This window comes from Populus trichocarpa, chromosome 13 (assembly GCF_000002775.5).
Source record: "Populus trichocarpa isolate Nisqually-1 chromosome 13, P.trichocarpa_v4.1, whole genome shotgun sequence".
NCBI classification, from domain to species: domain Eukaryota; kingdom Viridiplantae; phylum Streptophyta; class Magnoliopsida; order Malpighiales; family Salicaceae; genus Populus; species Populus trichocarpa.
This window is the reverse complement of record NC_037297.2, coordinates 14,968,728-15,110,511: the sequence shown is the minus strand read 5'-3', so window position 1 is coordinate 15,110,511 and position 141,784 is coordinate 14,968,728. Positions and strand designations below refer to the sequence as shown.

Below are 141,784 nucleotides of genomic sequence, written 5' to 3'. Positions count from 1 at the left end.
TCAATTCAATTGCATCCTTGCCAAATTCAAATGTCAGCCCTGAAGTTGGCCGTCTTTTTTTCTTTGATTCTTGGTTTTGAATTTGTGCATTTTGATCATCAATTGATCAACAAACTTCTAATTTCTTCAATTTAACTCCTGATTCGGTCCATTGCAGCCCCTATATTTACGCATCTTTTCCAGTTTGGTCCTTGGTTTTGGATTTCTTCAATTAAGTCCCTAATTGCCCATCAAACTTTAATATTTATGCAATTAAGCCCCTGATTTGACCAAATTAACTCTTGAAAATTGTAATTCGACCGCTAAACTTTAATTTCTTACAATGAAAGCCTAAATTGACTTAAAAATCAATTTTTCTTGCAACCAAACCCTTCGTAAACTCAATTAATCTTTCAACAAAATCTAGTTAAGTCCTTAAACATCTGATTTTACACTTTTTTTCCTCAAATTGAATTTTCTTTATCAATAGGACCTTCATTAGTCAAAAATATATTATCAAATCTCAATCTTTGTATTTTTGAACTTTCTCAACCAATATTTGGCTATTTTTAGGGCACCCATGTGTTCTTTTCTCACTGCTATATAAATTTTTTTGGTTTTCTTTCAACAATTTTTTTTTTATTTTTCTTCTTTATTTTTTTTTATATGAGGATCCAAAAATGGATAACAACAAACCTATAGTTACGCCTCCATAAACACCAATGAGCTTAATTTTTCCTTCGTCTTCTTATTTTTTTTTAGTGGAAGCTCAAGTAGTGGCACTCCACCAAGAAAGATGATGAGCCTTTATAACTTATATGAGGTAACTAATCTTATTGATGATGATGTAACCTTCAGTTGGAAACGGAGAAGGCTTATTAGTGTGGTGGCTCAGTGCATTCTTTCTTTTTCTTCTTTTTGAGCGACGTTGACGGCTAGGTTTTAAGATAATAGATCTAGGGTTTTTTTTGTGTTGTGTGGGTATGGGGAGAGCATGTAGAAATAACCTTTTTTTTTCCTTTTATGCCCCCCACATATTTAATATTTGGAATTGTGACTATTATAGAATGTATCTATATAGGAAATATTGTATATAGGAAATATTGTAGTCATACTCTTGTATGGTAATCTCCACCATTGCTATGGTATATTGCCCTACACATATATAAAAAAAAGTGTTGGCTAACCATTAGGTTAAGCCTCCTAATTATTCTTAACTGTGACCTACATGCGAGGTGTTTTTTTGATATTAAACGAATCGGTTCCCTCCCATCAAAAACAAAAAAAAAATCTTTCCTTTAAAAATACAATTTCTATTTTAATTTGCATATGACTAAGTCTCTCAAAAATATATTTTATCTACATATTTCCTCATATTATAAAATCACAAAATTTTTTTTTTTTATTTTGCATGCATTTTTTTTTATTTAACATCTAGTTTATTAAAACCATGAGAACTTGACCTACATTTCAAAAAATAACAAAAACATTATTTTTGTTCTTGTTAATATGTGAGATTACAAATGTCAAATGTCTACATAAGATGTAATCTCGTTATTAAATAAAAAGATAGTTTTTTTTTTTTTTGTATTGGCATTAGAATGGTTAGGTTTTTAACCTGATAAGATAAGGATCTCCTTACCGAGAATGATTTTTTTTCAACCTTAGACGAACCAATTATTAGAAAATATAACAATATCTTAGTTTATATCAGACAAATAAATAATGCAAGTTACCTCAGGTAAGACGTATTAGGGGTGCTAATATCGTACCTTTACATAATCAGTCCTCATACTAGAACTTTGAAACCATTAGGTTTCTAGTAACCAAAATACTAGATGGCGACTTATATTTTTTTACCGATAAATGACAAGAATTCCTTATTCTTTCCTCCCACACCATTCCCGACCATTCCAGACCCGAGAGGACGATCGTCGCGATGCTGTACACATATGACATTAATGATGATGTAATACTATATTGCCACCTTATTATATGTGATCCTATAGTGTTTGAAGAAAAAAAGGATGAAAAGTGGAGAATTACTATAGATGAGGAGACTACATCAATTGAGAAGAATGACACATGAAAATTAGTTTCCAGACAAAGTGGAAAGAAGCCAATAGATGTCAAGTGGATCTACAAAGAAAAAAAAATGTCAAAGAAAATGTGGAAAGGTACAAAGCAAGGTTAATGAGAAAAAGTTATAGTAAAAAACATGAGATTGACTATGATGAAGTATTTGCTCCAATTGCTAGATTGAAGACCATTCGATTAATCATTGTCATCGCTGCCCAACATAGATGAGAACTCTATCAAATGGTATCAAATCAACATTTCTTAATGGTTTTTTGAAATAGAAGGTTTACATTAAGCAACCTATGGGATATGAAGCGAAGGGACATGAATACAAGGTATTAAAGTTGAACAAAGTGTTGTAGGAATTAAAGCAAACTACAAAGGCATGGTATAGTTGCATTAATGGTTATTTCTTAAATAATAGATTTGTTAAATGCCCCCATGAATATGTTGTCTATGTTAAGATCAAATAGAATGGTGATACTCTTATTGTATATTTATATGTGGATGACTTAATCTTTACAGGAAATAATCCAAAGACTTTAAGTAAGCAATGATCAAGGAGTTTTAAATGACGAATATTGGTCTTATGTCCTACTATTTAGGGATTGAGATCAAACAATGAGAAGACAAAATCTTTATGAATCAAGAAGTTTGCAATAGAGGTTCTAAAAAAATTCAAAATGGAGGATTGTGAAAAACTAAATACTTCAGTTGAGTGTGGAGTGAAGATGTCAAAGAATGATAAAGAGGTGAAGATAAACTCTACAATATTCAAAAGCCTAGTTGGGAGTTTGAGATATTTGACATGCACTCGTCCGGATATAATTATTTTTAGAGTAGGACTTATGAATAGGTTTATGAAGACACCAACTATGATATAATTCAAAGCTTTAAAGCGAATTTTTCGGTATATTAAAGGTACTGTTGATTTTGGCTTATTTTATAGATATTCTAATAGTTTTGATCTTGTGGGTTATAGTGATAATGATTGGGTTGGAAATATGGATGATAGAGCACTACGAGTTTTGTTTTCTAAATGGAAAACATTCACATGGAGTTCAAATAAGCAATCTATAGTCACTTTGTCAACATGTGAAGTTGAATATGTAGCTACTACATCAAGTGTTTGTCATTCCATATAGTTAAAAAGATTATGGAAAGAATTGTAAATGTCACAACAGATGCTTACGGAGATTTATGTAGACAACTCATCAGCCATTGTCTTAGCTAAAAATCCAGTTTTTTCATGACAGAAGTAAGGACACTGACACAAGATTTCATTACCTAAAAGATTGTAATAAAATCTTATATTAGTTTAATTTCTTAATTGTTTAGGTTTTTGTGCCTATAAAAAAAGGCTTGTAATTCATCATTATGTAGCAATACAAAAGGAGAGAGAATAGCTAAGAGAGCTTAGAGAGAAACACTTAATAAAAGTATACCTTCCTCTCAATGTTCTTCTTGTTCTTGAATTTTGACTTTACATTACTGTTTTTAATCTTATACCACACCTATCTTTCTTCCAACAACTTTTTGGCTGAATTGTGCTTCATACAAGATCAATCTACTCAGTTTTGTAGATTTTATAGAATCATGTCTAGTCATATAACTTTGTTTTTATGCTGGATCAAGTGCATCCTAGCTTAGCTTCACATAGGATCTAGCCTACTCCTCTTGTCCCTCCTCTGCTTCATATGGAACAAGTCTACATTTACTGCAGTTTAAAAATGGGGATCAATTCCAGTCTGTAGATCCTTTCTACAGGACCAAGTCTTCCTTGTTTTCTTCTGTTTAGTATACACAAAAACTCTCTCTAAGATACAAGTAGAAATATCAAGACTTAGGTCTAATAAGAAAAGAATTAAGTGACCAACTAAATAAAAGAAACAATAATCAACCAAATAGTCGAAAGACCAAGTCACTGGCATGTAAATTTCAACATAAAAAGGAAATTTAACTTACGAAATGATATCTCCAAGTAATAACTTGTGACAACTCAAATGTAAACATCACGTAGTCAATCATACTGAACTTGATTATATGAGTATTAAAAGCTAAAATGTAGCTAGTATATATGTTATTCTAGACATAGAACTCTCTACGTGAAATAGATGAGTAGGAGCATGGCTTGGACTTGGTCTGGTATAGCCGAAACCCGAAACCTTTAATTTCCCTTTTACTTTCATCTCAAACTCATATAATGCATGCCTCTAATATTACCAAACAGAATCACAGATAAAAGCATCTTATGCTTGTAAGAAAATATTTGCAGTAAGTTTTATAAACCGTGGATAGGGCATAAAAACAATGTGATAACAGAATACAGATGATAGCCTTCATTGAGAGATACATGCTTTGCTGAATGAGGCAAAAGGCGTGCGTACGTATGGAGGATAAAATATTAATAGATCGTTGACCTGGTTTCTGAGTCCCTTTCAATAATGAAAGAGAAAGAGCAAGAGATGATAGCGCAAAGGTTCCAAGAAACAAGCATGAATACAAGCAATAACACTAGAAATCTATATAAAAAAAAAGTGGTCATACCTGAAGTGGTGGAATTTTTTTTGATTCCTTGAAGCTAGTTAGATATAATCTCCTTAACAGAATGGCAATCAGAAGAGCTACATGTCCAAAGGTTCTTCTTCAGCAAAGTCATCTTTGCAGGCAGATGGTGCCCAGAAGTCCAGAAGCAACAGCAACAATTCTCCCACGTTAGCTTTTCACTGCATTTATTTTCTGTTCTTCACTGTATCAGGGAACAAAGCATCTGTACTTGTCCTGTTTCTGCACCACTCAATTCTGTGTGCTTTCATATAGAAATGCATAAATTTAAGTATCCATGTTAAATGATCTTCCTCAAGATGTCTGGTTTCTCAGCAACCCACTCTCAGTCTTTGGCTTTTGGCACATACTAACATCACCAGTAGCATGACAAGGCACACAATGTTTTTCCTGTGACAAAGGCCACACTCCAACAGATGCAGGATCAATTGCTTATTAAGTTAATTCTGTCCTCTTTAAATATATATTCCTAGAACACCGAATCAAGCTATGTAGGAGTAGGACAGGATGCTTATCAGTCTTCTTGCCTCTCAGAACACATGAAGAAGCTGAAAGATAAACAATCAAATTAACCATTATTCAAAACATGAAATCTTAATCCAAACATCCTAACATTTACGAACCATTGTTAGGGACAACTAAAATTATCATGGATAACTCTATACAGTATTGATGTTGGAGGATATAAAAAGCTGAATATGGATTTATTGTAATTGACTGTGTGCAATGTCTAGCAAACGCTTTTGGATCGTGTTTAAATATTTATAGAATGTAACCAGTTGAGGTAAGAAAGATCCTCAAATTAGATTTTTATCTTTATTTTTCTAGTGATTTGGATTACTCAAAACATATCATTGAACCTAATTATTTTTTGTGGATCCTATTTCTGCAATACTTATTATTATTTCCATAAATTAGGATCCAACAAAAACTTATTTTGTTGACCGATGTGCTTTGATTTATACAAGCAAGAAAATGTCATGTCATGGAGTACATGATCAGTATTGTTCCACGCAGGGGTGAGCAAATTCGGTTCGGTTCGGTTTTTATCTAAAAAACTAACCAAAATCAAATTTTGAAAAACTAAAAAATTCAAACCAGAACCAGTTCAAACCGACCGCTGTCGGTTCAGTTCGGTTTGGTTTTTTAACAGAAAAACCGGAAAACCTATATTATTGTTTTTTTGGGCTTTTAAGGCTCTTTTAGGCTTTCTGATGGGCTTTCTAATGGGCTTGTAATTAATGTAAATATTATCTAATTTTGTTACAAAATTCTATAATATATTTAATATTTTTTGTCACTAAATATTCATTTATATTAAATTATTAGTGCTAATATTATTTTTAATATGTTGCAAGTCTTTCTAATATTTGTGTTTTGAACTCCTCCTGCATCAAAGTTTAAATAACACACACACTAAATTAAAATTTAAATTACAAAGCATTGCCTTCAAAAGAGCTTAAAAAGAAACAACAAATAACATTGCCATAAAAAATAAAATACTTCATGCAAAAAATATAAATCTTCATTGTGCATATCATCCCAATCAAAAAGCATATCAAGATGACAAGAACATTGCACTTTGATTCCGTAAACCATTGACATCAAAACCTGGAAATCAAGATCTAAAATTATAACATGATAAAATAAATTAGAATATGTAAAAATAAAAAGTAATATTTTACCATCAAAGTAACTTCTGAACTAATTATCATCCGATGTCACATGTAATTTTCCATCAAATTCTACAAAATAAAAAATTAGACATATTAAATGATTGCAAACAATTTAATTAATAAATCATAAAAACAAAATAAAAGGTGTAAGTTACCTGACTCAAGGTAACATTAACAACAAAAAGTTATAACACTGCACTTGGAAATTGCGGGAAGAAAAAATCTTACTCTCAGATCAAATAAAACACTTCACATTGGATGTGTTCAAAATTTCAAATGATTCCCACTTCTTTCCATCACAAGAACATCATTTTCTCCTTCCACTACATCAATTACTTTCCAATCCATTCTACCAAAAATAGGTTAAGTGCAAAGAAACAATTAACAAAACATTTGCAAGCAAACCAATGGACTACACAACCTCATGGTTTCGAGTTTGTAGGATTAATCTGTTTCGGTGCTCCATTGAAGGAAAATGAAAGAAAAGCGGCTGTTACACTTACAGCAGATGGAAAACAACTTATGTTTATGGCCTTTTGTTAATCAGAAAATAGAAACTACATGAATGCAGTTTTGATTTTTGGTTAGACAGAATTCGTAGCTAATTAATTCCTAGCTTCAAATAATGCAAGCTAGGATGTTGATAGTTCTCTTGAAAAAGAGCTCATCAGTTATCTCAAGAATGCTAGGTACTGCTGCCTAGAAACCAAAATATTATTGACAAAAGAATAAAATAAGCAGATGACCCTTGCCATGTCCAAGATTAATTTGGTTGCGGATTGACAAAATCAACTCTGGAAGAAGCCTAGTCTATACACTGTAATGTTTTTGAGCTATGGATGGTTATTTGTTGAGGTGAAGCAATAGCTTGATGAATAGCATGCTGCAATGTCTAGCACTCTTAGCTTAAGTTTGCCACAGTGATTTAATTATTTCTAAGATTTAGTTGAAGTCAAGAAATGTACCTCAACATCCCTCACCGCCCGCAACTGCTTCTCAGCAAATCTATGCGAAAGCTAGAAGAATCTTCATTTTTGCAAGCATTAATCTGTTTACAGGATCCACACAAACAAGCCCTCATGGTTCCAAGTTTGCAGATTAAACAGATATAAACGCAACACCTTTCATCTTCAAACATGTTCAACTCACATTAAATTATTGTTTCATAACAACCCAAATACACCAACACGCACATAACCCTTAAAAATCCCACCTTTTTCAACACACAAAGCACAATCATCCAAAAAAACACCACCCAAGATCCAAAAATCTAAACTTTATCAACGCCCAGTACACAACCATCTAAAACAAACAAAACCCAGCACTCAAAAAACTATATAAAAACATAAAAAAGAGTTACTTACTGGATAAGATCTTGTAACTGTTGAGCTCTAGTGTTCACAAATCTCAAATACACAGATCACACTACAGAGCAAATGTTTTTTTTTAAAAAATAGATATTGACAGGAAAAAAAAAATCATACCTGGTGTGACAAGATTCAAGGTTGGGTCGGGTGTGAGAGAGGGAGGTGACTGGTTTGCTAGATCTGGAGGTTAGGTCGGGTCGGGTCGGGTGTCATGCCCGTGTGGGAGACTAGGAGAGGGATATGGTTGGTTTGTCCAGATTTGTAGAGTCAAGGACTCAGGAGAATGGAGATGAAGATTGATTATTTTTTATCTGGTTTGTGAGGGTTGAGAGGGGGCGGCTGGACGACTGAGAGTGTGAGAGATTTTGAGATTGAGAGTTTGAGACATGAGAAAGATGAAAGATTTGTGAGCACTGAATCAATGAATTGTGATTCTGTGAATTTGTGAGGGTTAAGAGGTGGCGGCTAGACACAGAGGACGAGTATTGCTTACTAGGGTTAAGAAATTTTGTATTTATAGTACCCCTTAACTGAACCGGTTCGGTTCGGTTGGGGTTTGGTCGGTTTTAGGTTTCTTAAACCGAAACCGAACCTAACCAAACTTTTTTTAAAAAAATAATCGGTTTAATAGGTTTGTATTTTTGGTTCGGTTTTTTTGGTTATTTGTTTCTCGGTTTAATCGGTTTCTCGGTTTTTTTGTTCACCCCTAATCCCACGTCAAAGCATAATACACTCAATCTTGATGGGATTTCGATGTTAATGATTGAGTGTATTAATAGTTATTATTAAATAATTAATTTAATCTAAAAGTTTAAATTATTAAATAAAATTTTAAGTTATAATTTATATTATTTTTTAATCTTATAAAAATTTAAATTATCTTCTGTATAATTTTTATTAAATAAATAGAGATAATAAAATTTAAATTCATAATTGTTTGGTTATCATAGCCTGATATCATATTAAAGAATTAATTCAATCTAAAAACATAAATTTTTAGGTAAGATTTTAAGATATAATTTATGTTATTTTCTAACCGTTATTAGTATTTTTTACTTAAAAATATATTTAAGATAATATTTTTTTTATTTTTTTAAATTAATATATTAAAATAATTTAAAATTATAAAAAAAAATTAAAATAAAAAAATTAAATTCTTAAAGAGATGATGGTATCCTAAAAGGACTACAAGCTAGCTATCATTGTTCCAAGTTCCAACAGTTCAACCGTGGTGTTACAATACGTGACACATAACTTTTTTTATTGTTGGAATTAAGGTCTTGAAGATTATGTGGTGATAGAAGATGCATATTTTGATTGGATTTATTTGCTTTTAATTATTCATCATACCACAATTTTGTATCTCTATTTATTATTTAGAGTTTTCACTTTCTAGAGTTTATCTTAAGTTTTCTATTTTTTTTTCTTAAGTTTCAAAAATCACATTTAATAATTTTTTAGACTCGATAATTATTTTTATATAATCATTGAGTTTTAAATAGTTTTTATTTTTATTCTTTACATATAATGTTTTTTAAATAATTTATATATGGTATTTACTAGACCATTAGCTTGTGTTATACTGCAAGTCAGATTATTTTTTTATTTTTAACATTTATTAAAAAACAATATGCATGCATCGCTAATTAAGTTGTTTTCTATTAAAAAAAAATTTAGGCATATGGGGTATTTTATACTAAAAAAATCATTTTCAACTTTTTTTAATCCAAAAATACCTAAACAAATCCTAAAGACCTTTGTAAACTAAATAAAAAAAACCTAAAAAAACAACCCAAATCCAAAAAACTTCTTGAGATTATGAGAACATTTGGAAACACGGTTCTAAAAATTAAATTTTTTTATATTTTCGGATCGTTTTGATGTGCTGATTTCAAAAATAATTTTTTTAAAAATAAAAAAAAATCATTTTGATGCATTTCTAAGCGAAAAGCATTTTGAAAAGCAATCACAACCACACTCCCAAACACGCTATCTCATATAAGAAAAAACAAGAACACTCAAGTGAAACTTCTCTAATCGAATATAATCCATTAACATCAAGAATGAATTTTTTTGTGGCTGAAATTGGTATCAACCAATGATTTTCTCTTTTTATTACCAAAACCTGGTGATTTTCTCTCCTTTCTCTTAAACTAGTATCTTAAAAATAAAAAAAATAATTTTTTGGACTAAATTTTAATTTATGAAAACTAAAGGGATTGACAATGAACCATTTGGAAAGTAGAATGGTCAAAATAAACTTTCCATTCTTACTTTAAAATCACCATTTATTTTGTCCACCTCTTTCATCTTGATCCCATATCTTTGAATCTTATCCTCTCAAAACAAAATAGAAGCAATTAGCCATTAATTTGATCAATTAGGGATCAGAACACAAAGAAAAAAACTTTAGGGATGAAAAAATAAACAAAGGATTATCATAATCTACTATGCTTCGTGCCTTGTGCTACAATGAAAATTAATTAATCTTCAAGGATAAGTAAGTTTTTTATTTGTTTTTAATTTAAATTTAACGCATGTAATCATTGATTCAAGTAAATAGAGACACCATTCGATCAAATTAACATTCAATAAAAGAAATTTATCTAGTAATTTGTTTTCAAAATTTCAAATCATGGGAGTATCACCTGAGTCACTACAATCCACATTAACATAGAAGCTCAGGTCATCATTATGAGCTTTTCGAAGCAATATTCCTAGCTAAATCCCAATTCAAGAATTTTACTATATGAAGAACCTCTTCTTGTGTAATTAATTAATATTAACCCTTTCTGCTCTTATCAAGAAATATCAGACTCAACTTAACTCATGCCTATCTGAATTCTAATCTTATCACCTACAACTTTCAGACAAGACAGGATAAAAAACAAAAAAACAAATGTCTCCAGATTTCGAGCAACTTGTGGTGGGTGTCAAAAGATTCATGCTCTTGTGTGTTACATGCAATAAACACCACTCGATTTCAAATATTTTGGGGTCCAATTATATTTTAACTTGGAGTCGCTTTTATGGAAAAATCTGCCTTTTTTTTCTTCTTTTATGGGGAACTTTAACTTGATTTTTTCCACCATAAATTATCATATTCTTTTCTTGTGGTTAGCTTTCTTTTTTCTTAATTTTATATACCAAGATTGTGGGAGTTTGTTCTCTTTATGTCCTTTTGCTTCGTTAAATTTCTAAATTTAAAATATAAAAAAAGACGTCAACCTAACATTTGTTTCAACAACTAGTCAAATAATAAGATATTAGTACCCCAGAGCACATCCCAACTGCTTCCCATACATCCGATAATTCTCTTGACACTTGGGAATTATAAGACAATCACATGTCTCATCAAGAAAGAAGGTTTTATTAACCGTCTAGATGGTGGTCCAGTAATAAGAGCTTAAGATCAAGATGTTTACTCCCTCTGTGGTCTTAGATTCAAGCCCTGTGGTTACTCATATGATAGCCACTGGAGGCTTACATGGTCGTTAACTTCAGGGCCCGTGGGATTAGTCGAGGTGTGCGCAAGCTGACCTGGACACCAACGTTAAACTAAAACAAGAAAGAAGGGCTTATTTTCCGGTAATAAAAGTTTGAGATTAAAAAATTTGTTTTTTTATGATTTTATATTCGAATCCTGATATTACTAATATGATAGTCACTGGAAATTTACATAATCGTTAATTTTAAAACCTATAAAATTAGTCAAGATACGTGCATGCTGACTCGAACATTCATGTTAATTAAAAGAAAAAAAAGAGAAAGGGAAAGAATCCCATGACCCTCATGATGGTCTTGCCCACATAGATCCTCATCCATGCCGCTGTGACCCTGTAAATTATGCATTGAGTCCCTCTAATCTTAAGTCTTGATCTCTTAGGTTCCTTTTCTGTCTTTTTGTATTGGTATCATCCTCCTAACCTTCCTATTTTACACTAGCATAGGGTCAATCTTCATCAAACATTATTAGGGATAGTGTTAGACTATTCCATTATTTATTTATTTTTCAAAAAATAAGTATTGATAAATTTAAAGATGAAAAAAAAATTCATGAATAAACAGACACAATAACAATCATTATGATTTTATTTAACTTTTGAAATATTTATTGGATATGTCCACTTATGAATAATTCATTGCATATCATTTATGTCAACAAAACTATTAGTAGAAAAAAAATCTTTCAATATTTATCCCTTATTTTTTTTATTACATTCAATACAATATTATTTTCATGAACTATAATCGGAAATTCTCATGATGTGATAATATATATCCATATAGTGAGTGTATGTGATTATTGTATCTTTTTATAAATAGTCATTTTAATGTACTTGTATATTATAAAAATATTATTAAAAAATAAAAATAATTCTTTATATAAAATAAAATGAATCTAAACTAGTCTCAAATTTGATATGGCTATATGGGACTAAAGTAAGATAAAATTGAAAGAAAGGGACCAAATAATACCATTAATAAACTAGTACACGTACCTCATGGCATATTCAAGTATCTATCTGGTAAGAAGACATGCCACCGTTGCCATTGCCGTTGCCGTTGCCTTATAAAGTGGCTTTAAGATTTCTTACAAAATTTATATTGTTACCAACCGAACAAAGAAAAGAAAGACAGAGAGACAAGGCTTGTTATCCATTTGTAGTCGTCCTTCTCCGCTTTGGATTCTAACAACTCAAGGTAAGCTGAATGAGTCTCTGCTGAGTTTGCCATCTTTTTATCTAGATTTTGTGGGTTTTTTTTTGGTTAAATTCCGGTGCTGGTTTTTGTAGAGATTTGTAGCTGTGTTGGTTTAGATGGTGTGTGAAAGTTTTCATCTTTTTAATTAGAAGTTTTGTGGGCAAGTTTCAGTTTTTTGAAAGGCTTAATCTTTGAGATTGATCATGATTAAATCTGAAAATTATTCTTGTTGTTATACTGTTTAATGAGCATTTCAAAGCGTCTGGCTATGCAGTTTTTGATGACCCTACAAGTGTTTATTAGCCTGTGTTAGCTTTTTAGTTCCAAAAGAAGCAGACTGTGATTTGTTTGAGATTAATTTTCAGACCATGAGCTTTCCTTTCTTTATTCATGGTATGGAAAAAACAAGGGTTTTGGGCTGTGGGGCTCGAGTATATAACAAATGTGAAATTTGCCTTGCAAATTCCTCAGCTACAATTTGTTAAATTTCTTAGCATGTAGATTTAATCTTCTTATTTTTTTTGGCTTATTTTCTGTTTGCTCTTGTTTTTTTTTCTCAGGTTATAAATCCTGTCTGTTTGTGTTGGTTTACAAGTGTCCTGCTGAAGGTGTATCCTCTACACCGTGTCTCAGCATTCTTAAGGTGATTTTTGACCGAGAAACCCAGGGAATGCTGCATGATGTTCCTTAGTGTTTGGCAGTCCGTCTTTGAAGCCCATCAGGTTCCGTCTTTGTTGGATCCACCCTTCTTTGCTCTTGATGAGATTGGATTTGTAAATTATTCTTCCTCTTGCTTTTGTGCTCAAAAGCATCATGGACCTTCAAGTTGGTATGATCTATGTGAAGACGGTTGAGCCATTTATGCTTTTATATATAGATCTTACTTTCTAGTTTGATAAAACATATAGGAGGAGTGTTGTATATCATAGAGTATTAGCAGTTTTAGCTTGGGATGGAAAATAAACCAAGTGTTTTGACAAAGAACTATGAAGTGGGGAGATTGCTTGGCCAAGGCACCTTTGCCAAGGTTTATTTTGCGAGGAGCATCAGAACGAACCTGAGTGTAGCCATTAAAGTAATTGACAAAGAGAAGGTCTTGAAGGTTGGGCTTGTTAATCAGATCAAGAGAGAAATATCTGTAATGAGACTTGTTAGACACCCTAATATCGTGCAACTTTATGAGGTCTTGGCTACCAAAAGTAAGATTTACTTTGTAATGGAATATGCTAAAGGTGGTGAACTCTTTGACAAGGTTGCTAAAGGAAGGTTAAAGGAGGATGTTGCCCAGAAATATTTTCAACAGCTGATCAATGCAGTTGATTTCTGTCACAGCAGGGGTGTTTATCATCGTGATATAAAGCCAGAGAATCTGTTGTTGGATGAGAATGAGAATCTGAAGATATCTGATTTTGGATTGAGTGCCCTCACTGAATCCAAGCAACAAGATGGACTACTACACACGACTTGCGGGACACCTGCATATGTTGCTCCTGAAGTGATCAACAGGAAAGGTTATGATGGCACTAAAGCTGATATTTGGTCCTGTGGCGTGGTTTTATTTGTGTTATTGTCTGGTTATCTCCCATTTCATGATTCAAATTTGATGGAGATGTACAGGAAAATTGGCAGAGCAGAGTTCAAATGCCCTAATTGGTTTCCAACTGATGCTCGTAGGTTGTTGCGCAAGATCCTGGATCCAAACCCCAGTACAAGGATCTCCATGGCTGAGATTAAGGAAAGTTCTTGGTTTAGAAAAGGGTTGAACTCTAAACAAATTAAAACTGGAACAAAAAGCAAGGAGGTAGCTGCTTTGGATTGGAATGGTTCTGGTTCTTCTGAGAATAGCAGTGTGGCTTCTGAGGCAAAGCAAGAGTCAGCCAAACCTCCCAGCTTAAATGCTTTTGATATCATTTCCCTTTCTGCTGGATTTGATCTATCTGGATTATTCGAGGAAAATTATCAGAAGAGAGAAGCAAGATTTACTTCTATACAACCGGCTTCAGTCATCATCTCTAAACTGGAAGATATTGCTAAGCGTCAAAAGCTGAAGGTGATTAAGAAAGATGCAGGTTTGCTGAAATTGGAAGGAATGGAAGAAGGTAGAAAGGGGCCATTGTCTGTTGATGCTGAGATTTTTGAAGTGACTCCAAATATCCATTTTGTGGAAGTGAAGAAATCTAATGGAGATACGCTAGAATATCAGAAGATATTGGAAGAAGCTATAAGGCCTGCTCTCAACGATATTGTTTGTGTCTGGCAGGGTGAGCAAGAACTGCAACAGCAGCAGCAGCAACAATCAAATTGACCAAACTAGCAGCATCAGTTTGCTCGAGATATTCTCTCAACGCCAATTTTTCCGCGATATCTCATTTTTGTACAATTTCTTGAACTTCCTATTTTTGTACTTCCATGCTTGTACTTGTAAGTGTTAGAGATGCCTCCGGCCTCCCTCAATAAACTTTAAACTTGCTCGTATTTGCTATATCGTTAATGATTACTTTTAATGCTCGTAACTCTCAAGTTCTTGAATTGCATGTCCTGTCTTCCTATGATTTTCCAATAACATTTTCCAGGTATTCTCTATCCACGCATACAGTTTCTGTTTTGCTTGCACTGAAAGTTAATATTATGACCTAGATCCACATACACAGTTTCCAGGATCACCTTGTAGCAGCTGCTAATATGTATCGTTAAGAGCAAAGAATGCTTCTTCTTGTTCGAGATTTATCATTATTTAGATTGCAAGAAGAGGTGTATTAATGCTTTTGTATCCGATCAAATGACTGCGCAAGCACGCACAACATTAGTCGATTTTGAAATCCTTTAAAATGTCAAAAGATCTGTTCTTGATTGAAAAAAATAATTCTTTCCTAATGCGCTACGGTCTTGTCAAGTATGTATTTTTGGTGCTCTGTTCTTGTCAAGTGATACAGCCTACATGCAGCAAAGGTTTTGCACTTAAAGTCCATGAACTTTCTTCGGAAGCTGGCAGGAAACAGCTGATTTGTGCTTTTCAACCAGAAATATCCACATACGCAAGTGTGTAGTGAAGGTTTCTCATGACTTGCTATCTTGTACACATGGAGAGCATATTGCAGTGGAGCACCCCTGTCCAGAAACAATTCTGTATCCTATATTTGAAAAATGATCCTTTTTACATGCCCATATAGGACACTTGTGGTTAGCCCTAACCTAATTTAGCTCGCACATGTGTGTATAAGCTGTCCCAATATGATTCAGCTTCACATACTTTGTTTTATGTGGTCTGGTACAGGTGATAGTGCGTCTTGGGTTCACACGTACTCATGCCTACAGGCTTGGTAGAGATCCTATTTTGGCGAAGACAAGATGATGGTGTTTGATTACCAGGACCCTCATGACCTCAATTGATTCTTATTGTCTAGATTAAGCAAGAAAGTGGTGCGTTAATCATTTGATTGGTAACTTAGGCCCCCAGTTTCATGTGGTTAATAGTAATTCCACCAGTCTTATCTCTGGACCAAAGCACAAAATCCCTGATTGAAATTGTTCATTAGCTTTTCTCTTGCAAGGGGCCTACAGGGACAGATTGCTTGGCAAGTATTTGCTTGGAAAGTCTGTCTGAAAATGGCTTGACATGATATTGCTTTAGATATGTCTGTGTATTTACCAAATATATCACTTCTTGTCACCTGTGATGTCTAAAACGTACAAATCAAGTTTCTGTTCTTGTCCAGTTGATGTTTTCTGAAACTAACTAAACCCAACGGTATTAATTTCATTAAAAATGAAAACGATCGCCACAAACGCATGTTAATTATGAATGCTAAAGATTTATGGTATTTACTATTGAAGACATAAAACCATGATGCTCTGGGCTCTAGTCTTAAAGTAAAATAAGCCATCATTATCAGCAAAAAAGAATTCCCCGTGCTTATAATTCATAATAATTTGAGGTAAAATATTTTTTTATTAAAATAATATTTTTTATATATATTTTTAAAAAATTTTACGTTAGCAAATCAAAATTATAAAAAAAATTAAAAGAACATTAATTTAATGTTTTTTAAGTGAAAAACATTTTGAAAAATGAATTTGAAATGAAAAACAAACATAAAAATAACAAAATTCACCATCATGTCAAAGAATTCAACCTCAAATGAAGGTATAATGGAGCAGGTGCTATAGCAAATTCTACAGTTTTCCCCACTTTCTGAAATGGTGCAGGTTCCACAGTCATTTCCAGGTTTAGGATTAGGAAGATCAAGTTTAATTTTAGTGTCATTCTTATTAGAATGCTTGACAGAAGTAGCAGCTCTACTCAACCTTAGCAGACAGATCTTCTCATGTTTCACTATTTTTGAATAATGAATAAAACTCTATGCAAAAATTAAATAAACAAATAACATGATAAATATAATTTGACCATTTCCAATCTAAGAGCAGTTTGATCAGTTGAAAGGGCTGCCGCTTTAAACAGATTGCACGGCCTGAATAAATCCCATTATGCAAAAAGCAAGCATGAAAATATCTGATATGAAGTTTATATCATCAGTCCATGATCCAAGCAGGGTTGGTAAGAATAGTTAATGTTGGAATAAGAATACAATGTAGCCAAAGCAGATTCTTCGGATTGAAACTGTGTACTTATCCAATTACTTTTTGCTATTATGTCCAACCTAGGAAATTGGACAAGCTTGGGCTAAGTCAAGTCAATAATTACAGGATACACAGGAGAAACTCTTCTCTTCTTGTTGGCTGACCTAATTCTGCATTCTGGAGATGGGGACAGCAAATCTATAACCTCAATTTCCCGATGAATGAATGACCTTGGAATCAGGACTTGATCTTTATCATTGATTACTTTGCAAGAAAGCTTCTTCCATCTTGGCCAATCAAATTCAGAAGCATCCTCGCCGATTAATGTCAATACACCCCCATCTCTAGTCTCCCTCGCAGAAAAGTTTGTGACAATAGAAGATGATGCTTTACTTGATGGCTGATTCATGAAACCAAATGGTTCTGCATAATCTAGTTCTGGAGAGGGTGGCTCTCTTTGGTCTTGCATGACATATGGTTCAGACTGTCCAAATTGTTCACGAGAAGCCTTGTTAATATAATGTGCATCTACAGAAGAATGAGTATCCACGTTCACAGTTTCACAGGTGTTGCTAGCTTCATCATCTTTGTCAATAACTAATTTCTTAGCCCTCTGCCAATCCAATTCAGAAACATCCTCATCAATCAATGTCAATACGCCCCTATCTCCAGTCTCGCTCTTTGAAAAGCTAGTAACAATTGAAGAAGCTTTTCTTGCTAGTAAAGTCATGAAAGGAAATGGATTTGCATGATCCAGTTCTGGAGAGGGTGATTCCCTTTGGTCTTGCTGGTCATCTTCTTCAAACCATCTGAAATGCTCATTTGAAGTCTTGTCAATGCTACGTGCAAAATCTGCAGCAATACGAACTATAATATCTGCATGTGCTTCTTTAACAGTTCCTCGTGTGTTAACAGATTCATTATATTTTTCGTGTACGGGCTCACTTCTGTTACAAGCTTCCCTGGATGCCGTTTCACCATATCCACCTTCAAAAATATTATCCCCCCTTCCATTATAGCATGGAAGCTCATCCAGGGAGGAAACTTCAAGTTCCACCAAGTTTGCCTCAAAAGTTCCACTTCCATCACTAGCTCTCTCATATTCCTCTTCACCATCACAGGCATCTTCATTTTCTCTCTCTTCAAATAAAATATCACCCGAATCACAATAGCAGGGAAGCTCATCCATGGGGCAAATTTGGACCTTCATGTTCTTTGGCAAGCTTGGACAACCAACAGAGTGTACTTTGTAGTTCGTTGAGAAATAGTTTATGGTGATGTTCAAGCTAATCATGTACAGAGACACATTCAGTATTTGATATATCAAACTTTGAGATCAAGTAATGTCTATTTACTTCCACAAGAATAAGTCATACCTCTGCCAAGACGGGAGGTTAAGCATTGTGTAAGCAAGTTTAATCTTGTTGGCAACTCCTGAGAAGGATTTAAAAGCAGCAGCTGCCTGCCTCACTGCCACTGATTCTGTTGGGTGCTGCCACGCCCATTCAAACTGCAGGTTTGCATGCACATTTCATATGTTAGCAACTACGATATGAGTGAAATTCTTATGTATTGCAACTAATGACAGGATCTTAAAACTCTGGTTTTACAGGTAAAGACAAGGACTAGTTTTGGCAGAATAAAACTTTGCTCGAGGCCATACAACATTTCCGAAAAGTTTTTTTTTTTGGTCCCATTCCTAAAGACAGTTTTGAAGATGTATAATTAAAATAATTAATCTCTTTGATTAAAAAAAAAATCTTTGCTATCATTCCACAGGCCTACAAAGCACAACTTCATTGAAGAAAAAAACCACTTCTTTTTATTATTTTCGGGATAAGATGATCAATAGCGCATCATCCCATCAGGCGGCAACCAACTATTCTACTGCACAAAATGTTTAAGACATGCTGCTTAAATACTGGTTATAGTCCCTTGCTGTGAGAAAGAGGTGAAAATAAAAACAGGAAGGTAATATCATAAAGAAACTCCGAAACAAGAGCAAGCAAATGCGAACTTCCAAAAACCAAAGCATGATAGCAAGGAGCAGATCCAAGAATTATTTTTTTACCACCTCAATTTCACTTTAGATTTGTAAGTAAACTGCCAAGGCCATTGTCTTGAGGTTGGCTGAAGGTAAGCTATTCTGCCTAGACTAACATCGACAAAGGTAAAGGATAAAACTGCTTCAACTTACTATATGAAACCAAAGCAGAGAGTGAATAAACAGTTAAAAGAAGAAAAAGAAATAACCTGCAAAGCAGCAACGTTAGTTGGGAAACCATAAATGCAGAAAACCATTTCCCATGGCCTTCTTTTCTTAGTCCTGCATGCTCCACTTCTAAGCTCACCATTGTGTTGCCTAATTCTCCGCCGCGGATTTACTGTAAACCTGCAAAAATTCCAGCCCTTTCACACATCAAAACAAGAAAAAAGAGAGAAAACATCTTGTCCTGGCTTGCTAAAGATCAAATCTTTTTTGTTAACACAAATTAAATACTCATAAAGGAAAAAACTTGTCCATTAAAATTGGGTTTCAAGTAATGGGCCAATACAAAAATCTGAAACAGAGATTATATGGGCCCACAAAACAAATGATCACAACATCACTAATCAATCAAGCCCTTAATAGATTGATGATTTTTTTTCTTTTAATTGAAAACTCCAAAATATTTATAAATCAATCAAAGACTAATACTTTATAGATTGATCAACAAAAATTACATAAAACCAAAGAAGACACCAATCTTAAGATTGAGAAAGCAGAAAAAAGTGAAAAAAGGAATCAAACCCGATGTAGGTGTGGCCTTTGAATCTGGGGCAGAGAGAAGTCAAGAGATAGCAAGCGAAAAACCCATTCTTTCCCTTCTCTGCTTCTCCTAGTTCTTGAGGATTTTTTGGGGTTTTTCTCTTTCTTGTCATTTACGGGTATGGAAGATAAGGATACGTTGTTCTTCCTCTTTTCTTTATCTATGAGTAGGGAGTGGAGTTAGATGCAATTCGACCGTTGGTGTGTGGGTTTTATAAATATTTCAAATTTTGAGTACTTTTGTTCACGGGTTTAAAACATGACTTGGCTTGGCCGTTGAACCGTGATCTTGATAAATTAGGAGCGTGTTTGGTAGTGTGGTTGCATGTGTTTTTTAAATAATTTTTCATGTCAAAATGCATGTCAATGATGTTTTTTTATTTTTTAAAAATTATTTTTGACATCAGCACATCAAAACGATCCCAAACGTTTCCTGGAATTTAGAGTGGGTCAGGACTGAAAAGAATTGATATAGTATTACTCAGTCAAAAATTTAGATTGATCCATAGTTAACTCAAGAAAAACCGGATCAAAACAACTTGATTTTTAAGATAATTTAAATGATATTATTTTTACTTTAATCTAGATCAACACAGCTACCCTATGATGTGAGATTTATCATACTATAATATTAATTCATAGGGTAATTTTATGTTGATTTTTATTGTAAAAATTATGTCACACCGAGAATATTAGAATAAATGGCTTGGAATTAAAAATTAAACTTTTGTCAAGTTTATTTTTTTAATAAAAAAAAAAGAATTTTAAGATTTTAAGAAAGGCAGTTCTTTTAATTTTTTTAAAGAAAGAAAGAAAGAAAGAATTCAATTTGTAATACATCATATCATCTACATTCCAATTTTAGAAGAATTCATAAATCTTCCAAGGTCAGATGAGAAAGAAAAACATAGAACAGCAGAGTGAAAAGGAGAGACTTGCAGGAGTGGAAGCATTTTAGCAGTCACAAATCTCGCCTTTGTTGTAGGAGGAGGTTTCCAACACATACTCAGCTGCGTGCAGATATTTTGCCTTGAAAGAAGTGTCACTTTTACTAGTGTCTGGGAGAACGGTGATTCTAACAGCACGAAGATGTTCGTTCATACAAGGTTGTAACATATCCTCAGGACTTAATTCTCCATGCATGCCAAAGAGATCGAGTATCGACATAACACAAGTCCCTTCACTTTCAATCCAAAATAATGATAATGATATTTTTTTATGTATACATTAATTATTTATTACCTCATTTCTCAATTAATTGCTTCAAATGTTACCTTTAACGTAAAAAGTTTTTAAATAGATATAATGGGAAGTTATGCATCTTTTATTTTACAGTATTGTGTGAAAAAATCTATTAGTAAATTCTAATCCACCTAAAAACATCTTCAACCGCAACCACACCGTACCACAACAATATTAAGAGACTGTTTGGCATTGTGTTTGTAGCTGTGTTTTGCTAAATTTTGAAATTTTTTTTTTTACTAAAATTGAGTGCGGTTTGTACTTTTTGAATCGTTTTGATGTGCTGATGTCAAAAATAATTTTTAAAAAATGAAAAAACATCATTAACATGTATTTCGGCACGAAAAGCTATTTGAAAAGCACCCGCAACCACACTGCCAAACACACTCCTAACTGGATCGGTTCAATCTTTACCCGATTTGACCAATATCTTCATGGAACATAAATGTATGCTTTAATTGTATTCGTTTATACAAGGTTGTACAACAATGGCCCCAGGGTTCTTGACATTACACAAAGCAATGTGGGAGTTTCTATAGGCACAAAGAGACAGACAGGCATCACTATCACCACTTGACAGGCTACTTGAAACCAATCCATATTTCCAGAGAATTATAGTAACTTCCCATCTGAATTAATGCATCTCTTGTATTGTCAACAATTTTATAAATTTAGCATATGGCAGAAAACACACATAATTAACATGGGAGATGGCATATGGCACAAACGCACATGCTAGAACATCTATATTAAGAAGTACTAGAAAGCTTCATGCACTTCAATAAGCAAAGTTCAAGGATATTCAGTTCTATTTCTAAAGGAGCCTCATGATGTTGATATTCCACACTAGCTGTATAGATCTTAAAATGTGAACTCTTGGCTCATTGCATGTTGCAGATTATCATCCAATACACAAACCATTATCATCACAATCCACCACAAAATCATCTCAATTTCACCAATTCTTGTAACACCTGCCATACATACATTACCATCTTCCTAATTATAGCCAACATGATAAACTCTTAACTCCTAAACAAGGTTTCACACTTTTTAAGTTCTCGACAGATTGGATCAGAGACACACCTTAAACAGCAACACAAACTACAGAAGAGCAGCATTTCAACACCAACACATCACATAAGAAAAGACTAAAGTGCAACACAACATCTAAGAGCCACAAAGTTTTGATCCTTCATTCCTACTAAATGCTAGTACTAGTAATTACAACTTCATCACCTATATATAAAACAGCAGCAACATTACTACAAATTAAAGAACAGAATCTCACCACCAGTACAACATAAATGAAAAGACTAAAGAGCAACACAACATCCAAAAGCCACAGTTTTGATCTTTCATTCTTACTAAATGCTAACAAATTACAATTCCACCACCAATACAACAAAAGCAACATTACAACAACAATGATTTCCAGATGGGTTTTGTTTTTTCAATTGTATTACAGTAATTCACAATCAATATTACTAAAAGGAAAAACTTAAAACCCATTTGTAAATTCCAATACCTACGACACACAAGAACTCCAAAAGCAATCAGCTTTCACGTTTTGAAGAATAACCCAATTGCCTCCACAAGTATTTTCCACTTGCCATGTCCACCAATGTCCAAAACCCCATTTCTATCCCTGACTTTACCTGCACATTTTCAATGAAAAGATCAAAACTTTACCCAAAACAAGAAAAACAAAAAAAAAAGACACAGCATGTGTGACTACTTCAGACCTTTGAGAATCGAGATGAAGAAGAATAATCAGATGGTTGAGGAGCGTTGCAGTCGCTGTCGGTGGTGATGGAACAATCGTCATCGCCACTGTCGGTGGTGGTGGAGAAAGGCGGGGATTTGAGGTTTCTGATGACGAAAAAACCGGCAAGAGTGGCGGAGAGGAATATCAGAATCAGCCTCAATGGGCACATTGTTGGTATTATTTGTAAATTTTGAGAGAAATGTCAAGATATTAACAAGAAAAGCAATAACCTTTGGTTGTTTGTACTATAATTATTATTAAGAAGAAGAAGAAGAAAGGTGGGGTGTGGTTTAAGTTTTGTCAAAATTTTGGTTTAGAGAAAGGAAAAGAGAGGATGGATAGAAGAATAATTAAGGGAGAGGTGGGGTCCAATGTGTAATGAAGGGGCTGCTGCATGTGATTGTCGCATTTTACCTAATCCTTGATCTATGATAAATTATTGGATTAGTTTTGAATAGTCAATAGTGATCTCCTTACAAAGTTATAATTAATTAATCATTTTAGTTCAAGTGGATAAGTTGATTCATTTTTCATGTTTTTAATTGGAATTTATGAGGTTGTAATAATTAACATTCCTGTGAAGGTGCAAGTTTTCGATGCAGATGGAAACAGAGTCCATTTCAACGCAAAAATATGTTTTTTTTTTTAACAATTCGAGAGTTAACTCAGTAAACAATATCGTTTCAAATATTTTCTTAAAAAACAGTTCGAGCCAAGTTTCACCAAGATGACTTGCTAGCCAACAGAGGTTTTATAACCATCATTTTGGATGCCTAAAGGGTTAAACACATAGTTGATTGTGTGTGTTAAGTGCATAGAGCCATTGAAAATAAGTAATGAAAGGTTTAAATAAATATCAGATCAAGAAAGTAGGGAATTTTGTCAGAAATATTAGAAAAGACAAAAAAGTCGGTGGTGGGTTGTGAGGGGATAGTGTTTAATATAAGTTAATAGGTTACAAGATGAGATGAGGCAATCCCTTGAGTGGCTTAGGCACGTTGTTCTATTCAACACTTGGATTTCTTCAAACGAGTTTTAATGGAGCAAAAAACTAGGAAGTCAAACATGGTGCTCCTAGGGTTGGATCCCATTTTTTCCACCCCTCGCTGTTAATGCTAGAGATTGAGACATTTCCCACAAGAGATTTTGAAGTGGATATATCCCAACAAGACTCATACAGTACCAAGGGGTCAAGAAAACGAAGGGAATAAAGGTCAAGTTTGAATCTGTCTCTGCCACCAGATTTTGCATTGGATTGTTCATCCAAATTAAGAGAGTAAAATGTAATCATTTTGGTTTGGTGGCCATCTTTTGTCACCCTTTGACGAGTTCATCAAGAGAATCTTGCTCATGTTACATCCAGAACTCGCTACCCCTATGACATTTCACTCACCCATCCACTCCAGCATGTGCTTCTCATTCTAGAATCTGAGAAAAACTTTACCAGCTATCTCCACTAATTCACCCTGTAATCGTGCCCGACTTATAAACTATATAGGCAGCTAGTGGTCCACATAGGATTCTACCACAATCGCATAGTGGCACCATAACAATTTTAATGTTCACATCAGTATCATCAGATGCATAATTTAATTGCAGCACTAGCTGCCGCCTGATTGTAATTCTCAAAAACGAGCCAGTCCAATGAGTTGAATATGAGCACAGGCACCATTTTAGAGCAACACCATAGGTCCCTCAACTACCATACAGTTCAGTTTCTCTTTGTCGTATATCCTTGATTGTTTTGGGACTTCTTCCTCAACTAGCAAGCCAGGGAGTTTGAGAAGACCCTTTGGATCCACAAAACGTTTTCTTTTCATGGTGTATCAAACTACGGGAACTGTGAGTGATCAAGGTTCTTCATACGAGCTGTGATATAAAGAAGCAGTTTCTGCTGCGAATTTTCAATTCTAAAAGCCTCATCCTTCTGGCTGAAATGGACAGGTTGTTCACATCAGTATGCAGATATGCAAACTGCACGTCCTGCAAAGATAAAATAAGTTGTTCAACTACTCAACCATGAGTTAGAAATGGAAAAGGCAGAAGGTTGGGCTGCCATATAATCAACCAACCTATCTGCTCCATCAAACTAAAATGAAGAAAACAAATTGCCAAATTAGTTTACCATGCCCATATACGTGACATTATTGATTGGCCAGATCATGCCAAACTCAAGATTCTGAAAGTACGAAGCATGTTTGACCAATGAAAGCAGTGCATACCTGACTATGGATTGTAGTGTGGCGAAACGAGCAACCTTTGAAAGCACTGTCCTCAAGCCTCGAAGACCAGCTCCAGATTTTGAGCTCACCATCATCAATTGTAAAACCGAATTCAAATTAATTACATCACCGTGCATTTAAAGGCAAGTAAACCCTTTGGATTCCTTCAAAACAAAAAAATTATTCATACCACAGGCTGGACAAGAGACCTGTTTGCCTTGAGGCTCTGCAAAATCAAATGGATAGAAACCCATCAGTCTGAAGAGAGTTCGAGATTTTAAACAAATTGTCATCAGTGTTTGTGTGCAAAATTCACCTCTTCAATTTGCATTGCACGACGTGCCACATCAATTGGAAAGTGAATTAAGTAGTGATGACTGATGTCCTTGCAACACCCCATTGTCTGGTAAGTGAATTAAGTAGTGATGACTTCCCGACACTTGACCTTCCTAGCAATGGTAATAATGTTCACTAAATGTATCAAAAAGGATGAACAAGCACAAAAAGGATATCTAGTGCAATATATTATATTTCTTTGGCCAGAAAATCATGTTGAACATTTGAAATTATCATAAATAGCCAGCCTGCTGCAGATGGCACCAGAGATATCATCAATCAAACGGCCAAGTAGAATGGATAGTTGAAGTACGAGAAAAGACTCAGTTTCTACAGAGGTTGTAATTCTTCACAATTTAAACCTCTTTTTTAAAAAAGGAATGTCATTATTTATACTTCAAACGGTCAGAGATAGTTCTGATAATAGAAAACCAAAGGCATAATCAATACTACACAGCATGAGTTAAGATTTTAGCAATGCAAAGTAGCCATATTATAGGCATATAATGAATCCATTATGATCAAATGGAGTTAAAAATATTTTCAATTGATGGAATATTTGCGTTTACCAAGCAACACTTAAAAGTACATTGAAAATAATAAGGAAACGAAAATATAGGTAATAAACATTTAAAAGAGTGACAAAATGCAATCTCTACCTGCAAATGCAATCTCTGGAAGACCAGGGGGTGGGAATGAAGATGAAACCTTTGCAGCAGCAAAAAATGTCAATTTATTCCTAAAAATCTGTTAAAAGTAGTTAGTTATAGCCCTGATTTTAATCACAACAGTGGAAGAAAGAACAGTCATTGGTTCACATAAATGTGCCCACCATTTTCTATGACTAGATTGATATGAAAGGAATGATTAAGCAATAGATAACAAAAACATAGTCTCAAAGTGCAAAGAACAAACTTACATTTCCTTCAATTCGTTCTCTCTCTGAACTTGTAGAGAAGGGGATGTTATCTAATGGAGCAGATAGATCAGCGTTGTAGCCTGCTCTTTTCAACTCAATCAAGCGTCTACGTCCCAGAAACTGCCAACAAAATTCTTGAATTACTACACAGGATATGATGTAAACAAATCGTTTTTCCAAACATCCGAAGCCTTTTTTACGAAAATTACATTTTCTTCTACATAGGAAAGAATGGAAGGACTAGGTTGGATTGCTCGGAATTGTGCATTCTTTGACATTCCAGCATCTTCCTCCAATTCTGCTTTCCTCTCTATGGTACTTCCTGAAAATAAAGTAATAATGAGTCATAACTCATAACAAACAGGAGGAAAAATTTACTGCTAAGAAAGTTGGAAGAAAAGAAAAGAAAGTGATTGAAAATGAAAACTGCCCTAGAAAGAAAACATACACGACTTACTGCACCGGGTTCGAACTTCACTGTGCACGTCTGTCACCCCGCGGTACCTTACATGCTCACTGGATTTACAGGATGTTCAGTGGGCGTGGAATTAGTCGTGGTGTACGTAAACTAGCCCGGACACCCACGTAAATAAAAAAATAAAAAAAAGTTGTGGTGTATATAAACATTAGCCAACACATTTAATGAGCAGCAGTGCAGTTGCTAAGCATAGGGCATTCCCAAACAATTTCAGAGAAGGAAATGAAGAACTCAAGACAGACATGAGGGTGATGCAGGGGCTGATGTTCATACAAGACAAACTTCTCCACATGCCCCTTTTTCTACACAAAGTGGGAAAAGAAGACAGCTATAAATCAAACGCTCCATAATGCAAGAAAAATAGAACCTTTATCTACGCTGGAGAAAATGAACAACTAGAACCATGGATACAAATCTCAAGTATATTCAAAGGTGTAAGAGCCTCAAGAAGTAAAGCAATGTCCTCATTAAAGGAATTAAAAGAAACTCACATTCTTTGAACAGCAAGATCGATATGTTGCCCTGACCTTTTGCTTTACACTTCTCTGAACTACTGTCTAATGAAATGACAGGCTAACAGAGACTGGGAATGGAATAACACATGTAAATAGCTAACATGGTAATATCATTAATCCCTACTGACTCTTGAACAGTTTCACTTGAAATGGTAGAAGAAGCCTCTCGAGAAAAAGCTGAATCCACCAATTAGATGCCAGTTTTTTAATGACATCCACAAATTAATAGTTAACATTAGTTATCATAGACGAAGATGGCAACTTCTTTTACAAAGCACCAGCGCTTCCAACCCATGTTACATTTTCCCAAATCAGAGTTGAAATATTATTAGTAGAAGAATCCCAGTAATAGACAGGGGGAAAAGGCAATACATGTCATAAGCAAGAGTAACTGTTAGAAATAATGTTCAGGACTGCTGAGCTGGAATTTTATTCTTTCTTTAATTTTTGATTTAGTCAATTTTGTTCCTATTCTCTTGTTTTTGCTGCTACTTCGCAGCTCTGTTATTTCCATTATCAATTGATCATGACTTGAATTGTCACGACCCGATCCCCGGATCCATGACCGGCACATAGGCAAGGTTCCCCTCCAAGGTTCCATACCTATGCGAACCCAGACTTACACACAAACTTATCCTAACTTAATCAGAATTCAACGCAGCATTAATAACAAAATCAACTTCCTAATATAATTGAATTGTCTTAATACAAGAGTTAATATAATACATAGTTTTGGAGCACTAACTTGACAAAAAAAAGAAGGTACAAATTACAACCAAAAAGCAGGTTCGGAAGGTTCAACAAAAGTAACCTGCTATCAAGCTATAAGCCTGAAAAGAATAATAATGAGAGGGTGAGTTCAACAACTCAGTGAGTAGATAACGTTCAATATACACACACGAGGTAATACAGCAATGAGAAATATATATACAAGTATGGCTCCAGGTTCTTATAGAAAGGTTTCTCAAATAGGCCATAACAAGAATATCATATGGTAAAACTCGTCAGAAAATCAAAATGCAATGAGCATGAGGCTCCGTACTGTGGGATGATCAGTCCACACAGGTTGGTGACTCCCCCGACCAACTAGGGTTCAGATACGATGTGCACAAAGACTAACACTACCCTGTTAGCATGGGTATTCTGACTGACATACCATAGGTTCATAATCATAATCAAACAGACATATTCATATCTCAAGGCTCAACTCATGACATCAATCAAATGAGGAGCTATCAATTCAGAAGTCAATTCATAATATATATACTGGTTCATATCAATAATTCGGATTCAACAATTGATCATGCTTATCATAACAAGGATAATAATCAACATATATATTATCAAGAAGCATGATCCAATTCATATTAACAAATCAAATATTTATAATATTTCTCATGCATATGGAAAATTATCCACTCACCTGACTCAAAAGCAAACAGAAGCCAAAAGCAGACACCGAAGAAAATCCTACTGACGTCCTGTCGGTAGAATATCAGGATTATCTGAATACAAAGGAGACATATTCAAGAACGACTCAAAAGAACATTTAACCTATTTAATAAACTTAACTAATGATGTATTCCGTAACCCTATATGTTTTTGAACTAACTAGTCAATTTTCTCAAAAACTCAAAATTTAACGGTTTTCCCGAAATCTAATCCATAATAAAACAACTAATAAAATTGGCAATAATTCACTAAATAACCCTTAATTATTCATCAAACTAATCTGAAAAGCTAATATTACAGCTAGGGACCAATCTGTAATTTATCCTATTTTTAGGGCCAAATTGTAATTTTTGTCTAATTGGAGGACCAAACTGAAATTTATCATAAATCCATGAATATACTGAAATTCTGACCATAATTAGTCCTCATTTCTGTCCAGATCATCTCATTATACTCCAAGGACCATTCTGGAATTTTACCAAATTTTTTTAGGGTCAAATTGTAATTTTTATCAAATTGGAGGACCAAATTGAAAGTGTTAAATTCTCTTATCTATACAATAATTCTGTCCATAATTCATATGTTATTCTGTTCAGATTCTCGGAATAGGCTCCAGGGACCAATCTGCAAATTTTCCAAAGTTTGGGGACTAAACTGTAATTTTCCAAAATTGAGGGACCAAACCGAAATTTTGTCATCTTCAACCTCCAACCCAGAATTCCAACAGAAAACCCACTGTTCTTTCCTTATTTCTAACACAAATTCACCATTCAAACAAAATCATAACTCAAAATCATCATCTTTCAATTCAATCTCTCAAAATCAACCAAATAATCAAATACCCACAACAATTAACCCTACAACATCCAAATTAACTCATAAATCAAACTCAAAACACAAATTTCATAACCCTAACATTTATCAAAATCAAAATTAAAGCTTAATTAACACATATTTATACATAATCTTACCTTTTTACTTATTTCCTTCAATTCCTTTCTATTTCCCTTCTAATTTCCCTCTTTTCTCTTCTTCTTCTTCTTTTTCCCTTTCTCTCCTGCCGGTTCTCTCTCAAAATTCAGATCCCTCTTTCCTTTTTTTTTTTTTTTTTACTTCCTATTTATATATATCATCTCTTTATACAATTACTATTATACCCCTCATTTAATTTATTCCTACATCTAAGCATTCAAGGGCCTTGTTGCCATTTCCTATCTTTTAATACAAAACATTACATGAATGTAGGACCATGATCGTAGGAGTTTGTTATGTATCAGCTCTATAAATTGAGCTGCAGTTATGAATAAAGTAATTCAAGCTTTTCATTCATCAATCTCTTCTTAAACACAAGCATTATCCTTTGTTATTTTTGTTGTTCAGAATCACTGCAACAACGACAATTGGTATCAGAGCATCTTGATTTAAAGGGATCTGTGTTGTAACCCATGGAGACAGAAGTAAGCTTCTCATCAATTGCTCCACCAGTGTTCAATGGTGACAATTACCAGTTTTGGGCAGTATGGATGGAGACATACTTAGAGGCTCTGGATTTGTGGGAGGCAGTGGAAGAAGATTATGAAATCCCTGCACTTCCAAACAATCCCATCATGGCGCAGGTCAAATCACAGAAGGAGAAGAAGACAAAAAAAATCAAAGGCAAAGGCGTGCTTGTTTGCTGCAGTAGCATCCACCATTTTCACTCGAATCATGTCTCTGAAAACAGCAAAGGAGATATGGGAGTTTCTCAAGACTAAGTATGAAGGGGATGAAAGAATTCAAGGTATGCAAGTGTTGAACTTGATGCGTGATTTCGAGTTGCAGAAGATGAAGAAGACTGAATCCATCAAAGAGTACTCTGACAGGCTGCTTAATATTGCAAGCCGAATCAGTTTACTTGGCTCGTCCCTGCCTGAGTCAAGAATTGTTCAAAAAATTCTTGTAACAATTCCTGAAATCTTTGAGGCTACAATTACATCCTTGGAAAATACCAAGGATATGTCAAAAATTACTTTGACAGAAATGCTAAATGCATTACAAGCTTAGGAGCAAAGGAGGATCATGAGATAGGAAGATGAGATTGAAGGAGCTCTATTCGTCAAGCATAGAGAAAAAGGAAAGAATTACAAGAAGAATGGAAGCAGTCAAGCATCATCAGGTGATTCCAGGAATTTCAACAGGAGCAACACTGGAAACAAAAAAGGACCTTTTCCTCCATGCCAGCATTGTAAAAGGAGATCACATCCACATTTTAAGTGTTGGAGAAGACCAGAAGCTAAGTGCAACAAATGCAATCAAATGGGGCACGAGGCTGTCATCTGCAAAAACAAAATTCAACAGCATGGTGAAGAAGCTCAAATTGCTGATCAAGAAGAAGAAGATCAATTGTTTGTGGCCACTTGCATTTCCAGAAATGACTCAAGTGAAAGCTGGCTCATTGATAGTGGTTGCACCAACCACATGACACATGACAGAAACATATTCAAGGAGCTGAAACAAACAACTTCAAAGGTTCGAATTGGAAATAGAGAATACCTTGCTGTTGAAGGAAAGGGAACCGTGGCAATCTTGACTTGCTCAGGTACTAAGTTCATCTCTGATGTATTGTATGTCCCTGGTATAAATCAAAATTTATTCAGTGTTGGTCAGCTTATTGAGAAGGGTTATAAAGTAGTGTTTGAAAACAATTGCTGCTTGATCAAAGATGTGAATGGTCATGATATTTTCAAAATAATCATGAAAGGGAAGAGTTTTGCTCTAAATCCATTGGAGGAGGAGCATACTGCTTTCCCAATTAAAGAAAATATCACAGATATTTGGCACAAGAGGCTCGGGCACTATCATCATAGAGGGCTGATGCTTATGAAATCCAAGATGATGGCTAAGGATTTCCCAGCACTTGATGATCACATATCCAGCTGCAGAACTTGTCACACTGGCAAGCTAAACAGGAAGCCCTTTCCAGAAGCCACATGGAGAGCAACAAAGAAGCTGCAATTGATTCATACTGACATTGCAGGACCACAAAGGACACCCTCTCTAAATGGGAGTCTATATTATGTTGTCTTCATTGACGATTACAGCCGAATGTGCTGGATTTTCTTCTTGAAGCACAAGTCAGAGGTAGCACAGGTGTTCTGGAATTTCAAGGCCAAAGTTGAAAATGAAAGTGGCTGCAAAATTCAAGCCCTCAGATCAGACAATGACAAGGAATACACTTCCAATGCCTTCAACGTTTTTTGTGAGGAGGCAGGCATTCATCATCAGCTAACAACTTTGTATACTCCTCAGCAAAACGGAGTTAGTGAGAGGCGAAACAAGTTCATATTGGAAATGACAAGATGCTTGCTACATGAGAAGAATTTACAAATTCTGGGCAGAGGCTGCAAACACTGTTGTGTTCTTGCAAAACCGACTGCCTACAAGAGCCTTGAAGGATCAAACACCCTTTAAGGCATGGTATGGTTACAAACCATCTCTGAATTTTCTTAAGGTATTTGGATGTTTGTGCTTCACCCTTGTTCCACAGGTCAAGAGGGATAAACTTGACAAGAAAGCACTTCCAGGCATTTTTGTTGGCTACAGCTTAGTTTCAAAGGCTTATAAGATTTTCCAGCCACAAACTGGAAAAATCGTTATAAGCAGAGATGTCTAATTCCTGGAAGATGAAGAATGGGACTGGAACGATGCAATCAAAGAAGATTCAGCCTCTCCAAAAGGCAATTATCTTGTTTCAGACACAGATGATCAAAGCATGGAAGATTGGGACATCAACATGACAGATGACACTCCTGTTAGAGGCACATGGTCACTCCTTGATGTGTATTAAAGGTGCAACATTGCTGTGTGTGAACCAGCAGACTTTGAAGAAGCCAAGCTAGATCAAAATTGGCTTGCTGCGATGAAGGAGGAGCTTCTCATGATCAAGAGAAACAACACGTGGGAGTTGGTTGACAGACCTCAAAACAGAAATGTAACCGGTGTAAAATGGGTGTATCGAACAAAACTCAACGCTAATGGCTCAATCAATAAGCTCAAAGCCAGGCTAGTGGTGAAGGGTTATGCACAAATCTTTGGCGTGGACTACTCAGACACGTTTGCACCGGTAGCAAGACTTGACACTATCAGGCTGCTACTTGCCATTGCAGCACAACTGAATTGGAAGGTGTATCAAATGGACGTCAAGTCAGCGTTTTTAAATGGTGTTTTACAGGAGGAGATCTATACTAAGCAACCAGAAGGCTTTGCAAATGAAGGAGAGGAGGACAAAGTCTGTCTTCTTAAGAAGGCACTATATGGATTGAAGCAAGCTCCAAGAGCTTGGTACAGCCGAATCGATGAACATTTGCAGCACTTGGGATTCACTAAAAGCCTCTCTGAATCGACTCTTTACATCAAGCAAAATGGTGATAACATCCTTATCATCTCACTTTACGTTGATGATTTGCTTGTAACAGGAAATAACAACAATAATGTGGAGACGTTCAAGCAAGAGATGATGAGTGTATTTGAGATGACAGATTTGGGTTTGATGTCTTTTTTTCTTGGAATGGAAGTTAAGCAAGCTGAACATGAAGTGTTCATATGTCAGAAGAAGTATGCCAAAGAAATCCTCAAAAAGTTCAAACTTGAAGATTGCAAAGCAGTAAGCACTCATATGAATCAAAAGGAGAAGCTATGTAAAGAAGATGGAGCCGAGAAGGTTGATCAAGCACAATTCAGAAAAATTGTTGGATGTTTGATGTATCTCACTGCAACTAGGCCTGATATTTTGAATGCTGTGAGTATCTTGTCTAGATTCATGCATTGTGCTAGTGAATTGCATTTCAAGGCTGCTAAAAGAGTGATAAGATATGTCAAAGGAACCTGCAATTTTGGCATAAGATACACAAGAAGTAGAGAGTTCAAACTGGTCGGGTACTCTGACAGTGATTGGGGAGGCTCAATTGATGACTTGAAGAGCACATCAGGCTACTGTTTCTCTTTAGGTTCTGGTGTGTTTTCATGGAATTCAAAAAAGCAAGAAACTGTAGCCCAATCCACTGCTGAAGCTGAGTTTGTGGCTGCAACAGCTGCTGTCAATCAAGCTTTGTGGCTGAGGAAAATTTTATCTGATCTTAACCTGGAGCAAAAGGAAAGCACAGAAATTCTAGTTGACAATCAAGCTGCCATTTCCATCTCTAATAATCCTGTGTTTCACGGGAAAACCAAGCACTTCAACATCAAATTATTCTTTTTGAGAGAGGTGCAGAAAGATGGGAGTATCATTCTTATTTACTGCAAAACTGAAGAACAAGCAGCTGATATTTTCACCAAACCACTGCCAGTCAACAAATTCGAATTTCTGAGAACAAAGTTGGGAGTTTGCAGCTCCTAAACAAGGAGGAGTGTTAGAAATAATGTTCAGGACTGCTGAGCTGGAATTTTATTCTTTCTTTAATTTTTGATTTAGTCAATTCTGTTCCTATTCTCTTGTTCTTGCTGCTACTTCGCAGCTCTGTTATTTCCATTATCAATTGATCATGGCTTGAATGTAAGACCATGATCGTAGGAGTTTGTTATGTATCAGCTCTATAAATTAAGCTGCAGTTATGAATAAAGTAATTCAAGCTTTTCATTCATCAATCTCTTCTTAAACACAAGCATTATCCTTTGTTATTTTTGTTGTTCAGAATCACTGCAACAACGACAGTAACTCAATAATATTCATACCATCAGAAATTATCCCATCATCAAGTCGCTTATTCGAGGTGTCTTATGGATCTAATCTAATCCGCTTTCTCTTCTTTGGCTGGTCATCCAGAGTCTCTGAGTCATTGTCAGCGTTCTTTTTTTTGTCTAGAACACTTTTCTTGATAGGAAATGAAGGAGATAAATTAGAGTGTTTGCTTCGACTTTGATCCAACCACTTTCTTGAGTCATAATTGATTTTGTTTTGTTTCTTCAACAAATCGTTTCTCTCATTATCCAATTGATCTACTTCCTTCATTTTGGTGCTCCGTTTACTAGAGTCAAATTTGTTTTTAGTTTCATTGTTCAACAAACCATTTCTGTCATCATCAAATTTATTTGCCTCGTTTGCCTTGGTACTCCATTTACTGCTAGATACTTGTGCACTATTATGCTTGGCTTTACTAGAATAACGTTTTGTTTCTGAAGTAGCAGCCTCTAATCTATTAGAAATCCATATGTAGCGAAGAGGGAAGGTAAGGAGGAGGGAAACTTCATAACATACCGAGATTGATTCATTTCACCGGATTCCTAGGAAGTGACAATCTCAGCTGAACAAGTAGATCAAGGGAAGGTCAAAGTCAACCGCGGAATGACTCGCTGATACTTAGAGAGTTGCTCGCCCTCGTTCAAAGAGCAAAGAGAAGACAAGAAAGCTAATCCGCTCCGTCCGCTCTTTCTGAAAGTTCCCTCCGGGGGTCTGACCCTCCGCTACCTAATATTCCCGGCTAACCGAATTCATGTTTTAGTTTCACCACTTTTGCTTTTAACAGGAACATCTTTCACCTTACCATGCCCTTTCTTAGCTAAAGCTTTAGTATTTTGCACCTTTCTGTTGTTTGTTGCCTCCCAATCCCCATATTGGTCCGCATAAACTCTTTTCCTTTTCCCATCAGAATTAAAAAGTTCAAACCTTCCCTTCCCATAAACTTCATGACCACTCTCTTCTCGACCACCACGGCGGTCTTCTCTGCCGTGTACTCCTGACTTTAAATTCCTCAGTCCAAAATTCCCTCCCTTGTAAGATTTATTCCTTCCCTTGGAATTCTACGATTTTCCAGTATCAAGTTTGAGTTTTTTACTAAGCTTGTGCCTTAAACTTGCTTCTGCAGACATTCTCGAGTAAAGTAGAAAACCCAGAAGTGTAAAATGAGTTACAGTACCTTTTTTCGACAACTTCTTTAATGGGTTCTCTTCAAGTTTCGAATTTTTGTTTGTTTTTCATTTGTTGTTTACACTTTTGTTGGCGCTGTGTCTCAGTGTCCATCTCTGCTCTACTAGGGGACGCCTACTACTCTCCCTCCCAAGGTAGCATTGGAGATTGTGGACTTCATGGGCCCAATTAGCTAAGGTAACAATGCCATAAGGCTTTTTATTTTGCTAAGCCCACCATTGCAAAATTAATTTGGAAAATTATTTCCAAGAAAACCCTTGTTTTATTTTCTTCCTTTTATACCATGCATATATTGCATTTTGCAATCCTATTGATTAAAAAAAAAAAAACCTTTCCTGCCAATGGATAAAGATAGTTACACCAATTGGGTTCTTCCCATATGATTCACTTTCCTGTAAAGCAATCATCATTAATAATTATGCATCCTTTAACTGTGTCACAAATCACCAACTGTTTGCTGTGCTGTGGCTGGAAACACTCCGGTCCCTCCACTCCTCTGCCTCATTAACACTGTCCAATGAAGAAGAGTGATTGCTAATCAACCAGCTTAACCCTAAATCATTACCATCTTCATCTTCAAAAGGGTAGCCGATCTTCGTACAGCTCTGCGAGTTGTTAAATAACAGAACAAGTTATAGCTGGACGGAGAGCTCTGAAGGTCCTTGCTCACCAAGTAAATTCATATATTGGAACACTCTTCATATTTTTTATTTTCTCATAGATATTAAAGTGTAATCCTGATGATCTGTTCAAGATTTGATTGATGCACATGCCATATGTCAATCCAGAGGGAAAATGGCATAAAAAAATGGAAATACCATCTGCAACATTGCAGGTCCAATGATTGAATTCATTGATGACCTAACCCAGGAGGTAGTTTGGCTGCATTATATTAATAAAATCAGTACTTAACCTGTAACAATTATTTTTAGTCCTTTACAGCTAAATCAGGGATCAACCTCATTTAGACCCTTGCAAATTAACCCTAAAAAAATGGTAGGTCCCTCTGTACTTCTTCCTCTGCTTGAATTGAGGCTAAAAGTTCCCAGCTTTTACCTGCTGTGCCATGTTCATTGAAGGAGATTTCTGGCGATGTCTTGTTCACTGACATCAATCATTTGCTCCAGGTCAATCAACTGCTTTACAAAACAGGGCTACATGGTAGCGTCTTTTGGGAACGCGGTCTGAATGAATGATGTTTTTCAAAATTTAAATTTTCTTTTTTATATTTTTAAATCATTTTAAAAAACAATAAAGCTACCACCATAAAAAAATGAAATGCCTCCAGCAACAAGAACTATGAATAACTTGAATATTGAATACCATTAATTCAAACCAGCTTTCATTGACTGTACAGTTGTTTATGTCAAATTTTGAGCAGCAAAAATTCTTTGTCAAATCTACACGCACAAAGCTAAGAAAGCTAGCTAATTTACTCTTCACGAGTTCATTGTCAAGCTATATACACAGGGTACGAAACCAGCAACAAAACTAGAATTACATTAATTTCCACAGCAAAATGGATCGACCTTGGCAAAAAAAAAAAAAAAACAAGAAGAAGGCAAAAAAAAGAAACTTTTATTATTAAGAACACAAATTACAAGTACAAACACAATACATTTAACAACATTCATAGTTTTTTTTTTTTATCAGGAAAAAGAAAGGCAGCAAACATATGGCAAAAATTCATTTTTTTCTGGCAAACAAGAGATGACCAAATTCCAATTAGCAGAAACCTGGCTCTATTGTTGATTAATAAGTACTCCTAATTACTAAGTAGCCATAATCACAGGCTTAAGCTTATTCTTCCATGTCTCCTTAAAGCATCCAGCATCACCACCACTCCTCTTAGCCTCCACAACAAACAAAGTATCGGTTAACCGGTGAACCTCGACCGCTATCATCAGGTTACCATTTTGCCCTTCCATCTCCAACCCCCATTCTTTCCTTCTCTTCACCCTCAACCTCTCCTCCTTTGCAAACTCCTCAACCTTCTTCATCAAATTCTCTGGCGATTCGGTCGACACAAATCTTTCTCCGTCATCAACCACATTATATGAATCATCAAACAACCCTGATAGGTTCAAACCGGAGGAGAAAGATATGATATCGAAGGCATTCAAGCTTGTAGAAGCTAATTCCTCATCTTTTTTCTCATCAACAGCCTTGTTGAGCTCCTCGTCGTAGAAATTAATTTCCTTATGCTTCCCTTTCTTGAACCAAGGATCCTTCAGAATCTCATCAATGGTGATCCTTGTCTCCGGATTCGTATCCAGAAGCCGAGACAAGAATCGTTTCAAATCCGTGGACATCCATTTAGGGCATCGGAATTCACCTTTGTAAATTTTTTTATACATGGCCATCAAGTTTGGATCATTGAAAGGCAAAAAACCAGCTGTTAAGACAAAGAGAACAACCCCGCAAGACCAGAAATCAACCTTAGCACCATCATAACCTTTCTTTGCAAGAATCTCAGGGGCAACATAAGCAGGAGTTCCACAAAGCGTGTGCAAGAGTCCATCAGTTCGGATCTGATCTGTAACAGCACTTAGACCAAAATCTGAAACCTTCAGGCTCCCATTTTCATCAAGAAGCAAGTTTTCAGGTTTCAAATCACGATGAAAAATTCCTCGAGAATGGCAATAACCTACCGCAGAAATCAACTGGTGAAAATATTTCCTGCTAAGATCTTCGCTAAATCTCCCTTTAGCAACCTTGGCAAACAATTCTCCACCTTTAACATACTCTATAACGAAATAAATCTTCGTCTTGGTAGCCAAGACTTCGATCAGTTTCACAATATGAGGATGATTTAGCCTTCTCATGATGGAGATCTCCCGCTTGATGTTAGACATCAAGCTAGGGTTAGAGATCTTCTTCTTGTTGATAATCTTGATAGCGACACTTTTTCCTGTTTGAACATCTCGAGCATGGTACACCTTCGCGAAGGCTCCACATCCGAGAAGCTTTCCAACCTCATACTTGCCAAACAAGGCATTTTCCGATACACTTTCGATCTCCGGCATGCAATATCTTCCTAAAGATCGAACCAGCCTGCGTGCCGGTTCGATCAAACAAAACAAAACAAAACAATAACAGCAACAGCAACAACACGCTAAAAGGAATTAGCAATGATGGGCTTAAAGAGAGGCAAATTTAGCGGTGGGTATTTAAGGGTTGATCTAGGACTTTTTTCTTCTTTTTTTTCCCTGGTATATGGAGGTGGCTTTTGAGAAGAGATTGTACAGTGTCTTGTGATTACGCGTTGTTGAGAAATTTAAAGAGCTTAGAAATTTGGTCATCGTATACGTGCTGAGGTTCTATTGGGCGGGAGGTTGGGGTGACTAATAGGAACGTGACACGTGTAATGTGGGTGATTAATGAGAATTGACAAGAGAGAGTTTAATTTGGTGATTTGGTTTTGATTAATATTTATTGTGGAAAATTAATTTGGAATTTTTTTTTTTTTTTTGAAATATCTGAAGAATTGGAAAATTAAGTGTAAACTTTTTCCCTTTTTTATTCGAGGAGGATAGATTTGGTTGCCTTGGAGGGAAGTGCCAAAAGATGTTTTTTCTTGTATTTCCATGAGAGGACTTGGCATTTAAATTTGAATTTTGACGGTTTTTTTTTTTTTTGTTTTTTTCCGGAGAATATTTAAATTAATGTTTTAATTTATTCTTTAATTTCCAAGAGAATAATTTGAAGTATTTAATTTTATAATCCAACATATACTTTGATTGAACCTTAATTAATTGCTATATATATGAGAATTGAATCGAATAGATCTACTTGTAACGCATCAAACATTTTCTCTCGTGGTCGTAGTTCTTGTCTTCTTCTTCTTTTTTAACAATACTAAGGATTTTTAAAAATTATTTTTAAATTATTTTTTATATGAAAAAATAATATTTCTTAAGTGTTCTTGATAATTTTATTGTGTTACTATTAAAAAATTATTTTAATATATTTTTTATTAAAAAAATAGTTAGATAAATCTGTGCTGCAACACATTACCAAATACACGTTATATTTCCTTCGAAAGGCAGACAAGGCAGGCCATTTTGTGGATCTATGGCCATGAGTTCACCTCAAGATTTTAGAATTGACCAAGAAACTGTCTCTGAAAGGCAGGATGGCGGCAGGGACGGTGAGGAACAACAATGGCACTACTTGAAAATTGACAGCAAATTTGCTAGCTACGCCAGGCCAGAGCTAGATAGGTCCAAAATAAGAGGAACTGTAGAATACCCCTTGGCATTAATTTTTATAATTACACTATGAATCAATTACCTAGATACTGATCTGTATTTCAACATTAATTTTTAGGTATTAATTTAACAAATTATATAAAGAAATTTTGCAGTTTATTATTATTATTATTTAAATTGATTAGAAAGGTGGGCAAGAAAAGGACATGATAAAATAGATGTCACATTCACAAATTTGGTAGTTAGCCAACATGAAAGCTAAATTAATATTTTAAAACGTCAACACATAGAAAGGCCTCAAAATTCCACATATAAATAAATTTGAACACCAGCAATGTCGGCAAAATAATTCATAATTATACGTGTGTGTGGATGTGTGGCGTGCCAGCAACGTACGTACTGAAGTCAGCAATTCAAACTTTGATTAAAAACAAGAAGCATCATATATTATTGCAAAATATATGGATCGATCGGGTGATATATCAGGTCTTTGGAAGGAAAAAGTTTGCTTCTTGCAAAACTTTTAGGAAACATTTGGTTGCTATATATATATTTGCTTGATGAGATTACAAGCTCAAGCTTTCTATATATAATAACGAACCTTAATTTAATTATTAGGTATTTATTCAATGGTTTTAATTTTCTCTTATTTTTGGGCATAATCTAAGTGTTACTTCCGATTGCACAAGCCAAGAATTACAAACCTCAGAACAAAGGGGCCGAGACTTCCCGACTTCAATACTAACAGACCGACGTATTGAGCCTAGAACTAAAGGGCCCAACCACTACTGACCTGTGAACTAATAGGTAAAGAACCTCTAATCCTAGAACTACCGACTCGAGAGCTAACAGTTCGATAACTCTTTCCCAAGAACTATCCGGTCGTCAACTAAGAACTAACATATATGTCAAGAAGTATCAAGCTCATAATTCATGGGTTGAGAACTCCCAACCCAAGAGTTAACCGGCCGAGAAGTAAGGGGCCCGACAATACCAACCGAAGAACTAATGGGCCAAGAAATCCCAACCCTATAACCAATGGGCCAAGAGCAACATACCCAAAACCAACGAGCCAAGACATATCAGGCCCAAGAGAACCCTCAAACCTATAATTAACGAGCAAAGAACTAACGGACATAACACTTCCGACCTGAAAACTACTGGATTGAGAACTCCCACCCTAGAGTAAAATTAATATAAAAAAAAATCAATCAACCCAACTTTTTATTTAACTCGAGTTTCAAATTAAATCATGTGGAAGTTAAGGGGTTGTCTTTACATAATCTAGAAAACATAGATTGAGTGTTAAAAAAAATTCACCTTTTATATCAAATTTTTTTCAATTTACCTCAAGTGATTACATTAAAATTTAAATTGAGGAAGTTGAAAAAAAACCATGACTCCTTGAATATAAAACCATTACATTAAGGCTAAAAAGGATAGTTGTAAGATCTGAATTGGAGGATAATACATAGTATGGCCTAGGTCACTAGTTAGGAGGGTTGACCTTTAAAAAAATAATCAAAATTATGTCATTCTAATCAAATCTTTCTTTTTAAAAAAACAATCAACTAATTGAGGACTGAGTTTTGACCGGATCAATTCAGTTAATATGTCATGTCTGGGTTTTTGACCAGATTAACCATGTTTTTTCCTTCCTTTTTCTTTAATATGGGTCGGTCAAGTCCCAAGTTGATCTTACAAGTCTATCTAATTAAGTCTTACAACTAAGTTAAAAGCAATAGTGTAATGTAGCATTGCAATCTTTTTTTTTAATGTAACTCACACATCGCTAAGAGATTGTTTGACATTATACTAGTTTCTGTTTATTTTTTAAAGTGTTTTTTTTATTTTAAAAAACATTAAATCAATGTTTTTATATGTTTTTTGATGATATTAATATGCTGATATCAAAAAAATAATTCTAAAGAAATATTATGTTAATTAAAAAAATATTTTGTATCATATTACTAAATACACAATAAATTAAGTAAGTAGATGGGATTATGATGTGTGTGTATATATATATCTCTTTGGATATCTAGGTTAAAAATATTTATTGATTTGCAAACGTGTTGGACAGTGCTTCTAGCATGTGTTTATGGGCTCCGACGCCGATTTTGAAACACCCCCCCTCTTGTTTTTGGAGAAAGGATTTTTGGCTATTTGGTCGGCATTAATTAATCACAATTTTCGTTTTAACAAATAAAACTAGGTTTTCTTCGATCTGGAGACAGCAAGCATATATGAATTTTTCAAGTCTTCGACCAATACTTGAATTCTTTTAATAGAAGCAAGTTGACTATAATATTTAAGCATCAACATACATAATATATAGTTTAATTTTTGTAAAGTCTTAAATCTGACAATATTGGCATCAATGGACAATATCGATGTAGCTAGCTCATTGATAGTACTAGTCTTTTGATATCAATCAAAAGATCATAGATCAATTGAGAAGCACCCCTTGTATTTTAGGAAACCAATTAAAAAAATAGTTAATTTAAAGATCAAATTGAGAACTAGTTGATAGTTCTGTGTGTGTGTGTTTATATATATATATATATTTTGATCATCATGCATTTCAATTTTCAATTAGAGAAGAATTATGAATAATCCAAAACAAGAAAAATCTCCTTCAGAATCATGGACAACATAGAAATGAACAAACAAATAGATTCATGAAAACAATATCAATAGAAGAATATCATACGGATACTCCCTCTCTAAGCCTCACAAATATTGATTACATAGACAGCAAGGAACAATATATACTGGTACATGATACACTGATCTCTCTAGTGGTTTCTTGGAAGGTCACCATCTCCACGTCTCTTTCGTCTCTTTTCCACCTCTTTTGTGTCTTTTTGCTTGTGTTTGCCGTTTGGACACTTTCATGTGAGTGTTCATGGGATTCCCTGCGAGAAATTTCCCTTGCACTTGCTTTTCATGCTCACCAAAACATACACACGGTCGGTCCCCCTGTGGGGACTTAATTTAGATTTATCAAAGCATCACGTGAAGATATTAGCGTTGTAGTAACTGTGGGGCACTTTAATTCAAAGTGAAAATATTGCTTTCGAGTTGGATATTTGAATGCACAGGGACAGTATAGATGAGAAACATCGACGGAGTTATGGATTAAGCTCTAGATGTCTCTTTGTCATCATTCAAGACAACGACAATAACTTGCCGTTTGATATATGATCCATATTTTCGGACAACTACGTGCTCATGTACATGTGCACAGTATCTCGTGAAGTGAAAGATGTGAGATGCTGTGTTCAAATTCCACTTTGATTAATTCATGCTAATTTCATAAACAAAAAGAAAGGAGGAAAGAAAAGCTGTTTTTTTTTTTTTACCAAGACAAGGTCGGTCTGTAAAATGAGATAGCTCATGGAGACATGGGTGATTATCGAAGACAAACTTGCTTACGAACAAGGTTTCGTAATTTGATCACTCAAAGTTCAGAGCCATGTTGCAAGATTAGTCTTGGCTTGTCAATGGTTGAGTTGGGAGAAAAGATTGGAGTTGGAAATCAAGAATCAGTATAGAATTTTTCTGCTCCATAAAAACAAATAATAGAAAGGAACACAAGTCAATGAATGCACTAAATCAAAAGATTTAATTATAAAATTCGATTCTCAAGTTATTCATATATTTTATCAAACTGGTTCTTTTAAAAAAAAAATCTACAGATCAACCTGCTCACAATTCATAACTTGAGCTTTGTACTGATAGACCCCCAGATTTGATCACAGGTTCAAATAGCTAGAAAGATCCCATGATTGGTGTTGGTTCCAACTGGACTCGGGCCTTTTCCCTTAAGAAAGGTGTAGGTAGGGCTGTGACCCAAAACTTGTCAGTGTTGGCCCTCCTTGTGGACTTTTGGGTTGGGCACTGACCCTGTGCTGTTCATCAATTTATTGATAAAGAAGATCAGCCCCGATTCCATCACTTTTTAAGCTTTCAATGATTTCAAGGTTCTAATATGGCCCCGGAGAAATTTGTGAAAACAGCTCAACCAATTGTGAGCAAACTTCCACCATCTTCTAGCTAGCCAAACATGATTGAGATAATTTGAAGGGTCTGGGCCATTGTTACATCCAGCCATGCATGACCTACATGGTCTGTTTTGTCACACCCTATGCGCAATCTGTGTTCTATAGATTGGACGTTTGATAGGTTCATTTCATCTTTGCTAAAACAGAACACGTATTTCAAATCTCACTAGGCCAGCCCTTCAAAAGCAGCAAACTCCATACTTCCAGATTCTCTTGAGCCCGTCTCTTTTTTATTTTTTATTTTTTTTTCATACTGTAGTCCTGAATTCCACATCCTTGTTGTTTGTATTAATTATAGATTAGTTCGCAGGGTAGAACGAGGTTTAATAATCACTAGCTGAATATCCAAAATTAGGAATATCCACAAGGGGAAATCATTCTTCACAAATGTACTAGAAGGAGAGTGAATCATCAAGTTATTTGATCAAAAGTTGTATACTACGCAGTGGTCAGTGTCACAAAAATTGACCTTGTAAACACTTGTTTAAGTTCACAAAATGAAGGCATAAACACTTTGTGGCACTTAATATCAGGTAGTGCTAACATCATATATATATATATATATATATATATATGCTTTGCATAAAAAGTAAATAGTGATGCTTTTATATATATATATAGATCCTATTAATTCTCCTCATGAACAATTTTCACAGTAGAATTTATAATTAGCGAGCAATAATCTTGCGCCATGTAGTCAATACACAAGCAAGTAATTTCATCGACTGGAGTTCTTTTCTTCTTCTTCCTCTTCTTGTTTTTTTTTTTTTTTTCCAAAAATGAAGAAAAAACCCTTAAAAAGACCTAGCTAATAGCATGATTACATATCATCATGGCATGTACAACTTGTTCCCACATTTGCACCTCCATGCTTCGGGGTAATACTCAGCAGTCACCGGAGTCCCCGGCGGCACGGGCACATGCACCGGCTTGCATGGGGTGCACTTGCCACACTTTGATGTGCACCGTGGTGGGGATGACCCTGGGCCACTCAAAAACCTCCTTGCCATGCTCAAAGAAACCTCCATTGGGTCCCCGTAACCTCTTGTTTTCTCAAACTCCTATAAAAATACCAAAACCCATTAATTACCCGATAATTATTACAACTTTCTTGCAAGAAAATCAATCAGTCAAAAATTAATTAGTATAGTACCAATCAGGTGCATAGTACACATAAAATTTTGCACACAATAATTACCTAAAGGACTTAGGTTAGGTTAGCTCAATTTGCCACTTGGTGAATGATCCTTACATGTGCTAACGTGCGCAAAATGAACACCACAAGAGGACGAGCAGAGGAGCTCACGAGAAGACATTGATAGATGGGACATGGAATTTAGAGTACATGGACATAGTTCCGGTTAAACCGCTTAGCACTGGTGGCGCAAGTTACCGAGACTCATGGAAAACAAGACAAAAATGTTAAGCAGTAAAGAAAAAGAATTTTCGGACTGGCTAACGTGCGCCGGATGGAATGGTGAGCATACAAGGGGCCACTAGTACAGTCCTTCACTGTACTGTGCTGACTAATAAACCCTAATCATATGCCTGATGGTTCCATTGGATCAGCAGGTTACAAGATCATAACTTCTGTTTTTTTCATTTCGATCATAAATAGAAGATTAAAAATTTGTGAATGTAGCTAGGCAGTAGACACAGCTTGGTTATTTCTGTTCAGAAATAAGAAAGGGAGACAGCTTGATTATTATTCACCCTAATGGGAAAGAGGAAAATATAGGGGACTGGTAAAAAAAAAAGTAATTAATCATATTAGAATTAAATTCTTGAGATATTCCTTTTAATTTGTAATCATATGGGAAATTGTTTGAAGCATTGATAGCATTATTAATCAATACTCTAGCTAGCCAGGTGAGGCGCAAGGGACCAATTAATTTTAACCAAACTCACCTGAAAATAAAAATTACGAGCTTTTCCGGATAATGGGCACCTGATGATGCCTGCAAGAAAGTTAATTACAACATGTTAGAACATAAATGGAATTAGGGGGAGGAAGAACAATTAAGAACATGGAGAAAATAATTAAGAAAAAAAACCAACGAAGATGGGCATTTCTTATTCCTTAATTGCAACAAGTGGAAGTGAATTAGTGATGGTGATGGTGGTTACCATTAAAGCTTAAAGAAGAGTACTTGAGAGAGAATTAGTGAGAGCTAGATCTTACCTAGACATGTAGTCTTGGAAGAGATGGTGCTGAAGAGTGCAACAAATGACAAGAAGAAGAAGATGGTGAAAGAAACACATTGAAAGAGAGAGGGTTCCTTGTTGAAGAAGATGAGTGATCTTTTGCTCTTCAACTCCATTAAAAAGTAGAAAGAACTATAAAGCTAGCACTAAGAATTCCCTTCAAGGAGGCAAATACACCAAGCAGCTAGCCAGCTAATATATAGGGAGATTGACTGAATGGGGGAGTCTTGCTTAAACTTTCTTCCTGTCTTCTTTGACTCTTTAAGATTTGGGTGATCTACACTAATGGTCACAGAAACTGGAGTTGAATAGTAAGAGAAACAAAATACCTAACATCTTATCCTTCTTGTTAGAGTAACACAACATTCACTTTTGAATAACTCTTTCTGTCTTTCTCCATGTCTCTGTCTCTCGAGAATCTTGATATAGTGAGTAGTCGTAGCAGGTAACTAGGTATTTGTGTGTAAGTGGGGGTGGTTGCAATGGAAATATATGTGGAAAAAGAGAGGTTTTTGGAAAGAAAGAATTGATTTGTGTGTGTGAGAGAGGGAGATGGTGAATCTAAGTTATTTGGATAATGGGTTCCTAAGCTTTACCATGTTTGAGTCTTGGATTCTCTTTGCAGGCTTTCTTCACTGTCTTTCTATGTTTTCCAGACCAGGCAAAGAAAATTGCATATAAACAACAAACAAACACTATTCAGTATTCACCTCTCCCTTCCTTCCTGCCCTGTGCTCCCTATGGCTATGGCTATGGCTAGCTTGCTAGCTCCTGCCACACCACTCTATGGTCTCCTTTTTCCAATTGACCCCGACACCTCATGTTTGCTTTTTCCTATATATATTTTTTTTTTGCCCGTTCTTTCTTTCTTTGAAAAATACTTTTTAAAAAAAAAGAATTGAATATTTTTAAATTATTTTTTAAATATTTTTAAGATTGTTTTCATACAATAATGTTAAAAATAAAATTTTAAAATAAAAGATATTATTTCAATATATTTTCAAGTAAAAAAACACTTCAAAAAATAAATATTACCATATTATTAAACAAAAAACAGCACATTTTTCTTTTCTCTTTTCTCGTTTTTTTTTTCTTTTTTAGCCTTCTTCCCTCCCTAAATTGAATAATTAAATGATAAAATAAAATTAAAAAATATTATATATGAAACACCTAATTACATTTTCTAGTTAAGTAATCTCCCTTGCAACACTATATATAACATGATACTAATGGTTTTCCCATTCAAGTAAATATATGATATAGTAAAACTGTTAGTAATTTTATTTTATGTTGGCAGTCTAATTAAATCCATATTAAAACTGTAATATGCAGCCAGGAACTGTTATTGGACACACACACACACAGAGACAATGGACTTTGGTCGGTTGTCATTGCTGCAAAATTCAAGACCCAAAATTTCTGTTCAAATTTATTACATTGAAAGCAAGAGGTACTTGTTGTCTGCCTTAGTATGTGCTAGTAAGCCTCTCTAGCTAGACCATTTGGTTCATTTCTTGAACCATTTACATTATTTAAGGGGTCGTTAAAAATATAATTCTTATTATAATTCTTAATTTGAATAAAATAAAATCAATATTTTATAATATCACGAATACAAAATATTAAGATTACTGTTATAAATCATGGTTTTGATTTTTTATGAAAAATAGTTATAATATTGATGCATTTCTTTTTTTGTTGGAAAATTTTGTTTTTATTCTCAATGGACATGTTTTTCAATTTTTTGTTGGAAAAGAAAAACCCGAAATGAAAAAGAAAATTGAAATAAGAAAGGAAAACAAAATTCACTAGATTCCCAAGGCAAGGACTTGAAAACAAAATCAAAACAAAGGGTGTAAGATGCCTGAGTTGTACATAAATGGTCGCTTTGTGATGGACTAAATTCCAAGGAGTGTACTCCCCATGGTCCTAATGATCTTTCAATTCTTCCCTTTGTCTTTCTAAAAAAGGACGAACTTTTCTAATATTCTAATTAAACACCCCAATTTCCCTTCCTTAATCTCCCTTTCTTTTCCTTTTTCCTATCCCCTTCCTGGTTAAAACTTCAATGCTTATCAAAAACAAGTAAGCAATATCAAGAGTCACACTCCAATACCATTTCTAGTACTACTAGCATAATGTCAGGGTTCTCATTAATTTTCCAATAAATTCCATAACCACACGTTTTCACACATCATGAAATAACATTTGCTATCAGAATTTTACATATTAGCTAGTGATTGTTCCGTTGGTATTTAGACACTGATTTTGTCGAGAAAACATTTGCTATTATTTGTTAAGGTGAAAGTCTTATTATTTTTCATACAGTACAAACATTATAGTTTTCATGCATATATGATCTAACTAGAAATCATCTCATGCACAAAAAAATCATTGATAGTTCACATCAAAACTGTCTTTATTTGAAAATTATATTTCTTCGAGACGTCATACGTCAAAGTCTCAAACGATCACAACTGATTTAACTCATCAATCAACGGTCGAAGACAATCATCTATATTCCTACCAGAACTGTCAGGACTGGGTATGATCATAGATAAGAACATGAACTTCGACCTCATACACATTATCAGTGGCAAATTATAAACAATGAGTACCATTGTAATTAAGTCTCGGATGGATTTAATCGACAGATTTAAACTCATCAGGAAGTCTGTCTGTAAAAATGACATGTCATCGTACTTCTTGGTTTTCTTTTTCATTCTTTCTTTTCTTATTGTAATTTTCTCGGTATATACCGAGAAAATATTTACTTCGGTGTTTATCGATGTATACAACAAGAGACTATATATTCTGTCAGTAAAATTCATCGCAATCTCCCAACGAAAAAATTTCATTAGTATTTTCATTTGTATTTGTCAATTTTTTGATAGTATTTTAAAAAAACATAAATTCATTTCAAAACTTAATTAGAGACAGATTTATTTTATGTCTCCGTCTCCGTGCTTTCAATCAAATGTATTTGTATCCCTTTTATACTTGTTCTTTCTATGGTAAGAAACTAACCAAATACAAGAAATTTCCATTCACCAAAACAAGTTAGCCCTTGTCCACACTTATACAAGGGTCGGAATCTATGGTTTCAATGGTTCCTTGATGAGTTTGAGAAATGTAGTACAAAAACATGGCAAATATGTCAAAGGGGGTAATCAATTATGTGAAGCTAGCTAGCATTTTTAATAAGGTTTTTTTTCCTTCTCTTTTCTCAAAAAAGGGCAATCAACTACATGCATACAAACATCACAATCCATGTTCTATTCTCCTGGCCTTCGTGTCCATAACAATGAATAGGTTGTGGCAAGCGTGCGTGCATGGGTGTAGTAGATGTGGATGTGGAGAAAAAGAAAAGTCTCGATCCTGCACTTGCACTATAACTCATAACTCGTTCCTATGCTTTTGTTCACTTCTCAAGCCTCTAATATGCCTTCCCAACGCCCCTAGATTCTTGTCCCCCATGCATGAAGATTGAAGCAGTGTTGATTTTTTAAATGGTTAGGGTATTCTTCAACAAATTTCCATGCACTAATATTAAATTTCTCCCATCTTAGATCTTAAATAATTAATTAATTGGGACGACGATTTCAAAATTGCTTGAAATCAAAGTGTAAGAACATCTTCAAAAATTAACAAGATGAAGAAAGATCGATTTTGGAATTTTTAGAAACTTTGAGAAGACGAGACATCCCTAAATCCAATATTCTTGATCATTTTTTGTATAAATTAATATATTTTTAAATTCAAATTCAGATATAATTCTTTTTGCTCAAAAACTCAAGGGAATGCATGAAGTCCTAAGGTCCATGCATATAAATTCTAAAAAATACATCATAACTGTTTCAAAACCCAAATTGACCGTTCCCCACCAAAGCCTGGGGTTTGATAGTAATATGTATGGGAAATGTGAGGGTGACATGTGAAGGCAATTATCCATCCTGACACGCCCATCTCCATTATTTAACTTGAATAAAGCTGATAGACTCTCTCTCTCTCTCTCTCTCTCTATATATATATATATATATATATATATATGTTGTTGATTGTGATAAATTTGGAAATTTCTTGGGTCCACAAACTGAAGGCCTGTAAAAATTCTTTCTCCATCGACAAAGCCATTGGTAGTGACAGTGATCTTGGAAAACATGTCCAGGGAAAACTATATATATTCTTGAAATGCAGTACAAAACAGAAGAGAGGTCATCACAAAAATACGAGAAAAGATTTCCTTAAGACCTGTAATAGATATAGTGGTCCATCTTTAGTTCTTACATGTGCAAAATTCTGGAAATTAATTAAATTTCTGAAGTTTTGACTTGAGTTGTAAACAAGGTTGTTATTGTTATTATTAATTATTTTATTCCAGAAGCAAATTTAAAGGAGGGTGGTAAAAATCTATTTTTCATAAATATATAATTTAAACATGAATTAATAGCCTATCTAGAATCTAATTAATAGGAAACAAAAATTCAATATTGGCGTTGGGGAAGAATCCAGGATTATAAAATTTGGAATATATAGTTTTTATTTTGAAAGGAATATTTTGCAAGGGTTGCCAAAAATCAATTAACAAGTTCAAGGGGAATTTTGGAACTTCTGAAAATTTTGGAGTGGTCAGAGCTTTCCCCTGGCCACCCTCTAGTTTCGTCGTCCTTGATTAGCATGCAAATGTTGATTTAAAAAACCTAATTATTATTAATGATAAATTAGAGACTAGACCATCTAGCTAGTAGAGATCAACAACTATAATTTCTTTTATTTTTCCATTTCCCTAAAGGTTTTATTCGGAAAAAAAATATTGTGCACGCCTACTACTCATGAACTTTAATAAATCTTTGCATCTTAATATTTTAACAAAAAATACTCAAACTGAATTAAGGATTAAAGTTTTTGTTTTGGAGGAAACTTTAACTATAAAAATACAAGCTTAATCCACTACCAGCAAGAAAAAACCCTAGAGATTCATTAAAGTTTTTATAAATTTCATCAGGGATACTGTCTATGAGAAATTAAATAAAAGTTTTGTTTAGTTTTCTATCCCAATTTTTTTAACTTCTATTGTTTCTTGTTATCAATGGCTAACAACACGGAAATGTCAGGTGGAAGAGTTACGGAACTTCCATCATCTTCATCAATTCCAATCAACTTCCATCTACTTGCTCAATAAAAAAAAACACTTACAAAAGTTGTTTTTGGCTACCCAATAACAACTTAAGGCTGTTCTCATCCATCCACCACTAATTCTTCAATAACTTGCACCTCCTATATATTGGTAGCTTCATTTTACAAAAGAAATTGGACAAAACAAAGTAGAAAAAAGTAGGCATAATAGTGAGTCTCACTGTTCGTAGAAGCAGATCTTGTTACCATGGGGACCACTCCTACACAAGTTCATTGAATTTCATATATATATATATATATAGTATTATAACAAATAGCGCTAGTATTTTAACAAATATAAGGTAGAAATGAAACCCTAGGCAGACCATCAATGCAAGTCACTATTTGTTTGTCAAGAAATCTATTTGAGATTATAGTTTCGCAGAGATATATAGTAATGTACTTGCTAGCTAACAAAATAATGTTGTTAATGGTCTCCTGTGCAAGGAATAAGACATGAGAGAGCATTGTAGGAAAATGTTTCCAGTTCCCATCCTTTGATATGCTACTAGCTAGTTTGGACTATATAAATGTCACTATGTCATGCTCTGAATTCTTGTCTCTAATGTATATTTTCATGTCTCCTTCAAGCTTATATCCATCATATTCGTTTCATGTGATCAGAGATGAAGGTTTTCCCTTAATGGCTTTTACTTGCTAATTATATGATCCTTTTTCTAGCCCTGCAATCGCATGTACAAGAGCAACGCGATATGCAGAATATTAATTAGGACCTATTTTTGTAGATTATCATCAATACTGTATTATCAACAACCATCACAATTAATATTATTTGTTAATGGTAGAATTAATGGCAGCAATTTGACAGAAATCAACATGTTAGTGGCATAAACTATGGCAGATTCTTGGTAGAAATTGTGCCTGGAAATGAAAAGGTCTGTCCCTTGGTTCTGGCTATTTAGAGAGAGAGAGAGAGAGCGAAGGCAACAGAAAACACGATAAACAAGTAGTAGAAGGAGCTGCCTTAATCGGCAACAACAACTACAGATTGGCAGCATAAAAATTGTAGTCTTAAAGCTGTAAATTTCCTTTAATTATGCCTCCTTCTAAACTCTTGTAAAATTCTAATATGGTATCAGAACGAATTCTTAACTTTAACATTAATATTAATGTTGTTTAGGATATGTTTTTATATTAACTTTCTAACATATATCATACGCATGTAAGAAGTTAATTGTAACTCAATCAACTTTTTAAAAGCTTTTTTCTTAGGCCAACACACTCTAATTAGGCCTTGTTTGTTTGGGTGCAAACTGCGTTTTATAAGAAAAGGCATCAAGGTTGCATAGCAGGACGTAGCCAAACGGGCTGGAGACCTCCTGGAGACTTGCATTTGCGTAATACAAAACCCATTTGGCCCACTTCTTGCAATTTCTTCAGATGTCCCTTCACAGCTGCATGGGGACAGAGAGGTACACTACCCTACACCTCTCCTGCAGCACTTCAATGGCTACGATTCAGTCTGATAATTATATTGTTTTCTCTTGGGATGCTTAAAACTTCTGACACAGAGTATTTAGAAGAAGAAAAAATCCAAGCAGGAAAAGAAACGAGCGTGCGGTTAATAGTTATTATTAGCCTTTTAACAGCAAGTACCTTCTTCGGTCTGGTAACGTAGTTGTCTCACGGTTGTTTCTTCCTTGGGCTAACTACATATTAGGTCTCTAATTCTGATGGTTATTTCAAATCAGTCCCTAAAGTATAGATACTCTCAATTCTACCACCTGATATCAATGAATAGTAATCAGACCTGATCAGGGGTTAGATTGCCGTCGATCCTTAGACTTGGTATTATTACTTTCTTTATTATTTAATTATATGATAAATGTTCATTAAGATTTATTATATTTCTAATCAAAGTGTATATTTGGAAATGCAATGATTTCTACTTTTAGATGATTTTTAAAAGGGTGTTTGCCTTGAAAAAAAAATTAAATAGATGTTTATTTTAGTTTTGTTTTTATTATTTTAATTTTCTAATGTTAAAAATAAAAAAAATCTAAAAACAAAAAAAAAATTAATATATTTTCAAGAGAAAATTAATTTTGAAAGCACTACAAAACATACGCTACCTTATTTCTAATTGGATTTTTTAAGGATGGAAATAACAATTTCATTTGTTAATTTTAATGAAAAATGACCAAATTTCTTTTAAAAAAACATTTTTGTTCTATTTAAAAGGCTCTAAGATGGATTCAAAAAGACTAAGCTTTATCTCAAACTAGACTCGAACTTGCAAAGAACAACGTGCTAGTTGGATGGTAAAACCGCAGTAATAGTTAGTTTGAGTACCTCTTTAAAATAGACAACATAGTTGGAGGACTGATTTGTAGTAGCCAAAACCCCCCTTCTTTTCACTCGCATGATCATGGAACAAAGACAGTGTGTTAAAGAATTCAAACTCTGGAAACTCTGCGGGAGGTGAACAGGTTTCTGCTCCATTTCCCCAAAAATATACAGAAAAATATTTGAAAGTTGAAACCCTCACGTTCACAGATGACAAAGCCAAAATAAAGACTCTGTCTTTCTTTCTTTCTTTCTCTCCTTCCAAAACAAACACTGCATTGCATTTGAGTAAATGCCATTTTCAGCACTCCTTACGATGCATTTACTTTGAATCCCATCACCTTTTTTTTTCTTTTTAAGATCAGAGACAAAGACACCCGGATAGCTAGCTATAGCGTCAGCAACTTCAGTTTTCTGTTTTGTTTTGGGTGTTTTTGATGTTAGAATGTGCTTCTTTTGAGCTCAAAGTTTAAATCTTGGACTGTAGTTTGATGATCTTGATCTTAGCTTGTTGTTCTTGAACGTCTTTGATTTGGGTTTGAATAGAAGACAAGTAGTGATTTGATTAAGTTTGAATCTTTTCACTTTCTTTTAAGCACTAATCTTAGTTGTTAATATTTGTTTAATCAAGTATTAAAACCCCATTTCATTTCTTTAATATTTGGATGGTTCTAGCTACTATACTGCCAGGGTTTATGGCATTTGACCTGGAATCCTGGTTCATGTTGGTGGTTGATATGCATTGAAAGACACCATTTTTGTGATTTTGTTTAGTTTGGGAGATTAGTGTCTGGGAAAGTTGTTAAATCCCATTAATCTTCATCATTGTAGATCTGATTTACTTTGGGGTTTTAGCTTCCTTGAGGAATGGAGCATGTTACCAATAAACTCTCTAAACCCTCTTCAAATATATCTGAAATGGTATCCAAATTTGCAAAAGTTTGCAAATGGAGATCCATTGGTGTCTTCTCCAATGACCACCACTATCAACACAACCTCATTGGCAACAATGATGGTTCATCGATGGGTGAAGATAGTAGTGATGCCACTGAGGAAACAGAATTTGATGGCGAGAAAATCCATCCTCAACCTGTTGTAGTTCCAAGCAAAAGCAACATGTATGGTGACAAGGATATTGTAGAGTTGTTTGACACGGTTTCTGCCTTGAAACTAGCTTATGTTCAGCTTCAGGAAGCACATATTCCCTATGATCCGGATAAGATTGTGTCTGCTGATGAACTTGTCGTGGCTCAGCTTGAGGCACTTTGTAAGTCCAAGAAGGCATTTAAGGAGAAGCAATTTTCAAAAACCAAGCTTGACTCCTCAACGTTTGCCTCTCTGCGATCAGAAATTGATGTTATCGAGAAGCTTTTAGAGAAACTGAAGTCCCAAGATAGAGATAGAGATGCTGAGATTGTACGCCTGCGCCAAGAACTCCTTGATTTGGATGCGGGGAATGCAGTATTGGTTGAGAAGATTAGGGAGAAAAGTTTGGAGAGAAGGAATGTGACGATTTTGAATGTTGCCATGTTTGAGGATACGTTCAAACGAGCTTCGAAGGCCATTCATGACTTTGCGAGGCCAATAATTAGCTTGATGCAAGCTTCAGGTTGGGACTTGCACCTGGCAGCGAATTCGATTGAAGATGGGGTTCTTTATGCTAAAAGATCAGATAAGAAGTACGCATTTGAAGCCTACATTGCACGAAGAATGTTTAATGGGATGACACTTAGATCCTATGATGTGGATGATGTTTTACGGTTTGATGATCCTATTGATTCTCTGATAGCTAATCCAAATCCAGGATTTGCCAATTTCTGTGCGGAAAAGTACATGCTTGTTGTTCATCCCATGATGGAGATGTCTTTCTTTCGGAATTTAGACCAGAGGATGTTCATATTGAGTGGCAAGCATCCAAGGACTCCATTCTATCAAATATTTGCAAGAATGGCAAAGTGGATTTGGATTCTTCAAGGAATCGCGACCTCAATTGATCCCAATGCACAAATATTTTCTGTGCATAGGGGAAGCAAATTCTCAGATGTTTACATGGAACCTGTTCAAGAGAACAAGGAAGGTATGATTGTGTCCGAGGGAGAACAATCCAACTTCAAAGTTGAGTTTATGGTCATGCCTGGGTTCAGAATTGGAAGCACATTCGTGAAGTCTCGGGTTTATCTTTCAGAAACGAAACAGCCTGCCGGAACATAATAGAATGAGATGCTGCGACTTCCTGGCGGGTAACTTTCCAAAGCTAATCATGTTTTTTTGTTTTGATGATATCAATATTTAGGTCAAGTTAGTTGAGAATATTATAGCTAGTGAAATGTGGTGGGATTAAAGCCCAGAATCTCAGTGCCTGTACTTCTTCTCAGTTGTTTTTGATATATCTACATATGCTGCAAGCTGCAAGAACATTGTTGAATGCTTCTTCTTGAACTGTAAATAGATATCTACTTGATAATGCTAACATCTCTGCTTAGTGATGCCATCATACTCGGTAGTTTCCTTATTGCCTATTATGAACTGAATGGACATTAGAGTTTAGATAGTATGTATATTTGGCCTGTTATCTTACTAACATAGAGGTGCATAAAGCTCTATTTCTCAATTTTCCAAGTGTTTTTTCAATGTTGTACTTGATCAATGAGAAGGAAACCAAAGATCAGTTAATGACTAATCTTGTAATTAGTACGAAACGTGTGCTTTCCAATTCTTTGGCAGCATCCTCGAATTTCACCGCTCTCTCCCTTTGCTTGATTTGCCTCCTAACACTAAGAGAAAACGATATACAACAATGGGATTTATTCCTTTCATTATCTACTCGCAATACAAAGAGTCAACAGAGAAACCAGAAGAGGGATTGCGGAGAGGACAGGGATTGTCTCTGCAGTGCAAAGGAGGAACAGCAATACTATTCGCAGAATCATTTGGGAGATTTGGGACTATCAACGTCGGTGTTGTCAACATCAGGAGAGAACAAGTCCTTGCATAGCTCTCCGTAGAATCTGCAGACCAAACCAATGAAGACAGGACACTTGAGGTTTTTCCAGCAATACAGAAGCTCTTCCACATCCGCTAAATCCCTTACTTTTCCCTCTTCAACCATCATCTCCACCAAATAGTTCTCGAAACTTCTGCATGCATCTTCTACATCTTCATCACCAAAGGTTTGCCTTTTTGTGGCCAAACTGGCCTTGATATAAGCTGGTGTGAGAGGAGATGGATAGAGCATTCTCTCACGCTCTGCTTCGGAGACGCTCCTAAGTTCTGCAACTCTGTCCATCTTTCTTGACTTCCTAAAAGAACGAAAAAAAGTAAAAACTCGGCTCTTTTGAGGAGCTTTTCTGCGTTTTTTGCTACGACGATGAAGTCGAAGATCTCTTATAAAGACAGGTCCTTTGAGCTTGAATCTGAAGAGTATTAGTAGTTTCTTGCATGGCCTGAAAAGCTTGGATCTGAAGACAACTAATGCTTTCATTTTCATCTGTAATGATTGATATCAGAGTGTTGTTGAAGAAATGGAGCAGAATGGAGTCCTTTTATTGCTTCTAGCTAGTTCAAGGACATAATGTTGCTCCACTAACGGTTGGTGTACCAGAGGGAGAGAGAGTTTGTTGAAGATGGATATAATAAGAGGTTAGTTAAGCCCTGTGTGCATCTCCTTGCTATTGTAGGGTTCATGTCCTCAAGGAGGAAAGTGGCACCCCATGAAGTGAGAGACTATTTTGGCAAGAATCCTGATATGGAGAAGAGTTCAATGGATGCTCATCATTTGGGCCAAAAGTTCCATTAAATTAAAAATGATCCTCATTTTCCAATTTGTGAATAATCTACCAACTTCATATGTGGCCTTCAGATTGCTAGCAAAGCCATGTAGTGGAAGCCATGTCTACCAAATACATAACCGGCAAAAACCTCTCGCTTATTGGCGCGAGTGATGCATGGGTTAGTAGCTTTTTCTTCTCTTTTATTTTTATAAAAATACTAATTTACTCCTAATCGAAATAAAGTATAACAAAAAGACCTAGAGAAAAATACTAAAATAATTTTTAATTCATCCTTTATTTATTTTTTTTACTTTAAGGACAATGAAGTAATTGTAAACAGTGCAAAAATAAAATTACGCACCTTTCATTTTATTTTATTTTATTGCCTTAAGGGTATCTATATAATTTAACTGTGAAAAAAAATATAAACTACTAAATTACCCCTAATTAATTTGCAAGTGACCTTTGAAATCCGTGAAAAATATCATTCTACCCCACCCACTAGCAAGGCAAAGACTTTGTATAGGAAAGGATAAAATAATAATTACTGTGGTTAGTAAAGCTAAAGTCCAAGACAACCTTGTCCTTGGTGGCTGGTGCTCTCTTTGGGCTAAAATCTAGCTCCTAAAGCCCCAAAACCATACACATTGAGACTCCAATTGCTTCTCACAAAAGCCATCCTCAATCTGGGCTGTGCTTCTTCTGGTTTCATTCACAGTCTAATTCTAGTATAGCCATGAAACCAACTTTTCCATCTAGTCTTGGCCTCTGAGTCCAGAAAAGTTGTTGGACACTAGCTTTATAGTTGCTGCTCTTACAATGGATGTCAAGGTGGCAGCGCAATCAGTAACTCTTGCCAAAAAACCATTTGTTGAACGCTTGAATGCCATTAACTTCCAGTCCCCGGTAAAGAGAGAATGTCTTATATATATCAGAATAAGAAATTTCATACTTGACGAAGTTTTTTTTTTTCTTAAGGAATTTTTCAGAAGGTTGATGAAATAATTGTTGTGATCCTTAACATACATGATTCCTAAATTATTGCTAACTGTATTTGGTCCACAGTAGCACAGCCTAGTTCCTAAACTCAGTAGCCAGAATTAGGTGTGCCTCAGACAAAACCAGCATGTGATTGACCTCCCTTCACCTGTTGCTGTATCGGAATCCATCAGTTTGGAGAAATGCAATTTCATCCTCAGCTGGGAAGAGAGAAGTGAAAAAACCTATAAAGTGTTTGGTAGGGGACCCGAAACTGAATGTGCAGCACCAGGCATGTGGGGCATTGTGAAATCAAGTTGAAAAGGCACGGAATATCATCATTTGTGAAACATGGAATCATGGGAAAGAACACAGCACTTAGTAGACATATGGGCCTTGATTAATGCTAAAATCATCATTACTCTCTCTTAACCCTTGATTTGGCTGAGCAAAAGATGAGGCCCCAGATGAGGTGTTCTCACAAATCTTCATGTTCCAGCGATATATTGGCTACTGGCCACAGGAGTGTATATAAAATGGTACAAGTGATTCACAGACTAAACTTTAGCCAATGTTTTCAGGCCCTCAGTTTCTTTTAGTAAAGTTGAATTTTGGAGATCATTATGCATAACAAATCCTGATTATGTTTGTCTAATCCAAAAAAAAAAAATTCTGATTTGTAATTCTGTTAGTTGTTATGATGTAAGAGGAACACACCTGCTTTCATGCTGAACTTTTTTCTAGTGAGCCCCCATCTATTCTTTACCTTTTATAACCCAAACTTTGTAAGCTCTTTTTATCTTTTCAGTAATCAAAGAGAGGGAAAGGTAAACCAACTCAGACAAATCTCAGAGAGGGAAAGAAAAATGGGTAATTACAGGTTTAGATTATCAGATATGATACCAAACGCCTGGTTTTACAAGCTCAAGGACATGAGCAAAAGCAGAAAGCATTACACCTCTCGAGCTTCCAAGAAAAAACCACCTCCAGGAACTGTAACATCGCAAAAACCCAACATTTCTCATCAAAGATACTCTTATTACTTCACCACAGAACCTGAAAGAGCTGAGAAATTAGATTACTATTCACCTGCAAATCCAAAAGCCTCAGATACTCACTTCCCTGATCCACCAAGAAAATCATCCAATAGAAGAAACAAAAGAAAAACCATTTACAAGCCTTCTCCAAAACTGGTGTCCACATTCTCTGCTGATTGTAGCTGTCGCGTTACAGTTAACTCGAACCTGACCGGGTTTATTCCAGGTGATTCACCTGACTGCTCTAGCTCTCCTGTTGAGAGCTCTTATGATGAGCTTGACTTCCTATCAGAATCTGATGAAGATGATGGTTTTCTTGTTCCTGATTCAATTGATCATCATTTAGCCTCCTGGTCTAGCTCTTGTAACTGTAATGTTAGCTCTTCAACCACTGACATTATCATTGATATGAATGAAGAATCCTATGAAAGGAAAATCAAGGAGGTTGAAGGGTTTGGTAGGATCCCTGAGCTAAACCTTCCTCCTATACTGACCAAGCCTGAGAAATTCAACGACAATGAAGTTACTAAGTTCAGAAGAAGTTCATCCAAATTGGAGGAGGTCAAAGCACATAGGTCTCTCTCTGTCAAGATTGTCAAGGAGAAAAGCATTAGGACTTATAAAGAGAAAAAGATGAATCCTCCTACAAGAAAGTCCTCGGTGAATTCGGCAAAAGGGATAAAACTCCGAGCAAATACTCCAAGAATTGCAAGCAGGAAAATTCAGGGTTGTTCTCGAAAAAGTGTGTCATTGTCAACAAACAAGACCCTTTCAGAGAGCTTTGCAGTGGTTAAGTTCTCAGTTGATCCACAGAGAGACTTCAAGGATTCAATGGTGGAGATGATTGTGGAGAACAATATCCGAGGTTCAAAAGATTTGGAAGACCTTCTTGCTTGTTACCTTTCTCTCAATTCAAAAGAATACCATTATATCATTGTCAAGGCATTTGAGCAAATCTGGTTTGACATGACTGACCTTCACTTGTAATTGTAAAGCCTTGTTAGATTATCAGAAGCATGAATAATATGATCCTGTAAATGCTAGTGCTTTAATTAAAATTTCTATTCTCTGCTTAGAATTGTTGGTTTAATCATGGAGAATTGCTTCAATATGTAGTTGATTTTTAAAGAATTTTTACCAGGAAAATGTACCTAAAGAATCTTTGATTCCTTCCCAATTCACAGTTACTAAGCCCAAGCAAAACCATCAAGTTCATGACTGACAACAAAACCTGAGTTCTGTTTCTGTCAGAGTTAACTAAAAAGAAAAATTTGACATGTCACAACCTGCTCCGGTTGATACCAGATTTTCTGAAGAAAACAATGAGTTGAAATGCAAGCTTATGGATCATGATGAAGGACAAAGTGAGCATGAGTAATGTTATGGTTGCCAACTGCATGAGCATGAGCTTTTGAGCTTGAGACATGGTTGAGGTAAATGTTGACTTTGAATAGACAAGACTTCCACATGCATGGACAACAACATTAAACAAGATTAGTCGAGTGCGATCAATTTGTATTTGGTAAAGAATACCTTAATAATTAACTTGAGCGAAACCTTTATCATGCAACTAAACATAATTAACACCATTGACTTGATTGCTAACATTCACATGTATGAACTTTGTAATTAATTGCAACTGTGACAGCTAAGGCTCCGCTTGTTTCTGTGATGTGGCGCGATCCAACGAATATAAAAGTGTTTGGTTAATGAATATATAACATAGTTTTGCCCCAAACTCTCTCTTACTCTCTCTTGAAATCTTAAGAAAAAGCTATAATTTATAACTTTTCTTAAACTTTTTTAAAAAAACTGCAACTGTAAAAACTACTGCAATGTCAAACACACTTAGAAAATCTGTATTTCAAAATGAGAAAAACAGAAAAATGGTGACACTCAGCTGTAAACTGTAAACTCCTGCTTTCAGATCTCCATTCCAGACTTGCCATTGCTTTCCTACACAGGTCCAGATAGAAAGGATCATGAGCTGGTTTTTCGTATGGGAAAAAGTTTAACCTTAGATAGGAATTATTAGAATCCTATCACATACAGGTAGTCTTGTGCCTCCGGTGGCAGATTTGTTATAGTATGGAAGGACCGACATTTTCACTAATGTAACAATTATTGCAACCTTTTTAGCAGAAAGTTGCTTCATAGGCAATTTAAGGTAAAACAGGACCACCAGTTTTTCACCCCTACAATTTCTTATGTTACCTTTCTTAGGTATAGCCAGTTTGGTGACAAGTTTCTGTCCCTTTGTTGTTTAGTCATGCTGCTGAAAGTGGTGGTTCTTGCAAATGCAGAATTGCAACATGAGGGTTGGAGGCCAGCTGGTTGATTGGTATTCAGATTTGCCGAAGATTTTTAAGTTCTGAAAACATCATGAAGTACAGATTTTAGCTTTATCTTTCTCTGTAGATGGATCTAAAACCTGGAAAAAGGGAAGGCACCAATCCAAAAATGACAGTGATGCATTGCTTCTCAGTAGAGTTACAGCCACATTCAACTAGTATAGCCCTAGCAGCAGCAATTGCCCTTCAAATTTCTCTAGCTTTCTTACCCAATTTACCATCTCTTTCTACTCATTTTTTTACATGTTTTGAATGGCTAGTCCCATCAGATGAGAAACGAGAACTGAGGGGTCACGAGAGGAATAGCTTGCTGTTATGATCGGGAAATAAGCTAGTAAATTTAGGTCAGAGTAATAGTTGAAGTGTAAACCGTAAGACTGAATACTAAAAAGTTAATTAGTAATTTCTATAGCATGTTTTTTAAGAAATAACATAAAAAACGACAGCAAGCACAAAAAAAAAAAAAAAATCGTGTCCAAAAGAGTCATCATACATGAACTTTAATTCAAATTTTTATTAACCTATATTTTCTTTCATCAAAACTCTACATTAAAGTTTTTATAGACCACTTATATACAAGGAAACACATCATAAACAAAGTTTTTTTAAAAAAAAATAATATCTTTTAGACTATATTTAAAGACTTTCCAGATCTCAAATGACTATGAAATTTTAACTTTATAAAAAAAACACTTTGAGAATTTTTTTTAAAAAAATTAGTTCAATCCAATCATCAAATAAAAAGTTATGTCCGTTGTCATAAGATTATGTATTTGAAGAAAATCTCCTACATCAGTATCCATAGGTTAAAGAGAGAACTCACCCTCAAATTCTCTTCATTCATTTAACTATGTTTCTATTGTTGTTGACAATTAAAAACAGTGTTAGCACCTTTACACTCCCTTAACATCTAGCATGCTGCTAGCACCATATAATTAACTAATTTAAATAAAGTACATCAAGAATCAATTCTCAAAATACCACTATTTTTTTTACAAAACCATTACTAGCCATTAATGGCTAACTCTAAACCATACTCTTTCTCACTTCATTTTGATTCTCCACAATATACTTCTTTTTCTTTTTTTTTTCTTCTTCATAACTAGGATAAAAACAACATGTTTTTACCTTTACTTTCAACAACTACTCATTCTCTCCTAAGTGTCAGCATTATACTTTTTCCCTTTATACTGAAGATTTACATATTACATCATCCATCATATACAACATTCCTATTATATTATTATGTTCTTCTTAACAATAGATGACATGTATCCATAGACATTGTATCACATAAAAAAACTATCAAAATATCTTTTGCTAGTAAAAAAAACAAAATAAAAAAGTGTTCATCCACAATTACCTTGTTGTCTCAATTCAACTAATTCAATTTATAAGATTTGAGGTGTTTTTTTATCTTAAGTTGTAACTTTTCTACTGCCTCGATTGACACCATATTTTCACAACCACTATTGTCAATGACTAGATTACATACATTGTCCTTGATGGTACAAGTTGAATAGAAACAACTAATGTGTGGCCAATATTTGCATGAATCACCTATAGGAACAAACAAGCTATTTTGGATGAATAAGGTAGCAATGCCATCACCTTACAAAACCTCCTCATTACCATTTAAATCATTATAAACATGATCACCTGTTTTCTCACCAAGTTCTTTACCAATAAATTCTCTAGCTTATAGCACTCATAAATTTGATGCCCTAACTCACCATATCTAAAAAACCAAAACTTAAAACCAGATTCAGAATCCTGACATGTGGTTTGTTTAGCTACTAATTCAGGTTGAATGACTGATTTTCGTTTACTGGTGTACACCCATTATTATTCTATTCATACCAAAAGCCACCTCTACTATTTACCCCGATAACTTGTTGTTTCCTGGTAAAATGTTGTTTCTCTATAGTCAAAGTTCTTTAATAGGCTTTGAAAATTGTCCATAAAGATTGTAAACAAAGCAAGTTATGGTTGGATTACCGTAATTCACTTAAGTACCTAGAAACCAGAAGCTCTTCCATTTTTTATAGATCATTCCTAGCCATCAGTTAGTGTATTCATCAACAGTTCTTCCAACTTGTTTTAATATATGGAGTCATTGGTATTGTCATGACTTGAATCCCATGTCCATGACTAGTAACGCAGGAGCGGTGTCGTAAGGACACCTCACCTACGCTAAGCCTCAGAACAGACATATCAAAAGGACAAGTTATTTAAAAATACACAACATTTCAAAATTTTTCAAAATATTATATTACTCAAAACTAATGAAACCAAATGATAGTTCAAAACTTCCCATCAGTAATTAAAATAAAAACAATAATCCATAATACTTATTACATTGTCAAAATCCAAACTTAATTAAAATAAAGTAATAATGGAGCGTCTAAGACATCGAATCAAAACTAAAAGGAAAACCTTATGAAAAAAGCAAGACATACCGACCAAAACTAAAGAAGCATGAACACAATAAAATCTACCTGCTAACATAAACTAAAAACCTAAAATAATATTAAAAATGAGGGGTGAATTCAACCAACCCAGTGAGGGAATAACATTTAATATACTTTTTAGATATTAATAGTTTGCAAGTCGATTTATCTTGATATACATATACATGCTAAGCATTTTATCATAAATTAAAGTAGTGGAATACATGTCAAAGATCAGATGACTTCCAAAAGTAACCACTGTGGGAGAATTAGTTGACATAGGTTGGTGCCTCTTTCACTAGCTAGGTATATAGAATATTATGTGCACATAGACTAACTACTCTTCGTTATCATGGAGTTACTGACAAGTCCTATATCAAGGCATAATAGATATTCGCATAATTATCAAAGCAATGTATATCATTTCGAATAGAATTTAGTTCAACAAAATAAGAGTGCAAATTCAAGAATAGATGAATACTAGGAAAATAAAGCAACAAATATAAATATTCAAGAAATTAACTAGTTGTACTCATCATATAATCGACATACATATTTACTTATATTACATGCATCTTAGATATTATCCTACTCACCCGAAAAATATAGAAGTAAAAGGAATATCAAATGAAAGACCCAAAAATTCTATTGAGGATCGTTAGAAGTACCTACAATGAATATACAGAATATACTAAAAAATAACTTAAAACAACACAAATAAAAGACTCCAATGCATAAAATAAAACCAGGTTTAGTCTCCTAAGTTTAGGGACTAAAACGATACTTTTTTAAAATTAAGGACCAAAACATAATTTTACTAGAATTGGATGACCAAATTATAAATGTCAGAAATACATAATCATACTGAAATTTCACCTATAATACATCCTCAATTCTGTCCAGAATCACAATTTACGTTCTAGGGACCAAATTGTAATTTTTCCAAAGTTCATGGACTAAACCATAAATCTCCAAAATGGAGGGACTAAACTGAGAATTACACAAATCAATTATCAAAATGAGATTCATCATCCTTAACCTCAAAAGAATACTGCCTAGAATCCCAAAATACGTTTCAGATGTCAAATTATAATTTTCTAAAGTTTAGGGACTAAACTGTAATTTTCATAAATCAATGACCAAAAGAAAATTATCATCTTAAACCTCAAGACCATTCTGTCCAGATTTTCTAGAAAAGTTGAAACAAATTTCTTAACCCATAACAAATCAATTCACAAATCCTTATTTCTAACATTACACCTAAAATCAATTACTTAACCTTAAATTAACTCATAATAATCATGAATCAATCTTAACAACATAAACTTCAAATCTTTATAAATCCAAATCTCTTTTTTTATCCTTCTATAAACAAGCAGAAAATAAAAAATAACATAAAAGAGAAACACTCACTTGTTACTTCCACCTTTCTTAAACCCAAAAACTCAAGATCAAAAATTGAAATTCTTAGTTGATGAGAGGAGAGTCACAACAACCACAAGAATTAGAAGAGAGAAAAATAATTCTCTTGCAACTTTTCCTTATATACCTAAGTTAATTTAGGTTGGGTTTGGGTTTGAGCCAAAAGTTTAGGTCTTACAGGTATAAAGTTTAAGTATACCAAAAGGAAAAAAGTGATATTTCATCTTCTTCCAATTACTAATCTTCTGTTTGCCTTATTTTTTTTAGACCTCTTCAATTGCTCTCACAAAGCATAAGCTTGCCCTTTTAATCTGATGGTGATTAGCTTCATCCTCATCTGCTCTTGAACTTTTTCATACTAAAAAATCATTTCTACATCATTCAACCTATTAATAAACTCAGGAAGTTTTATCCAAAACTCTAAATATCCACAATACTCATCCCGATTAAGAGATTGTTTCTTTTACTCTCGCCTCTAAAATGGGTTTTCAAAGCTTAATATGGATTTGTGATCCCTTGGGCTCCTGACCTTCACTAACTGACGGATCAATTCCACAATCTATCTATGCATGTCTTTTATCGCCTGTTTCTGAATATCTATTTCTTAAGGGAGAACCTTCTCATTCGCTCCTCATGAGCATGTCTTGTTTTGTGACCATCTCTTCCAGCCATGATTATTCAACAACATACAACAACTAACCACTAGGAATCATTGAGTTCTTATACCAATTAATGTAGATGGAAACAACATAAGAAAGTCAACAAGCACAAAAAATGATAGAATTGTGCTGAACAGGTCACCACACAGAAATTCTAATTTAACTTTTTATTACAATATTTTCTTTAATCAAAACTTCATCTTACATATGCTTATATACTAGGACAAAATACTAAACAAATCTAAAAAGAATTATAAAATAGATCTAAATTAAATAGTAAAAAGAATTATAAATCAACTAGTAAAATATAACAAATTCTAAATTATAACTTCTAAACCTTATTTATTTAAAGGTCTTTTCAATTTTAGATCATGACTATATAAATTCACTTTATAGAAAAAAAAAACCTCTAAAATCTCTAGTAAAAATTCAATCAATCCAACAGTTAGATAAAAAATCATGTGGAAAATCTCATGCATCAACAATGAAACTACATTCATTAAGGTAGCAAGCTTAGTTCTTCCAAAAACTAAATCTTAGGATAGCTGAAGATCTGTGATCCGAGGAAGGTCTGAATTCTTGTGAATCACCTACAGGGACCACCAGATTATCACATTCCTGGTATGTCTGTGAAGGAAGCAAGGAGGACCACATGGAGGCTAGGGAGGGGGGATAACCTAACTGTCCAGTAGCCCTTAGGGATCCTTACCCATGATTGCACACTTGATGAGTCTCTTTTCATGCAAAACCACCTAGCTCCTCAGGACTTGTTACTTTCATACATAATATATAGAGAGACTCGAATTTTCCAACCCATCAATCAGATCCTGCTGGATTAAAGTTAGAAAACAATATAGAAGTATTCGCTGTCATCAACTTGTATCAAAGTCAGAAACCTCAAGAGAAATGCTTTTCTACCAATGAAGTTATCGATGCGACCTCTTTTGAGAAAAAGTGGGAGCATCATAATTCAGGCAGGATCCACCCAGTAAAAATTAAAGGCAAACAACCGGGCACTGCAGATGGTACACAAATGTGAAATCTAGACAGTTAATGCCTTGCAATTATGGACATAAAGAGCACAGCATGCTCTACTGCATTATATGGTTTCGGTGATGCATTGCTTCCACTTGTTTCACCATATTGACAAAATATTAAATCCCAGCAAGCAATCCATGTAACTATTGATGACATGACCATATGGTTGAAACTGTTGTTGCTTTTACTCCGTCAAAAATCTCAGGATCAGGATATCCCCTTTTCAGGTTTAACCCTAATTAAAATAAAGGTTTTACTTGCAGGCTTCCTGAAACATTTTCATATGGGGTTTTACATGTGAAAAACTGGAAGCAAGACTTCGTAAAAAGCCGAACTTCGAATATAAATGCATAATGTTTGCCCATGGCTGCAAGTAAAAGAAAGCAATAATAATTATATTGCAAATACAGCTAGTTTCACACAGCACAAAACATGTCAGTACATATTTACACTGACTATGTATCTAGCACTCTACCTTTCACCTGGGAATTTTCAGTACTAACTGACATGGATGCCCGACAAAGCTTCCTCATTTAGTTGTTTGTACAGTTACCGCGTAAGGGGTAATCTAGCTGGTACTTGAAGCATTTTCTTGATAGCTCCATTCTGCAGGAACAAGATCATCAACTCTCTTATTCATCTGTGATATACACAAAGGCTAATTTTCAAGTTCTTCTGCTCGAAGTCCGTTGTGATGTCTTTTTGCAAACCTCAGTAGGTTTCTGAAAACCAACATCTTCTACATCTCCTACTGTCTTGGACAATCGTCTCTTGTGCACTTCTTCCACTAATGATCGGTGTAGTAGCTGGCTACGAATATCTACCAGTGACCGGTTCCTTGTTAATCTACGACTGTCCATCATCCTTTTGCTTTTAGAGCTCGAGGCTCTAGTTTGTGATTCTAGCAAAACCTTGCAGTGGTTGTAGGCGTTTGTAGCAAGTGCCTGCCCAATATTAGAATTTGAATTTTCCTGAGGACAGAATCTTGTTGAATTTTGAGTCCTTGTGATCAGATGTTTATCTCTCCTTGTTGAGCTTAAATCAAACTTGTGCTCGTCGCCAGATATGTAGTTCAAGCAAGAATATGATCCTGAGTGTGAAGAGCTTTGAGAGCTGGTATCATCAAACAAATCATCTGCAACAGCAATTGTTTCCAATTGATATTGTGATTTTGAAATGTTAACCCAAGTCCCAGCATGCATATTAACTAGTTATTCTATTTGCCTATCTGAAGGAACATGGGATACCTAGTTTGTTCTGCCTGTAGCTTTTTTAGAGAAGATAGAAATGACATTTGACTCTAGCTGCTCAAAGCAAGATATGCATTTCCAATATTCTAAAAAGAAATTACTCTGTATAAAAGGGAGATATTCCTACTTAATTTTGATTAGACAAACCGAAGCCAAGCAATCACTAACTGGTTCTTTGGTTAGGCTGCTGATGCATAGCTTAAATGGGGATCCTACTATACTGGTTACGAGACCAAAACCACAAACAGTCAGCTGTAATGCATCTTGGGAGACATACCTTGGAGCAAATGTGGCATTAATCCTGATAGGGATGCAGGAGATGATGAACATGAGGAGGAGGAGTGGAAAGGATGATCATGCCCATCATCTTCTTGGTAGTCAAATGTATGGTGGGATTCAATATGAGGTAAGTCCCATTTCTTCCAATTCGGCACCAGAGCTGAAATCGCCCCGTCAATCATATCAGCAATTTCAAATGGTTCCCAATCATCTATCTCAAGCTCCTTGACCATCTCCATTGCAACATCGATTGGTGTATCATGTAAAATGTCGAAAGGAAAGAATATGTTCCTAAGAGTTCCTGCAATAAAACAATGAAGGGAAAGCACTAGAGATAAATGCTGATCCACAAATACTGACCAGTTAACCGAGCCTATTAAAGCCACACTGACATTAGGATGGCAAAATCTATGTATATTTTTCCTTCTTTTTAGAAACAAACAAACAATTCCAGAAGAACAAATCTGTAAAACGTTTGCCTAAAAAGAGATAATTGGACCCTTACCATCTTCATTAGCAATTTGCACTTTTAGAAAGATGGTATCGTCTTCAGGGTTCAGCTTCCCTGTGATCGTCATGTCTGTCCTTGGGGGATGATCATTCAGCTGCAGTTTCTCCATTTCCCTGTCATTCAGAAATGGCTTCTGTTTTCTGAACCTTGGAACATGTGGCAGTTCAGCTTCATCAGATGCAAGAAATGGATCAAGCAGTAGCTCTTTCGCTGACAATCTCTTTGCAGCAGTTACTAAGCATTTTCCAATAAACCGCTGAGCTTCCAAGTCTTGAATCCGGTGGAACACTGCTGGTAACTTCCCCTGCATAACAAAAATAATATGCAGGTCATACTCTAGCTCATCAGAAATTATGAATCTTAATATGAAACCAGATTTTACCGATGTGACTTTCTTGTAAATTTGTGCTGGATTAGTGCATTCACTATAAGGGTATTCGCTTGTGAGCATCTCTAACACACACATGCCAAACGAGTAGACATCAACTAGTTCATTGTAATTCTCCTCATATAGTTCTGGCGCCATGAATTCCGGAGTTCCTAGCGATGGTCACCAAATAGTAATGATGATAATAGTCAGCAGAAACAGAAGAGACATTAATCCAGGCACTAAAGTAGGAAAAATGAGTACCTATGACACTGTGTGCTGATTGGGAACCCCGGAGAATTGCCGCAAGGCCTAGATCACCAATCTTGACCTGTCCAAGATGGCCATTGACAAAGATATTGTCACATTTTAGGTCTCGATGAATTACTGGAGGATCATGGCCATGTAGATACACAATGCCCTCCAAGATTTGTCGAGCCCATTTCTTGATAGCTCGGATGTTCACACGGGTATATTTTTTGCGGTATCTGCCAAATAGCAGATAGTTATTACATTATAGCATAAGACACACCAGGTTAAAGAAAGAATCTATTTTGAATTGCGAAGGAAATTACTCTCTAAGAGTTCCTGAAGTGAACATTTCAGTGATGAAGTTAAAAGTCTTTCGACGAACATCAATCCAAGAGGTGTAAAATTTGATGATGGAGTCATGGTTGAGGGTGCTGAGCAGATGAACTTCTGAGTAAAGCCTCTGCAAATCATCTGGTGAGCAAAGCACCTGATTGAGTTTGACCCGGTTCCATGCCACCTCTATTCCTAGGAATTCATCTATGGCCTTGTACACTGTTTTCATTGCTCCTTTGCCAAGAACTTCTTCAAACTATTCATGTAAAACACAACCAGTTCTTGTCATAAGTGATCCTAATATGTTTTTCAGTAATCCCATCAATCAATTAATTAATCAGTCAATCATTCCCAGGGAGAAACTAAGTCGAAATCTTGGATTAAACACGTGCAAATCATCATCATCATTCATAATAATTGTCTCTACTCTCTAATAACCACCGAATCATAAAATCATAGCTCACAGTCTTTGCAACAACAAAAAATAGTAATTCAATATTTTTTCACCAACTAGTTTATTAATAAATCATCAATTTCTGGGGATGACGAAAACCAAAATTTAACATAAACAAAAAGATTAGGACAGTGACCTTTTCTAACTAAAACAAATGAAGGTCTGCCCAATTAAAATATTGAGATTCATGTATTGACATTGTATACATGTACGTGTGACATCTAAAAAGAATTCATTACTATGTGCAATCATGTTGAACCTCTTCAAACTATGTACACACACTTGGCGCATAAAACTGGAAGGAGTAGAATACGACAACTTCACTTGATGTTTTTTTTTTTTTTTGTCCCATTCAAGGAACAATCTTATCTTGTACATGCTAATCCAGACCCGTTAAGCCAATTACATATGCTAAACATCAAAGTGATCCTGAATTGTGAATCATGGCAAGACTTGGTGAAGGCACAACTATTAGGAGGACTTTAACTTATATTCAATGCTATGGGAATCAAGGCAACTTGTAAAAGTAAGTGCAATAAGATAAGAACCAAAAAGAAGACACCAAAAATATATGTAGAGCATGTGTGACGATGTAAAGGCTAAAACTTACCCGACCATACCGGCCTGTAGGATCAGTTTCAGCATAGCCATGATCACCTTTGGTTTCATCGAAAGTATGCACTTCTTGACCTTGCTTTCTATACATCCTTATGCTGTAGCCAAAACTTTTGGAAACTTTATGGAAATAAAAAGAAGAAAAGGATGAGACTAAGGATTTTTTGACGTACGTGGGAAGATATAGCTAGCTAACTAATTTTAAGCAAAAATTCGATGTGCCCTAAATCCGAGGCTTTCCTTCATGGTTTTCATAAGAGAAAACACGAAAGCGGAGCCAGAAGAGTCTTGAGCAGTCTATCCTTAGCATGATCCAATCCATCCCTATAACCCAATTTGAAAATAAGTCGTACTTCTTGGCAACCATTTGGAGTGAAAACAAAAAAAAAATAGTGGCTTGGCCTTAGAATTGACTAGAGAATATTATGGCATGTGATGGAAAATGTTGCTGTCTAGTTTTCTTGAGGTTGGAAAAGCAAATACTACTGTTTGCGAACCAGGATTGTGGGTAGTGCAAGCAAAAAATACTTACGTAATTGGATAGATTCATCTATCACTCAAAAGAATTATACGGGATAATTAATTACATAAGAAAGTGATGGAATTCTGAATTTGAAGAACCTGTGGCCCTGTTTTGTTGGAGACATTTGTGGATGCTAAAGAAACCCCAAAAATATTGAAAGATTATTATGAATTTATGAGAGAATAGTTCGGGAACAGAATCTGAAGAAAGCTAGCCAAAATGCAAAAATGTTTTATAAGAGATGGCTGTGATTGCAACTTCTTCGCAGGAGTTGCTAAATAAATAAGGAGGTAGTAGATGAGTAAAGAAGAAACTACATGGAAATATGTAAGCATGGGGCCTATATACTGTCTTATATGAAGGGAGTTGGCAGCATATTAAGGGCATGCAATATAATGGTGGCCATGCTTCAGGATTTGTTTATAATACGAGAACTCATTTTAGGCTTGAAGTTTCTATATATTACGCCATTATCTTTTTATTGAAATAATATATTTAAATTTAATTAGCTCTATTTCTGTTTTAATATGGTTGTGTTCTGATATAAGAAAAATAAATAGATGTAAAATAAATTTGTTTTTAAAACAGATTTAGAATAATTTTATATTATTTGAAAGGAGAAGGACAAAGAAATGGATCTTCATTATCTTCATTGTAATCCAGTGCTATCCGAATTCTTTGTCTCATATATGAGCATGATATGAATAAATTATTAACTAATTAATTATATATATAATTGTTTTTTAAAAGAAGGGGAAAAAAAAAGAAGAAGAAAGGAGACAAAGATGGGCAACAAATGACGTTTTTATATTGAGTTTTGGAGCTTATTCTTTCTTAGGAGGTGAGAATTGTGAAGGAGGAAGATTCCTCCTCCTTATCATTGATGAGGATGTCAAGCTTGACTTTGATGCTATGGCGACTGAAATGACAACACAACACGCACCCATGATCTCTCATGGTTAGACTGTCACGAAAATCAAGGCAAACCTCAAACAAGCACCCAATTATATAAGAATTGTCAATTAAGTCCTCGAACATCTTCTTTGGTCTCAATTGAATTTCCAAAGATTCAGAAAATTCTCACTCAATAGCCCCATTATTCATATGAAGTCGTGTATTTAATATATATATATATATATATATATATATATGTGTGGATAAAGAGAGGGAGATTTCAGAGAGAGAGAGAGAGAGACTTGGTCTCGTGTGTTTTAAGAAGAAAAAATTCATGTATATATCACGTACTTTGTACATGACTAATATGTTCATATAGAAAGTTCAGAAACCATTTTAAATATAATATTAAGTTGTGTGCGAGATTGATTCACTTAGTTTGAATGAAAGAAATAACAGGATAATAGGTTGAAAACGATAAAATTGACTCAATTATTTTCCCATAATTATTTTTATTGAATTAAGATATTTTAATGGAATAATGGACTTAATTATGCATCATATTAAGATGTTGGGTAGAGGGTGGGGTTATATATACATATATGTATATGTATATGTATATATGTATTACATCTTTAATCTTGAAAGAGACAAAACATAAACTTAGTATTTGAGAGTATTTTTGTATTTTCATATCGCTATTTTGTGTAATTTTTGAAGTCGTAGGAGTATTTTGATATTTTTCACATTTTTTATATTTTTTATGCTTAAAGTTGATGGAGCGTGCTTGGCACGTGCCAGCGAGTGAGTGGCGTCTGCACCATTCAGACAGCACTTGTGATGCCACCCGGTGGACGCAACTAGCCTTCCACCGTATCTTTAGATATGCCGTCGTGTCCTCTTCTATTTGCAATGGCGCATGACAGCTTACGGTGGTTGAATTGTCGTCGGTGGTCGTTTCATTTTTTTTCCTTCTTTTCTCCCTCCTGACAGATAATGTACATCATTGTCTTCTTTGTTTTTACTTTTCAATTTCAGCTCTCATTCTATTAGTTTCTTATTCCATTCATTTTTCATTTATAGAAGTTTTTGTTCTTTTCAATTTAGTCCTTCAATTGCAATTTCTCATATGTTTGGTTTTTCATTTCGGTCCTCATTTTTTAAAATTTGTAATTTTGTCTTTGGCACTTTTGTTGAAGTTTTTTTTCTTTCAATTTCATCCTTCAATCAAGTTTTCTGTTATTTTATTTTTTTCAATTTGACCCTTATTCTTTTGATTTTTTTTCCTTTTATTAAAGTTATTTTTCAATTCAATTAAACCCTCCAATTGAGAATTTTTATCCCTCTAATTAATGTTTTTTCTCACCTTTATTTTTTTTATCCTTTTGTGTGATTAATTTTTCTTCGTGATTTCATCTTTCGACATTTAATTTGTTAAGAATTCAGCTTTGTATGATCTTATTGTTCTGCATTAGTTTTTTTTTAATATTGGTTTTGTTATTATCTTCAAGTTTTTTCTATAGGTTTATCTCAGTCTTATAACCTAAGTCGTGATTTTTTAATGCCTTTTTTAATATAAGTTTTTTTTAGTTGTTTTGTTTATATTTTATTTTTCAAGGTATTATTCTAATCCATCTATAATTTTTTTTATACAAATGATGTTTATTTTTGAAAATAAAAAATATTTTTTAAAAATTATATTGTTGGTGTGTTCGGTCTCGCGTAATATTTTTTATGACGTGGGTTTATTCAGTCAATTTTATTTGTGTTTATCTTTTAAATCATGAGTGTTTTTAGGTGTAGATTTATCTTTTATTTATTTAAATAGATAAATACAATAAATACAATCAGATACATGTCTCATTTTATGTTATGGAATATCTTGATATTACTTGCATAGACTTTTCAATTTACACCTTGAATTTTTTATATACCCAATATTTTTTTAAGAAAAAAAATTATAACCTATAACAAAACACGGGTTAAATAGCTAGATACCTCGCAAAACAAGTAATAAGATGGCCCAACCATGATACTCCTTCTATTTTTATGTAAAACAAGTTTTTTTTTTTTTTTTTTTTTTGCTAACAATACCTTAATCCTCTTTCTAATAATGAGCCATCAAAGCTAAATGGCTTAATGGTTAGGTTACAGCCATCAAAGCCAGAAACAAATTAGCTACATATGAATGGTGTAGAACACTGCATTCAATCAAAAATTATGACAGCAGTTATGATTTAAAGTATTTTTTATTTAAAAATATATTAAAATAATATTTTTTTTATTTTTAAAAAATTATTTTTAATATCAACACATCAAAATAATCTAAAAATATAAAAAAAAATTAAAATTTAAAAAAACACGGTTTTATAACTATTTTTAAAATGCTCTTGGAAGCACAATGCCCACCATCTCATTTTCACTATAGCAGCTAGTGATGGATTGACAAAAGGCTATGGTTATGGCCTCTCATTTTCACTTTTGATACTCTTCAATTGCAAGACAGAAAGAGTCCTCTTTCCACTTCCTAATACTTTATTCTTATACTCTGTTCCTTAATAGTTCTTTTACTCATCGTGGACCTGCCTTCCTCTTCCATATAGTTTATTTCTTATGCTTTAATCATCAAAAAATATACTTCTTACTGTCCCCCAACATTATTGTCCTTCTCTCTTAATTATATTTTAATTTAAAACATCATTTTAATTATATTTCACTAGTGTTTAAGATAAGTTTTAAAAATTAAAAAAAATATTATTTTAAAATATTTTAAAAAATAATTATTATCACTCTCTCAAACACCCGTAGTGTCGCGTATCTCTGCCTACCGTAACCTGCGCTTTTCCTCACCATTTACCTTTTTTTTCTTGCTTCTTTTGCTTTGGTGACCCGAGAAGATGACTTGGGAACACCTCATTTTCCACATGCAGTTTCCACCATTTATATGTACAATTCCTATATATTCGAATTTGTTTCCTCTAATTGTTTGTTGTTCCAAGAAAAAAAACAGCATTTCATTTGTTCCACATTAAAAATAAAAAATATGTAAATATGTCTTTTATTTTAATTGCATTGCATATGCTTTTTCCAATTATAATAAGTTGTAACCTTTTTCTGATATTTTTATTATTTTGTGCATTCATTAAAACTAATTTCAGTAATTTTTATCATTAAAAATACTATATTCAAGTTGCGGAAAAAAAAAGTTCAGATAAAAGCAAGCTTAGTCTAAAAATCTAATTGGTAGCGGTTACTTTTTAGAGTGTTTTTCATTTCAAAACACATTAAAATAATATTTTTTTATTTTTAAAAAATTATTTTTGACATCAGCGTATTAAAATGATCTGAAAACATCAAAAATATATTAATTTAAAATAAAAAATAAAATAAAAAAATTTTAAATTTTTTTAAAAATATTTTCAAAATACAATTTCAAACACACTCTAGTAGAGTAGCCTTGTTTGTCTATACAGTCAAATGTATTTTAAACAACAGTTTGCTGCTAAAAAAAACATCATTTAAAGTATTATTTTTTTCAGCCCGCAGCCAGCCAAGGTTTAACACATAGTGGACTGCGTAGACAAATACATTAAGAATCTGTTTAATATTATAATAGTGATTATTTAAAAAAAAATACTCTTGGCTTTGAGATTATCATAATATTGCTGGCTTGAAACTCATGATATAAATATAAAAAACAAAAGAAGACCAAGACCAGCTAAATAAATGTAGTGATGAGTCCTCACACATGCAAAGTGCTGGTGAACAATAGAGACTAGGCAAGAAAAATGTTGCAAGATCCAAGTGTTGAAAACGAATGAAATGACAGATTAAATGCATACAGCCAGGCAGCCATTAGCTTGTGACTTGAAGAAAAGCACAGGACATGTTTACTCTGGCCACCATGGACGACTTTTCGTTTCACTGTTTCATTCATTTCCATGGCAGTGAGGGCCACATCACAGTGACAGCTTGTCCCCTCACTAGAGAGACCACCACCACCAAGTTTGGTTCATTCATAATGGGTGGAGAATAAAGTAATTTATGAAGGTCTTGATTAAAACAATAATTGATTATAATTATGTATTAATGTCAAACCCCAAATATTCTCTTGTGCTTGCTTCAAAATAATCGAGTACATTACAACCTCTATGAGTTAATGATATTTCTTTATGCATCAAAATTACACACACACATGATTTAATTAAAAATATTTTGTAAAATATGACTATAATGTTATTTGTTTTCTCTTAAAATTATTGTCTCTTTAAACCTTATTTTTTATTTTTCTTAGTGCATCAGTAAGCTCTGGTGTAGTGTTTTCGTATTGCAAGAGAAAATTATGCAATGTGATTGTTCTTTTCAGTGCATTTTTTAGCGAAACAGGATTCAATACAGAATTGTCATCTTCAACTTCATCTTCTTTGTCATTTTCTATGATATTCTCAATAATTTACTTGTCACTCAACAACTACGAAGTTATCTTGTTTTCCCCTAGATAGTTCAAAAGATATTCAACCTTTTGATTACAACATGTAGTTGTTGAACACTTTATCATCTAAGTGTAGATCTAGATTTTTTAAAGCCATATTATCCTTAGACCTAACTTTATAATGTCAAAAATAATTAGTAATTGTACTTACTTGAACATTTGTTCTCCAAGTTGAGATTGTAAGATTCATTGCATCTAAAATATTTATCTTCTCTGGATTTAAGATCTTAATTTCATAACCCTTCAAAAACTTTTGATAAAATAAACGACAATAATACATATTAAAAGCTTGTATGATCCCCACATCACAAAGCAAAATCTTTGATGTTGTGTTAGGTGGCAAGAAAAATAAATCAATATTTTTCAAACCTTCACTAGTTTTTGGATGACCAAGATGATTATCAACAATCAAAAGAACTTTTTTACCATCCATTTTTCTATACAAATTCTTGGAATAAAATCTCAATCATCCAAGCTCATTTGTTGGCATTATACTCGTAATTCTTTGTAATACTCAAATTCAAATTCTTGAAACATCGTGGTTTGACATTCTTACCAATATGAACCATAAAGAAATTTTCTCAAAATCATCCCCATTAGAGCAAATTACAAATGCAAGTCTTTTCTTGTCTTGTATCTTAGTTTCAAGTTATTTTATTGCAAGAGAATGATCTGGTTATAATTTATAAAACAGTTTTATTACATTCATGTTGAAAAAAATTTCATGGGAAATTAATATAGTTTCTCTCTTTTATGGACTGCAAGTTTCTCTCCACGAGGTCCATATCAACTTATTTGCTTTCTTAAAAGTAATGGTATGTCTTAATGTCATGTCTTGAACCTTGAAAAAATAAAATTCTAACGTATCTAAAGGGTACATCTTTTTAAAAAATCTTCTTCGTGATTAGTTCTCTTATCATATTCACACTCTCTTAGTATTAAAAATCCATTTATATAAAGTGTCCTCGGTTCTATGAATTTTGTGGCATGGTGTCGTTTGACACTATTTTTTTCAATGTTGATTGATATATACTTCGATGATCTCCAGATTATATTTGATGTTGTTGTTTGATTTACCTGTAAGTTCAACTTTTCTAACACTCATTGTTACAATTGTTTGTAAGAGTAAGTTAGATTTTCTTGTTCTTACATAGCATTTTACATATTTCATTTATTATTATTGATTTCTTTACACTTTTAAGATGAAAATCAATTATATTTAGTTTTGTTGTTTGTGATACTGTATATTCTATTTATAGATATTTTTGCTTGATTTAAAATTTATAAAGTACATCAATTAAGTATACATCAAATGTTATTTTAGTTTGTTGTAAAAATTGATACATTCATTTAGTACGACTAATTACATCCATAAACTTATTTTGATTAAATAATTAGATGATATGAATAGAGCCCGTACAATGCGAGAAAGTGTAGTGGCCATCCTCTACTTCTAGAGAGATTCTATACTGATATTTTATAGTGGGAAAGAGAGTCAACAAGCACCAGTGGTCTAGTGGTAGAATAGTACCCTGCCACGGTACAGACCCGGGTTCGATTCCCGGCTGGTGCAATCACGAGCGGTGAGGACACCTGTGCTCCAAGTGATGGTAGGGTCTATCACTGCCGTCTGATCTTTCATTGGATGAAAGCGAGCGCACCTGAGCTCTTGATTTTGGTTAAATTATTTTTCCGCCTTTTAAATTGTCCATGGTTCGAGAAAGAAAAAACATTCTACCTTTTAAGTTCAGTGTTCAAGAATACTCCTTACCGTTGAATTCAAAAGGATAAAAAAGATCTAAAATACAAAATTTTACATGAACTTGGTTTTTTTGGACCAAATCAGTTTCTGTTGATCTAAACATTGGACCACCTGTGGATTCTACAGGCTCTTGATGGAAAATTAAAAAAACACTCAGGAGTAAAACATACTGCTGGACATCAGCCCGTGGGATTAGAGTGGTCATCCTGAACATCATAATGACACCAAGCTCCGAGGGATTTTAACTGCACATTTGGGAGATTTTCAGCACTCTGAGGATTTAGCCCACAATGCACACCTTCATGAGTTATGATAAAGTCAAAAAAGAAAACACTGGTGTCTAATTACTCGAGTCCACTCCATTCTTTGTTGTTCTTCTCAATATTTGGTATAGGGCTAGTGCTGCTGTGTACCAAGAAAAAAGCAACAACCGGCATTCGTGTTCCTATGCTCGCTGAAAAGATATCTACACAAACCTTTTCTGTTAGACTACCTCCATATCCTACAAGCATTTAGATGGAAACATAAAATCTGAGCAAACAGCAGCTGGGTGATACACGCACTCAGCGTCGCAAACCAACACGGTGGACGGAAAAAGGTCATTTTGTACATTATAATGACCGCAACCTCCAAACAGAAGGGCAAGAAGAAGAGCAAAACAGAAGTCTTCACCCAATCTCGGATAGTCATTAGAATCTATAGTTACGCTCACTGTCTTCAGTTAATCTATGTTTCACAAATCCTTCTGAGTCAGAGGAGGAAAATCAACATCGTCTTTAAGATGATATTGCTGCAACAACGCCCTAGAATCCAAATGCTGAGGTATTAATACAGAGTACCCTTCTACAATATATAGATAGAGAGAGAGTGAAGAGCCCTCAAGGCCTCATTTGTTTGCCAAAAAGTGGATTCCTTTTGAAAAAAAGATTTCCGTGGAAATGAATTACTTTCCAATGTTTATTTGTATCATACAAAATAAGTTCGAAAATAATACATTTTGAGTTATATATATATATATATATATATATATGTAATGAAGTGTTCTACTTTAAACCTGGAAACACTTTCCTTCAACTAAAACTTATGTTTTTCTTTGACCAGAAAATGAAGTTTTCCAAAATGTAACCAAACATGAGAAGTCATGAAAATGCTTTCCAAAAAAACATTTTCCATCAAACAAAGGTGGTCTAAATTATCATCCTTTCTTGTCATTTTCTACAAAAAATAAAAACAAAAATAAAATATTGAAAATTTATAGATTCTAGGCAAGACTATTTACCTTTCTTGCTCAGTTTCCAAAATTGAGTCAGGGTCCTCAACCACTGATGCGACAGGGCTTGTAGCTGAGGCCCCAGAGTACGATGTGCCCAAATCTGATGTGGATGGAAGCCCTTCTGGATGCTGAAGGCCCTGAGATCCACAATCAGTTCTCACTGATGCACGGGAGGAGCTATAGGCGTTGGAAGATCCCCATGCAGAAGGGTAAGAGTGGTGAGCCTCTGGTGGCATAGGCTTCCCATTACCAAGATGAGGGTACTCAGCCTCCGAAAGATCATGGCCATGTTCAGACAAATTCTTCACCTGCGAAGTTGTAGGCAAATCATTTTCATGGGCATGTTTATGCAACTGACCATGATTCACTAGTGCCTGAGTCCTTCCTTTTCCCGAGTACAGCCTATCCCCCATATATGCGTGATAGCTCTGCAAAATCATAAGAAAAACTATGAGACCTGGAGTCCAAAAAAATAAAGAGGAATATGATGATAATTAAAAAAAAAGAGCATAAATGCCACAAAACCTAACAGTTACATGGAAATACCATGTTGGGAATGTATGTTCCTGTTCCTCGTCGTTCCTTCTTTTCTTCAGAATTTGTAGCAGCTCTAAATGGTGCCACTGGGTTAACACAGTAGAATTGTGTTCCATAAACATGGTTCGTGTTCATTTGAGAATGACCATTCCGCTTCAACTGTAGGGACTGTCGAACAGTTTCCCAACGATTATTGTTCTCTGACTGAGGTGACATGGAAGGACAGGGTGGTATAGGTGCAGATACAGCATACATATGGCAATACTGACTGTATGCCAAACTTTGTAAGTGGTCATCGTGATCCCCTCTGAGGCCCAACAAGGATTTCAAAGGTTGGGAGTTTCTAGGAATGCCAGCACAGTATTTTCCTCCAAGAGTAGGTGATAGGTTCTCTGGGACACTTTCAGCAGAATTGGGGGTTGTTGAAGCAGATGGAGCTATTCCCTCGTGCTTAGTGCATGAACAGACTGAATTGCTATTCGCAAAATGATTCTGTTTAGGTTCAGACCCTACAGTGCAGCTCATTTCATCCTCGGTTCCAGAATTTATAAGCATTTCTCTACAGGAGATACCATTTTTAATTCTTCCATTTTCACCAGATAAGCCTGGGTGATGGACTTGAGGAGTATGATCAGATTTTTCAGAAAATAATGTATCCCTATCATAGCCATCAGTGGATTTCAGACGTGTATTGTCTTCAGAGCATGTATCAGAATGCGACGACAGTGAAACTGAATTATCAGAACTTCTAGCAACAGATGCTAATTCAGAATTTTGCACATCACTCCAATAGTCACTTCCATGCCTATCCAAAGTATTTGCAAAGAATGTTTTGAGCTCATCAGCTATTTTCTCTCTGGGTAACAAAAGAATTCGGCCAAGCTTGCGACCCCCATATTTGAAGGCACTCCTTATTCGAAAGAAATTACCTGCAAAAAACCCACAGTATAACCATTGGCATGGAATAACACAAACATGTTATGTGCCCATTTATTTGGGCTCTGAATGCAAACAAACAGGCCCTGAACAAAGTGCCATTTATTAAACCATGCAGAATCCCCTTATCCTTTAGCACATCATAAACAACTTTGATTTTACACCACAGTGCAGAACAGACATTCCACCATCAGTTAGCACAAAAAAAGAAACTAAGGTGGCTAGGCAGCACATGGTAGTCAACAGACTACAGCGGTGGAGGAGGTGGTGCTAACATTGGAGGGGTCAGTGTGTTGCTAACAAAGGGAGTGATGCTAATTCTATTTGTGGTCTTATTAAAGCCATTAAATAATGCCACAATCAGCAGAAAGACAGTTTAAATTAGAACTACTGGGTTTTAACTTTCCTTAAAATATTGCTCTTTCATTATAAAGAAAAGAAAAGACCATATCCAAGGTCAGGTATATCAGTGAATACAATAATTCTTTCTTTTAGTGCCAGGCTAATAATGAAAACAGAAAAAGAGAAAGCTCCAAACCTCTGTTGACACTGCGCCCAAGGTTATTATTTTCCTTCAAAGGATCAACTATATTAAGATGCTTTTGGGGAAAAGGCCGTGAGTTCATCTCAGGCTTTCTTGACGGGACATAGAACCTATTCACACAATCTTTGAGAAATTCATCACTCAGCAATAATTCACCACTCACATTTTCAGGTGGCTTAGCTGCATAAAAAGAGAGAAGCAAAAGACAAATATGAATCCAGCAAACAATCTATAGCATCAAAAACTGGTCCATTAGAACTAATACAGTAAGTATCTCACCAACAATATTGGGAAGGGAAGATTTGCAGACTGGTCCATTTAAACTAATACAATAATTCTCCCAGTCAAACTTGCTGAAGTAATCCAAAAATTTGTAGAGAACCTACAGAAAATGCAAGCATATTCAATGACTCATGAATGCATACAATGCTGTGATTTTGCACTCAGGGAGACACTGTGTTCACACTGCAATATTAAAATTGAGGATGCACAAGTGAAATCTGCCATGTTAAGTCCTATAAATCTTACCGCCAAAGGCCCGTTTAAGGAAGAGTGAAATAGATGGAAGATGTACAGAATTAGCGTTTCCAAAGCATATGTTGAAATCAAACCATGATGGGCACCAAGAATACGACTCTCATAATAGCACCAAGCTTTGATCAGAATGATGCTGCGTTTGAAGAGGTGGTTTTTTCCAACGAGCCGATCAACCTGCACAATAAGTTATATTACAAATGCCAACTTCTGAAAATAAAAACTTGACCAAAATCATATTTCACAGCACTTGTAAACTTTGATCCATTATTTGATCACAGAGCAGGGCACTACAACAGAGCCATGGTGCTTGAAGATATAAATTAACTCAGACTTGTCTTTCCTAAAATAAATGCAACAGAAATTTCCATGGACTCAATGCCGCAACTAAACAACAAACAAATCAATTCATCCAGAATTCTCATGGTGTCAAGATTCATACCTCTTCAAGAAAGCATAGGGTACAAAGTCCTCCCAATTGATTGAAGGAAATATCTACCACCGTATTCTGTACAATACATTTTATAAGCTTAACCTGCCAGCAAAAACCCAAAATCAACCAGAAGTGGTGGAACAAAGGAAGGGACTAGAATATTCTTTCTGCAAAAAAATATTAATTCTTCTCCTTTAGTCTAATGAGAACTGCAATAAAAATAAGGCATCAAAGTGAGAAGAACCTCGGCATCAATGCAATGGACATCCTTCACTTCATACAGGGCATCCTCATTCAGCTCTTCTCCTCTTAGAACAGTATAAACATCAGAGACCAAAGCTTCCTCAATGGCAGGACTGCTAATGGCAGTCAAGTCAATATCCCCATCAGGGAGATACGTCTTTAAAGGAACTGACCCATATGGGAACACCTATAAGAAAGAACGAATCAGAAAAGGCCATGACTTCAATTTATATCCACTTCATTGAAAATTAACTGTAAATCCTATTTATTAATTAATGGCACCAGAACAGGAGTTTATGAAAACTAGTTGCAGAATGTGATTACAGTCGAACAGCCAGATGCCAATCTTAGCTTAATGGGTGATGCTTAACTGAGACAAGTTAGAAATGTGATAACATTTCCATCAATTATTAAAGCCTCCACTAATCCCTTTCAATTTATGCTTTAGGAATCAGGACCAAAACCGGAACTGTCACAATGCCATCACAACTGCTAAAACATCAAGTTTGAAGTGACCCGGGACCTATCTACCACATCAGTTAACACCTGTACTCATGTTGGACATGACAACCAATCAACCAGTAAAACTCCAGCTAGCCTCACACAAAAATGAAAATCTATTTCTTCAACCTAATCATCATGATAAGAATCCACTTAAACATTGATCACGTTGCTGAGAAATTTACTCTGCAATGAGCTCATACTAATTATCCACCTATTTTTGGAATACAATTCATAATAATTGATCAACCGTATAAAACTCAAAATGTGTCCATTCCTGCACTAAGAATTATATTAATCATGGTTTTGAGTTGATCAGATTAAAATAAATTACCTTATAAAGGGCTCTCGCTCATAAACCACCTAATCTTGCTTCATATTTCTAATCACAAATCATACATAAGCACAAAATTGGTCTCCATCTCTCCACTATGAATGCTCAGTCTAACCTCCATCTTCAAATTATTAGAACACCACATCACCAACTAGAATATCCAAACACACACTTTTGGTAACATCATTATCCTATACACATCAAGATCCTGATTGTGACTAATATAACTCAATTTTCACATTCAAAGAGTAATCATATGTTTTGTGTTTTTTCTCTGTAATTTTGTTCTAAGACAGGATATTTTGGAAAACAGTTGCAGAATGTGATCATGATTGAACAGGCAGATACCAAAGTTGACATAATGAGTGTGATTTATCTCAACAAAAAACCCTCCAAATTAAGCTTCAGAAATGATATCAAAATCAAAACCTGAACAGACCATTTCCAACTACTAACTACTATCCAGGTTCTATTGATACCAGGATCACCCTGCCCACATAAATGAACACTCGTACTTATACCGTACATTACAGCTATTCGCCAGCAAAACCCCAGTTAACTGGGAGCAAAACAGACGCATACCTCTGGAAATTTACTTTGCAAAGAGCTCGTACTCATAAACCACTTAATCTTCCTTTATGCTGTAAAATCACTAATCAACAACATAAAACACAAAAATATTTCTCACCCTAACCTCCATTATCCAATCCTTAGAAACATTAAATCCCCAACAGCCCCATCACTAACTAAACCTCCAAACCTAAAAACATTTTATAGCATCACTACTCCATACACTTCAATACCCTAAATTTTCACTATTACAGCTTAATTTTCTCAATGCAAACACATTAAAAGAAATAATAACCCTGTTCCTCCAGGCACCAAAAAAAGAAAAGAAAAAACAAATTAAGGTATTTTTCAAGGTAAAATAACTACATTAACACCACTAATCTGCAAAATAAACCACATTAACGCCAAAAAAATTATATAAAAAAAAAAGACCCACATCACAAAACCACTAAAAAATGAAAAAACAAATAACAGAAAGAAAGAATAAGCAAGAGAAAGGGGTTGTTTAAGAAAAAATACCTCGAACCCAAGAGAGTATCTAATGAGTCTTTGAACATAATCAATAACTTGTTTCCTCTTGAAACTGGATTCTACAGTTGGGTGAATTCTATAAACAATCTCTGTTGCAACTTCCTCTGCTCTCTCCCAATTGTCTTCAACAATTGACCCGGGATCCGGATTCGAAGAAGAAGAAGGAGAAACCGGGTCTTGACCCGAACCCAGAAGGCGATGGTGATGATCATGATCGTTATGGTGATGATGGTGGTGGTGAAGATGGCCGTTTTCAGTTGGAAAGCCACAAACTTGAAGATCACCCATTATATAAAACTGAATTTCTAACAAAACCCACAACTATGTTTCTTGAAAGGAGAGATTTTCTTCTCGCTTGACAGGATCATATCATTATTTTTATTATTTTTATTTTTATTTAAAAAAAAAAAAAAAACAGAGGGAGAGAGAGAGAGAAAGGGGGGAATTTTTTATTATTATTATTATTATTTTGCTATTCTTTTTGAGATAGAAATTGAATTGTAGGTTATTACATAAAGATGATGATAATTAAAAAGGAAAGAAAAAAAAGGCCTGTTTGATCTGTCGTTTCTTCAGACTCTAAAAAAATAAAAACCCAGAAAAGAAAAGTTAATATTTTGGTTTGGGGTTTTTTGTTTTTTTCTACGTTGTGTTTTTTTTTTTTTTTTGGTTAATGATTTTGTTTTGTGTGGGTATGGGTGTGGGGTTTGACGATTGATTTCACAGGTTGTCTGTTTGTCCGGCTGGTGAGACGCGACGAGATGGAAGTGAAGAAACAATAAAGAAGATGATCATAATAATAATAATAAATTAAAAAAATACGAATTTGAAAGAAGGATTGGATTTTTCTTTTATTATTAACGGTAGAGGTTTTCTAGAACTAATTTTATGTATTCCCATTAATTTCTTTTTCTAATCTGATTTTAATTATATTGTAGTTAATAATAAATTTTAATACGAATTTCTCTTATTTCCTCCCTCTTGCCAGTCAATTTGATGGATCGTAGACTAGTCATCCCTTCGTCCCCATCCCTTCAGCATATTCTTTGATGCACAACTAGTCAATTCGCTCCTCCTATCTTACAAATTAATTTTTTTTTCATAAAAAGAAGGCAATGACGTCACGGATATATTTTTTTGGTATAATAAAAAAATACAGAAAAATAATATTTATGTTTAATAAAATAGATTGAAAAGTATAAGAAATGGTGGATCGATGAAGAGTTATAAATCATGATTAAAAGGGGAAAAAGGATAATATATGAAGGTTTCCTTCAAAGGTATTAATGGTGGAAGCTGGCAAATGACCCGTCAGAAGTTTATCCACAGGTTCCATATAATGCATGAGCAAATCATTTAATACTACGAGGGACCATTTATTAATGGAATCTTTTGGTACACAAAGCAAACCTAAACGTGATTCACATTTTTCTGGCCTTCCAACGCTATAAGAATTATGGAATTTTTTCTTCATTAATGTTCTCAAATTAGACAAGATAGCGACAGTAAAAGCAGAAAAAATATAAAAATTTATTTTAAAAACATATTTATTTCATGTTTTTATTCTTTTATTTTTTATAATTATTTTATTTATTTTTAAACACTCCCCGAACATTAAAAAAAATATTCATGATGGAAAAAAAAAATTAGTGTGGAAAAAGAGCATTACGACATCCACAATAAACATAATAATAATTATACAGTAATTATAATTATAATATTTATATAATCCAAATGAGTCCAATGTGTCATCAAATCATAGGAGGTATAAGGCCGAGGCATCGTGCATGCATGCAAGTTGTCATCTCCATGAGCCTTCGGGACATTCTCGCTGGACCTGCTTCCTTTCTCTTTTTTTTTTTTTTTTTTATTATTATTAATGTGGATGAGTGTCCGGACCAGCTTGCGTGTACCTCGACTAATCTCACGGGTCCTGAAGTTAACGACCATATAAGCTTCTAGTGACCCTGAAATTTGTGGGACTCGAACTAGTGACCTCTAGGGAACAAACGAAGGGTCTGACCAGTTGAATTATACCCCTCAGGGTTTTCCTCATTTTTTAATACACTCGTTGTTGTCCCGCGTTACACCACAAGTAATTTTATATAAAAAAACAAAATAATTGAAAGGCGTTGTTAAATTATTTTAAAAAAAAATCAATAATAAATTAAAATTTTGATTTATATTGGTCCGACACTCATTGAGTGTGATAGATGAAGTTACACCTTTTTTTTTAAATAAAAAAAAGATAAAGAAATATTGGATCGACCTAAACTAACTCTTGTTAATTTATAAAACCAGCAATTCAAGTTATGAAATTATAATAATTTTATAAAAAAAATTAACAAGCTTAATTCTCAATAAAAAAATATATAAAAACAATAAAAAAAGTTCGTTTAAAAAAAAATCGACTTGAATCAACTAAACTCTTTAACCAAGTTATAAGAATATAATTATTCTATAGAAAGTAAATTGAAAAAACAATAACGATGCCAGCTTTTAACTAGTCCATTATTAAAGGATGAAATTGAAAAAGAAGAAATGAAATAAAATAAATAAATAATTCGAGTCAATCGGGGTTAACTCGATAAACCTGCAATCTGGGTCATGAGATCGAGCTAACTTCATAGAAATAAAATAAATAAAAAATCACGAAACTCAATTCTCAAACACTAAACCTACAAATCGAGTCACAAGAATGAAATCCCCCCATAGAAAGTGAGTTGACAAAAATGATAAACACAACCTATCAACCAACCACCAACCAATTGTTGAGGCGTGAAATAGAAAAAACAAGTAATTACAATAAACAAAAAAAAATCATGAGTTAACCTAGATTAAGCCAACAAGCTCATGATCCAGGACATGAGATTAAGATAATTTGATAGAAAGCAGATTGAAGAAAATTCACTAAACCCAATTCCCAACTAACTAAATGTAGAAGAACAAAATTGGACAAAAAAAATTAAAAAAAAAACCCAAAAGAAACAACTCAAGTTAGCCCAGTTTAACTCTCAAAATCGCAACTCAGGTTATGAGACCATGATAACATTGTAGAAAGAAAATTTAAAAGAATTATAAATATCAATTCTCAAACCAAACCAATGTTGAATAATAAAACTAAAAAAATATATAATTTAAAAAAAACACCGAGAAAAACCCATGCAAATCCTCTAAACCCACAAACCAAGTCATGAGATTGGGATAATCCCGTATATAAAGAAAACAAAAAAAATAATGAATCTAAATCCCCAACCCACCCAATGTTAAGGGATAAAATTGAAAAAATAATAATTTTAAAAAATGACCCAAAAAAGACCAAAGCAACCTGGGCTAAAATCTCAAACCAATAATCTGGGTTATAAGACCAAGATTATCCAATAGATAGCAAACTAGAAAAAATTATGAAGCCTGATTCACAATAAACTTAATAGCAATAAAAAAAAACCAAATTTGACATAAAAAATTGATAGGACCTCTTACTATTTTAGAGAGAATGAGTGAGGAAATCGAGAAGATGAGAGAGAAAAGAGAGGGGACAAGAAAAAATAAAAATCAACTACCACCTATCTTCACCTACTACACTAGCTGCAACATCGAGAGGCTACTAGAGACACCAAATAAGGCGATGATGCAATGCCAGAGGAAGCAACAAATTCCTTCATGTGCTGGTGTGTGTATTGCACATGTCAACTTCTTTGTCATTTCCCGTTTACCTCGGCCCTGTATGTTATTTCAGATTCAAATTGGGTCTCTCAAGCCTTAATTGCTTTAGATCAATAAAATAAAAATTTATTTTGCAAAATTGAGCATTGATCGGGTATCAGATTTTTCCCTCAATATTGTGGGATCCCTGTCCTTAGGAAATAAAAAAACATTGTTGAGTCTTGTCCCTAGTAAACTCGATTTGAAGTGTTATTAATTTTTTTTTAATATCATCATTTGATATTTAATTTGTTAAGAATTGATCTTTGTGATTTTTTTATATTTAATGCTTCTAATCAAATGGCTTGGGGCACTAGTTTTATAAGCGAATAAGGGTTGACATTATTTTTTTTTACTTGTTTTTTTCCTATCTCATAATTTGACATTGGTTTTGTTTTTTGAAATAGGTTTTGTAATTTTTTTTTGTTAGGTTATCCCAATTTCATGATCTAACTCATATATTTGGTGAGTTGATTGGGTATCCTTAAGCCTTTCTATTTTACTTCCCGCGCGCGTGTGTGGAGAAAAGTGTAGAGAGAGTGAAAAAATATCCTAATCATAATTCTTATTGCATCAAATCAATCAAATGCAACTATAGGGGACACATAAACTATATGAATTTGTATATAAACTATTATAAATGGACTGTAGACGCACGAAAAGTTGAACATGATATTTTTTTTTTCTCACGCTTCATTTTATAAAACATTACTATAAGCTATATGCCTTTGTAGTCTTTAAAACCCATAAAAAAATAATACATGAAGGTTTCTTTGAAAAGGGATGTTTGAAAATGAATTTTAACCTTTGTCAAAATTTAAAATTTTCCTGTTTCAAATTATTTTTTTAGTATTTTTAAATTGTTTTGATGTATTTATATTAAAAAAAATAAAAAAAATATCAATTTAATAATTTTTTAAATAAAAATATTTTAAAAAATAATCATTATTATATATTCACATAAAACTTCAAATATATTATTGGTGGGAACGGGGAAAAGTTTATACTGGATTTCGTGCATGAGAAAGCTTTTAAACAAGGGAGTGGGACCATATATCAATGGAATCTTCTGTTACATAAAGCAAAACTAAACGTGATTCGCATTGTGCTCACATTTGTTTGGGCTTTCAATATTAAAAAAAAAAAGTTATGAAATTTGAACCTTATCCATGAGATCATGGCATCATTGCGACGAGATGAAAAAAATAAAAAAATATTTTTATATATTTTTATTTTAAAGGTACAAAAACTTATTTTAAAGCTATGTTTTATATCAAGTCAAATGAAATTTAAAACTTGAGTTTAGACTTAACGAGTTGTTTTAATCACCTAAAAATTTGGATCTCTAGGTATTGAGAAATTTTTTCATTATTACTTGATTAATTCTTAATTTTATAAAATAAAATTTAATTTTATTAGTTTAAAACAATTAAAACTTGGTGGAGGAGGTGAATTTAAGGCTTTGAAAAATTTTGAGCAGCTTTAATTTTATCCCATTAGGTGCTGGTTTGCCCTTGAAAAAAAAACACACACACACATATATATATATATATATAATTGTTGATGTTTTGTTTTTTTGTTAATTTGGTCTATCCATATATATATTTGTTTTTTTAATTGCATGGTTAGTTTTTTTTTTACCTAGTGGTCTTGCAATGTCAAGAAAATGTTCTGAAGTTTGTGTAACGGTTTGTTTGTCAAAATATATTTAAATTCTATTGATTTAGAGTAATTATGGCTTTAAAAACTAAATTGAATTTTGAAATAAATACTAGGGACTGAAGTTAACAGGTAGGGTAAAAATAACTGGCGCGTGCAAGGCACCCGTTAAAGAGCAAGAGCGCCCGCAACGATCAAGCAATGTATGTGACCTCCTTTAGTGGTCAAACTCAGCCATCCACAATGGCTTTGGATGTGTCATGGCATACTCTTTAATATGGACTGGCGCGTGTGAGCTGATTCACGAAAGTGTGTCACCAACTGTTTTTTTTTTTTTCTTCTTCTTGAAATTCATGTTGGTCATTCTAAAATTTAGAGTTGCTTATTTATTTTATTGTTATGTCAAATTCCATTATCATTTTTTTTATTACTAAATTTTTTTTCCTAAACCTTTTCTAAAATCTATAATTGTTTTCAATTTTAAACTTCAAATAAAAATTTACAGGTTGTCCTTCTATTTTGTTTCAAATTTAGTCCTTATTTTTTTAAAAAAAATTGCAATCCTTTTATGAACCTTTTTTTTTTAATTTCATTCTTCAATCCAAAAATATAAAATGTCCTCTTATATGTTCTAATCTATAATCTGGTCCTTATTCTTTTGATTGTTTTTTCTTTGTTTTGAATCTTTTTGTAAAGTTGTTTTTTTTTTCAATTAGATCCTTCAGCATGAGATTGGTTGGAAATTGAACTTCGTACTTTTTCTCGATGGGGTGATCTTGATTTCATGAACCGAGTTTTAGATTTGAAAACTTAACTCGAGTTACCATCATTCTTTTTGTAGGGTTTATATTCTTCACAATGATTTTATTTTTCATTTCTATTTGGTTATCTTGATCTAATCACCTCGATCATGGTTTGACAAACTAACTCAGGTTAACTTAGATTTTTTTTTTTAATTTAATCTTTTTTTTTATTTCATTGTTTAACTAGTTGTTTTCATAATCTAACCTTTTGGATATGGACATCTCAAAAGTCAGTTTCTTTGAACATTCAGTTAACTTTACACACTCAACTCTAATTTTGAGATAGAATCCAAAGAGATAAAAATTAATTACTCCATCAAATTCTTGTTGACGGCTACATTGTTCGAGGGCAAAACCATAAGAGACGTATCACGGTTCTTAACGTTTACCTCTGCCTGCCTAATATTGTAGTCTAGCGAAGAATAACGTGACTGCTGCCGCTTCTTCTTCTTCCCTCTGCTGCCGCTTCTTCTTCTTCCCTCTGCTGCCGCTTCTTCTGCTTCTGCTTCTGCTGCTGCTGCTTCTGCTGCTGCTTCTGCTTTTACCCATTTGGATTGTTGCAAAATATTTGTCCCAATCTGATAGTTTATGTCCTTTTTGGGTCTCCTGCATGTCATGTCATGTCATGTCATGTCATGTCATGTCGAGTCTATGTGTGTGATTGTGAACATTTTCTAGGCAAAGCACACTCCTTTACCTAAAGGTAAGCTCCTTTTCTGCCTTTAACCAAGAGGCTTCCTATGGACTCTTGCCTTCCAATTATGTCATCATCAATTGTCAAATGTGGATAGAAAGATATAGGGGAAATTATAGTTTAGTCCTTGTTTCTTTAAGAAATTAATAAGTCAGTCTCTCTTGTTGAAAAAACCCCATATTTTATCCTTTTATTCTCATATCTACAAGCAACTTAAATACTCCTTCCACAAGCAAGCTTAATCTCAAAAAAAATTTCGACCCGTTTATTTTTTAGTTTTAAAAATATTTTAAATTTTTTTTCTTTAAATTAATATTTTTATAGTGTTTTCAGATCATTTTAATATACTGATGTAAAAAATAATTTTTTAAAAATAAAAAAATTATTATTTTAATATATTTTTAAGCAATAAACACTTTAAAAAATAACCGCTATCTCTATTATTTTTTATTTCTTGTGTTTTCCTGTGATTTTATGAGTGTGTTGTAAAGAAAATTTTAGCGTAAGCTTTGGTTTTTATGTAAGATTTTTTTATTTGCACTCTTAATATTTAAATATAAAAACCTTTCTCATTTTTCAATTTAATAAAATCTATACTATAGAAAAAAAAAAAAAAAAAAACTAGCAGGCTTAACCTAGTGATTGTATATCCAATTACTTTCTTTTCTTTAATGAAATAAAGTACAAGACTACAAGCAACAATGGTTATATAATATAATTGAGGAGGGTTACCTCCATTATATATAGCCGGTAAGGTCAAATCAACATCAAAATGCAATCTTCATGAAAAAGATATAGGAAATAAATAATATTTTTAATATTAACACATTAAAATTATTTAAAAATATATAAAAAAATTATTTAAAAAAAATACTAGGTGGCCAAGTAATAAATTAATTTCAAACCATCTAGTAGGTGACCCAGTGAAAAGAGATTGAGACCAAGGGGTTTGCTCCCCCTGTGGTCTCATGTTCGAGCTCTGTAGTTGCTAATATGATGGTCACTGAAAACTTATATGATCGTTAATTTCAGGGTCCGTGAAATTAATCGAGATATACACAAGCTGATCCAGACAACAACGTTAATAAAAAAAAAAAAAATCAGTTTCTAGTTTACTCACTCTTTCTTTCTTTCTCTTGCTGTGTTCCAGAATATTTCAGCCCATATTTTTACATGTAAAATCATCACATATTAGCCTTACACATGGCCACTCTAATCACCACTTAAACTAACTCTAATTACTCTGACTCGACACAAGCTAAACTAGTTACAACACATTATCCTTAACACAGCCACTTGCCGTGTCTCAATCAATTCTGGTCCCCGAAAATAAACTCATCTTTGCAAGTTGAACGAGTCTGCAATTCCCATTGGAATGGCCTAAAGCTACATAGCATGATTAGGTAGACAGTGGGGTCTTGGGGGGAGTGGGTGCCTAGAAAAGGACTCCTTCAAGTTGCAGACTCTCTGTTTGCAACAGGTTTCTGAATCCTAAGCATCCTCCACAAAATTCAGGCGGCCAACTACATTGGGAAAAGCCCCTAGAAATGGATCTCCTTCATGAAAATTTGGTGGTGGTAGTTTGGAGTTGCGACTCGCCTCAAATTTCTTATGATTAGTCAATGCCAAACTTGTTAATTTGATTAAATCAAAGTGCTTTAAACCTAAAACCTCAACAAAATCTCAGCGAAGCTGTCAAAAAGAAAAGGGAGGCGTGCACACTGACCATCATTAGCTTTTGCAACATTCCTTTGCAAGTAAATGAAAATCAAGGGAAAGGGTCGGGTTGACCCCCCATTTTTTATTTTAAATGATCGAAATTACAATGTTTGTTTTGATCGATAGAGAATCGAGATCGACTTAAACTAGATTGACAAGATCAGCAAATCAACCTGATTTATTGACCAGGTTAACTAGGTTTCTGGACCTGTCTGATCTAAGTTTTACAACAATGAGGAAAACAAATAGGATTCGGATGCAAATCATGATCTCCACGCATTAATTAACGTAGAAAGTTTCGGAAGCACTAGAAAAGCAGAATTTACTGGCAACTTAAAGAACAAGACATACATTTGTTGTTCTTCACAGATGAAGAGGAATATAACCAGAGAACAAGCAGTAAAAAATTTCCAGTATCCGGTAACCACAGTATACATTTGACAATTCAAATCCTAGTATCATACCATTGCCATGTTTGATTCATACAAAACTAATAAACCAAAACTGCTATAATAATGACATGTTTCTTCAATACTTTATCTGATATAATATTAGTGTAATGATCCCAGAACAAAGCAACTCGTGCCATGTGAATTGTGATACACCCTCGCTGAAACCGTTTTGTTTACTGACTTTGATCTAGAGCAAATGAATTTATAAAAAAGGGAATGTCTTATGCGTCCAAGTCCTTGTTTGAAGTCCACACGGGAACATTTGGTACAGCAACATCGGCTAAGATCCCAGTTCCGTTTTCCACGCTGATTAACGGATCAGTTTCACTTTCCTTGACCTAAAACCCATTCAAAAAATGAGCATAAGAAGTCTGAAAAGCTTACAGCACTATAAGAATGAGATGAATACAAGACCGACATAACCCTTGCTTATAGCATAAAGAAAAGGAAAGATAATTACCTCGGGCAATTTTACTGGCACTTCATTTTGCTTCTGCTGGCTCTCAATAGTGCAACAATAAGAATACAGCACCATTCCAACCACTGCAATAAGGATTCCTAAAATATTGCGCCAGCTAAATGGATCACGAAGTAGAACATAACCAAATGCCAAAACAAGGCATGTTTTCAAATGTCCTAGGACTTGATAGGTGACAGGAGATGTCTTTCCAATCACCAGAAAAGTACTGAAGTTCACAGAGACAGAAATCAGGCAGGATAGAACAATGAAGAACTGCAACCGCATAATGCATAGAACAGTCAGAAGCAATAAAATAGAGAAATGTCAGGAAAGTGGTTCACGTATTCTTTGATTCTCACCAGCACTTGAGGGGTGTATTTGAAAGCAAAAACGTTTTTGTTTGTCAGAAGCCCATCCAGGAATGGGCCAACAATGAACAAAGTTAATGCCTGATAGGGGCAAGACTGGTACAGAAGTTGTGTTGAAGAGACTTTGAACTTCTTTTGGATGGTATTAGTCATCTGAAATACACTGGTTAAGATTTTAACAAAGTGAACAGAGGAAGAACAAGCAAAAGACATGAACAGACTTCACTAAGAATGGAGAAACTATAGCCATACAGTATAGCACTTGAGTATTAATTTCCTTCGCTTTTCTTACCATTGAAACAACTAAAAATGGCATCTAACAGAAGAAAGCAAGAAACGAGATAACAATTAACAAAGGGACTTCAGCTAAGGATACAATCTGAGCAACACATGTTGTAAGAACTGCAAGCAGAGACAAGACAGATCCCAGGACATTGAGCTGAAGATCGGTTACGGTTGCAATTCCAACACCCATAAGAAGAATGCTAAGTGAAAGCTGGATATTTCGACTGCAATATCACAAGTACAGCAGACAAATGTAACCACATAAACAACTTAAACAAGTCGATCGAAAATGAAACTGTCGCTACATAAATTATGAAAGCATATGGCATGCAGAAAATTAGCAGCAGCCATGAAAATTTCTCAATCAACAATACACTAATGACTCAAACTGACCTGAATTGCTTCCGGAAGAAAAGTGTCTCCAAAAGAACAGTGCATGGGATGATCGCCAATTTTGTCATCTAAAAATAGTGAAAAGAAAAGAAATCCATTTTCAGAAACAATTTGCTCCAAAATAGTTTATAAATAAATAAAAAAATCTAGCATATAGGATTAAACTAAATAGGATAGTAATCAACAAAAGGCAACAAAAAAAAAAAAAAAATCAACCAAGGGACTTTCACTAAATATGATATTACTAGATGTCAATAAATCAAAATGCTGCAAAGTGAAACCCAGCCTATCCACAGTCAATTCATACTTTACAAGGAAGAGTTTAGATCGATTAAACAACAACCTGGTTTCATTTAAAACACAGGAAAGTATTAAGCACTTTTTTTTTATGGTTCACACCCCCCTGAAACCCGAAAGCACTTAAAATTACTTTCAAGTCTACTACTTCAAGATGCTGCTGTCATAGAATGATAGAATAAGTATATCAAATTACATGACCATTGATCGATAATGCAGCAAACTGATTGGAAATATAAATAAATACCAGATCTTAAGTCGGACACAGAGAAGGCAGCATACCTGATAAAAACCAACAGAATTGAAACCCAAGCTAAGATTCAAAAGGCCAATGGATATCCCATTTAGTATGCCAAATCCCATTACTGCTCTTGCGTCAAAAGGCTTGTGCTCAAACAATTTCATGCATAATGCTACATGAAGAGAACAAAAGGTGACCAGAAGATGCCAGCTTGTCAAAGTTGTAGCTGCATTCGACCAAACAAAAGTTAGTATATATGATGGAAAAATTAGGGGGGGGGGGAACAAAAGTTAAGCAACAACAATATTGATGATGATGATGATTCAAATTAGGCACATCTACAGAAAAATGACTGCTTACAGAGTTTCAGCCCATTTACTACCATCACCAAAAACTGCCAGTAATTATAGATTACATGCCCGCATTTAAGTGAAGTAAAGTAGCATTGCAAGAATATATGAAATCATCATTTCTTTGCATCATGTTGCAGTTGGAACACATTAGATAATACAGTCACCATATGGAACCACACACTATTAAAGATCATAAAGATCAATAAATAATCAGATTGACCTCTTAGGCACTATGCATCCATGATCATAAAATCTTACGGCCATGTATCAAAAATAATAAAAGGTGGCAAATAACTAGCAAGTTACTTATAGTAAAAGATTAGGATCGTGTGGTTTTAAACTTCTACTTTCAAAAAGAACAACACCCTTTTGATCCATTCCATGATTTCTAACAAATGAGTATATGGTCTCCTATCAAGCTCCAACCGTGTTGAGCTCTCACAATCACCATTCATGCATATTCAAAGAACTTATCCTTTTTAACATGAATTCTGACATCCAATATTACCATTAGGTACCCCATCAATATCAAATCGATTGTGAATACCGACAACAGCAAATGAGATTCAACAAACAAACAACATTAACTTCAAAAGAGCCAAATCTAATGTAAGCACACAAAATACATTATATCAAAAGGAAAGAGTACGTAAATATAAACACTCACCAAAAGTGAAGCCAAGTGTGCTAATAAGAGCCTTATTGCAAATTACAATCGACACTGACGAAACCACTGATAAACTCAAAGCCCCAACAGTCCCTAGCTGGAATTTTTGGCCCTCACTCATTTTCACTTCAATTCCAAATCACGCTATCTCCTTGATCCAGATCTACCAAAATCCCAAAATCTCAACATAATCAACACATTTGAGCATAAAAAGGAAAACCCATTTCAGATTATACATAAAAAAGAAAACCCATGAAGGTGACACATTTGTAATTCAACACAGAAATACAAACCCTTTACCTGATTCACCTCATAATTGGATCCAAAACTTTCAAAAAAACAACCAAAGCAGCTGAAACTGTAAGCAAATAACAATAGATTAGAACAAGAAACATAGATCTGTTACCGACACTAAAGATCAATGTAGAGAAAGAGAAACCTTTGAGAATTGTTGATAACTGAAATCAATCTATAAAAGAAAGAACACTAAAAAGGGTGTTTGTTTTTTTGCTTATTTTTGTAACTCTCTTTGTTTTGATTGAGAATGAGAGAGAGAGAGAGAGAGAGATTTATTTATATATAAATGGGAGAGAAATGAGAATGAGAAATAAAGAAATGGGAGAGTGTTGTTGGTGATGGTGTTGCTGTTGCTGTTGGCGATGAGAAGCTTTGACTCTCTTCCGTTTTTTGTGGGGATTAAATTGTAAATGTATTAAAATTAGGGGACTTCAGATTTATGGCCTTGTTTGGTTAGAACATTAGAAGGAGTGTTCGGATCTTCTTGGACCAACTTTCCTACACCGAGACCAAATTTCTAGATTTTACGACAGCGTTTAATTACACCATCTCAAGGTAAAAGAAACTGAAATAAAAAGATATAAGTGATTTGTCTTTATCTTTTTGTTTTTAAATGGCAGAAATTTATTTTAAAATTGTTATAGAATTATATTTATGTTTTTTTTATGTGTTAGGATACTAATTGAATGCAACTTTGGCGTTGAAAAAACAAATCAAATGATGCTCTTTTAGATGTAATTTGATAGTTTAGATATATTTTCATATAAAAAAAATGAAAAATACTTCCAAACTTAACCTAAATGAATTACCAAACAGAGCCTTAAGCCTAAAAGAAATCCCTTCTTGCTTATTTCTGTCCAAACAAACACGGTCTAAAAGTGAAATTACCATGTGACTTATCTCCCAGGTGATGCTTTCCCAACAAAAATAAACAGGATGGTTGATGGAGTGTCACAATAACTTATCAAACTTTACCAAACATGGAGATTATTTTTTAGGTGAGACTCAAGAGAGCAATTATTTTATCATACTCTCCTCAATTAAATACCATAATTTTAAAATCTTATTAGGAGTTGGAACATGGTCGACGGCCGAGTTAAAGATAGATTCTGAAATTTTTACTTAAAAATAAAATAAAATGATGAATTTTAACTTGGTCAAACCAGGTTAATTAATCAAGTTAACTCAGATTTTTAACTATATTAATCGGGTTTTTTTATTTACAATTGTTTTCAATTCAAACCAATTCAAATTCTATATCAGCTTAATCTCAAATCAACTCGTCGTCTAGGTTTTAAAATAATAATAAACAGGTGAGCTATGATATATTAGCTATTAACAAATTAGATTGTGATTTCCAATTATTTCAGTAATTCCCTTATTAATTCTTTGTAAATGTTGCACATTCCATGATAGGATAGGATAGGATAGGATAGGATGTATCGAAGCACTACACATTAAGAAATAATCTTCATGCTTGAGAATATGCAGAAAGTTGAATAGGAAAAGGTTTAATTAACAGAATATAATTGAGATTTCTTGGTTGGCATATCAAGAATTTAGATCATTGAATAAATATTTCTCCACCAACCAACAAATTCTTAGTTGAATAAGAAGAACCATCATTTAACAATTGCCATACTTTCTCCACTACCAATATACATAGCAAAACCTCGACATGTTAAGATCACCTGCCATGGCTAGACCTTGTTGAAAGGTGTATTAGCTAAATGGTTTTTTTTTGGTTCTTCTTCGAAAAGCTTCAGAGAAAGTTTATTTGCATGCATCTTCTTCCTAGATTCATGCAAATGCTCTTTTCTATAAATTTTTTTTTCTCGATTTCCTCCATGGAATTGTAATTTTACAACCCGTTCATTTAGGCTAAAGTTTAAGTTATAGGTCAAGAGGATTTATCTAAAAATATATATTTTATAAAAATTAAAATAACATCGTTTCGATGAAAAAAATTAAAAAATAAAGAGTTAACGAGTTGATGCTCAAGTTCTAACTAGGTTAGACTCGGATTGACCCGAGTTTTTGACGTGAGCAACCAAATCTTATCCCATTTCTATTTTTTTAGCCCAAATCAGTTTACAAGTCTTGGATTAACCTACTAATTCGGGTTTTAAAACAAAGCATGAAACAACATGAAATGGGTACTTAAAGTGCGTTAAGATATAAAGGTAAATGTTGAATTTGGAAAACGAGGAATGTGATTTTTTTTATTAATATAGGTATTTAGGCCAGCTTGCGCGTACCTCGACTAATTCTATGGGTCCTGAAGTTAATGATCATGTAAATCTCTAGTAATCCTGAGAATTATGGAACTCTAACTAATAAACCTAGAATCTGAACTATTAACCTGCAAGTGTTAGAATTGTGATTTTTATTTTCTCATGTTCTTGCTGGCGACTTTTTATAAAGAAGCGAGGAAGTAGCATGAAGGTGCTTGTGTCACGGGCTTCAAGAAATAAGAGCATGGTCTTTGGAAATCTTATAGCCCATTGGTTAGGCTACAATACACATACAGTACACGAAGGCAGTGGATACGTACAAAAAAAGTGTAGGAAGTACGAATACTTCAAAAGTATCCGTTAAAAACAATACTTCAAAAGTCAATTCCTTCATGAAACAATTATAAATAGCTAAAAGGAATCAATGTTTTACTATGGACTGGATATAAATAGCTAAAAGGAATCAGTGTTTTATTTTAGAATGCACAGTGCAGTCCACAGTAAAACACTGATTCCTTAGGTGTTTTTTTTTTTAAGTTGTTTAAGTTTTTTTTAGCTGTTTTTTTTATGTTTTTTGAGATTTTTTTTTGCTTTTTTCTTTGTTTTTTTAATTAATTTTTTTCGTTTAGTTTAGTTTGTTAATGTTAAATTTCTTTCTATTTAGTTATTAGACTTTCATGACACATATCCCGAGTTTCACGGGTTAACCTGGTTTCACCGGTGAACCCAGTTAATTCCGGGTTGACCCGTCAATTTTTTTATTATTATTTTCATAAATATTTTTGTTTAATTTAGTTTGTTAATGTTAATTTTTTTTATTTAGTTATCAGACTTTCATGACACAAATACTGGGTTTAACAGGTTAACATGGTTTGACGAGTTAACCCGAATTTTTTTTCTTTTTAATTAATTTTTTTTGTTTAGTTCAGTTTGTTAATGTTCACTTTTTTTTTATTTAGTTACCAGACATTCATGACACGGATCCCGGGTTTAACGGGTTAACTTGGTTTGACGAATTAATCTGAATTTTATTTTATTATTTTTTTTTTTTTTTGTTTTTTTTTGTTTAGTTTAGTTTGTTAATGTTAAATTTCTTTCTATTTAGTTTTTTTTTCTTCTTAGAGGTTTTTTTTCTTTTATTTTTTCTTTTTAATTAATTTTATTTAATTAATTTTATTTAATTAATTTAGTTTATTAATATTAAATTTTTTTCTAAGTAGTTCTTGGCTGATGCCTTTAGTTTTTTTTTTTTATGCCTTTGACTGTGAACTGCACAGTGCAGTCCACAGTGAAAAGGCTGATGCCTTTTGTTTTTTTTCTTTTTAATTAATTTTTTTCGTTTAATTTAAATTGTTAATGTTAAATTTTTTTCTATTTAGTTATCAAACTTTCATTACACGGATTCCGGATTTGACAGGTTAACCTGGTTTGACGAGTTAGCCCAGTTAATTATGGGTTAACCCATTAATTTGTTTTTTTCTTTTTAATTATCAAACTTTCACGATGCGAATTCAAGGTATGACGGGTTAACCTGGTTTGAAGGGTTAACCCAATTAATTCATATTTTTTTTCTTTTTTTTCATTAGTTTTTTTCTTCCTGTTGGTTTTTTTTCTTTTTAATTAATCTATTTAATTATCACACTTTTATGACACGACCTTGCAGCCAGAGCTACGTCCAATGCTATTGGGTCTGATATTGCAGTCCAGATACTTTTATGCTAAGGGTTAACCCAAGTTTAATGTTATTATTAATATTATAAACATTACTCTTGGGTCAGGTGTTGCAACCAAACCTGAGATTCTTGGGTATAACTTTGCAAAAAAACCTAACATTTTTAGATCTTGGTTATTTTTAAAATGTAAAAAATAATTGACCCGCAGTATTGTGTGTGAGAATGGTAGCTTTTTTTTTATGTAGAATCCATGTACAAAAAAACATGTAAAATTTGTTTTTAACAGCGATGTTTTGTGTATTAAATGAGTCGTATATAAAAAAAACCATCACACTCTGCAATATCGTACTCATAAACATCACCTAAATATAATTACTGTTGGCTAAACAATAAAAGAAAGTACATTTACAATAAATTTCACAAGTGATGCATCAAAATTTGCTTCTATCATGCTGCAGTGGCCCCTGTGGTTGCCTGAAAAGAACTTGAAAAGGGACTGTAAGGTGCTTCAATGGGCTTCAAGAAATCATGCTTTAAAATGTCATCGGTCTTCATAACTTTTAAGCTGTCTGATATTTTTGGGAACATGGTTGCAGCCTACGGGGCTAGCTACGTTTCCCATCTAAAAAGCCTATAAGATGAGAAGCACAGTGCGACTGCGTTCCTAGACATTCCCTTAATCCTAGAAAACAGTTCCCTAGGGCCCATTTAAATGGCTAGATTGATTGATTCGAAGGAAAAGACAATGCTCTTTGGATGTACTATTGAGTTAAAAAAGATGATCCATCTGCAAGATTTCTTTTCAAGTGGCAAATGCACACAAATATTCCAATTCCAGACAAAATCTTACTTGAATGCTCAGCACTTTTTGTTAATACAACACTGTTTTAATGCAGCAATCTTGTCTTAATATTGCATATCAATGGAAACTGTAAATTACTCTTGAACGACATAAATACATTTCTCAAAAGACTACTTATACATACGAGGAAGGGCAAGCGGGTGCTACTTAGATTTAGCTACCTCAGCTTTACAAGGCCACTTCTCCTCCAAACATCACTAAAATACCCTTTTTTTTGCCTCTTAATTTGTTCTTATAGGAAGCATATAATATAAATATACAAATTTCCACCAACCAACCAGGCTTAATTGTAGTGAAAACTCTAGACCCAGAAGACAAAATGGTAAAAAAGGTGTCGAAATCTTAAAACTGGCCTCCTTCAAAAGTCTGACCAAACTGCCAGCCAGCAGGCACCGCATTGTAGCTTGTGACAGTTCTACCATCACTGGTGGTGACTTGAAAAGATAGGCTTTGACCGTTGAGGTAATTGTTGCTTTGCCAGTTTTGGCCCCAGTTTCTTGACATGGCTTGCCACCCTGTTTTCGAGCCTTTGATTGAAACTGAATGAACATCTCCCGCACCACCAACATTGGTGATCAGGACCAAGTTGAAGTAGGAGTGACCGTTGATGGTAAATCTAATTCCTCCCTTCTTAACACAAGGCACCCTGTCATAATCAAGAGCATTTGCATTGGTTAATGGCAGACTGATTAAAAATTAACTCAGAGTTGTCAGCAGCAATGGAATCAATACTAACTGGCCTAACATTTGGCACTCCTCTTTCCTTTGAACTGAGACTTGACCCTGCTAATCACTAGGTGATTATTTTCTTATTCATCTATTTGCAATGTGATTTAAATAGTCATTAAGTATTAAGTACAATTAAGCCATGGCCCATTTAGAAAGGTTTCTTTAAATCGGCCTCAATTAAGTTTCTTTAAATATCGATAGCTTACTTGTCTAACTAATCTACTCAGAGAGTATTTGTCTACGCGATCTGCGTTATGTTGCAAACCGTGGGTTTTGGTCTTGAAACGCGGTTTAACAAGGAGCAGGAGTGGGACTAATAAAATCGCCAGAGGCAAAAGCTGGTCCAAAGATACCATCACTATGCTGTTGAACAAAAAAAGAAGAAGTTAATTTACCTTCTAAAAGCTACAGGCACAATTCCAGCACGGTATTGAGCAATTTGCAAGAAAGCAGGCTCAGCCATGTCAAAATGTTGGAGAGGAGGATTGCACCATCCACCATTGTTGTTAGGCAGAGAAGGGTTAGGTGGGCAAAAATTTGTAGCAGTGACAGTGATGGTACCGGGGAGACACCATTTGGGGTCATCATCACATCTCATTTCATAACAAGCACCACAGCTCAAGCCATTGTTGAACAAGGCAGTGCTTAGGGCTGCAGTGCTAGTTCCATAACCCTGACTGTACAAATTTCCATATCCACATGCTCCTCCTGAAAATCCCCAAAGCCCCATAAAAATTAGCTGATAGAATTATCATATTTAGCAACTTGTTTTTGCTTCTACAAGTTCAGTTACGTATATGATCAAGGAGCACACATTAGCTACTAGCTAGATATGACTTAAACTTACCCATTGTGCCAGTCGCATCACCACCGCCATAGAAAGTGGCATGACCACCTTGCCACCCTCCATAATCAGCCAAAATGCTTTGAAGGTGTAGGCAAATGAAGAGAAGAAGACATGAAGCGAATGTTTGAGCTGCCATTGCCAATGCTAATTGTCTGACAGATGCTATAGTACTGACAAGACTAATAAGACAGAGGAGGTTGTAGAAGAGGAAGAAGTGTTTGTGTTGCTGAATTAAAGAAAGGACATTGTGCTATTTATAAGAAAAGTAAAGAGTAGCTCAAACCCATTAGGTGGGGTTTATGACAGCCAGCCAAAAGCCACAAACTGATATTTGGAAAATCAAGCTGCACATGCACTGGTTCTTGTCCAAGGGGGTACCTACCGCTGAGCTCAGAACCAGAGGTTGTTAGATATTACGTGAAGATGTTGATTTTTAAAGTTTTTTATTTAAAAATATTTTTTTAATTTTTAAAAATTTATCTTTATATTAATATACCAAACTATCTAAAAACATTAAAAAAAATTAATTTCTTTTAAAAATTAAATTTAAAAAAACACAAGTTTAATCTCAATACCAAAACACATTATCGGTGGGCCGAACCTTGCACATGCAACTCACAACCGCTTCCTACAACTTCATAAATCAATGTAGTTTCGTTGTCGCCACTAGTTTTTAGGTTTGGTTTGGTGCGTGTGAGTGTATTTTCTTTTTGGTTTTTCATTTTGGGTGATGGAAATGTAGGTAGAGGAGGGTCAAGTAGGGCATATGGTGTCTTAATTTGGGACCATGGATACTTGAATTTGGCCTTAAATGTGAAGGGCTAGTGAGCGTAGGGTCTCTAAGAGAGAAAAGGATCAGTAGGGTCTTTTGCACATGGAGGGAAATCTTGTTGCTTTATTAAGATTAGCAGGGATCGAAAGGCATGCTTGCCAATGCATATCATCCAATTGGTTCAAGTATTTTGGATAAGTAATGCATGAAACATCATAATTTGATGAATTGACATCCCATATATTAATTAATTAAGCTCTCTGAAAATGGCAGATCAACTTGAGTGTCGAAACAAGTACTATACAAGTTTACAGTTGGAAATGGTGACTGATAAAGCTATGCATGTTTTTTGTTCATCATAAAAAAGATAAGGATAATCTCTGGACTTTTTATGAAATCTCTAAGTGGGTGTTTAAGAATATAAAAAATTATCAAAATGATATTTTTATTTTATTTAAAAATGCAGGTATAATCATGTTCTTAAACGAGACAATATATATCTATATTCGAGAGAGAGAGGAGGAGAGAAAAGATACCAAAAAAATACAGTGATGGACAACAAAAACAATAGAATGTATCTTTCACATATCCCTTTCTATAATGATTCTATCTTATTTGAAGTAATTGCTTCACAATTTGGTTTTCAACACCTCTCTCTCACCCTTTGGTCCTAGCTAGACAAAGAGAATGGCCGTCTGCTTCCTCAGCCACCATTGTTCCTCAGGATTATAAGACCAAATGGCTCATTAATTAATGTTCATTGACAAAACCATGTGCCCTCACAGAGTTTTTTTCTCAAGAATTTGAGAGTTGAATAAAGGGATTTTCCACCGATATGTATACATGTTTTCAAAGTCTAAAGTGGGCATGGAAAACATCTAGAGCGTGAGATGTTCCAACTTTTCTTTGTATGATGGTGCTGGTCACGTGGCTGCTGGCTGCCCTTGTTTAAATAGTTTGAGGCTGACATGAAAAAGAAATGGAGTTTTCGTGTAGTCTAGGAAAGAAATATGGCTTCTTTAAGATGTCCATTACTACTATTTCCTTTTACAAACATTGTTATAGATAAAAAAAAAAAAAAATCTTAAAATTATTTGAGTCAGCTCTCACTTAAATTTGACAGGACAACCGGATTTTGAATTAACATATTAAATTACTTTAAATTTTTTCAAATTAACTCTAAATCAAGGTTTAAATCAAACTAAATTTAATACATATGTTTGTTACGGGGAGAAAAAGAGTTAAAAATCACAAATGTAAATTAAGATGTGCATTTTCATGCATTCTTTTGCCATGGACAATAAAAAGATTGCACCGTCCACATGCACGTGAATAATGTCTCGTGTGACCTTATATAATTATGTGTGTGTGTGTGTGTGTATATTCTATACTCACCAAGCTTGTCTTTATGTACCATATTCTAAAAGTTACCTTGATGAATGCTAAGGATTTTTTAAGAATATGTATTATGTATGGATAAGGTTTTTTTTTTTTTTGGTTAAAGATTACTTTGTCGTATGTTATGTGTGGATAAGGAGGGCTTTCGGATTTCACTTTCTTTCTCCTTGTCGGGGGAAGGAGGGAAATAGAATACTATATATATATATATATATATATATATATATTTTTAAGCTATGTTTAATAATATTTTAAACTGTACATAATCATTAATTTTAGAACCCGTAAAATTAATTAAAATACATACAAGTTGTTTAAATATTCATATTAATCCAAAACAATAAAAAGATTTTAGTTAATTAAAGATAGCATGGTGACATGAGACATTACCATAAATTTGTGCTGGGTGGCAGAGATTCTTACTGTCCAAGACATCATTAAATTGTAATTAACTAGATGATTAGTTTTTAATCAAGTTAATTGAAAAAAATAATAAATACAAATTTCAAGAATGTGAATCACCACCTAACTTCATGTCAAAACAGAAGGAGACACATTGTTTAGATGCAAGGATATAAAATCAAATTAAGGCCTACGTGCTAATAAGACAATCTGATCTACTTGGTTAATTAGATGATTGCACGACTTCTCTTGTTCTAGCTTGTTCTTGAATCTATCCCCAAGCCTTGCCATGAAACATCCATTGCTGTTTGTTGGTAGTAAAATACACAAAACCAATTACACTGCTCTTCATTCTATAGGGTTATGTTCACACGTGGACTCGAACAGGATAAAGAAATGCTTCTACAGAGCATCAAATTAGATGCCCTACCAAAATGTTGTTTCTAATTTACGGATTCCTATATATGGTGTATTCCGGTGATCGTTTTTTTTTTTTTTTTTATCATGGTGTGGTGAAACCACAATTTACGGTTAGATCGCGATACGTACCAAACATAGTTGCGGTAGAAGTTTAGAAATCAAGTACTTGAGATGAGATGGATCTAAAAAAAAAGAAGAAAATCAGAGTAAGTGGTTGCTGTTTAACCATGGATTTTTGGTAGAACAGTTTTATACGTAGGAGTCCTCTAAATGGGAAAGTATTGAATGGCATTTACTATGGTCAAATGGCTTGTTCTCGACACACTTAAATATGGCAATATTGTGTGCATCTGTTCTTCGTTGCAGTCGGAGTTATGGGCTGCTTTTTATGGCCTTGAGTTAGCATATATGGAACCTTGTTTCTCGCATGGTGGAACTTGAAGCATAGCCATTAGAGCACGCACAGGTATTTGACCTGCGCCAAGATCTAGATCGTGGATAATTGGCCGATTCAACATAAACCTACTCTAAAACTTCATGTGGGCTTGAAGATAGGTAACTAACATATCCCAGACTAGATTTTGAACCGACGAATAACCAGATTGACAAATCAAACCAGATCGAGATAGGTAACTACGTACGAGGGCTTGGAGTTGATTCAGCTGTTCTAGCTGCCGCTCTTGATAGAGACGAACAATTCTTTTATGCCGCTAATTTGATATTGGCGGTCCTACCATGTTAGGAGCACATGCAACATCCGGCTTTGCGGCCACCAATGTCATATTCATGCATCTTCTCAATCTTCTTCTTCTTCTTTGTATTTTTTTCATTTATCATATATACAAAATCTCATGCACATATCATACGTAGTGGTTGAGCAAATACAAGATTCAGTGGTCATATATATTTTTTTTATATTAATTAAGAGCCAAAATAAACAGCTTTGCAATGTGTATAAAACTTGTCTTCAAAAACATTACTCCACCAGCCAATGTCCTTGATTAGCTTACTTCAGGTCTGTTGGTGAATACATCAACTTTTTGTCCTCAATGGCAGGCTTTCATTAATTATGTCTTCTACCTTCCAGGCTACATGTGGAGTTTCCACACATACAGTTTATTTTTCTTATGTCTATGTCTTTGTCGCTTTTTACCTTCCATTGTAAAGAAATACAGATTCAGCCCTCCAAAAGCCAGTATCAGATATCGTTTGGTAGAAAAGACGGAAATAGTTAGGATAGAGAGTACATGCTTTTCTGTATTTTTTATTTTGAAATTACAGAAATTCATTTTAAGACTGTCTAAGAAATAGTTTCTGTTTCTGTTTTTTTAACCAAGTATGTGTTTCTTTCTTCTCTGTATCTGTTTTTTCTGTTCAGAAATAATAGCTAAAAGCAACCTTATTTATTGTTTCATTGCTATGTGATGACAAGGTTCAAAGATACAGATCCAACAAGGAAATCTTGGGGGGATTTAGCTTCTTTCTTGAAGAAAGAACAATTTCAGCCATAAAAAGAGAGAGAATTCTGTATTTTCTAATAAAGTTTCCTAATAAATGCAGGGTAGCTAGGAACAGGACCTGTGATTCTCAAGGCTTGACACATCATTTTCCAGGGGATGCTAATGGCGAGTTATATCCACAAGGAAGCATGGGAGTTTTGCAGTGTGTGTTTTTTCTTGCTGGTGAGGAGGGCAATGTGAAAAGCCCCCCTCACTAGGGTTTGTCTATTGTTAGTCCCACTGGTAGGGCAACAAGATCAAGACCTTTGAATAACTGTTCTCAGCTTGGAAAAAGTGTGAGCATGGTGGTATAGCTAGATGACGAAGCCTAACCCTACCATGTGCATTCTTGATGGAAATTTTGAAAGAGATGAGGAGAACTTCTATCATGATGGTTCTTAATGTGCTTTGTTATCCCATTTATGGAATTTTTCTCAATGATGCAGCCCACATTGGCTGACTAAACGAAACGGTTACTCCAATGTCAGCTTCATAAATTATTATTAGATTGAATTTGTGAGATTTTTACATGTTTAGCTCAAAATCTGAATGAACTTGGCTGGTCGGTTAAGTTATAGGTGATCTATAATTTAGTTGACTTGAAAAAAATATAGAAAACAACTTTGTTACTATTTTTTTTATAAAAAAATTAAGTTTGAGTTAACTAGCGTGGATCTCGGTAAGGTTTATTAACAATAATTTAATTTTCATGCATCGCATTTTAAATTTTTTTTAATTTTTTTATATATTTTCAGATCGTTTTAGTGTGTTGATATTAAAAATAATTTTTAAAAAATAAAAAAAATTATTTTAATATATTTCTAAATAAAAAATACTTTAAACCATCACTACTACAATTACAAATATACCTATATGTCGGTGTGATGGCTTTCCTTTTCTCGAGTTGTGAAGGAAAGGGGAGATTACAGGGCTGAGACCCAAAATTCAGGATTTCAAAACATGATTATTTTCTTCTTCATTGACTGTTGTGTTGAAGTCTTGGTGCTGGGCTTATGATCCACTATGCCAAGTGACAACAGCACATGTTGATGCTGTTGCTAATCCAAATCAACATAGATTTCCCTGTTTGCTTCAGCTTTTGCCTTTTGTCTTTAAACTCAAGGATTTTATTTTATTTTTATATTTTGAACTAAAATTGGGAATTAGAATTGCTCTAGGGATTATAAGGTCATTTACATTATTTAGACTTATCAAACAATAAATGTTTTTTTCCCTTCTAAAAAGTCTGAAAGATGGTATCGTGGTGCCTATACTAATGGCAATGAAAATAAAATTATTTTCTGTAAAATTCGAGTTTGTTTATTGTTTCTAAAATATTTACTATTATTAGTAACAAGACTTTATCATTTTATATCATGATTATAAAGAAAAACATCCCCTCATATGATAAGAGTTTAAGAGTATTTCTAAAAAGAAGAAATTATTAAAAATAAATATTCAAAAATAAAATTGAAATCTCTTGCTTGAATCAAGAATACCAAATAATATTAAAACTTGAATTATGTTAAAGATTTTTAAGAATACTTGGGTTTAATTAAACATCATTCTCTACTAAATAAAATGTAAAATACAAAAATTCGTTGGTATCAAATGTAACTTTTTAAAGCTAGCAAAAACATATTGCAGTTTATTCAAAATTTTATAAAGATTTTCATTCAAATATCCTACAATATGTAGTTTTCATTTGATTGCTATTTTAAGAAAGCGCGAACCACGTGCAGGTCACATGATAAGAAAAAAAAAACTAGTAATAAATAAACAGAACAAACTTTATTTGTGGTCTACAAAAAATCCAAAAGAATATAGTGTGACATGAATGGTCAATGTTATTTATTTTCAGTTCCTATTCTGAAGTGCAAGAGATAATATTGTTTCCAATCCACCTACCATCTACTGTTCAAACTTGGCCTTCGATGGTTATTGCATGAATTGAAGTTTCTCACATATTCAGCAAAGGCTCGGATAGTACTCGGATGATACCTTAAAGGCAGTGATGTCTGTAATAACCTGCTCAGAATCTGGTCGAGTTTCAACTTCTTTCAAGTCGATGTTGCAACCCCAAAGCCGAATTGTAAGTCTCCTACACTTCGGCGATGATTGTTGCAAATAGGTTCTGAACCAGTTGATGACATCACTCTTGTGAATGCTTTTAAGCTTTTCTGCTTCTTTCAGTGAGGAGTCGAACACATACCTGAAAATCAAAACCCAAGTAGGGTTACTATCAGCAAAATGCTTTAAATTCAGAGTAAAGTTTAAAAGCATTAGATGCTTTAAATTCAGTTAAGAATCATGGCTCCACGGTCGTGATCATCCAATAGAATCAGGGGCTCAGTGATGCTCAAATGTCTGCTCGCCAGTGCGTTAAAAAGGGTTAGGGGATCTCATTTGATTCAAGTGGTTTTAATTGAATTAAAAATTGCCATCCATGTCAGAGTAAAGTATATAGATAGCAGTACCTTTTATCGGTTATTTGATTCCACAGCCGATTGGTTTCATACTGGAGGGAAGGATCTTTCTCCAGTAGCTTAGCCACTAACCCACTTTTGTAGTTCTCAAAGGATGCATCATCAAGTCCTTCCTGCTCATCAACATGTCAGAACCAAATTTGTTTGTGCAAACAAAGAAGAAAAAAACCAAGCATTTTAAAAGTGCACATATCATTGTTGAAAGCCCCTTGATGCTTTAACACAGTTGACATTTATACAAGTTAAAAGAGAAAATTTATGGTAAATACTTTTGAGGGGGAAGAAAAATTAAAAGAGCTGTCCATGAGAAAACAAAGGCACATAAAGAAGAAGCATGCCATGTAAGAACCAGGATGGCACCTTAGAAGCATTAAGCTAATCAACGCAAAATGATTGTTCTAACAAGCAAAAATTAAACAATTCATATTCACAATAATATTGCATCAACTGAATGCCCAAACCATCTAACTTGGGAACCCCAAAAGATGCAATTTCCCATGAGCCATCCAAGCAAATCATTTCAAGTGAGCAAATGGTCCTTGTAGTGGACAAGGACAAGCTTCTTAAGACACTAACTATAATGTAGAATCAAACAGTGCAAAAATATAAGAAACTAGCAGTATACGAGAACATTGAACTTGGATACTTACTAACAACTCTTCAAGCCCATTTATGAAATTTTCAATCCTTCCTAGCAAGTAAACTGGGTTGTACTTGGAAGATTGGACTATGAAACAAAACCCATTAATACGATAGGTCACACGCGGGCTACATTCAACAACATAGCCAAGCTGCTCTTTTGTCCTGTATTTCAAAATAAATAGAAAACTTTCAGAAGGAAAAGAGAATAAAGAATTGAGTAAATATAAATCCTACGTAAAATTTGGTTTTCTTTTTGAAGGGTGGGCATAACAATCTGGATATCTCTAAATCATTCTCTATGCCCATCCAATAGAATATGTAGACAACTGCACCTTTGTTTACACAGCCCCAGGAGAACAGCAAAAACCCACACACAATTAAACTTCTGGGACACAAATCTCATTGGCATGACTCACCATCATATTCTTGCTTCCCCCAAAATGTAAGCATATTTCCCAGCCTACTTAATACAAAAAACCAATAACCAAAAAAAAAAACAAAAAAAACTCCAAAAAATAACCTTAGCTGATTAAAAAGTGGTTCTTCCACAATTTCATCAAAAAGATCTGCCAAGGCCTTCAATTTTATTGAGTCCAACCCCACTTCTGGCTCAATCTGGAAATAAAGCTGCAGTGGAGATCAAAAAGGAGAAAGAATGTAATGGATCATATCAGGAAAAGAAAATTGTTAAATTAGTAAATTTTCAATTACCTCGACCACAGAGTTTGTTTCTGATTTATTCTTCACATTGACATCTCTCACAAGATTGGCACTAGATGGAAGACATATTACATGCTCTTCATGCCTCATATTGACTGGAAGTGGTTGTACAGACAAGTTATTTCTAATTATATTTGATAAGTTGATTGCTTCTTCTTGTAACAAATTGCCATGGCAAAGGGCCTCGATATATAGCTGTACAATATGCAGACACATTTAAATTTGGAGACCTGTACAATATGCAAGGCATGGCATGGCATGCCAAAATGAACAAATACCAATCTTGAAGAAAAATACGACCTTTTAACATGCCATGAGTTAAGCATACCTGTGAACGAAGCTCAGGAATAAATGCATTTAAATCTGCAAGAGACAGGTCACTTAGAACACATTGCTTCTCCTCGACATCGTAGAAGCTCTTACACAGAACTTGAAGCCTCAAGTATGATGAATGACTTAGAGGCTTCATATTAGCATTTTTTAAATTTCGCTCCAAATCCTCTTTAATAACCTGTCACGCTCAAAAACCATCAAAGAAACTTTACTCTATCTCCAAATAAGTGCAGTGTATTAGAGCAGGCATTCGGTTGAAAAATTAAAAACACATTGGGATATCTATTGACACCAAACGCCACAGTATGTGTACCTTAAAACGATCATCAGATGGCAAAAAAGATTTCGCTATCACCAAAACCTTAGATAAGAGAGCTGGGAGCTTCTCGTTGAAACCATAAACCTTTAGCTCCAGCTTGTCACTCACAAGAGATATGGATGTTTCCAACTTGGCTACACTGGCCTGCAGAGAAACAATAAAAAATTTCCTGTCATATGACTCGTACAACAACAGAAAAAGATACAAATTTACAGAGTAAAAAGTAAATGTCAAACAAAATGAGAACAAATGACCAGCATTATGAAAATAATGTAACAAGCTAATGCAAGGTCTAGCTCAACAAGTTATCATTTCCGTGCAACGAGATTTGAGGGCCATTCAACTAAGTTTTATACCAGCAAAAACAACACAACTGGATTTGAACAACTAGGGCAACCAGTCCATGCAATAAGCTGCTACTGTAATCAATTCTCCATTAAAAATAAGCTCCAATAGAAATAGTATCAGATCTCAATATAACACATGTATGGTTATCCTCATAACAAATCACAAACAAGGCAAAGTCATTCATTAAGTCATTGTCTCATTCAGCTGATAAATTACAAAAGTGGAGAATTCGTTCCGATAAAAGATAGGCAACGAACCTGATAAATTATCTCATTCAGCTCATCTTTCAGAAGGAGAATAAACAGTTCAGTCATGAGAAAACTCTTCATGCTTGCATATCCATCTTTCAGATATATGCGGAAATATGTATTTGCACGAGGTACTTTAAAAGTGCTATCAAGCTTGTACCAGAACTTCATTAATGGTTCATCAATTATACATCTTGGGAAGGATGCATTGACAAGATCATGGTCTAAGTTATCAGCACGAATTGAAAAGTCACTCGGAACAAACTCATTCTTTGAAGGCATATGTAATGAAACATCAACTTCTGATGGGTCCCTCCATATTTCTATCAAAGATGGCGGAATAGCTTCTTCAATATAAGATGATCCAAACCAAGGCTCACATTGGAGATCTGAAATAGGATGGGGAGAGAAAGACAGGATAAACAGCTCAATCATTTATGTTGAAATATAGCTTCTGGTATATTATTGCCAGAAGATGTCAAGTACATTATATTGTAATAGCCACAACTCTCATAGAAAGTGCAAATGAGCAATTTGAAATAAAATTGTGCAAGAGATACTGTTCTTCTTGTAAGTTTTCCTTTCACAGATTATATCTCCATTTACAGTTCTATATTTTATATTTTATATAGGTAAAATGATAATTCCATCAAATACGGGAACATTGAAAAACTGGAATAACCATTACCTTGAGACTTCACAGATGGCTTGGACACCACATCAATCCTCATGTTTTCTGGTGTAAAGAACTGCAGTAAATGTTTTATAGCTTTCTCATCCCAAATCTTGTACACATAGTCACAATATATAACATTTTCTGCTGGGAAAACAAGCAAATTTTCTGCAATAGAAAATTGCCAATTTTAGTTAGTTAAAATAGAAGATCGTTATCATAAAGATGCTCAAAATGATATTGAATGGTCTGGGAAAGACATGACAGGAAGGAAAGCTGCCACTGTTATATGTCGTCATATAGAAAATAGCAACTGGCCTGCATCATGTTGCTACTAGACATCTTGGTCATTCAAGCTTCAAAATGACCATGAAAGGGTACTTGTCAAACCATGAAACCAAGGATACATAAGAAATTATAGACAGTTCTGTCTGAACTATTCACCACCTTGCATAAACAATCAGGTAAGGTCAAGTAACTAGCAGTATGAGAATTGTCCCCAAAATTCTCCATGAAAGAATTGATTGGTGCAATGGAAAAAAGTTGCAAAAATATAGAACTTCTAATCAAAAAAGGAATCTCAATTTCAACAGAAGAAAGATAATGATTTATTTGCTCGTCAAAGGGCACATATTGCAATAATTGCAGGAACCTCTAACAAATTTTTAAACTACAAATTACAAGTAGAACTAGTACCAGTTGTGCACACCACAAAAAGATAGATGCCAGCAAGACTCAACAAAGACAAACCTGCAAGTTCTGCAGCATAATCATCCTGAGGTTGCTCTTCTGCAAATCTAAATTCCATGTTTCCAATATCCTGTAGTTCCTTAAATATCCATTGTTGAGGCGGAACTTCTCGTAACAGCTTAAGGTATTGATAAACAAAGCCAATGATGTCAAAAATCTGCAAATAAAGATCATTGTAATCAGTGACAACAGCTGAAAGGGCATGGTTTTCTTCATAAAAAAAAAAAAACACGAGCAATAAATTCAAACAACTCTTGTAACGCTTGAATGACTAAAATATTATGGTCTAGGCAAGTGGACATGCTCCACATTAAAAGCAGCTCCTCAAGATCCTCTAAAAAATGAGGACTATAGCACCGCAGAGCAGAAAAATAAAAATCTTCAAGATATACAAGACAAGACAAAGACAAAACCTTTTCCAAGCCATAGTCAGTCAAGTGAATGGACATGCCAAAGATGTAAGCTAAAGAAGATCGATGCATTCCTTCATCCCCAACTCCCGCAGACAAGGAAGTTGCCAATCCTCTTGCTTTGAGAAATGAATGCAAGCTTCCTTTGCCCTCTGCAAAGTGTAAACATGTGCTTGAAATTACAAATTTAGATAAAAGAGAGAGGCCAACCACACAACAGCTTCCATGGAACAAGAGAATATCCAGGCAAACCATTCATGAATGGCATGCTAATATCAAGGGGAAACTAGAAACATGACAAGTGAACTGAGAACAGAGACCATTGCAAGATGCTACTTACAAAAAAGTAAGACAAAAGGTTTCACTCATTTTGTATGACATCAGTAATTGTTCATTTAAATTTGTGCATTTGCAAAATTCTAGCGCTGAGCTAGAGACTAGTGAAATCTAGAAATGATTTTCTCACTACTGCTCTAATGTTGCGTTTTGTTCACACGATCCCATTTTCTACCATGAACATGTGAGCATACACAGACACTTATGCATGCAGCAGAAAACACAAAGAGTTAGCTTATTGAAAGGTTACAATGAAATTTAAGATGTCAAGTGTATATCTTACCATGCCCAAGCAGATGGGCTAAATAATCTTCAGATTTCTTCAGATAATCTTGGTGAAGACAAGGTAGTGTCCATGTTAAATCGAGGATGTTCACATCTTTTACAGCCTCTAACCTATAAAGCAAACCAGCTTTCCATATAGGGCCTTCCACCTGAAATTTTGGCTTTGTCTGAGGACCTTTTCTGACTTTAGCGAACAATTCAGTAACCCAGCTCTCAAGTACATCCAGAGGTTCTGCATCATTTTTTAGAATTAACATCAAAAGACAAATGTGTTGTGCGTGTAAGATCACTTTTCAAATTAGATTCCAAGTGCTTTTCATAATAACTGGAACAATTTGCACATTTGTAAAATGTGGAAATGACCCTCTATTGGAACATTTCATTGACAAAGAATTATGTCCATTAGAAGAACCACTTCCACCCAAACCTTTTAAAATAAACAAAAAAAATTTGGAAGTAACTGTGCCCCTATATTGGCAAATTGTGCAGTCAAAGATCTACATCCACCAAAAACACACACATATGCAAGAGGCTCAATAACCAAATTTTAGAGGAGAAAAAGTAAGGAAGCTTCAACACAAGCACCAATGAGTATTGAAGGAGTATTTTAGAAAAGAAAAGAAAGTATTGATACTAGATGTGGAAAGTAAAGTTGGTACGCAAACTTCCATCTAGAAGTTGTGAAGATATATATATGCTACTGACTAGAAGTAAGCTTTTCCCTAAATTCATTTTCAGGACTGCGAAGTTCTTTCCATCACTGTAGTCCAAGCTTATAGTAACCCTCAATTTTTAACTCTCCACTCATGACCATTGCCACCTCTACTACAACAGAATGGAGAGCCCTGACCTAATCATGCTCCCCCACCTACCAACATCAGTGCCACTCTAATACTGGAGTATCTCCGTTTCCACGGGATCCAATATAATCATTCACAAAGGACATCTGGACCATCTCATTCCATGGAATCCAAAACAATAACCCATAAGAAAAAAAAAAAACTTCTACAAGCAGCTATTAAGTGAATATATGTCCTGCTAATTGGCTTCCCTCAAATCACGTTTATTAAGAGAAAAAACCTCATACAAGTTCTCCCATCCAAGCACATATTAAACAGTTTAAACAGTAGATCACATAGAATAAGAATCCCTAAAGGAAACCTTACCTCCTCCAATGACAACCAGCTTCATTAGCCCACCATGGTAGTAATCTCTATATAATTTTAATATGTGCTCCCGCAAATTTATCCCTTTCTCCATGGCATCAACAAGGCTCTTCTTATTGCCTTCCATGAAACAAAAGGAAAGCACTCAGTTTCGCCTATACACATATGCAGACCTGAAAAAGAAACATAACAGAGACAAGCTTACCCCAGGAAAATCTGTTAAATGGATGACCAGGTCCAGATGTATGGCATTGCAGCTGTTGAAGGCGGCAAGCATCGCTTTGCAAAACCTGGTTAAATTCTAGATCCATGCAATTCAAATATACATAATTTAGCAACAAGAAATACACCGACAGCTCAAATAATAACATATAAATTGTGGGTATTGAAGACTTTGGAAAGGAAATCCAAAGAATGGACTCAGAAGAGTGGCACACACCTGAATCTACAGCAAGTACCTCTCTTTCCATAGCTTCAGATTTCATGAGGGGTGAAACAAAAAACTGAGAAAATCTGTTAAAGCAATGAGACCAATATTAAAATCTAAAATATCTCCTACTATTGAAAGACATTCTGGCACAAATATCTATCCATTCAGAAATATGTTGTTACCTTCTCAAAGCACCCTTAAGAAATTCACGTTTGACTTCAAAATGGTAGCAGGTATGCTCAGCTTCAGTATATGCATTTGATGAGCCGCCATGCTTGGACAAGAAACTATCATACTAGAAAAGGAAAAGGTCAAACTGCAAGGCCAATCTACACTTAACTTGATAGCTCTTAATGTTGAACGACAATAAAAACATCCATATATCTTGTAAAAAGCAACTATTCCAATGTTCAAAAGAAAAGAAATAACAAATCTAATGGAACAGGCTGCTGTGTATGCATATAAGGCTAATTTTGCATTCTGATTGCCCTCAAGCAATATATATTGCCCAAAAGGTCATTGCTTTTCAGAAGCCAAGACAATCATGACCATGAATGACTCTTAATTGAATAAGGAAAACTTGTTCAGAATTTCTGTTGTGCGATGCTTCATTTACCCTTGCAGTTGATGAAAATTTAAAGTAAAAAAAAAAGGGAATGCTTAAACCCTAGTAACCACATCTATGATGGAGTTGTCGTCATAAGGATAAGTCACACATCCTGTTAGATAAGGCATCTAAATACATGAAGGGGTGAAATAAATTTGAATGGACTCAAAGCAACCTCTCCAATTTGTTTCCTCATTATTTTTCCATATTCTGCAAGAAACGCTTAATGAAAAGAACATGCCCAAACAAACCTCATTCTCATCTGGAAACTCTTCACTCCCCATGAAAAGCATGTGTTCTACAAAATATTGAAGTTGTAGTAAAAACCTACATATTAAAGTTTACTATAACATGCTACAAACAGGGTACGAACTTAATCAAACCTAGAAAATGAGCAAGACCCTGGGCTTCAGCAGGATCAGAAAAGCTCCCCATTGCTACACACATTGCTGCCGCTGCCTGCAGATAAAAAAAAGGCACCAAATTTCCCATCATCAAATTCAAGACTTTCTTTTTACCATATTCATAATGAGTGAAAAAATCCTGAATTAATCACAATAAAAATGAAATTTCAACGATTCAGCATCATATAAACAGTTCGTCAACTATATATAATAAATCAATGAATGAATCCTACAAAACCTAAAACTCACTCACGGTAGTCCCAACAGATTCTATTCGAAGATTTATGAATAATAAACTAACCTTCTTAGTCTGCAAAGAAGCACCTCCCTTTCCTTTCTCTTCCTCTCCTTCACTATTTTCTTCCTCCTCCTCCTCCTCCTCCTCCTCCTCCCCCTCCTCGTCGTCTTCTTCTTCTTCGTCGTCATCTTCATCGTCATCGTCTTCCTCTTCTTCAACATCGTTTTCACCATATTCTACTGTTCCAGATTCATCTGGAACTCCATCTGGATAAATCTCCGGATCGTGAACGAGCAAAGCACAGAGTCCGTTCTCTAGTTCAATCACTCTATACAGTCTCTTATCATTCGGTGACTTTATTACGACGTCGTCTGACCTTGAAACGCAAAGCGCCACCATTGTTTCTCTCTCTTTCTTTCTTTGAGTTTGAGGAGAAAAGGTAATTCCAAGAGAGAGAGGCTTTTGAAAGGAAGGGCTCACTATCTTGCATACACCGAAGGCTGCAGCGATCTTAAACATGGAAGGCGATGGTTGGTTCTCAATGTATTCCTCAAACAAGTATTTTCCTCAATTGTATCCCTACTTATTACCTTTTTTCAAGTAAGATTCTTGTTTGAAATCAATTTTAGGGATAACAATTTGATTGGAGGCCACCGGTTGTATATGGGAGAGTTTCTACTTTTTATTTTGAGTATTTTTTCAAAAATATTTATGGATTTGAAAAAAATATTAAATTAATTTTTTTTGGTATTTTATGATAATTTTGATACGTTAATATCAAAAATTAAAAAATTTATAATTTACTAGTTAATAGTTAATAGTTAATAATTAGATGATACTATTCTAATTCTATGATATATAACAATTATTATGTGTAAATATATTATAAAGTATGGTTTAAATTAAAAAATCAGAATTGTCTTCTATATAATAAAGTTTGAATATGAAAATGTTAATCAACGTAACTTTAATTATTACATATATGATTTACAAAAAAAAGATAATTAGTGCTTATAGTTATAAATAAAACTATGTAAAAATACTTTATTTAGAGCATTGAATCTAGAATTCAACATAGCATTGAATCTAAACGAGCTAATGAATTTGATGCTTTAATATACTATAACAAATTATTTATTAAAATACATTAATTTATCTTTATGAAAACATCATTTTGTTCCATAAATTATGTATTTTAGTCATAAGATATTATAACATAATGAGGAGAGACCTAATTGAGGAACTTCGATATATTAGAAAATCAATTATAAAGTTTTAGTTTTGGGATGTAATTAAGAATTATCGGATAGTTGGAGGACTAATTTAAGTTCATCATTAAGGAAACCTCACGCAAAGAATAATGGTCTACTAGACGGTACTTCCCATCTATCGTAATCATACGGCGATACTCACACTATCGAGTCAACTAACAAATGATAATTTGCCACGTAATGAAACAAAAAACATTGTGTTTTGTCCCAGCTATCTCTTGATTTATATTGAATCAGGGAAAAGATATAAACTTTTACTTGTTTTTTGAATTTTACTTGTTTTTTGAATTTTTTTTAGAAATGTAATAAAATAATATATATATTTTTTATTTTTTAAAATTTATTTTTAACATATCACATAAAAAAAATAAAAAAATCTAAATAAAAAAATATAATTTTTGACCACTTTTCATAGAGATTTAAATTTTTATTTATTTTTAGTGTTTTTGAACTGTTTTAATATGTTAATATTAAAAATAAATTTTAAAAAATAATAATAAATGTTATTTTAATATATTTTTAAATAAAACATATTTTAAAAATCAATCTTTATCAAACTCCTTCGCAATTAAAAAAGCTCAAAAATATAAGAAATTGACTAATGAGTTGTAACTTAGCTAGAACTAAGGTGTTTGAAATTGTAGTAGCAATTATTTTTTAAAGTATTTTTTATATAGAAATATATGAAAATAATATTTTTTTTATTTGTTAAAAATTATTTTTGACATCAACACATTAAAATAATATAAAAATATTTTAAAAAATATTAATTCAAAGTAAAGAAAAAAAATTTAATTTTTTTTTAAAATTCTTTTAAAACGTAAAAATGAACTGGATAATGAATCCTTATATGAATTTCTTTAACAGGCTTGAATCTTCACCTCGAGACCTCCCTCTATGGAGGTGTCGAGGTGAAGGTGCAAACACTCCTTGAACTGGAGTCTTTAACAGGCTTGAATCTTCAGTCATCATTTTTCTTCCAGACATGAGAAATTCTTCAAATGGAAGCAAACAATGGCTAACCTCAACATGATGCAGCAAAAGAAGAGGCAATGGCAATGTATAGCGAGGAGATTTGAGATTTGCAGTTTCCATTACAAGCAAGATAAAGATCATCATCTTAAGCAAATTTAGCAAGCAATCGAACAATCGTCTTCTGCAGACACACCAGAGAGAATGCATTCTACAGCTGTAGATCTTTTCCATCATAGCCACGTTAGTCCACTACTTCAACTCTGTAAGATGTTCATAGCCCAATTATACAGCAGTTCTTGAGCTCTTAATTACCCAGGCCGATGAAACAAAAGCAGTAACTGTTGAGCTGGAATCTCAGAATCTTCAGGATTGATAGAGAAGCACAAAAGCAGTTACTTTAGATGCACTGAGAAAGCATGGTAGCTCTAGCTCAGTTTCAGATAAGCATTCACTACTCTAGTTGTCAATGCATGGAAATCTCTCAAAATATTGTCCTGATGTACTCTCGACTATCAAGCTCATTAGTTACAGGAAAATTTAGAACATTTTAATACTTAAAATGTTTTTTTTTTTGTTAAATTAATGTATTATTCTCTATTAGATAGATTGATATTTATTCTAACATTTTGAATATAACATCCAATTACACGTGCAAATTATATTATAGCAGTGTTTGAGAATATGGTAATAGTTGTTTTTTTTTAAAAAATTTACTTAAAAATATATTAAAATAATATTTATTTTTAAATTATTTTTAATATAGCATATCTAAATGACGTGAAAATATATAAAAATTAATTTTAAATGAAAAAATAATTTTTTTAACAATATTATTAAAATATAAAAATAAACAGACTTTATATTAAAAAAATATTTTAACTATGCATTTATTAATAAAAAATAATATATTATCGGATAACTTTAGTTATTATCTTAAAATAAAAATAATAAATGATAATTGAAATAGATATATTTTGTTGTGTTATTTTTTTTTGAAAATTTAGAAATTTACTTAAAAAAATATTTTTAAAACATAATTATTCTATGTTTCTATTTTTTTTCTTCCACGAAACATGTTTGTGTTTTAAATATTTTTATCTAGTAAAATACTAATGTCAATTATATTATATGTAAAATTGAGAAAATTAAAATAATTGGCAGTCAAAGGATGAGAAGACAATTCTTTAGGGAATATAAAATTAAGGTTTCCTTGATAGTAACCAATTTTTTCAAATTTCAAAATACACTCTTTACTATCCCCCTCTTCTTCTTTGCCTTTCCACTTTTCTTCCTATTTTTTTTTAATTTAAAAAAAAACCCTAAAAACTCTAATCTCTTCTCAATCTATATGTAAAAACCCTAAAAAACATGTCATCAATGGCAGCAACCACAAGAAGAAGAAGCTTCGACCCAGATATCACTCGATGGGTAATCGAATTCATACTCCGTCAATTACAAATCCCAGTCCTCACAATCAACAAAATCCTCACCAACCGTCACGTCCCGTTATCAAACACCAGCCCTCGTTTCAAAAAAACCCTTCTTCTCCGTCAAATCGATGCCGACATCGAAGACGGTTCGGTTTCTGAGAAAACCCTTGATGCGATTGAGATGGTCGAACAAATTGATAGGAATGAGGGGGACTTGATAATGGATTCGATGAAGAATGCTTATTGTGCTGTGGCGGTGGAGTGTACGGTGAAATATATGCTGGGAAATTTACAGAGGGCGAGAAAGGGGAAGTTTTTGGAGGCGGTGGAGAGGGTTTGGAAGAATAGGGTTGCTGGGTTGAAGAGAGAGGGGAAGAGTGAGTTGGTGACGGGTAAATTGATGAAATATTTTGAGGAAATGGAAGTGGCGTTGAAGGATGATGTGGTCGCTAAGAGGTGGTTGAGAATGAATACTAGGAATGAGGCTGCGGAGATGGTTAGGATTTATTTAGGGGAAGCTGTTGCGGTTAGTGGGCCGGTGTTTGTTGAGATGGTTGCGAGGATGGAGATGAGAGGGGATGGTGGTCTTCTGTGTAGGAAGAGAGGGGAGGGTGAAAATGAGGGAGTTGAAGTAAATTTGGGTGGTGGGGAGTTGAATGGGTTCGTGGAGAAAAGTAGGGAGGGAGGTGGTGGTGAAAATGGGGCGGCGGGAGTTAATGTGGGTGGCGGGAGGGTTTGTATTGATGTTGATGCTGGAGAGGGATGTTCGAGGTTGGCTGATGGAAATCTGGAGTTGGGGCCTGCTGATATGCCTGCAAAGGAAAGTAGGGAGGGAGGGGGTGGTGAAAATGGGGCAGTGGAAGTCAATGTGGGTGGCGGTAGGGTTTGTATAGATGTTAATGCTGGAGAGGGATGTTCGAGGTCAGATGACGACAATTTGGAGTTGGGTCCTGCTGATATGCCTGCAAAGAAAAGCAGCGGTGGGTTTTTTTTTTCTCCGGTTTGCTAGTCATGGTTTTATGCTGTTTACTTTTTATTATTATTTGATTGGTTTGTTTTGGCTGTATTGTGTGTTATCATGGTTTGCTTGACTAGTTTTGGATGTTTGAGGAAATCTTATGACAAGGGAAGAACAAACAATCAAGTGTGTCATTTGAGCTTATTATTATTAGTAGACTTAGTTTATGACATGATTTGGGATTGTTTTGTGGGTCAAATGCGTTGTGGAAGTGTGTTCTGTTCTGTTGTGAAAGTACACCTTGTTCTTAGTTCTGTTCATTTTGGTGTTTCATTTCTGCACTTTCATGATAGTCTTGTTCTTTTTTTTTTGCTTGGGGTATGCGAGAGCTATAATTCCCTTATAGTTGAGAATCCAATATGTGCATACAACTGAATAAAAATCATCCTTTTTATATGATGGTTCATGTTGTGCTGATTGACATAGTTGATGCACATGTGATAACTGTATTCATCTCTCTTCTCTGTTTTGTTTTTTTGTTTTTTTTTGTTTTTTTTTTCATGCAGAAATTCAGAAGAACAATATGGTTCGTAAACACAGGCATGTTGTTCCAATCAAACGCTCTAAAGGTCCTGTCAAGATCACAAATACAGAAACTGCAGTAGGGGTCGTAGCATCTAGTTTGTATGATACTATAACTACTGATAAAGTGAATACAGCGCGAGGAAAACTCATAGCTAGCTCTAAGGAGCTGCGAGCAAGGGTTAAGGATCCTCTTCCTGATACCATAAAGCAGGCTGATAATATAATGGTTGAAATGGCAAGGAACTTATCTAATCAGGGTACTTTAGCTGAAATACAAAGTGGAAAAAGTGCAGATACTGTTATTTCTGAACTGGCTAGAAAAATAATAAATCCTGATCCTCCAGGAAAAAACCAGAATGGAAAAGATGCAGGATCATCCTTCCTTTCAGCTAATCAGACTGCTGTGCCTTCAGCTCAGAATCAGTGTGGCAAAGATACTGATGCATGTAATCCTTCAGCCAATCACACTGTTGAACCTTTTGCAGAAAACCCGAATCAATCAGAAGTGGATGCAGCCAATCATTTCACCAACCAAACTGCTGTACCTTCAATAAGAAATGAGAAGGGAAAAGGCATGGATGCTCCTAATCTTTCAGCTAATCTCAGCAAAAAGGCTAACACTGGAGTCGCATCCTGCAGCCATCAGAATAATGTTTCTAAACCTAGCTTAATGGAGCGGAATGCTACTGCTCGTACCTTTGAGGTATGAGTCATTTTTTTTATTGAAACCAATCTGATTGTTTATTTTCAGATGACATTGTTAAAGGGGTGCTTTTGCTCCCTTGTATAAAGTATGTATATTTTTGCAGTTTGTTGAGTATATTTTCTTGAATGGAAGGGCATAGGGGTTTTTGGCTGTACATCTGTTCAAAATGTCTTTATATTGTCTTTAGGTGTTATGTTTTCTATAGAATGGAAATGACAAGCACCATCCTATTACTTGGTAAAAGTTTTATGCAGATAGAGGCTGACTTTCCATATCAAAAGTAACTAATAGGAAGTCATGTTCAGTTTTTGGAAGAACAGATTTATTTTCCATTTCAATTGAAATGATTTTTACGAGTTGATAATCTGATAGTTTGATTAGTTTTCAACAAAATATTACGTTACGTGGTTTATTCCAAGACCTTCAGATTCATGTTGATAAGTGAAATGCCATATTTTCTTTTGACATTTTGATAGGGTTTCACAGTTGCTTTGAAGTGTTTATCTTGTTCAGTTTGTTTTGCCTTACATTTCTTTTTTCATAGTTTGCAAGCATGTTGTTTTTAATTGCATCTTACCATATAATTTTCTTGTAGTGGGACGATTCAATAGATGACTCTTCTGAAGGAACAGGAGATCAGATGAATAGAATTCATTTAGATAGCCCAAAGAGAAAGGCTGTCTCTCCATTGAAGAAATATGAACTGGCAAGGTTTGCTAAGAGGAGAAAACCTAAGAGGTGGAGTTTGGAGGAGGAAGATGCCTTGAGGGAGGCTGTAAAGAAGTATGTAGTTTTGTTAGGCAAAGCATTAGGAAAATCAAGTTTCCTTCTGCTGTTTTTTCCTTTCTCCTCTATCTAGGGGATGGCTAATATTTTCTTTTCTGCTTTTTATTGTTTGATGGATTCTTATTCTTGCTATTTTCTCCTTCTGAAGGTATGGCAAAGGAAACTGGAAGCTGATCTGGAACTCTAGACGTGATGTGTTTCAAGAGAGAACTGAGGTTCACAAGATCCATTGTCTTGTAGTGTTTATGTTTGATTGGCAATTTTTCTTTGTTTTAATGTTGGGCATATTTTTTCTTTTCCCTTGATGATTTCTCCAGGTTGATTTGAAGGATAAGTGGAGGAACATGACAAGATATGGTTGATACTGTCAGCAAGTTAGAGTTCGCTTTCTTTTGTTTGTTGCTCAAGATAAAAGTCTAGCACTCTTGCCCCCCTTTTTAGGTTTCCTACTAGTCATATCCATATGGTTTTTGTAAGTATTTCCTCGTGAAGGAAATCTGTGTAGTGTGAAGTAAACTTTGACTAGTGGACTAAATTGGAAATGAAATGTATATGTAGTTTCTGTAAAAAACCACGGACTTGCTGGATGAAAGGTCCCTTGAAAAATATACCAGTAGCTTCTTGTCTATCTGTGTAACAGCCTGGCTCAACATGCTGTATATTGTTTGCTTTGGGCCTTACTGTCCTCACGGTTTTGTTCTTGGTGACGCGAGCCCACTTCTGAGCCTGACGCCCCAAAAGGCGTATAACATGTTAACAACTAGCACTACTAATAAGGTCAGCTACCAAACCCTCACCTGTTGATGTGGGATGTTACAATCCACCCCCTTTAAGGAGCCCGACGACCCTGGCGGCACAATCGGACAGCCAGTGAGGTCGGCTCTAATACCAAATGTAACAGTCCGGCCCAACATGCTGTATATTGTCTGCTTTAGGCCTTACCGCCCTCACGATTTTGTTTCTAGTGACACGAGCCCACTTCTGAGCCTGACGCCCTAATAGACGTACAACATGTTAGCAGTCAGCACTACTAATACAGCCAGCTACCAAATCCTCACCCGCCGATGTGAGATATTACATGGGTCGTATGTCCAACACTATCTAGGCAACACACCCAACAAAGCTGGGCGTCCGCCCAATAGTAGGCATGCAATTGGATGGTGGGCTCAGGTTTTCAGGCCCAAGCCTAGTCGTATGCCCAACATGTGCTCATGTTACTATGCCCGAGCCCATACACCTTGATATAAGGATGTTTTTGGACCTTTTTAGGGTTTTTTCTCTATTAAATTTGGGTTTATCACAAATTAAAGGAACATTTTGTCACGACCTGAATCCCAGGTCCATGACCGGCAACGAAGGAGCGGTGTCGAAATAACACCCCACTTACGCTAAATCTCAGAACGGATATATTAAAAGAACAATTTATTTAAAAATACGCAACATTTTATAATTTTCAAAAATATTATATTATTCAAAACTAATGAAATCAAATAATAGTTCAAAACTTCTCATCAGTAATTAAAACAAAAACAATAATCCATAATACTTATTACATTGTCAAAATCCAAACTTAATTAAAACAGGGTAATAGTGGAGCGTCTAAGACATCGAATCAAAACTAAAAGAAAAGCCTTTCAAAACAAGCAAGTTATACTGACCAAAACTGAAGAAGTAGGAACACTTAACAAAGTCCACCAGCTAACAGATACTAAGAACCTGAAATAATATTAAGAATGAGGTGTGAGTTCAACCAACTCAATGAGAGAATAATATTTATATACATTTTAGATATTAATAGTTTGCAAGTTGATTTATCATGATATAACTAGTCATACTCATTATACAATCAACATACATATTTATTTATATTATATGCATATTAAAGATTATCCCACTCACCCGGAAAAATATAAATTAAAAGAAATATTAGATGAAAAACCCGAAAAACCTATTGAGGATTGTTAGGAGAACCTACAACAAATATACAAAATATACTCAGAAGCAAATCAAAACAACACAAATAAAAGATTCCAATGCATAAAAGAAAACCAGGTTTAGTCTCCTAGGTTTAGGGATTAAAACGATAATTTTTCGAAAAAGGGACCAAAACATAATTTTACCAAAGCTGAACCAAACTGTAAATACATAACCATACTGAAATTCCACCCATAAACCATCCTCAATTCTATCCAGAATGAAACAGGGACCAAACTGCAATTTTTTAAAAAGTTCAGGGACTAAAATGTAAATTTCCTAAATTGAGGGACCAAACTGAAAATATTCCATATCAATTATCAAACTGAGATTCATCATCATTAACCTCATAATAACACTGCCCAGAATTCCAAAAGATATATCAGGGGTCAAATTATAATTTTCCAAAGTTTAGGGACTAAATTGTAATTTTCATAAATCAAGGACCAAAATAAAATTTTTCCATCTTCAACCTCAAGACCATTTTGTCCAGATTTTCCAGCAAGGTTGAAATGAATTTCTTAACACATAAAAATCAATTGAAATAAATCAACTGGTAAATCCTTATTTCTATCAACAAACTTAAAATCAATCACTTAATATTAACCCCTAATAATTATAAATCAATCTTAACAACATAAACTTTAAATCCTTATAAACTCTAATATTTTTTTTTAATCCTTCTGTAAACAAACTATAATTAAAAGTAACATGAAAGAGAACCACTTACTTATTACTTTCATCTTTTTTGAACCAAAAACTCAAAATAAAAAACTGAAATATTTAATTTGATTATGAGAGGAGGGTCATGGTGGCTACATGAATTAGAAAAGAGAAAAGTAATCCTCTTATAACTTTTCCTTATATATCTAGATTAAATTAGGTTGGGTTTGAGTTAATTTGGGTTTGGATTTGAGTCAAAAATTTGGGTATTACACTTCTGAATTGCATTGCAGGGATGCTCAAAGAAAATTCAAGACAAATATATGTTCGATTTTGTACAAGTCTTTCCTGGTAAATGTATGAGCAAGATATAAAATTTTGTACCAGCTTGATTTTGTAGGAACTTCTCGATTGCGTTGCACTGAAGTTTTCAAATTAATATCTTGTCAATGGATCTGAATCTTGAGTTTTTTTTATCAACTCATTACTTGTGTTTGAGTTTAATGAAGAAATCTGTATATTGTGAAGTTTTCAAGTCTTGTTCTTTCTTCCTAAAATAAGGCAAGCATCTGGCAAAATAGAAACTTATCATGATCAATCATTTCTTAATCAGTTGATGTTTCAAGTAGTTTTCACACACTTACATGAAAGCCAGAAAAATTACAAACACAAACCATTAAACACGGTTTACATCAAATAACAACATTTATTTTTTAAATTGACAATTGAAGAGAATTAGCCAAAGTCTTACTAATGGCTAACATTACTTAATTAATTGTGAGGTTCAGTTTACTTTGGCGCAGTTGGTACGAATCTGTCCATCGCTTCCTGTTAGGGGGCTAATGCTACCCATCTTTACCATGGCACTAGCAAAATCAGCATAGAATGTAGCAGAATTGATGCTGTATGTCTTGACCTGCGAGTCCGTAGTGCCTCCACTGAAAAGCTGTTGATCCGAGTGCAAAAGGCCCTTGTTGTTTGCCAGGTTCTTGAAATAAGAGTTATCAAATGTGACAGGAGTAGTAGCATCCAGTGAAGAAAGGCTGTCATCACTGCCTGTGTTTGGACAATTTGATTTTAATGATGTTGCCAAGGTTGAATCTAGGCTGGTCTCATTGTAGACACGGTTTCGAAACAGCAGGCACCTGGCTTGCCCTATTGTGTGAGATCCTACAAGATTATAGAAAATTTCAAAACCGAAGTCAATTGGTACAAGATCCTTATTTAATTGTGGTGATGATTTCCCTTAATTTTATTTTACCTGAGAGAGCAACCATTTCTTTGGCAGTGAACCCTTTATTTGAGAAGGAAGTAATAAGGTCACTCAGATCCATGAGTGGAGATGGAAGATCGGAATTAGCAGCACCCAAACTTGCTGTGGTCGAATCTCTTCTCCCCAATTGAACTGTCCATGAAGGTCCACTCAACTGGAGAAGAAATATAAAAGAAATCAAAATGCGCACAAGTTTATGTGAAATGTATGGATTGAGTCGTTTCCACGGTGCCTTCTTCACGGCCTTAAAAGGCATGCATCAGCATTCAAACATCAGGGTTCAAAAGGATTTCAATGCCTTTGAAGGCACCTTGTCTTATATATATGCTTTAGGTTACTTACTGCAACAACTGAATCTCGAGCAGCAACAGCCAGAATATCAGCACAAGAAACAACTCCAGGGCAAATTGACTCCAATTGAGACTTAATGGTATCAATCACATCATAACCTCTCAAAGAATTTGCATTTGGGCCTGCAGTCTTTTCTCCAGTAAAACTTGAAGTGTCATCTAATAGGACTGATGCATCACATCCCTGCTTGAATCAATAATAAAGATCCTCGTCAAATTACAATGTTTAAAATAACGATAACATTTCTTAATGAAATTATTGTATATAGTAATTAAACACACAGTATACTATCATCCTTGTGCATGCATGCAAGGTTTTACGTGCAAGTTGGTAAACTAAAAAACCTAAAACATGGAGAGACTATCCTCCCCAAGGCACAATCTTAATATCCTTCTTCCTTCCCCACTCTTGTGTGTGCATGTATATCTGTATGTGAAAGAAAGGGAGAGGGATAAGAGAAACATGCATTAACGAAGCAGTCATGGAAATGGAGACGGAGCAAGGAGGCTCCCATGCGATGCTCCTTGACAACTGCTTTTAGTACAGCAGTTCTGATGGTAGAGAGGGCTTTAGGGCATGTTGTTGCATAGAAAGTGGTTGATAACTGTGCATGGACTAATCCAAGCAAAAGCATAGAGAAACATAACCCGTAGAAAATTTTTGAGAGAGCCATATAATCCAAAATGTAAAGACACAGAGGGATATAGTTGAACTTGTGATATATCTCTTGTGTTTGATCGATGGCATGTAAGTGCTGTAGAGGAGGCCTATTTATAGGAAGCATTTGGTCTGGACCGTCTACCATTTTATACCTTAATTAGGGTTTACGGTCAAAGATTATGTGCAAAATATTGAGTATACTAAAAGCAAAGAAACCTAATTATGTACGCATTCATGATGGTGGTGAACCCACTTGATAATTTCTCTTAATTTTGTTCTCAAAACTTTGAACTAAGAAATTATAAATAATTGCGTACGTAAGAATATTATTTTGTGTAGGCCATTGCATAACTTCTTTACTCGTATGAAGTAATTATAAATACCAATACCAACAACAAACAATTTCGTTTGCTTTCGTAACTATAACTCTCACATTGGTGGAAACTTCACATTATTCCATGGCTCCATACAGGACGAACACATTAACTATAGCTGGTCTTGATACAAATATTGTGGTACTGGGCATTTTTTTCTTTTTATTTCGATCAAGACGTGCGAAGAACCTTGAACTAAAAAACAAACGATACGTAGAAAACCCCCTCCATATTACATAACACCCAAGTTATTAAAATGTTGTTTGTTGTTTTAGTTTTAAAAGTGTTTTTTTTTTTCTATTAATTTTTTTAAATTAATTTTTTTGGTATTTTTAGATCGTTGTTTTGATGTGTTAAAGTTAATTATAATTTTTAAAAAATAAAAAAATATATTATTTTAATATATTTCCGAGTAAAAAACACTTTGAAAAGCAACCGCTACTACACTCTCAAACATTTCTTGAAACTCGAATAGCCGATTCACTTACGTTTAGTTGTTTAGTTATTGTTATAAGACAAAGACAAAGATATATATATATATATATTTTGTATTCATTTCGTTTGTCTCCCGAAAATAAAATAAGTTAAACAGATGCTCTTAAATATCTATAGTCGATGATTAGATGTAACTGAGTATTGAGATGAGTTTGAGATAGTTTACTAGGGTTTGGAGTGATTAATGTTTGACATCACCTGAAGCTCTGCGAATTAGGTTAATTTGTCAAATGTCCAGTAGCATTGGATTTTGATGGTAGTAGGTATTGTGTGAACAAAGATCCCATTAGGAATCTATTACTAATAATTGTCAACTGAAGTGCCAGTGCCATTAGGTTTAATTATAAAGCATGATTGTCTTCCACCATCTTGATTTATAAGACATCATGATTTTGCGAATGCCCCAAACTTTAGAATTTTCTACCCTCTTGAACTTAATATAATGGATCCAACGTTGAATATGTTGAGAAGAAAAGAGAACGACAAGATAGTGGAATAACACAAGTCTTAAAGATTCATATTAAACCTCTTAGCTAGCTAGGTTGAATTTGGAGATGCTTATCTTGTAGGAGTTCGGAATTGATCTTCTCCACCTTTGAATTTTCGTGTCTGACAACTGGAAATAACTTAAAAGTAAAAACCATTGACGTAGACAAGTACGACCTTTCGAAATTGGTTCAATATATAGTAAAGGGTATGATCTGTTAGGACTCCATTAAGGTGAACTCACCAAGCTGGAGACGTCGATGTGCATGAACATCCTCCTTAATGAAGAAATTAAATGATGGGTTAAAAGGCTTATGTACCGAAGAACCCTTTTCTTTTCTTAATGATTTCACAGTTGGGTTCAGGCCAACTTACATGAATTGAAACTTAGTTTTTTTAGGAAAAAAATGGGTTTTCGACAGATTGTTTCACACTCAGTACTGATGTATACATTTACAAGAAATTTGTTTCTCACAACGATCCCTTGAATTTGAACTTGAGATGATAACTTGCGACGAACTGTCTGCCTAAACCAATAGCCATGCAGTAGAATCAGGGGACGAGAAAGATAATCCTATTAGATAAAGTGCAGGAGTAATTGACGACAATGCTTGTATCTGGCACTACTTTTTGATGCAGAGAGAACACTTATATTTGATGTGCAAAGAATGCATTTGAACCTCAAAAGTTTATTTTCTCTAAAGGTAATACTATTTTAAAACTAGAAACTTTATCTTAATTAAAAAACAAAAATAAAAATTTAAAATACAAACAAAATAACAATAAAATCCGAAATAATACATAAAATCCAAAAATAACAAGAAAAATAACAAAATTATCGAAATAAAGAGTCTGAACAAGATTTTTAATATCTAAAAATTTGATGGTTAATATAGCGACGTAGTAAATTCTATTGGAGAAACAACCACTAAAATCTCTTGTAAAATTTCATTCTAATTTAACAGCTAGATTAAAAGTTATAACACTTTTAAATTATTATTCTAATTTTACACAACCTAATCTTTTCTTAAATTTAACATTACCCTAATAATTTATAAATATATATACTAAGTAATACACATAATTTATTTGTAGCACATTAAACTTATTTCTTAGAACCACCCAGCTCGTCTACTTCACTTCCGTCACTAATTTTGTGAGCCTTGAAAGTGATCATCGCCGCTTTTGTGGTTGCCGGTTGGTTAATTAGAGAAGAAGATTAGGGATTTGTACGGTGAAAAGGAAGAAAGAGATTGTTCTGCGCGATGACTGGAATGAAGACTTTGAAGAATTGGCGTGACTGTGCATTTACACAACCAATAGGTGCGGGACAACTGGAGCATGGGGGAACATTTTTCTTCAGTTTATGCGTTTTGGTGAAATCGTAAAATCGGTCTTGAAATCGTGATTTTTTACGATTTTACCTGATTTTAATGATTTCACCCGATTTCATTTATTTTTAAATTTTTCAAATGATTTAGCACGCAGAACATGTTTTAACTTATAAAATTATAACAACCTTGCTTGGATCGGTAATGTCAGCAGCACATCATCACGGAAAGAAGACGGCACCATGGTGTCAATATACCCCCATGTTTCCAATGTCAATTAAGCAAATTATTGCAGTGTGGATATATACGAATGTTAATTAATTTTCAATGAACTCGACAATAAAAAAAATCTATATTATTAAGTTATCAGGTGAACTAGAGAGCTAACAAGTCAATCCAGATAAATCATTTCATTATAATTTCATTATTTTGTTTTTTCATTTTAAAAAAATCTTTATATTAACTCGGTAATTCATGTTTATACTAGATTTAGTTGAGTTAACAAGATCACAGATAATTAAATTAATACAGTAGAGTCAATTAGATTTTATTAAATTAATATTGTTTATAACTCAAGTAAAAATCCATTCCAAGTTTGACTACGAGTTATGAGTTATAAATTTCGTATTTTACAACTATACTGGACATGCTAAGGATTTGAAGTTTCTAATATTCCTCTAACTCACCACCAAATGACAGTCACACATTGTAAGTCAAAATTGGTTGTTTATTTGAAGAAATAACAATTACTTGTAGACTAAGGTTTGATTTTATAGCCAAGCCATTTTCTCACGTCTGGCTTTGCACGCGAAGACAAAATACATCTCTTTAATAAAGGTAAATGCAAGCCTTCCATATTAAAACAAACAAGACGATTCATGATATTAAGGTTTAGGATTAGCCCTCGTGCTTATAAGGGAGCACGTCCTTCAGGTTTTGACTAAAGATTCTGAAAATAAAATCATCGTTTTACAGGTTTTTCTTTGGTTAATTAGATTTCAATGGTCGACAAGCCACAGATTTAAGGGGTTAAATCACTATGCGAAAGTTGAGGAGTGACCAAAAGGGACAAAATCCCAATTCTGAGAGGCAAGAGGTGTGGATAAAGTTGACAAGGATTGGTAAGACATGAGAACCTCTTCTGAAAATTAATACCATTTTGTACCTTTCTTGACTGTTCGGGGCATTACCTAAACATGTAAGACGTTCAACACAAGCAAAGGTCTTGGCGCAGTCCCACCAGCAACATCTCAATGTTGACAGACATAAACAGAATAAAGAATGCTATTGTTGAGTTGCTTCTCCTCCCCAAATAATAAACAAGTGATCAACATGGATGAATGGAACCAACCATTCAAAACAAGCATAGATTGAACTTCATTCGATTCATTGGCTTTGGCAGAGAACTAATACCATTAATCCATTCAACACTACTTGATAACAACTGAAAGATTCGAGGATCGCAACCATCAAAAGTGAAACAAGAGAAGCAAATATCAAAAAACATTTTATCGGCGAATTATTATACATTAAAGATAACAAACATTCATATACTAACTGAACAAATTTATAGCACTCTTAGTGGCTAACAAAATTTCATCATCTAGTTGCATTAGGCATACTGTTTCCTAATATGGCAAGTGTCCTTTCCTTTTGGGAGCAAAAATACTATCGTGTTAAAAAGTTAGAACACAAACTTTTCTTCCTCTGCACCAATTGGGAGCACTCTTTCATCTCTCCAAGAGCAGTGGCAGTTGAATCACTTATGCCCAGCAAATACCTTTCCTTTTGGGAGCAAAAATACTATCGTGTTAAAAAGTTAGAACACAAACTTTTCTTCCTCTGCCCCAACTGGGGGCACTCTATCTTTCATCTCTCCAAGAGCAGTGGCAGTTGAATCACTTATGCCCAGCAAATACTGCAGTCGTGACAGTTTTTCTGGTGCTGGGTTATTTTTCATGTGGATGGTGTACAAATCAGCTAACTCCTCTGGCACCTCCCATGTCAATGGCTCAGAAGGCACAGCTTTATCACAAGCCAGCAGGTCATTAAGAGTAGAAACCTACAAAAGCGGTTAAAAAGGACCTCAGACTAAATATTTCCCTCTTGCATGAAAGATGTATTTTTAAATAGAAGATTAAAAAATACATACCACTCCTTGTTGATTTCTCTGCCTCAGTAGTGCCACAGCCTGAACCAGTGAGTTTGACAGTCTACTTCGTGCAAGCTCATGGACAACCCCCTTAGCCTTCTCTGCATTAATGTTAAGATCTTCTGGGATTTTCTCATAGACTTCCTCCTCGTCAAACTCCCCAGTGCCTGATGAGAAAATTTCATCTACAGTTTTCTTGTACAGGTTTTCTCGCAAGTTTTCAGATATCATGCTGTTGAAGTCAATACTTGCTTCCTTGAGCTCTCTTATCTGCTTCATATTAAGCCTCCCTCGATTGATAGCAGTTTCAAGAGCAGCTGCCATTTTTGTAGTTGTGATGTTCTTTATCACCTTCTGTGCATACTCGGGTGGCAAGCCAACTTGCTTCTGCAGGTCATTGAGCTGCTCAATCCTGGCTTTTGTCAATTGTCCATCAGCTAAAATTACCTCGGCTTGTTTCCTAAAAGTCTGCTCAGCTAGGCTCCTGTGGACTTCCACAATTTCCATCACAGTCAAACCCAAAATTCCACCAAGCTGATTCAGCAAGAGGTACTCTGAATCATCCTTTTTTGTGGTGATTTGAGCACCAAATGGAATTCTGGTAACTTCCCCAGTTAGGCAGTAAAGTAGATATGTCTTGTAAAGGTCAGTCCTATCTCTTTCAGGAAGGTCATCTTTAAGGTTTATCTCTGTCTGGCCAGGCTTACCCATCTTTGCAGCAACCTCCTCACCAGGTCTTATTTTCTTAAGTGTCTCAAGGGACTCCCATTCCTCATCATCATCCCATTCCTCATCCTCTTCAACTTTATTTTCTTCCACCTTACTAGGTTCTTCTGGTGGAGCATCAGAAGATTCCCCTTTTATGTCAGCCACCAGTTCAGTCACCACCAAGGAATTGAAGGCAATCAATTTCCTTAGTTCTTTAGCACCCTCGGTGCGGTTTTCCGCCATCCGTGCTCGCTTTATGTAGTTTAAGAAAATCCTTCGGACCTTCAACAAGAAAGAGTTTTTGAGCAGAAGGAAACATGTCTAATTTGAAAATTATGTTTGATCTAAACCATAGGTGCCAGGTAGTAGAAGTGTACACTCACCGCCTTGCCAGCGATAGGCATGGCAGCCTCCCGTGTTAAGCGCAAGCCGTGAGCAGCCTTTCTTACAGCCTTCTTAACATCAGCATCATAGCCATCGACCCCTGAAGCAATTGCATCTTTAACCACCTGAAAAACAATGCCATGCATCAGCCATAAATTGATTAAGTTGAGCAGCAATTCAGCAATCAGCATCATGCAACTTAAATCCTATAGCAGATAGGTAATATAATATATCTTCATTTCAGTTAAGATAGGAAATTCTACTCATATCCAAAATATTTATGATCATGAAGCTAGAGGAGACGCCCTACCAGCAGGCAGCCAGTAGGGGTAGATCCTTGCCCTTAATGAGTTAGCAAGTAATAGAAAAGTTAGAGAATAATCCATGCCAAGTAATAAGGCCCTCAGTAGATTCCATACGTCCCCATTACATTAGTATAGACACTTCCAAGTCCTTGTCAACCCACAAAATATAAGATACAGTTTGCAAGAGCCTGAACACAGTTCCCTTGAACACAGATTAAATGCATGTATAATGTTCAAAACAGACCCATCCCATGATATAAACGTCTCCAAGTTCCCATTGACCACTTTAATCCTAAATGCAACTAGAAACCACCTAAACAAAGATGGAGGGGCATTACTGGGAAGAGGAACCAAATGAACCATTGAGATAGACTTGAGGAAAATTGCCATATCATTGCCAGAGATCTTATATAGAAAATGATTACCTTTTCAAATAAACTGCCACAGATATCAGAATGGGCTGCATCAATAATTTGCTGAGAAATACAGAGCATGACTCTCAAACGGGTCAATGCTTTAACATCCTCGTCACTCAACTCTCCATCAGCTGCACATTGCTGAAGCTTTTCCCGGTAAATTTCTGGATGTAAAGGGAGGCATTAGTTCCACTATGCACGGAAAAAAAAATCTTCAAGATAATTGAACAAAGGTCTCAAGATGAGATTTAAAACATATATATGGTACTAGACAATATTTATTACCTTCATGAATCTCAGTGGCTTTCAGTGGATCAAAGTGCAACTCCTCACAAAGATTTTGTAGGAAGGCTGCTTTGCTATCGGCATATTCTAAATCACCACTTGAAACAGCCTGTGCAAGTCGTTTACGATATGCCTTTGAAGTAACATCAAGCCTAATTGATTCTCCCTCCCTCTTACCTAAACCAAATATATTCTTCAATTGATTTAAAGCAGCAAGCTACAAAAAAGAAAGTAATAAGGAGATTATGACCTAAACAAATATACAGAGCAACCTGATGAAAAGGTAGATATCAAGCATCAATAACACAAATTTATATACACACATCAATAAAGTGCAATGCATGATGCATCACCTTATGTTCTTCCATGCGACCACCATATAACGCATCTGTTATATAAGCCCTGTAAAGGAGCTTCAAGTCATCTATCTTTCTCTCACTACTGTACTCACCACCTAAGGAACAAAAGCTTTAGAGCCAGCTAAAAAATGAGCTGTCAAAAACTTAAATTGAGAAAACCTTAAAAGCAAGAGCTCCTTAGGATCCAGACCTAGTACAGAAACTGGACCAACTCCGCAGGCAAACGAAGCTGCATCTGTATGGTTCTTTAATGAAATAAGCTTATTGTTGAATGCCAATATCTTATCAAGCTCTTCCACAACTTTCACAACATCCTGGCTGTAAAACCTAATTTAATTAGATGGTGCAAATGATATAACTGCAAGTATGGATGATATTGTTGACCAAAAGTTCTAAAAAGAAAGGAATTCTTTGACATATCAAATATCCAGTCTATTTTTTAAATTCAATAATTAAAAGTGTCAGTAAGACATTCAGAAGCTGTAATTTGAGCCATGTTGTAAGGATCATACACTGTTCTCGTCCTTGATTTTAATCTATCAAGAGCTGCTGAAATATTTTCCTCAATCAGTTTTCTTGTATGCTGCCTAAACAAGTCCTCTGCAAGCTGTCAGAAACAGAACATGCCACATAAAGAACAAATTAAGAACCAAAACACAAAAGGACCATCAATGAGAAGTTGACAAGGAACCTTGTCAGAAAGTTGATAAGAAATCTGCGCTTGTCTGAGGTTAACAAGCTGCTCCACATCAATATCTATTTGGGGAAAGAAACGAACATGTGTTAAAAAAGGTGAAACAAAGCAAAAAGAATTTTCAACTCATTCTCAATACTTGCTATTAGTATAATGATCAATCTAAGCATGTCTTTTTAAATAAAGCTAATGAAGAAGATTATATACAAAGTTATAAACTATTCATGCCTAAGCACTTCAACCCCACATCCACAGCACACACCCCTGACAGAGTTCTAAGCAGAATTCTAAAAGAAGAGAAACATCAATCGCTCTGAAATCATAACTAGAGTATTGAATAGTATTGACTAACTAATCAAGTAGATTAGTTGTTACTGATAACCAATGATTAAGGATATCACTGATTACAGTGCAAGAACATGGCACACCTCTGTTATAGATGAAAGTTAAATTGCGGAACACAATCTAGCTATAGATTTAAGTTGACAATAGCTGAAACAGCTTGATGTTCACAAATCACAATACAAAATAAAGTAACATTAAAGACCTTAATTTATGTTAAATTTACCTTTGCCAACTGATTTTAGCTTTGAAGTATATAACCTCTGGGCATTATCACGGATAGCAATTTCAACCTAACAGATTAGAATAATAACAAGAATTAAAAGGCTGAGACAAACAAGATGATATCAATAAACTGGGAAGAATGAAAACCAAAAGGTATGCATTTTGAAGTTCAATGCACGTTGAATTTTGACTATGTAAAAAAGGAGAGAAAACATGTCACTGGTGACAAGACACTGTTCACTACAGAAAACAAGTTCACATAGGCTAGAATAGAAACAGTTGATAAATAACTACCTGGGAATCAGTGACCTTGAAAACACGCTTCCAAGGTAAAAGAAATGACGATGCTTCTCCAAAAACAAGAGTTGAAACATAGATCAATTTCTGAAATGCCTGCGCTGGAGAATCAGTAATAATGGTCAAGCTCCATATCTTCATTCAAAATTTTCACACACCAATGTCTCCAGATTCAGAAACTATCAAAACTACAAATGACCTACCCGACGTTGCTCTACATCACCATCAGGATCTCCAGTTTCGAGCCTTTGCCTGAAAATCCGCCTCCCAAGCTGCAATCAGTACACAAAATAGCAGCTTAGGGGAACATTTCTCAAATTCACATCACATATAACCATAAGCATGCCCATTCTTCACGTGCATAAATCTAGCTCATATAATATAAAAATACCTCCACATGCATGCTAGCTGCATCTGGGTCATCCATGCCCAAAGCATTTTTGAAGTTGATGATTGTGTCAACTTCATTCCCTCTAAGCTCTTCACCCCCAGGAGGAAGGACAGAAGACACAAACCTAAACCAAGGTAAAATAACCAAAATCTTAACAAAGGATCAAAATAAGATCCAAAAGCAAACTCTTCAACGAACTACAAAAAGCACACTCAACACCAATTCCAGCTTACTGGCAGTATAAATCACAAAGCTCTGCATTAAATGCCTCATCTTGCTTGCTCACACCATACCTGCAAAATTCAACATTCACAAAGAAATTTCAAAAACTAACAAGAGTAAGCTAAACACACTAACAACTTAAGTAACTAAGCACCAAATTAAGTAAAAAAACACCAATTCCATCAAAAAGAAAAACCCTTTATACTCTCCAGAAAAATAGTTCCTATTGCAATTCACCAAAAAATTCACACTCTGCACACATGATCCTAACTATAACCAGCATACATAAAACACACCAAAACATTAACCAACAAAAATCCAAACGCTAACTCAAAAGCACCAACTTTTTTGCCAGTGAAGCAATAAAAATACAAACTTTAACAATTAAACCAGAATAAAATTAAAGTAACTGACTTTTTAGCAATGCCTTCAATCTCCTCTTTACTGACTTTAGTAGGGTCATCAAACCCAGAAACATAATTATGCAAATTTATGGCGGCAATCTCGGGAACAGCCGAATTCAACGAAAAAACCACAGCCCCAACAGCTGCTCCAGCCACAGCACCACCACCAAGAGCCAAATTCCGAGAGCCACCACCGAACTTAGTCCCTAAACCATACCCAGCAGCTAAAGCACCAGCTAGAATTAGCGCCGAGCTCGCCAGTCTTAGCGTTGGCGAGAGATTACTTACTATAGATTGAGCTCCTGATAGCTCTCTCTTTCCTCCAAAAAGATCATCGGGTTTCGATTCTAAGGTGATGGCGGAAGGGTATTCTGCGGCGGAGCTGCGGGGGTAGGAGACGCGGAAACGGTGGCGTTTAGGGAGGGTTAGAGAGGAAGGAGTGAGTTTGAAAGGAAGAGGGGAGAGGAAAGAAGTGGAAGGAGAGGAAGTGAGGAGAGAAGGGCTCATTCGGTGGTGTTAACGGAGTCGTTTTTGGAGATTGAGAAGGTGGGTGGGAGGCTTATAGGGTTTAACGAAAAGGGGAGAGGGAAGATGAAGAGGAGGATGGAGGGGGAGGAGGGAGGGTGGAAACAAGAAGATAGAGCGAAGCTTTTAACTTTTCTTCACATTTGCATATTGTTATTTCAAATTATCTTGAAATTTACCGTACTTTTTAAATTGGAATGAAATATAAAATTTCTAATATTTGGTTTTTAAAATAATTTAAAGAATGACGTCATAAACATAAATGATAGTAAAAACGATAAAGGAAAAAAATGTTTACCAAGTTTTATATTCTCTTGATTTTTTTAAAGTTTCAGTAAATTATTAAGCAGTGTTACACCTCGAGTCTATATATTTTTATATAAAAACAATATCATCATATTTTAAATAAATAATTGTATTAAATAATTTAGGTTATGGTCTCAAATAAATTTAATAAATAAATTTTATTTTAATTAGATAATAAAAAATTATCAATAATAATATGTAGGCAAGATTTTTTTGAAAAATAAAATCAAAATAACTTGAAAAAAGAACTTTTAAAGGTATATAATTAAATGAAAAAAAGAAAAAAGAAAAACCATATAAATATGTAATATTTTTAATAAAAATAAAATTTGACATACAAAAATTTATGTCAAATTTAAGAGCTTTTATAAAAAAAATAAAATCGTAGCCTCACATCAT

The 141,784-nt window shown here is 34.4% G+C and overlaps 15 protein-coding genes, 3 long non-coding RNA genes, 1 other non-coding gene and 1 pseudogene across 21 annotated transcripts; 6 read left to right on the top strand and 14 right to left on the bottom strand.

Moving 5' to 3' along the window:
* Window positions 1–12,195: 12,195 nt before the first annotated feature.
* Window positions 12,196–14,845, top strand: LOC7465171 (CBL-interacting serine/threonine-protein kinase 10). Its single transcript, XM_024583969.2, has 2 exons — window positions 12,196–12,370; window positions 12,931–14,845. The coding sequence occupies exon 2, from the start codon at window positions 13,323–13,325 to the stop codon at window positions 14,673–14,675; it is 1,353 nt and encodes a 450-aa protein (XP_024439737.1). The 5' UTR covers window positions 12,196–12,370; window positions 12,931–13,322; the 3' UTR covers window positions 14,676–14,845.
* Window positions 14,846–16,871: 2,026 nt separating this feature from the next.
* Window positions 16,872–20,053, bottom strand: LOC7465170 (uncharacterized). The gene is made up of 4 exons (XM_002319382.4): window positions 19,740–20,053; window positions 19,202–19,340; window positions 18,325–18,458; window positions 16,872–18,234 (listed from the first exon to the last, which is right to left on the bottom strand). Exons 1-4 carry the CDS (start codon window positions 19,868–19,870, stop codon window positions 17,052–17,054), a joined length of 1,587 nt encoding a protein of 528 aa, XP_002319418.4. The 5' UTR covers window positions 19,871–20,053; the 3' UTR covers window positions 16,872–17,051.
* A 3,931-nt stretch (window positions 20,054–23,984) lies between these two features.
* Window positions 23,985–25,090, bottom strand: LOC127904210 (uncharacterized). Its single transcript, XR_008057126.1, has 2 exons — window positions 24,990–25,090; window positions 23,985–24,750 (listed from the first exon to the last, which is right to left on the bottom strand). It is a non-coding gene; the product is annotated as an uncharacterized LOC127904210 (long non-coding RNA).
* An 86-nt stretch (window positions 25,091–25,176) lies between these two features.
* On the bottom strand, window positions 25,177–26,622 carry LOC7465168 (uncharacterized). Its single transcript, XR_008057125.1, has 5 exons — window positions 26,454–26,622; window positions 26,245–26,364; window positions 25,985–26,072; window positions 25,306–25,438; window positions 25,177–25,215 (listed from the first exon to the last, which is right to left on the bottom strand). It is a non-coding gene; the product is annotated as an uncharacterized LOC7465168 (long non-coding RNA).
* Window positions 26,623–27,900: 1,278 nt separating this feature from the next.
* Window positions 27,901–29,648, bottom strand: LOC127904209 (uncharacterized). The gene is made up of 2 exons (XR_008057124.1): window positions 28,661–29,648; window positions 27,901–28,067 (listed from the first exon to the last, which is right to left on the bottom strand). It is a non-coding gene; the product is annotated as an uncharacterized LOC127904209 (long non-coding RNA).
* A 7,500-nt stretch (window positions 29,649–37,148) lies between these two features.
* On the bottom strand, window positions 37,149–38,853 carry LOC7465167 (CBL-interacting serine/threonine-protein kinase 11). Its single transcript, XM_024583679.2, has one exon. It carries the CDS (start codon window positions 38,614–38,616, stop codon window positions 37,363–37,365), a length of 1,254 nt encoding a protein of 417 aa, XP_024439447.2. The 5' UTR covers window positions 38,617–38,853; the 3' UTR covers window positions 37,149–37,362.
* Window positions 38,854–44,508: 5,655 nt separating this feature from the next.
* Window positions 44,509–46,878, bottom strand: LOC7464728 (EPIDERMAL PATTERNING FACTOR-like protein 6). Of its 2 annotated transcripts, none has more exons than XM_002319378.4 (3): window positions 46,051–46,878; window positions 45,777–45,826; window positions 44,509–44,929 (listed from the first exon to the last, which is right to left on the bottom strand). In XM_002319378.4, the coding sequence occupies exons 1-3, from the start codon at window positions 46,187–46,189 to the stop codon at window positions 44,699–44,701; spliced, it is 420 nt and encodes a 139-aa protein (XP_002319414.2). In that variant the 5' UTR covers window positions 46,190–46,878; the 3' UTR covers window positions 44,509–44,698. The 2 variants fall into 2 exon arrangements, with proteins under 2 accessions (XP_002319414.2, XP_024439185.1); XM_024583417.2 differs by having other exon boundaries at window positions 46,403–46,878.
* A 7,595-nt stretch (window positions 46,879–54,473) lies between these two features.
* Window positions 54,474–55,766, top strand: LOC7465166 (protein GRAVITROPIC IN THE LIGHT 1). The gene has a single exon (XM_002319929.4). The coding sequence runs from the start codon at window positions 54,474–54,476 to the stop codon at window positions 55,764–55,766; it is 1,293 nt and encodes a 430-aa protein (XP_002319965.4).
* Window positions 55,767–56,345: 579 nt separating this feature from the next.
* On the bottom strand, window positions 56,346–57,064 carry LOC7464727 (transcription repressor OFP17). Its single transcript, XM_002319377.4, is given in 2 exon segments — window positions 56,346–56,624; window positions 56,626–57,064. Coding segments are annotated over 2 exon segments (666 nt in total). The 5' UTR covers window positions 57,043–57,064; the 3' UTR covers window positions 56,346–56,375.
* Window positions 57,065–57,877: 813 nt separating this feature from the next.
* LOC7465165 (transcription repressor OFP4) lies at window positions 57,878–60,510 on the top strand. The gene has a single exon (XM_002319928.4). It carries the CDS (start codon window positions 59,029–59,031, stop codon window positions 60,325–60,327), a length of 1,299 nt encoding a protein of 432 aa, XP_002319964.3. The 5' UTR covers window positions 57,878–59,028; the 3' UTR covers window positions 60,328–60,510.
* A 7,124-nt stretch (window positions 60,511–67,634) lies between these two features.
* Window positions 67,635–72,228, bottom strand: LOC7465164 (probable serine/threonine-protein kinase WNK4). The gene is made up of 7 exons (XM_002319376.4): window positions 71,317–72,228; window positions 70,243–70,508; window positions 69,932–70,155; window positions 69,683–69,840; window positions 69,295–69,604; window positions 68,788–69,090; window positions 67,635–68,395 (listed from the first exon to the last, which is right to left on the bottom strand). Exons 1-7 carry the CDS (start codon window positions 71,410–71,412, stop codon window positions 67,926–67,928), a joined length of 1,827 nt encoding a protein of 608 aa, XP_002319412.3. The 5' UTR covers window positions 71,413–72,228; the 3' UTR covers window positions 67,635–67,925.
* A 6,504-nt stretch (window positions 72,229–78,732) lies between these two features.
* Window positions 78,733–78,803, top strand: TRNAG-GCC (transfer RNA glycine (anticodon GCC)). The gene has a single exon. It is a non-coding gene; the product is annotated as a tRNA-Gly (tRNA).
* A 5-nt stretch (window positions 78,804–78,808) lies between these two features.
* LOC112323940 (small nucleolar RNA snoR114) lies at window positions 78,809–78,899 on the top strand (annotated as a pseudogene).
* Window positions 78,900–78,976: 77 nt separating this feature from the next.
* Window positions 78,977–86,076, bottom strand: LOC7465162 (uncharacterized). Its single transcript, XM_024583780.2, has 9 exons — window positions 85,417–86,076; window positions 83,494–83,679; window positions 83,259–83,351; window positions 82,811–82,993; window positions 82,562–82,664; window positions 82,277–82,462; window positions 80,812–81,731; window positions 80,272–80,693; window positions 78,977–79,795 (listed from the first exon to the last, which is right to left on the bottom strand). Exons 1-9 carry the CDS (start codon window positions 85,714–85,716, stop codon window positions 79,726–79,728), a joined length of 2,463 nt encoding a protein of 820 aa, XP_024439548.2. The 5' UTR covers window positions 85,717–86,076; the 3' UTR covers window positions 78,977–79,725.
* An 8,314-nt stretch (window positions 86,077–94,390) lies between these two features.
* On the bottom strand, window positions 94,391–98,186 carry LOC18104687 (UDP-xylose transporter 3). Its single transcript, XM_006376491.3, has 9 exons — window positions 97,964–98,186; window positions 97,825–97,882; window positions 97,525–97,687; window positions 96,546–96,730; window positions 95,967–96,034; window positions 95,665–95,797; window positions 95,280–95,441; window positions 94,921–95,193; window positions 94,391–94,798 (listed from the first exon to the last, which is right to left on the bottom strand). Exons 3-9 carry the CDS (start codon window positions 97,643–97,645, stop codon window positions 94,682–94,684), a joined length of 1,059 nt encoding a protein of 352 aa, XP_006376553.1. The 5' UTR covers window positions 97,646–97,687; window positions 97,825–97,882; window positions 97,964–98,186; the 3' UTR covers window positions 94,391–94,681.
* A 4,427-nt stretch (window positions 98,187–102,613) lies between these two features.
* On the bottom strand, window positions 102,614–104,405 carry LOC7465161 (expansin-A8). The gene is made up of 3 exons (XM_002319373.4): window positions 104,167–104,405; window positions 103,715–104,027; window positions 102,614–103,236 (listed from the first exon to the last, which is right to left on the bottom strand). Exons 1-3 carry the CDS (start codon window positions 104,300–104,302, stop codon window positions 102,933–102,935), a joined length of 753 nt encoding a protein of 250 aa, XP_002319409.1. The 5' UTR covers window positions 104,303–104,405; the 3' UTR covers window positions 102,614–102,932.
* A 6,024-nt stretch (window positions 104,406–110,429) lies between these two features.
* LOC7464726 (nardilysin-like) lies at window positions 110,430–119,575 on the bottom strand. The gene is made up of 19 exons (XM_002319372.4): window positions 119,116–119,575; window positions 118,794–118,869; window positions 118,662–118,708; window positions 117,986–118,098; window positions 117,813–117,886; window positions 117,579–117,674; window positions 117,374–117,493; window positions 116,206–116,439; window positions 115,590–115,738; window positions 115,177–115,333; window positions 114,442–114,594; window positions 113,763–114,142; window positions 113,152–113,301; window positions 112,834–113,016; window positions 112,497–112,700; window positions 112,306–112,412; window positions 111,794–111,947; window positions 111,135–111,256; window positions 110,430–110,869 (listed from the first exon to the last, which is right to left on the bottom strand). The coding sequence occupies exons 1-19, from the start codon at window positions 119,569–119,571 to the stop codon at window positions 110,626–110,628; spliced, it is 3,219 nt and encodes a 1,072-aa protein (XP_002319408.4). The 5' UTR covers window positions 119,572–119,575; the 3' UTR covers window positions 110,430–110,625.
* Window positions 119,576–122,524: 2,949 nt separating this feature from the next.
* On the top strand, window positions 122,525–126,389 carry LOC7464725 (uncharacterized). Of its 2 annotated transcripts, none has more exons than XM_024584112.2 (5): window positions 122,525–123,702; window positions 124,253–124,974; window positions 125,573–125,760; window positions 125,912–125,978; window positions 126,081–126,389. In XM_024584112.2, the coding sequence occupies exons 1-5, from the start codon at window positions 122,667–122,669 to the stop codon at window positions 126,123–126,125; spliced, it is 2,058 nt and encodes a 685-aa protein (XP_024439880.2). In that variant the 5' UTR covers window positions 122,525–122,666; the 3' UTR covers window positions 126,126–126,389. The 2 variants fall into 2 exon arrangements, with proteins under 2 accessions (XP_024439880.2, XP_006376552.3); XM_006376490.3 differs by having other exon boundaries at window positions 122,526–123,708.
* Window positions 126,390–128,970: 2,581 nt separating this feature from the next.
* On the bottom strand, window positions 128,971–130,763 carry LOC7464930 (cationic peroxidase 1). The gene is made up of 4 exons (XM_024583576.2): window positions 130,491–130,763; window positions 130,016–130,207; window positions 129,662–129,827; window positions 128,971–129,570 (listed from the first exon to the last, which is right to left on the bottom strand). The coding sequence occupies exons 1-4, from the start codon at window positions 130,695–130,697 to the stop codon at window positions 129,185–129,187; spliced, it is 951 nt and encodes a 316-aa protein (XP_024439344.2). The 5' UTR covers window positions 130,698–130,763; the 3' UTR covers window positions 128,971–129,184.
* A 4,101-nt stretch (window positions 130,764–134,864) lies between these two features.
* LOC7464724 (protein TIC110, chloroplastic) lies at window positions 134,865–141,193 on the bottom strand. Its single transcript, XM_002319370.4, has 15 exons — window positions 140,565–141,193; window positions 140,162–140,221; window positions 139,929–140,052; window positions 139,741–139,809; window positions 139,535–139,633; window positions 139,242–139,308; window positions 138,671–138,735; window positions 138,492–138,586; window positions 138,170–138,297; window positions 137,974–138,074; window positions 137,621–137,837; window positions 137,345–137,499; window positions 136,614–136,739; window positions 135,523–136,512; window positions 134,865–135,432 (listed from the first exon to the last, which is right to left on the bottom strand). The coding sequence occupies exons 1-15, from the start codon at window positions 141,059–141,061 to the stop codon at window positions 135,190–135,192; spliced, it is 3,036 nt and encodes a 1,011-aa protein (XP_002319406.2). The 5' UTR covers window positions 141,062–141,193; the 3' UTR covers window positions 134,865–135,189.
* Window positions 141,194–141,784: the final 591 nt, after the last annotated feature.

Bases quoted from the DNA above. Each gene is read 5' to 3' on its own strand.
- LOC18104687 (XM_006376491.3), bottom strand. From the start codon at position 97,645: ATGAGTGAGGGCCAAAAATTCCAGCTAGGGACTGTTGGGGCTTTGAGT. The intron at 96,731-97,524 runs GTGAGTGTTTAT...GGTCGAATGCAG, and splicing joins CACACTTGGCTTCACTTTTG to CTACAACTTTGACAAGCTGG. The intron at 95,194-95,279 runs GTGAGAATCAAA...ATGCGGTTGCAG, and splicing joins AATACACCCCTCAAGTGCTG to TTCTTCATTGTTCTATCCTG.
- LOC7465162 (XM_024583780.2), bottom strand. From the start codon at position 85,716: ATGGGTGATCTTCAAGTTTGTGGCTTTCCAACTGAAAACGGCCATCTT. The intron at 82,665-82,810 runs GTAAGATTTATA...CATTTTCTGTAG, and splicing joins CCTTAAACGGGCCTTTGGCG to GTTCTCTACAAATTTTTGGA. The intron at 82,463-82,561 runs GTGAGATACTTA...CTTTTTATGCAG, and splicing joins TTCCCTTCCCAATATTGTTG to CTAAGCCACCTGAAAATGTG.
- LOC7465164 (XM_002319376.4), bottom strand. From the start codon at position 71,412: ATGTATAGAAAGCAAGGTCAAGAAGTGCATACTTTCGATGAAACCAAA. The intron at 70,156-70,242 runs GTAATTTCCTTC...GCTATTTGGCAG, and splicing joins ACTTCAGGAACTCTTAGAGA to ATACCGCAAAAAATATACCC. The intron at 69,091-69,294 runs GTAAGGGTCCAA...GTTTTATTGCAG, and splicing joins GCAAATTGCTAATGAAGATG to GAACTCTTAGGAACATATTC.
- LOC7465166 (XM_002319929.4), top strand. From the start codon at position 54,474: ATGGTATCCAAATTTGCAAAAGTTTGCAAATGGAGATCCATTGGTGTC.
- LOC7465165 (XM_002319928.4), top strand. From the start codon at position 59,029: ATGCTGAACTTTTTTCTAGTGAGCCCCCATCTATTCTTTACCTTTTAT.
- LOC7464726 (XM_002319372.4), bottom strand. From the start codon at position 119,571: ATGTTTAAGATCGCTGCAGCCTTCGGTGTATGCAAGATAGTGAGCCCT. The intron at 118,870-119,115 runs GTTAGTTTATTA...TTTTATCTGCAG, and splicing joins CTTCTTTGCAGACTAAGAAG to GCAGCGGCAGCAATGTGTGT. The intron at 113,302-113,762 runs GTTCGTTGCCTA...GTTTCTCTGCAG, and splicing joins TGAATGAGATAATTTATCAG to GCCAGTGTAGCCAAGTTGGA.
- LOC7465167 (XM_024583679.2), bottom strand. From the start codon at position 38,616: ATGCCGGAGATCGAAAGTGTATCGGAAAATGCCTTGTTTGGCAAGTAT.
- LOC7464728 (XM_002319378.4), bottom strand. From the start codon at position 46,189: ATGGAGTTGAAGAGCAAAAGATCACTCATCTTCTTCAACAAGGAACCC. The intron at 45,827-46,050 runs GTAAGATCTAGC...ACTTTCTTGCAG, and splicing joins TTCCAAGACTACATGTCTAG to GCATCATCAGGTGCCCATTA. The intron at 44,930-45,776 runs GTGAGTTTGGTT...GTATTTTTATAG, and splicing joins CTCGTAATTTTTATTTTCAG to GAGTTTGAGAAAACAAGAGG.
- LOC7465170 (XM_002319382.4), bottom strand. From the start codon at position 19,870: ATGACAAGAAAGAGAAAAACCCCAAAAAATCCTCAAGAACTAGGAGAA. The intron at 19,341-19,739 runs GTTTGATTCCTT...GAATTTTTGCAG, and splicing joins AAAGGCCACACCTACATCGG to GTTTACAGTAAATCCGCGGC. The intron at 18,235-18,324 runs GTATGACTTATT...GTACATGATTAG, and splicing joins AACCTCCCGTCTTGGCAGAG to CTTGAACATCACCATAAACT.
- LOC7464725 (XM_006376490.3), top strand. From the start codon at position 122,667: ATGTCATCAATGGCAGCAACCACAAGAAGAAGAAGCTTCGACCCAGAT. The intron at 125,761-125,911 runs GTATGTAGTTTT...CTCCTTCTGAAG, and splicing joins TTGAGGGAGGCTGTAAAGAA to GTATGGCAAAGGAAACTGGA. The intron at 125,979-126,080 runs GTTCACAAGATC...TGATTTCTCCAG, and splicing joins TGTTTCAAGAGAGAACTGAG to GTTGATTTGAAGGATAAGTG.
- LOC7465171 (XM_024583969.2), top strand. From the start codon at position 13,323: ATGGAAAATAAACCAAGTGTTTTGACAAAGAACTATGAAGTGGGGAGA.
- LOC7465161 (XM_002319373.4), bottom strand. From the start codon at position 104,302: ATGGCAGCTCAAACATTCGCTTCATGTCTTCTTCTCTTCATTTGCCTA. The intron at 104,028-104,166 runs GTAAGTTTAAGT...GGGGATTTTCAG, and splicing joins TGATGCGACTGGCACAATGG to GAGGAGCATGTGGATATGGA. The intron at 103,237-103,714 runs GTAAATTAACTT...TGATTATGACAG, and splicing joins GTGCCTGTAGCTTTTAGAAG to GGTGCCTTGTGTTAAGAAGG.
- LOC7464724 (XM_002319370.4), bottom strand. From the start codon at position 141,061: ATGAGCCCTTCTCTCCTCACTTCCTCTCCTTCCACTTCTTTCCTCTCC. The intron at 139,634-139,740 runs GTAGGTCATTTG...TCTCCAGCGCAG, and splicing joins GTGATGTAGAGCAACGTCGG to GCATTTCAGAAATTGATCTA. The intron at 139,309-139,534 runs GTAGTTATTTAT...CTAATCTGTTAG, and splicing joins TCAAGGTCACTGATTCCCAG to GTTGAAATTGCTATCCGTGA.
- LOC7464930 (XM_024583576.2), bottom strand. From the start codon at position 130,697: ATGGCTCTCTCAAAAATTTTCTACGGGTTATGTTTCTCTATGCTTTTG. The intron at 129,828-130,015 runs GTAAGTAACCTA...TTTCTTCTCCAG, and splicing joins CTCGAGATTCAGTTGTTGCA to TTGAGTGGACCTTCATGGAC. The intron at 129,571-129,661 runs GTAAAATAAAAT...ATAATCTTGTAG, and splicing joins AGAAATGGTTGCTCTCTCAG to GATCTCACACAATAGGGCAA.